The 105,000-nt window shown below is 44.1% G+C and overlaps 11 protein-coding genes and 1 non-coding gene across 14 annotated transcripts; 5 read left to right on the forward strand and 7 right to left on the reverse strand.

Annotated features, from left to right (window-relative positions):
• Positions 1 to 15: 15 nt before the first annotated feature.
• Positions 16 to 2,046, reverse strand: LOC129846424 (uncharacterized). The gene is made up of 3 exons (XM_055914352.1): positions 1,670 to 2,046; positions 212 to 1,206; positions 16 to 81 (listed from the first exon to the last, which is right to left on the reverse strand). Exons 1-3 carry the CDS (start codon positions 1,737 to 1,739, stop codon positions 16 to 18), a joined length of 1,131 nt encoding a protein of 376 aa, XP_055770327.1. The 5' UTR covers positions 1,740 to 2,046.
• Positions 2,047 to 11,279: 9,233 nt separating this feature from the next.
• Positions 11,280 to 13,872, forward strand: LOC129846423 (methyltransferase-like 26). Its single transcript, XM_055914351.1, has 6 exons — positions 11,280 to 11,627; positions 11,880 to 12,042; positions 12,370 to 12,429; positions 12,830 to 12,897; positions 12,994 to 13,072; positions 13,290 to 13,872. Exons 1-6 carry the CDS (start codon positions 11,434 to 11,436, stop codon positions 13,344 to 13,346), a joined length of 621 nt encoding a protein of 206 aa, XP_055770326.1. The 5' UTR covers positions 11,280 to 11,433; the 3' UTR covers positions 13,347 to 13,872.
• On the reverse strand, positions 13,572 to 16,936 carry LOC129846422 (WAP, Kazal, immunoglobulin, Kunitz and NTR domain-containing protein-like). The gene is made up of 2 exons (XM_055914350.1): positions 16,085 to 16,936; positions 13,572 to 15,867 (listed from the first exon to the last, which is right to left on the reverse strand). The coding sequence occupies exons 1-2, from the start codon at positions 16,364 to 16,366 to the stop codon at positions 14,320 to 14,322; spliced, it is 1,830 nt and encodes a 609-aa protein (XP_055770325.1). The 5' UTR covers positions 16,367 to 16,936; the 3' UTR covers positions 13,572 to 14,319.
• A 1,713-nt stretch (positions 16,937 to 18,649) lies between these two features.
• Positions 18,650 to 27,818, reverse strand: LOC129846421 (ras-related protein Rab-40C-like). The gene is made up of 6 exons (XM_055914349.1): positions 27,118 to 27,818; positions 26,847 to 26,907; positions 26,695 to 26,755; positions 26,485 to 26,562; positions 23,060 to 23,282; positions 18,650 to 21,220 (listed from the first exon to the last, which is right to left on the reverse strand). Exons 1-6 carry the CDS (start codon positions 27,269 to 27,271, stop codon positions 20,901 to 20,903), a joined length of 897 nt encoding a protein of 298 aa, XP_055770324.1. The 5' UTR covers positions 27,272 to 27,818; the 3' UTR covers positions 18,650 to 20,900.
• A 1,887-nt stretch (positions 27,819 to 29,705) lies between these two features.
• LOC129846429 (zona pellucida sperm-binding protein 3-like) lies at positions 29,706 to 32,922 on the forward strand. Of its 2 annotated transcripts, XM_055914359.1 has the most exons (9): positions 29,706 to 30,308; positions 30,476 to 30,588; positions 30,730 to 30,830; positions 30,920 to 31,088; positions 31,984 to 32,095; positions 32,207 to 32,295; positions 32,379 to 32,458; positions 32,655 to 32,759; positions 32,858 to 32,922. In XM_055914359.1, the coding sequence occupies exons 1-8, from the start codon at positions 29,763 to 29,765 to the stop codon at positions 32,756 to 32,758; spliced, it is 1,314 nt and encodes a 437-aa protein (XP_055770334.1). In that variant the 5' UTR covers positions 29,706 to 29,762; the 3' UTR covers position 32,759; positions 32,858 to 32,922. The 2 variants fall into 2 exon arrangements, 1 of the variants encoding a protein (XP_055770334.1); XR_008758255.1 differs by lacking the exons at positions 32,207 to 32,295; positions 32,858 to 32,922 and having other exon boundaries at positions 32,655 to 32,741.
• A 991-nt stretch (positions 32,923 to 33,913) lies between these two features.
• On the reverse strand, positions 33,914 to 36,973 carry LOC129846430 (inositol 1,4,5-trisphosphate receptor-interacting protein-like). Its single transcript, XM_055914360.1, has 2 exons — positions 36,852 to 36,973; positions 33,914 to 36,434 (listed from the first exon to the last, which is right to left on the reverse strand). Exon 2 carries the CDS (start codon positions 36,418 to 36,420, stop codon positions 34,090 to 34,092), a length of 2,331 nt encoding a protein of 776 aa, XP_055770335.1. The 5' UTR covers positions 36,421 to 36,434; positions 36,852 to 36,973; the 3' UTR covers positions 33,914 to 34,089.
• Positions 36,974 to 46,342: 9,369 nt separating this feature from the next.
• On the forward strand, positions 46,343 to 48,039 carry LOC129846431 (calcium homeostasis modulator protein 1-like). Its single transcript, XM_055914362.1, has 2 exons — positions 46,343 to 47,014; positions 47,215 to 48,039. Exons 1-2 carry the CDS (start codon positions 46,463 to 46,465, stop codon positions 47,743 to 47,745), a joined length of 1,083 nt encoding a protein of 360 aa, XP_055770337.1. The 5' UTR covers positions 46,343 to 46,462; the 3' UTR covers positions 47,746 to 48,039.
• Positions 48,040 to 54,155: 6,116 nt separating this feature from the next.
• LOC129846427 (RING finger protein 122-like) lies at positions 54,156 to 60,282 on the forward strand. 2 transcript variants are annotated; one of them, XM_055914356.1, is made up of 7 exons: positions 54,156 to 54,360; positions 54,937 to 55,357; positions 56,812 to 56,969; positions 57,790 to 57,832; positions 58,074 to 58,115; positions 58,393 to 58,475; positions 58,784 to 60,282. In XM_055914356.1, exons 3-7 carry the CDS (start codon positions 56,866 to 56,868, stop codon positions 58,902 to 58,904), a joined length of 393 nt encoding a protein of 130 aa, XP_055770331.1. In that variant the 5' UTR covers positions 54,156 to 54,360; positions 54,937 to 55,357; positions 56,812 to 56,865; the 3' UTR covers positions 58,905 to 60,282. The 2 variants fall into 2 exon arrangements, with proteins under 2 accessions (XP_055770331.1, XP_055770332.1); XM_055914357.1 differs by having other exon boundaries at positions 54,156 to 54,349.
• A 52-nt stretch (positions 60,283 to 60,334) lies between these two features.
• Positions 60,335 to 80,698, reverse strand: LOC129846425 (protein RRP5 homolog). Its single transcript, XM_055914354.1, has 35 exons — positions 80,592 to 80,698; positions 79,520 to 79,649; positions 79,181 to 79,318; positions 78,752 to 78,916; positions 77,694 to 77,855; positions 77,260 to 77,380; positions 76,776 to 76,951; positions 76,385 to 76,492; positions 75,899 to 76,105; positions 75,334 to 75,458; positions 74,222 to 74,285; positions 73,815 to 73,961; positions 72,750 to 73,001; positions 72,170 to 72,295; positions 71,777 to 71,971; positions 71,347 to 71,520; positions 70,737 to 70,950; positions 70,387 to 70,539; positions 69,957 to 70,066; positions 69,171 to 69,664; positions 68,958 to 69,020; positions 68,770 to 68,866; positions 68,576 to 68,665; positions 68,269 to 68,374; positions 67,803 to 67,980; positions 67,572 to 67,628; positions 67,223 to 67,345; positions 66,784 to 66,906; positions 66,342 to 66,510; positions 65,615 to 65,878; positions 65,084 to 65,334; positions 63,281 to 63,449; positions 62,889 to 63,042; positions 62,371 to 62,536; positions 60,335 to 60,932 (listed from the first exon to the last, which is right to left on the reverse strand). The coding sequence occupies exons 2-35, from the start codon at positions 79,625 to 79,627 to the stop codon at positions 60,761 to 60,763; spliced, it is 5,421 nt and encodes a 1,806-aa protein (XP_055770329.1). The 5' UTR covers positions 79,628 to 79,649; positions 80,592 to 80,698; the 3' UTR covers positions 60,335 to 60,760.
• On the reverse strand, positions 64,806 to 65,047 carry LOC129846432 (small nucleolar RNA SNORA53). Its single transcript, XR_008758256.1, has one exon. It is a non-coding gene; the product is annotated as a small nucleolar RNA SNORA53 (small nucleolar RNA).
• A 142-nt stretch (positions 80,699 to 80,840) lies between the features above and the next one.
• Positions 80,841 to 82,166, forward strand: LOC129846428 (ATP synthase membrane subunit K, mitochondrial-like). Its single transcript, XM_055914358.1, has 4 exons — positions 80,841 to 80,950; positions 81,566 to 81,664; positions 81,751 to 81,841; positions 82,046 to 82,166. The coding sequence occupies exons 2-3, from the start codon at positions 81,578 to 81,580 to the stop codon at positions 81,838 to 81,840; spliced, it is 177 nt and encodes a 58-aa protein (XP_055770333.1). The 5' UTR covers positions 80,841 to 80,950; positions 81,566 to 81,577; the 3' UTR covers position 81,841; positions 82,046 to 82,166.
• Positions 82,167 to 82,175: 9 nt separating this feature from the next.
• Positions 82,176 to 88,845, reverse strand: LOC129846426 (transcription initiation factor TFIID subunit 5-like). The gene is made up of 12 exons (XM_055914355.1): positions 88,417 to 88,845; positions 86,849 to 87,089; positions 86,457 to 86,604; positions 86,179 to 86,346; positions 85,792 to 85,955; positions 85,330 to 85,465; positions 84,969 to 85,089; positions 84,640 to 84,769; positions 83,941 to 84,105; positions 83,524 to 83,701; positions 83,061 to 83,238; positions 82,176 to 82,854 (listed from the first exon to the last, which is right to left on the reverse strand). Exons 1-12 carry the CDS (start codon positions 88,820 to 88,822, stop codon positions 82,640 to 82,642), a joined length of 2,250 nt encoding a protein of 749 aa, XP_055770330.1. The 5' UTR covers positions 88,823 to 88,845; the 3' UTR covers positions 82,176 to 82,639.
• Positions 88,846 to 105,000: the final 16,155 nt, after the last annotated feature.

Below are 105,000 nucleotides of genomic sequence, written 5' to 3' on the forward strand. Positions count from 1 at the left end.
TCCTCAGTGGGCGACTCAGTGGGTGACAGCATTGAGGCAGTCAACCAAGTGAATGTGCTCCTTCTTGGAAGCCACTTTGGCCTGAAAAACAGACAAGTAGACAATAGAGAAAAATATTTGAAAGACAACCATTAACACTGGATATTAGTATAACAATAGTTAATAAATGATAACATATTACAGTACAAAAGACTATATAAGTATTACTGACAGGCTTCCTGTTCTTTCTTGTGAACAGTCTCCGTAGAGATGAGACGAATCCACCCCTTGTATTCTTCTGATTGGCAACAGCAGTGGATGAAACAATGTGGCCATCAGCGGTAGAGGTAGACATTTTCTCAGTAGAGTGCTCCAGGCTGGTAGCAATAGCATCACCTTCATGGACCGAAGCATTGCAACTCTCGGTTGAAAACATAGAAATAGTGATGACTAGACTACTTCTCTTGGTTGAGAAATCAGCAACATGGACCTCAGGTTGGTTGGAGTCTCTCAGTGTGGAATCATCACGATCCTTCACTCTAGCGTCACTGCTGAACAGCTCCTGAGACACTAGGCCTGTATCAGACTGGATCAGGTCATTCTCCACGATGTCAACACTGGTGGACAGAACCTGAGACACTAGGCCTGCAGCAGACTGGATCAGGTCATTCTCCACGATGGCAACACTGGTGAACAGAACCTGAGACACTAGGCCTGCAGCAGACTGGATCAGGTCATTCTCCACGATGGCAACACTGGTGGATAGAAGCTGAGACACTAGGCCTGCAGCAGACTGGATCAGGTCATTCTCCAGGATGGCAACACTAGTGGACAGAACTTGAGACACTAGGCCTGCAGCAGACTGGATCAAGTCATTCTCCACGACGGCAACACTGGTGGACAGAACCTGAGACACTACGCCTGCATCAGACTGGATCAGGTTGTCTTCCTCGATGGATACACTGGTGGACAGAACCTGAGGAGTCTGCAGGAGTGTCAGTGGCTCCCACTCATCCAGGAAGAAGCTCTCTACAGAGGGGAAGCTTCTTCCTTTCAGAGCTGGGGGAATGTAGGGGGTGTACCCAACAGTCCAGAGCAGAGAGCTGTCGATGGCATTCGCGTAGTGGTACTTGTCACCAAGTACCTCTGCAACGCTCTGACGGATGTTCTGACTCTCTGAATCTGGATCGCCACGGGTGTTGAGTTCGGTTACCGTTGAGATCCACCCTGAAAGAAACACCAACACAGGGTTAACTAAACTGATTTCAGCATTACAAGCAAGGGATATTCCTCATTGCATTCTTCATATTCTTCATGCATCTCAATAACATCGTATTTCTCCTGAAGTGTGCACTCATTCAATACTTTCAACAAATCTAAAAACATTGGCTAGTACCATATTAACCATATTTAATATACCAGTCATTTCCTTTCAAATCAGTGAAGGGAGGTGAACAACTGCACATTTTGGGTGGAAGGAGAGATACTTGGGACATGTAATATTTCATTGGCCTAAGTAACACCATATTCAGCTGGAAAACCTCATTTTGCATGGTTACATTGTTTGGTAACTAACAACAAACGCCTAAAGCCAAACCTTCTACGTTTTTTAAAATGTTCTTTCAACTAAGAATCACACATTAAATTAATATTTGTATTTAAAGACGGAAATGTATGTTATTGTTCCTACCTGAATTGACTTCGTTGTCCTTAATGGAACAATGTCTGTCTTCAGGGAAGATGAATGAAAAGCTTGCCATAATAATATTGTCTCTCTCGTTGTTTGTCGATCAAGAACTGAAGATTTTTTGAGAGTTCTGGATATATCTCTTGGGTTCTGGAGTTCCATGTGAAGCGTCGACATTGTGACCCTCTCGGTCGCATAGAGATGCAATACGTCATTACACATTGTTTCGAATCGGAATGGAATTCTAATTCGGTTTTCCACAAGCTCTAGCCATAAACAAAATGTAAACAAGTTTAATTTCTTATTTTTAATTGATTATAAAATATCGATTAAGCTAGTGTCATAACACCATAACAACGTTTATGCATTACTGCAAAGAGGCCGTGCGTAAAAACGCGGGACGTGCGCACTGTCACAGAAATGAGTGCCCTCAGCCCTGCGCTTTTCCTCACCTGGGAAGTGTAGGCGTACCCGCGCCTATAGTAATTTTGCCCTATCCAGTTCAGTGCCTTGTAAACACACTTGCACACATTCAGAAAACAACACTTTTTTCTACTACAATAAAGGGCTCTGGCTATAGGCATTATATGTTGGTTAGACAAACAGAAGGACAATTTGATATATTCTTGAGTCCTATTGTCTGTTATTTATCAAACAAAACTGACAAGAGTTCACCAAGAACATTTAGAAAATAATAGTATTTTAGGCAGAGGCTCAATACTTTATGCCAATGCAATGGCATATGACTGAGGCTCCACACACATGTGCAGTAGAATATTTGTTCAGGTAACATTGTACTGCGATATATATGAACATTACATATTTAGCAGATGATATTGCAGGTGTAACGAAATGCTTGTGTTCCTAGCTCCAACGGTGCAGTAATTTAAATGAGACGGTAGGCCTACTTAGCAGTAGTCAGCTACACATGTAATATCAAATGATTATTCATGAAATAGGGTAGGAACTCCTACAGGGATTCCTAATATGGGCATCCCTTGAATTCAACAGCTGATAAAAGCATTATCATAAGTGCTCCTATCTTTGCTTGCTGGATGATTCTGCAACTTCAGGCATTTTGTCCCTGCAAGCTTTCAGAAATTAAAACTTCATAACACACCACTTTACCAGTACTATAATTGTCTTTGATTTGTCTAGAAACCATATCTGATAATGGCTGCGATCATACATTCAGGAATTTATATATTTTTGTCATTTTTCTCAGACAGCCATTTCCATGATGTCATTAAACATCCATTTTAGTTGAAAATTAAATGTCATACAATGAATTTATATCACATTTATTATACATTTGTACATTAACTTGTATTTAATATTATTTTAAGTGATTTTTTTAGGTTTTCCTAATATTAATAATTCACCACGACACCTGAATGTATAAACTTTCCTTTGTGACATCTAAAAGCATTTATTTATTATGAAAAATAAGATATTTCCACCCAACCTTTTTGTGAGATTTTGATAACAACCATATGATTTCCCAATCTAAAACAAATGACACCTATGTCAAAAAAACGCATGAAAATACATTTTTATTGCAAACAACAACCACATAGGTGTCAACATTTATTTAATATAAGAGAAAAGTAAGATTCCAAAACTAGCCTATGGGCAGAGCTCAAGGAAGTAGGCTAGTGTTTTTATGAGATGGCCCTAGATAGCAGAGGGTTCAATGCATAGAAAAGCTCAGTGAACAAAGGGAAACTATATAATTTGTAGTATATCCAACAGGGGCGAAAATCTGAGATCAACCTTGGAGGGGACAATTACATTAAATTTTCTCAAAAGCAATTCCTGAGGGGGACACCAAAAGTAGTGCTGTAACACATAGCATACGTTGTTAAATGTATATTGAGGAACCATAATTCCTACAACTGGATAATTGATAGGTACAGTAGTTAACTGAAGGGTTTTCCCAACTTGTTCAAATGTTTAAATCATTATAATTCTACTACTAATAATAGTTATAGCAGTGCTCCTTACCAGTCCAGTATGTATGCAGGTATTCGTACTTACAACCAGCAATATCAAGAAAGGTCAGTAGGTGACAATGGTACTGTACACTGTATGGGTGTAGTTTTCATAAATACAATGAACATGGTGTGATCACATCTAAAAGAATCTCCATTGAGAACCATCACAAAGTTGGTCTCCGTATTGAATTGACCTTTTAATTTGACTTTTTCTGATACATTTATATAGTCATTAAATATGTCCACCTGGCTTGAGTCTATTACAATATCTTTGCAAGAACAAAAAGCTTAAAATAAGTACAGTTCTAAAAGCAAAATAACTACTTCAATGAAAAACCCAACTAAATCAACCAAAATATCCTTCAGTCAGTGTCTCAACTCTTCAAACAGCAGCTATGGACAAGTATGTCGCACAAAGTATGCAATTTTAAATAAAATAACATGAAATAAATCATTTGTAAGTGTACTGAAAACTACTAAACAAAAGAACAACTATCAATTACACCATGGGTTCTCAAACAGGGGTCCATGGACTAATTGCAAGGAGTCCGTGAAATAAAAAAGTGTAATGAATGTAGTCAGTACCACAAGGTTTCCAGTAAGTTTACATATAATATAGAGGGGGTGGAGGTCCCTGAGGACCGCTCAAAACCTTGCCTGCCTTGCCTCAAAATATGCAGGGGTTCCAGTACCCCAAAAAGGTTGAGAACCACTGCTATACACACTACTGAACAAAAGAACCGAGCATATGTATGCGGGTTTCCTCAACAACACATCAGTTGGCACTTTCGCAATGCCCTCGCCTGTTGTCTCCGACACCCTGTATAGCCCAATAAACTCCTTGTGAGGGACAAGGTCATGGTCAACATAACGCAGACAGACATTCTCCTGTTCAGCACCAGAGACATCTTGAGTACCATCAACAATTAATGAAAATTGTACAATCGGAAGAGACCTAATCTCAGCTGCAATGCCTCGAATGACTATTGGCCATGATGTTCAGAATTTCATTCTGTGCTTTGGGGCCTGTGTACATTGTGGTACGCTCTGTTAACCACTTCAGTAAAATGGGATCATCCTCTTCTGCCCTAAGTTTCAAAATCTGGTATAAATTCCCACTGTCATCCGTGTGGCCTCTAAAGGCTTGTCCCTGTCTTACTACATGCCGCACCGAACTAACAATTTTCATCAAGCAATGCCTTGCGTCATCCTGCTGTTTACCCCACGCGCTGGACATAACTGGACACTGATTGGATTTAGCTGGTGTGCTGTTACAATTACAAAGTGGCGGTGGGTTTGGCAATTTTGATGTGCTGTGAATTTTTCAATGCCTTTTCTCCAGTTCCTAAATCCTGCACTAATGAAGGCAGCATCAGCTCTTTGGCCAAAAGATGGCTGGCTTGAAAACCCTTGGCTACAGTGAAAACACAACACTCCTTTTATTGATGGATTATAATGTAGCCAGGGGAAATCGCGAAACCATCTCTCTTGAAACGTCAACACTCTGTTGGCAAGAGTTTGCGGTTCTATAAATTGTGGGTGTGGCTGATATGGTTTTGTGCCATCACTGTGGTAACTGGACAATGCTGTGCCACTGTCCCCTATACTGGTGCTGCTGGCAACAAGGGTGACACTTGGTCCTGCCGTGGCTGTGACACTGTCCTCTGAAGTCTCTCTCCCTGGCTCTTTCCCTTTCACCACCCTAACTGACTCAGTCTGTCTCCTAGAAAATAAATAAGGTGTTTGCCGTACTCCGAACTACCGGTACCCAAAACTACACAATTAATCACAACAGCAATACCATTACCGTAAACAAATCTTAGTTTAGTCACCAGTTTAAGTTGAGAGTGGGGGTATCCATGGCATTTTCCAATTATGTCCCTATTTTACAAGTCAAAAAAATTGAGAACCTTTCATAATGTTGCCAAACAAAGACTCAACAAACTTACCTGAGACTCCCTGTCTGCCAATCTGTCCTCAACTCTGCTGTCTGTGTGCCATCTGTTGCCTGCTCTGCCTAATGACATCATTGTGAAACATTTCCATTAGCATTTCACTTCTTTCTTATGAACATTTTATCAACTAGTCTTTGAGATATTAGGATACTAGAGTTCTTACTATGCGTTTTGGTGTACTGACAAATACTCTGATGTCCGTCTTCTTACTTTTTTCTGCCATTTTTCTACCTGGCTGGCTGGCTGGCCTAGCTGCACACACACACATTTACACAACACATGCTGCAACCTTTTGTAATTTAAATAGTTTGTTTCATATTGGCTGGTTTCCAACAATAGCTGAATTTGTAAAGCTAGCGAGCACCAATTCCGTTTCTGTGTGTTTGCTATAATCTTTGCTACCTGGTTAAATAAAGGTGAAATAAAATAAAATAAAAAAAGTTCACTAGCGACAATTTATCTTTTGCAACGAGACCATTATATATATTTAAGACAATGGTAGAAGAGAGTGTAGTTCTGTTCTGTTCAGTTTGGACTTCAGTTTATTGCTAACCTTATCACAGGGACGTCGAAGCACTACAGCTGCATGCTGATCTTGGAATAAACTGACGATAGCAAAGATTCCATCTTTGACGACGCCACATAAATGGAATAGGTACTAGCTAGCTTGATAGTTAATGTTTGCTTTAGTTTGCGCGCTAGCTCTGCAAATTCCCCTAGTGTGTGAACCCTGCCAACATAAAAATAAATAAATAACATTGCTATGAACCTGCTATGGATTGACTGAATTGACCTCACGTCAGTTACGTACATGTCCCTTTCGGACAGTAGATACGAACTCTCTATTACCTTGCCAGCTAAAGAACTGGCAGTGGATCAAACCATTGTGAGGCAAAGGGCGGGAGGGGGTCGCAATCTTTTGAAATTTAAATGCGCTATTAAGTGTCTATAATCAGCACAAGTGCTTGCATTGCATATTATTAATATTATTGAAATTACATAGTTATGTTTACAGTGATATATTGGGGGGGACAAATCATATTTTTCCCAAGATGGGGGGGTCGTGTCCCCCCCGTCCCCCCTGGGATTTCCGCCTATGATATCCAACACAGGTGTGGAGGGTCACCTGAATGTGAGAATCATCAAAGTGAACTGCCTGGATTTCACTGGTGTATTTACACAGGTAGTTCTCTGCCAAGTCAATCTGCACGATCATCCCCTCTTCCCGCAGATTCTCTTTTAATTCTCTCAGTTTGGAGTATTGGTGTTGTACACCTGTTTCCCCAACTTCTCTTTCAATCCTTTGGAGAAGTCCTCCAGTAGAATCTGCAGTGTGCCACACTCCCTTTCCTTTACTGTCAAATGTACAGTGAACTTCTCCATGTTTCCCTAATTGTTGTTCTTCTTCTCTCTCTTCAGCTTTGTTTTCCCAACCAAGCCACCATGTCTGCTCACCAGCATCAAAGTCAGATGTTTTAAGCTCTTTGGCTTGACAAAGGGAGCACTCTGGGTACATGTGCTCTTTCTTCAGATTCTCACAGCACAAAGACTCAACTAGGTTCTCAATGTTGCTGCAGCTGATCACTTTGTGATGCTGTAGTTTGTCAGCCATGAACTGGAGGTTGTCACGATCGTCATAATAAGCGGACCAAGGCGCAGTGGGATATGAGGACATCTTCTTTTACTAGAGATGACGAAACACGAAACAAACACTTTTACAAAACAAAACAACAAACTACCGTGAAGCTACAAACGTTAGTGCATGCACAAGCTACCAACGTTCAACATAGACAATTACCCACAAACACCTAAAGCCTATGGCTGCCTTAAATATGGCTCCCAATCAGAGACAACAATAAACAGCTGTCTCTGATTGAGAACCAAATCAGGCAACCATAGACTTTCCTAAACACCTACACTGAACACAACCCCATACATAGTACAAAACCCCCTAAACAATACACACACCCTAAACTAGACAAAACACACAAACATCCCCCATGTCACACCCTGACCTAACTAAACTAATCAAGAAAATATATATAATAAAGGCCAGGGTGTGACAGTAACCCCCCCCCCCCCCCCCCAAAGGTGCGGACTCCGGCCGCAAAACCTGACACAGACGGGGAGGGTCCGGGTGGGCCTTCCTATGGTGGCGGCTCCGCTGCGGGACGTGGACCCCCCCTCCACCATAGTCACTACCCGCTTAGGTGGTGCCTCTGGAACGGCGAGTCCCGGACTGAATACCATTCCATAGGGCGCCACTGGACTGAGGGGAAGCTCCGGATTGAGGGGCAGCTCCGGATTGAGGGGCAGCTCCGGACTGAGGGGCAGCTCCGGACTGAGGGGCAGCTCCGGACTGAGGGGCAGCTCCGGACTGAGGGGCAGCTCCGGATTGAGGGGCAGCTCCGGACTGAGGGGCAGCTCCGGACTGAGGGGAGCAACTCCGGACTGAGGGGCAGCTCCGGACTGAGGGGCAGCTCATGACTGGCAGATGGCTCTGGCGGATCCTGGCTGACTGGCTCTGGCGGATCCTGGCTGGCTGGCTCTGGCGGATCCTGGCTGGCTGGCTCTGGCGGATCCTGGCTGGCTGACGGCTCTGGCTGGTCATGGCTGGCGGACGGTTCTGGCTGCTCATGGCTGGCGGACGGCTCTGGCTGCTCATGGCTGGCGGACGGCTCTGGCTGCTCATGGCTGGCTGACGGCTCTGGCTGGTCATGGCTGGCTGACGGCTCTGGCTGCTCATGGCTGGCTGACGGCTCTGGCTGCTCATGGCTGGCGGACGGCTCTGGCTGGTCATGGCTGGCGGACGGCTCTGGCTGCTCATGGCTGGCTGACGGCTCTGGCTGCTCATGGCTGGCTGGCGGCTCTGGCTGGTCATGGCTGGCTGGCGGCTCTGGCTGGTCATGGCTGGCTGGCGGCTCTGGCTGGTCATGGCTGGCGGACGGCTCTGGCTGGTCATGGCTGGCGGACGGCTCTGGCTGCTCATGGCTGGCTGACGGCTCTGGCTGGTCATGGCTGGCTGGCGGCTCTGGCTGGTCATGGCTGGCTGGCGGCTCTGGCTGGTCATGGCTGATTGGCGGCTCTGGCTGGTCATGGCTGATTGGCGGCTCTGGCAGATCGTGGCTGACTGGCGGCTCTGGCAGATCCTGGCTGACTGGCGGCTCTGGCAGATCCTGGCTGACTGGCGGCTCTGGAAGATCCTGGCTGACTGTCGGCTCTGGAAGATCCTGGCTGACTGGCGGCTCTGGAAGATCCTTGCTGACTGACGGCTCTGGAAGATCCTGGCTGACTGGCGGCTCTGGAAGATCCTGGCTGACTGGCGGCTCTAGCGGCTCCTGACTGACGGACGGCTCTGACGGCTCGGGACAGACGGGCGGCTCTGACGGCTCGGGACAGACGGGCGGCTCTACTGGCTCGGGACAGACGGACGGCTCAGATGGCGCTGGGCAGACGGATGGCTCAGATGGCGCCGGGCAGACGGATGGCTCAGATGGCGCCGGGCAGACGGATGGCTCAGATGGCGCCGGGCAGACGAATGGCTCAGTTGGCACCGGGCAGACGGATGGCTCAGATGGCACCGGGCAGACGGATGGCTCAGATGGCGCCGGGCAGACGGATGGCTCAGATGGCGCCGGGCAGACGGATGGCTCAGATGGCGCCGGGCAGACGGATGGCTCAGATGGCGCCGGGCAGACGGATGGCTCAGATGGCGTTGGGAAGACGGATGGCTCAGATGGCGTTGGGCAGACGGATGGCTCAGATGGCGTTGGGCAGGTAGGCGGCTCAGACGGCGCTGGGCATACGAGCAGTGCAGGCGGCGTTGGGCAGGCGGCCGACTCTGACCTGCTGAGGCGCACAGTAGGCCTGGTGCGTGGTGCCGGAACTGGTGGTACCGGACTGGAGACACGCACCTCAAGGCTAGTGCGGGGAGCAGGAACAGGGTACACTGAGTTCTCGAGGCGCACTATAGGCCTGGTGCATGGTACCGGGACTGGTGGTACCGGACTGAGGGCACGCACCTCAGGGCGAGTGCGGGGAGAAGGATCAGTGCGTACAGGGCTCTGGAGACGCACATTAGGCCTAGTGCGTGGTGCCGGCACTGGTGGTACCGGGCTGGGGACACGCATGTCAGGGCTAGTGCGGGGAGCAGCAACAGGACGCACAGGACTCTGGAGACGCACAGGAGGCTTGGTGCCGGAACTGGTGGTACCGGGCTGGGGCGGGGAGGTGGCACCAGAAATACCGGACCGCAGGCGTACTGGCTCCCTTGAGCACTGACCCTGCCCAACCTTACCTGGTTGTATGCTCCCCATCGCCCGACCAGTGCGGGGAGGTGGAATAACCCGCACCGGGCTATGTAGGCGAACCGGGGACACCATGCTTAAGGCTGATGCCATGTAAGCCGGCCCGAGGAGACGCACTGGAGACCAGACGCGTTGAGCCGGCTTCATGGCACCTGGCTCAATACTCAATCTAGCCCGGCCGATACAAGGAGCTGGTATGTACCGCACCGGGCTATGCACACGTACAGGAGACACCATGCGCTCTACTGCGTAACACGGTGTCTGCCCGTACTCTCGCTCTCCACGGTAAGTACAGGGAGTAGGCGCAGGTCTCCTACCTGACTTCGCCACACTCCTTTTTATCCCCCCCCCCCCCCAAGAATTTTTTGGGGCTGACTCACAGGCTTCCTACCGCGTCGTCGTGCTGCCTCCATTGTCTAGATTAAACTAATTTAAAACATTATTAAATAAGCCTAAAGTTTAAAAAAAATACAATTAATAACATGATGGACTTTAGTCATTTCCACCACAGTTAAGTTTGTGATGGAAATGACTGTGATGGAAATGAGCTTCTACAATTATTGGAGAAAAATGACAGGCTGCTTAGCATGCTTTTGCTAGTATTACAGCTAGCACATAGTTTACACTAAATACATCAAATATATAAAAAAACATTAAATTCTACCACGAATTAAATAAATTATAGCTTGTTTGGAAATGACTGACAATAAAAAATATTCTCTACACAAACAATATTTACCTAGATTTTTCTTTAGCTTCTGGACATCACATCTCGAACAACTGTCTGCTGCAGCCATGTGCTTCAGTGTCACAATACGGTAACTAAATTAAATTAACATTCTCTTGAAAAAACATTAACGAGGAATTTGCCCTCAGTGGTGGACATGTGTGTAAAAAACAATATAAAGGGCATACTCACAATAAATATTGATATATATTTCATTTAATTGACACTTTCTCGAGTAGATAACCTTGTATAATGTGTAATTATTCATGTTTTATAATAGAAAAACATAGTAGAAGCTCAAAAATCTGGGTCATGGACAAGGGCAAAACAGTGAAATTGAGGTATAAAATGCATATGAAAAGTAGCTAAAATACTTGACAGAGGTGTTAAAAAAATCTGGAGCGATTGCAATGTGAATTTAATATAATACTTATAAAGAACAACAATATATATATTTTTTTTTAAATAAAATCCACAAAATGTACCAAGAGGACATAGAAGTGCCCGTAGTTGAAGAATCCCCCTTGTTACTCCATCCTAAGGAACTGCAATCTCAGGAAAAGTGCACATTGTGCAGCTTTTTAAAACGTTGCAGTTATTACACCAGACCGGGTGACGTGATAAATCACGTGACACAACGCGGAAGTCGATTATTGTTACAATCCGGTGGCGAAATTGTTCAGAGCTCTGTTGTGACTCTAACTGGCACAGCCAACTAGTTCAACTGGAGTGGTGGAAACAATTGCATCTTTTAGCGCGGAGAGTGTATCCAGGAGTTGCCAAAATGCTCAATGCACCTGCCGCCGAGAGAAATAAGGAACCCATCCTTGCGGTGCTCCATGAGAGTGTGGATACGGCGAAACCGTTGAATGCACTGGAGATATCGTCTGGTACGGGGCAACATGTCACCCACTTCGCACAGGGTTTACGAAATATTACCTGGCAGCCGTCAGAATTTGACCGACAATCATTAGCCAGGTGAGTTTAAAGAGTTTTTATTAGCTTACAAATGAATATATAATCTGGTAACGTTAGGCATAACGGTTCAGTGAGTCCAGATCTGAGTTGTTTTTCCCAAAATCCAAAGCTGACCGTTATTCAAAATAGGTTACTATGAATTCATGTTGATAATAATAGTAGGCCTAACTCTTTCTTTAGGCCTATATCAGCAGCTATTATTTTTTTGTTGATGCTTACAATGAGAATGATCTATTTTGTCCCCGCCACCAGTATAGACGCATACAGAGCGCATCACAACCTGCCGAACGTGAAGCCTGCCATCCACCTCGACGCCTCTCTACCCTGTGAAAACTGGGGTGGGATCCAGCCCGAGTCCTTGGACCTGGTACTCAACATCAACATGATCCATATCTCCCCTATGGCCTGCACTGAGGTGAATACTGTTTAGGCCTACATATTGTCTACATACAAATCATTAAAATCCAGACGGAAAATATTTACACAAGAAGCCACCTAATATCACACAGTCAAACTCTTCAGTCATTTAGTAAAATCCCCATTCTGCGATTTCTCATCGTTTTAAACATCGCACAGTGTTTCAACAAGGGCTCTTTATGTCATCTTTTTATCTGAGCAAGTCAACGCCCACATTTTTTTCTAAAGTAGTACTCTTATAAATACACAGTTAATGGTCCACTAACTGATGATACTTGTATTGCATACTACTCATTATCGTGTGATGTTATGTTTTTACTCACAGGGTTTGTTCAAAGGAGCGGGAACCATCCTGAAACCACAAGGAGTACTGCTGACATACGGGGTATATTATTCTAGCCATTTCACATCCGTTACACAAGCACAGTGTTGACTATATCCTCAACCTGATGTTGGCAGTAAATAAACGTAGAAGAAAAGATGTTGGAAGCAATATTTGTGTATTTCCCATATTTAGAACTGGGACTCCCTAAAAATATGCAACTTTGATATACCTTTTCGTTGCAGGTTAGGAGAACTTACGCAGCAGGTTACAAAAATTAACGTAGCAAGTTAGGAGAATTAGGTTAAGGTTAGGGAAAGGATTAGGGAAAATGCTCTCCTAAACTGCTACTAAAAGTCATTTGTATCGAAGTGGCGTGTTTTTAGGGAGTCCAATTTAGAACTCACTGTGAAAAATTGCCCTCGTGAACTTGTCTTACGTCTTCTAATATTGTCTCTCTTAGCCCTATGCGTTAAATGGACAGATCACTCCACAAAGCAACATCGACTTTGACCTCAGTCTAAGGTCGAGGTAAGTGAGAACTACAATAATGCCGGAATCTGAATAGATCTGCTATTTGACCGCACATTATCGAAGCAAATAACTATAACTGTTGATATCTTATAGAAATCCAGAGTGGGGTCTACGGGACGTCACCCTGCTCAGGTCTGTGGCAGAGAGGAGTGGCTTGTTCCTGGAGAAAATGGTAAGAAGTGATACTCCAAATATCAGTCATTTAGGATTTTCATAATGATGTGAATGAAACCCAATGATCTGCGTAAGTAACACAAACATGTTAAATGAACTGTGTCAGACCAAATGTATTCTAATAGCAAAAGATGCAACATTGAAACATACATTACCCATTTCTTACTTCAAAATGTGTGAAGGCTTATAACCACTTTCTCTTGTCGTAACGTTAGGTTGACATGCCAGCTAACAACAAGTGCCTTCTGTTCCGGAAGGAGAGTCTGGTGTGAAGTCTACTGCCGACTCTGGGGTTCCATTCCAACATCACAAATGCACCATCACGCTCCTGTCTGTACAGGGTATAACATGACCAGTAATGGATATTTAACACTTGGTTGAAAATTAACCTGAACTGATACCTTATTTGAATCAATGTCAAATCCAATAATTCCCTCACCTTCCAACTCCTATCTCCAGAAGTCATTTCCGCATAGGTGATTTGTTTGGTAACTTCAAAATGTATGGCGCTCGCTTTTATTGATTAAAATGACTAGGATTGTTGTAGGAAGGTGCTTTTGCATGACACCCACATCAGAAAAGTGTAGAAAAAAGCATTACATTTTTTTCAATCAACTTGGAGTATTAATTTACTATTAAGAAGTATGCATTGATGTTATGGGATTTCAATCAAAAATGAAACATTACACCACTTCAGCATAGAATTATCACTAGAAAACAGTACGGCACGTTACAGTGAATACACATGATCTTACACATGGAACATTACATTTGAATAAACCTATTTGAATAATGGTATTTACACACCTCGATTTGATTGTGTTATGTACAACATTGGCATTGTTTGAAAAGTCCGTGCTGGATTTTTCTGGGCAATGAAAACGGCGTCAGAAAGAAATGCACTGTAATTTGATACAGTACATCATGGCACAAACTCCACCAGAGAGTTTCTCACAACCTGTAGGGTGCATTCCATTTCAGAAAATGTCATTGTAGGGATATGCCATTGTATATTAGTCTTGCTATGACAGCCCAAGTTGAGGTGATCAGTCCTAGGGCTCTATTCTATCTGTCTCGCTGAAGCGTTACAGATTGCGTGATAGAAATGTGAAAGGTAATTTCCTATTGAGCCGACATTTGCAGTGTTTACCGTGAATGCAGTCTCCTCTAATGCGGGAGAATTGCCTTTAAATTTAAATCACACTGTAACCTCTGAACTTCCGAGATACGAATCGAATAGAGCCCCTAGTCCCGGAACCTCTGCAGCATCTCACAGGTCCTCTTCTCCAAGACTTCATGAATCCTCTTCAGCCTCTTATCGGAGATGGGTCTGACGTAGCTGTCGGGTTGTATCACGGCCATGCCGTCCTGTACATCCCCCATGACCAATAGGGGGCCCTCCTCCATGGTGATGTTTGGGCAGGGGCAGCTCCAGTCCATCTTAGCCAGGGTCACCTCAAGGTGACGGGTGTTAAAGAATGCCAAGCCCATCTTCTCGTCACGGAGGATCTTCTCTAGACTGAACCGGGCGATCCCAGAATCGAGGTCCTCGATCAGTTCCGTCAATCGGCCGACGATGGCGAAATCGCTCCGGCACAGGCTCGGGACTATTTTACCTTTGACCCGGCATGTTTTGCAGGCTCGTCGTTTGGACTGCGGGCAGTTTGCCTCGCACTCCTTCTTGGATCGGAAGCGATTGCCGTTGCCTTGGCAACCTCCATAAGCAAAGGCCTGGCATTGTTTCAAGAGGGAGTTCCAGGCCCAATGAGCCTCCCAGCTCTTGCAGGGGCCCTGGACCGCAGGTAAGGAACAGATCCCCATCCCCTGCCTCTGGCAGGATGCCTGGCACTCTTCGTAGGTCTCGAAGCGGTTGCGGCTGTCATCACAGCCCCCGTTGGAGAAGGCCAGGCAGGTACCTTGCTCGTCGTCGTAGTACCAGTCAACGTGGCGCTCGGCAGAACACTCCCGCCGGTCCACCTCCGCCAGGCAGTCGGCGGGCGAAAACGGGGGCCCCATGGGCATGCCCGCCATCTCGGGGTCCTCTGAGAAGATGTCGTCCTCGGTCCGACGGATGACAGAGAGAGGGTAGTCGGCGCGGAGGACCCCGGCTGCATTTCGGGCGACGCAAGTGTAGATGCCTGTGTCCCACACCTGGGCGTTGTAGACGACTAGCTGGCCGATGTTGGTGATGACCACGTTGCCGTACATCCGGTCAGGCCGCATTACCAGGCTCTCGTGGCGCTCGCTCTGCTTCTCCCAGGTCACAACGGGCCGCGGGACACCCATTACATCGCAGTGGAAGCTCACCGTGCCGCCTATGTAGACCGACTGGTGGCTGGGATTGGAGAAGAGCGTTGGGGGAATGGGGTCTTCCAGGAAGGACGTCAGCGTTGGATTGGCTGTTGTGTCCTGGGGGAGTGGACTTGCTTGAGGCCCGGATAAATGAAACCGGCAGGTCACCACAGTTAGTGTCACACCTTGTGTACATGCCTCAGCGTCCATGTAACACTTGTTGAAGTAGGTGAGTCCGTCGGAGGCACAGGTGAAGCTGGGATCCTTCTCGCAGTGGTCCTGGCACTTGCAGATGGGCTGGCCCTCCCAGATGTCGCAAGTGGCCCCCTGTTGGCTGCAGATGAAGCCCTGGCATGTGGCGATTGAGCCCTGGCCCCCGGAGCCCTTCTCTCCTCCGCCCTGGCCATCCGGCTGAGCAGGGGTGCCATCAGAGAAACGGGCGGCCACACAGCTGAAGAGTCCACACACATTGGTGCAGCATTTCTCAAAGCCAGCACAGTCCTGGGGAATAACAACAGGCATTTACTGAGGCAAAAATACATAGTATATTTCAATACAACAAACACCAAGTGGTAGGCCTAATAAAAGAAATAGAAAATGTAATGAACGTGTAGTCATACAGTATAACACATTTCCTTACAATTGTTTAAGTTTGTCATAAACAAATGACAGACAATGGATTATGGAATCAAATATTGAATACATATAAATGCCTCACCTCGTCAACTTCACATTCCCGTTCGCAGGTGCTTTGTGCATCAACCCAAAGGTTAGCATTCAGCTTGTTGGGACAAACTCCTGGATGTTCCACTTTGGAACCAGCTAGACTTGCACTCCACGTCTGTTGTGGAAATACGCAGAGGCAAACCAAAAACACAAGAGAGGACCAACCAACGCGTCCTGATAAGAGTCCTTTTGGGTATATAAGTGCTTTTGGCTGGTTTGTGTCCACGTTCTTTCCACCTCCAACCCCTCGACGGCTGAGAGAAGATATATTCATTTTAAAAGGAACGTTTCTTGAAAGTCATCCATCAACAAGTTCCATAACTTCCGTGCAGCCCCTCAGGAAAATACGTCCATTTTGTTCAAATGCAGCCATCCAGTTTGTGCGTAACCAATCTGGGTACAAGTGACAATTTGTCGCTCGCCACGCAAGAGAAACGGTTCTCAAATTTCAGATGAATAAACCATTGTCCAACAAAAAAGATCTCCCTCTGCGCTGTACATTGATTCAACAAGTTGCCTCGAATAAGAGGACAAATATAACATCTGTGAACCACTCTGGTTTGATAAAATCGCAAAACCGTTAGACTAAAACAAAAAACTGCAAAAAAAAAAAAACAGGCTCTATCTACGCTGACTTCCAAGGCGTGCGGAGTCAACTCACTACACAAAGAGATAGAGACGCAATATCGGTTTTGGTGTGACTAGAGGTAGGGAAGGGCAGCGCCTCTGACCGCCCCCATGGTTGTCCAGTGTCTGAAACTTTTATGAAGCAGCACCATGCGCTAAGCAACTGGACAAACATTGTAAAGACATCAAAGGAATCTTGATAGGGCGGTGTTGTCAAGCTGTCCCAACAACAGTACGCACGGGGACAACATTCCGGTGAGAAATCCATCAATGTTTCATGCGTCCAGACTAAAACTCTAGAAGTGTTGCTCATAATGCTCATATAAATGGGCCACGATTGAGAAGTTCCCTAACAGGAGGTACTTTTTGTTTGCTAGTGAACCCATGCACTGGCTTTAACTTGGCCAGGTCGCAGTTGCAAATGAGAACTTGTTCTCAACTGGCCTACCTGGTTAAATAAAAGGTTAAATCAAATAAATGCACACTGATAAATACGTTGACATAAGTGTCTAATTACGTTTTTTACGCAATCCACTTTTACGCAATGATTAGCCTATGGTGTAATTTGATCCAGTTTATCTAGAACATATAAAATGTTGATATTAAATATTGATTATGTCATGAACATAGACAACTTTTTAAATGTGGGATTAATAAGACTAGATAGGCTATCTGAATGAGAAAGAATCAAACATTTTGAGGAGGCGCGCACAGCAGAACTGTCAAGAAATATGCGCAACTTGACACTGATAGTGCATGCATAGAAACATGTTGTTTACGTTTGGTTGTGTTCAAATCCAAGTCTAGACGCTTCGGTCAGTTTACACCCATCATTCACACAAAGCTCAGAGATGCCACGGTCAGGTGGCAAGACGTAAAGCGACACATTTTCAATGGTGTGTGACTCATCTTTGTCTCCACACGGCTCAAAGGGCTATGAGAAGCAAACTCCCCTCGCTTTCATTGAACGTGACCCTTCAACCTTCGCGTGACTTTTGACCGCCGGCATTCAGAGCCGCTGCGGAGAGTCCGCGAGCCAGTGGCTGGCGAGCCAATAACTCCGGGGCGACTAATCAATTCAGATCCCCCACCGTTTTACTTCACTTGAGTTTGATACCGACAGCCAAGGGGTCGGAGAGGACAAAGACAAACAAAAAATTCCCACCGCTCGCGCACTGACACTGTCAAAGCTTTGAATAGCCAATAATATCACCACAAAACTCAAGCTAGCAATACAACCAGATAAAAGAACACATTACGGCACAACGGGGACTGTGAAGAGACAGCTATTTTTTTAAAATATATTTTGTATTGTAATTTGCACTGTATTATGTAGGTAAGTGCACTAGCGGTTCTGGGGCAGTGGGGCCAGTGCCCCTGTGACAACAATTTTGGACCACCTTGTAGCCCCCCTAAATGATGAGTATGAAATCATTTTTGCTATCGTTTTTTTTTTACATCCGTTATTAGACAGTGGCAACGATGATGATTATGAACATGGTCTTTTGCCTGCTGATGCCTGCAATGCAGTGAAGAAAACTATATGTCAACAATAACGTCTAATGTAACTGGCCCCTCTAACAGTACAACTGGCCCCAGCTTGCCCCCCCCCCCCCCCCCCCCCCCCCCCCCTCCTCATCCTCTAGTTGAAATGGTCTAGAACCGCCACTGGGTAAGTGGCCTTGCACGAGCCATTGCTTGTGCGAGCCAGAACGGCTCGTAGGGCAGGAGCCATCTCCTGTTTTCTGAAGTGTGAGGCAGAAACAGGTGACATGGTGTATATTATTTGTTGCGTTTTGTTTCCTGTTTGGTCCTCAGGAAGAGTAGGGTAAGTACTAAATATGCGCATGAGCACAACTTAATCAACTAATCAAAAATATACAATACAGTTATTTAGTAATAAATGATTTTGAATAAAAAAGTACAACAGTTTAATTTGGGGAAAACCATTGCTTTCCATGGCAACTATGCAGCCACATTTATTTGCAAAACCGTTCATCCTCCTTACAATCAACTCAGCAGCTTATACCACATACAGGTAGTGCTTATAATACCCTGAATAATGATTATTTTCCTTGACATTTTATTTAATAAAAGGGCGTAGAAACAGAGAAAAATGGCATGCATTGGTTTTCATCTCTCTTGCAGTGAGCATAGGGAATGTCTCAGTGTAAATACATTAAGAATTGTGTCCTTTACAAAAATATAAGACACCACAAAAAAACTGAATATAATCAATAAACAAATGGGTATAAATAAAATTGTGAATATTAACTCTTTTTTTATTAAGCCTGTATGGAATTTGCTTTATGTGGATACATTTAAGTTTACTGGAGTCCAAAGTTAGTAAGTCACAAGTTAACATAACCACTTATCAAAGTGATTCAGATGAAAGATATTTTAGCCCTTTGTGGCATTCCCCAAAAATCCTACTGATACTTCAAGATAAATCATGATACCGGTAAAAAGCCAGGCACATATTGGTTACTCACAGGTCACTCAGGGCAAAGGGCCATGAATGAGTAAACAGACTTGGATCAACACAGGTTTTCACCATTGGCTCTCTGATCAGAATTAAAGATAGACTCAGCTAAATGACATTGCCACGAGCAGCAACGCCGACATGGAGATGATCACGATGCAAGACTTCACTCTCACACAGTATCTATGTTCACGTCACACTGTTCACAGCCTGGTAGCCACAGGACAATAACAGCATAGAAGTAGAGCCTCACGCTTAGTTGTATTGGAAGTTCCCCCCCTATGCGGTTTACTTTCTGCATCTACATCATATTTCTGAGTATACCTTTAAAATGCAAACAGTGAGGGAAAGCAGTCTGATATTGCACTCATTATTCTGAAATGAAACCAGTGTAATCTACAATGACCCTTTGCTATAACAGCTTGACCCCATTTGCTTTTAATCAATCATATGAGCACAGACCAGACTGGTGTTATACATTCTGGTACCAAACAGGACAAGGACCCAAGTCAACAGACAGAGCAACACACAGAAGAAGACCAACGGATGGATGGGCGGCAGGTAACCTAGTGGTTAGAGCGTTGGACTAGTAACCGAAAGGTTGCAAGATCAAATCCCCGATCTGACAAGTTAAAATGTGTCGTTCTGCCCCTGAACAAGGCAGTTAACCCACTGTTCCTAGGCCGTCATTGAAAATAACAATTTGTTCTTAACTGACTTGCCTAGTTAAATAAAGGTAAAATGAAAACATTAAAACAGACACACACACACGAAAACTGCAGAGTAAAAAAATAAAAAAGTTAGCTGCAGTTTCAATATTTTCCGTTTCTTTGAAATGTTGGCAAATCCGTGTGATTTGGAAAGAATAAGCATTCAATGTGTTTCTGAGCCATATCAAACCAGGGCAGCAAATGAAAATAAAAAAGACAAACAAGAAAGGACAATCTGAGCTTGTTCAATAAGAAACACTCAAATTTTCGGTGAATCTGATCAGAGTCCTCATACTCTGTTGTAGTGTTGACAGTAAGGTGAGTGATGACGTCACAGTTTAAAGTCCAAGAGGCTGTATGGAGAGAAATAGTAATGTTGTCTTTTTGTAGGCACTAACTCCGCCACGGTTCAATGGACTGGGGAAAATGACTGTCGTTTTTAGATAAACACTGAGAATAAGGTGTGTGGTAAACACAGACTTAGGAGATCTTATACGTTTTGTTCTAGGAGATCATCTTCATCAGCTGACGTCACTTTGTGAATTTTGATGCATTTATGTAATAAAAAAAGCGCATAAAGGCTTCATAATGAATACAGGTCATGTTAACTGACTGCTATTATCTCATAGAACAAAGTGTACTGTATAAGGTCTCCTAAGCCTGTGTTAACCTCAGACCTTATTCTCAGTGTTTATCCCAAATCCCTATTCTTTCCCCATAGGAAAGGCTGAACGAACCACTTCTGGGTTTTAGCACTAGAAGCTGGCGAGCTCTACTGGTCACAGTGGGTGGTAGCTGTAGGTTTAACGGCGACCCACAAGATGGCGCTAGGGGGCTAAGAAAGAGTGAAAGCCATATTGGACTCACTCACAGCTCTTACAGTCACTGTTGTGCGTTTATGCATCTCCAAATTGGGGCGCCTGAGTGCCCCATACAGCAATAGCATTAGGCCCAATGGGAAGCCTCAGAAGTTCCTCCCTCGCCCCTCACTAGGTGATGTTACAGTTACTTTTGCTGCTACTACTCTTGGGGGGGCTCGGAGGCGGTTTAAAGGACTTGGAGCGTTTCAGACTGTTTCCCTTGCTGCTGCTGCTGCTGCTGTTGTTGCCGCTCACGCCGCCGCTGCCGCCCGCCGCATTGGTGGCCACGGAGTAGGAGCGTCCATGCATCATGACAGCATTCATTCCGTTGGCCATGGAGAAGGACTTGAGGTGGGACTTGATGGCCACGGGGAGAGGCAGCTTGTCGATGAGGTGGACGGGGGTGCATGAGACGATGGCCCGGCAACACAGGTCCTGGAGGCTGAACACTGGTGGGGAGGGGGATGGACAGGGAAGGACATAGTCATGTTGTATTACATGCTATAATGGTATTGCATAGGACCTGACAACAATCTAGTTGTGTTGAGGGTTTATTTCGCAGGCGGGACAGCTGCTGTTGCGTCAATGACGAGGAGAGCCCAGTGCGCTTCCTCCCATCAAATGAAAACCCAGCAAGCAAGTGACAACCACCTTTCATTATTCCAAATAAACTCAGCAAAAAAAGAAACGTCCTCTCACTGTCAACTGCGTTTATTTTCAGCAAACTTAACATGTGTAAATATTTGTATGAACATAAGATTCAACAACTGAGACAAACTGAACAAGTTCCACAGACATGTGACTAACAGAAATTGAATAATGTGTCCCTGAACAAAGGGGGGGGGGTCAAAATCAAAAGTAACAGTCAGTATCTGGTGTGGCCACCAGCTGCATTAAGTACTGCAGTGCATCTCCTCCTCATGGACTGCACCAGATTTGCCAGTTCTTGCTGTGAGATGTTACCCCACTCTTCCACCAAGGCACCTGCAAGTTCCCCAAAATTTCTGGGGGGGAATGGCCCTTGCCATCACCCTCCGATCCAACAGGTCCCATACGTGCTCAATGGGATTGAGATCTGGGCTCTTCTCTGGCCACGGCAGAACACTGACATTCCTGTCTTGCAAGGATTCACACACAGAACGAGCAGTATGGCTGGTGGCATTGTCATGCTGGAGGGTCATGTCAGGATGAACCTGCAGGAAGGGTACCACATAAGGGAGGAGGATGTTTTCCCTGCAATGACAACAAGCCCAGTCCGATGATGCGGTGACACACAGCCCCAGACCATGACAAACCCTCCACCTCCAAATCGATCCCACTCCAGAGTACAGGTCTCGGAGTAACGGTCATTCCTTCGACGATAAACTCAAATTTGACAATCACCCCTGGTGAGACAAAACCGCGACTCGCCAGTGAAGACCACTTTTTGCCAGTCTGTTTATGTCTATAGGCGACGTTGTTGCCGGTGATGTCTGGTGAGGACCTGACTTACAACAGGCCTACACGCCCTCAGTCCAGCCTCTCTCAGGCTACTACGCACAGTGTGAGCACTGATGGAGGGATTGTGCATTCCTGGTGTAACTCGGGCAGTTGTTGTTGCCATCCTGTACCTGTCCTGCAGGTGTGATGTTCGGATGTACCGATCCTGTGCAAGTGTTGTTACACGTGGTCTGCCACTGCGAGGACGATCAGCTGTCCGTCCTATCTCCCTGTAGCGCTGTCTTAGGCATCTCACAGTACGGACATTTCACTTTTTTGCCCTGTCCACATCTCTAGTCCTCCTTGCAGCATGCCTATGGCACGTTCACGCAGGTGAGCAGGGACCATGGGCATCTTTCTTTTGGCGTTTTTCAGAGTCAGTAGAAAGGCCTCTTTCGTGTCCTAAGTTTTCATAACTGTGACCTTAATTGCCTACCGCCTGTAAGCTGTTAGTGTCTTAATGTCCGTTCCACAGGTGCATGTTCATCAATTGTTTATGGTTCATTGAACAAGCATGGGAAACAGTGTTAAACCCTTTACAATGAAGATCTGTGAAGTTATTTGAATTTTTACAAATTATCTTTGAAAGACAGGGTCCTCAAAAAGGGATGTTTCTTTTTTTGCAGAGTTTAGATATATTCCATATATCAATCAAATCAAAGAACTGAAGGGTAGCAACATAAAATAACAAACAAGCCCAAGTTTCCTCACACCAACAATAACCTTTCCCATTGTTTTACTGCACCCTACGGCTTCCCAACCCAAGAACCTACAGTGGCTGTAACTTTAGTCTTCCCTGGTCTCCTCACCTCGGTTTGGTCTCCAGAACTTCTCCATGCCGTGCCTCATCAGCACGATGCGCGACAGCTCCGTGAACGACTCGATGACGTTGAAGTTGCACAGAGGGCTGACCTCAAAGAAGGTCATGCCGTTCTTCTCGGCGTAGGCGCGGGCCTGCTCCGTGGGCACCTGCCTCTTAAAGGCCAGGTGGAGCCGGTTGCCTACTAGGATGCGGGGCACCCCCGGGGCATGCTGGGGGAAAGGAGAGAAAGTTAAGGTTAGGATAAGAAAGCAACAGGAGGATGATATTGAGAGTAGGGGCTGTTTTGTTAACAACGCCTATCTTGTTTACGATTCCTTTAATCAAATCACACACAAACCCTGTTCGAACAGGAAACACACCGGCCTTCTCAAAGCAGGAAAGGAAACAGGAAGAGCAGAATCACCTTTATTCTGTAAATACATTTGCATGTCCAGGAATTTCTCTTGGTGAAATGGTGCTGCTACAGAGTCAGACAGACAATAGACAGAAAATACTAAATATAGAGACACAGAATCCACACACAGCAAGTACACTGAAGCTAGTAGTGGAGAGGGTAGTAAGTTTTAAGTTCCTCGGTGTACACATCATGGACAAACTGAATTGGTCCACCCACACAGACAGCGTTGTGAAGAAGGCGCAGCAGCGCCTCTTCAACCTCAGGAGGCTGAAGAAAGCACTCACAAACTTCTACAGATGCACAATCGAGAGCATCCTGTCGGGCTGTATCACCGCCTGGTACGGCAACTGCTCCGCCCACAACTGTAAGGCTCTCCAGAGGGTAGTGAGGTCTACACAACGCATCACCGGGGGCAAACTACCTGCCCTCCAGGACACCTACACCACCCGATGTCACAGGAAGGCCATAAAGATCATCAAGGACAACAACCACCCGAGCCACTGCCTGTTCACCCCGCTATCATCCAGAAGGCGAGGTCAGTACAGGTGCATCAAAGCAGGGACCGAGAGACTGAAAAACAGCTTCTATCTCAAGGCCATCAGACTGTTAAACAGCCACCACTAACATTTAGTGGCCGCTGCCAACATACTGACTCAACTCCAGCCACTTTAATAATGGGAATTTATGGAAATTTATGTAAAAATGTATCACTAGTCACTTTAAACAACGCCACTTAATATGTTTACATTCGCTACATTAATCATATCATATGTATACGTATATACTGTACACTATATCATCTACTGCATCTTGCCATCTTTATGTAATACATGTATCACTAGCCACTTTAAAAACTATGCCACTTTATGTTTATATACCCTACATTACTCATCTCATATGTATATACTGTACTCTATACCATCTACTGCATCTTGCCTATGCCGTTCTGTACCACCACTCATTCATATATCTTTATGTACATATTCTTTATCCCTTTACACTTGTGTGTATAAGGTAGTAGTTGTGGAATTGTTAGGTTAGATTACTCGTTGGTTATTACTGCATTGTCGGAACTAGAAGCACAAGCATTTCGCTACACTCGCATTAACATCTGCTAACCATGTGTATGTGACAAATAAAATTTGATTTGATTTGAGCTAAAAACTACAGACTATATAATTAACACTTTAAACTACATTAGAACAAAACATTAGGAACACCTGCTCTTCCAAGACACAGACTGACCAGGTGGACCCAGGTGAAAGCTATGATCCCTTATTAATGTCAGTTGTTAAATCCACTGTTTCCGTTCTCTATACGTTCTGCACGAAAACCTGTCCCTGTTATTCACACCTCTGCTCAAAACAACACATTGAATTTAACTTCACACTTTTTACTGTATAATAAAAAAGGCTACTGCAGAAAAGAGCTGATTTGTTCATATCCAAAGGCCTACCTGTGATTGGGCAGGAGGAATGTAGTAAGGAATAGAAATGCATAATGATCTGCATTTTCATTGTGGCAGTAAGGGGAAAACACACTAGGCCTATATGAAACCATCTTTAGACTACTCTTCACTCACACACACACAACAAAAGTTAGCCACCAGACAGAATTTAAGGAACAGAAAAAACAGAAAAAAAATAGATTTAGCTTAGAATACATTTATTAGGCATGTGCATCCTACCTTTAAAGCATCTCTTTGAGAGGACTATCGATCCCTTTTTCCGGTGCCATCCAAATGTGTGCACAGACAAGGTACCATGATGTTAGCTAGCCAGCCAGGTAGCACGGCTAAACAAGCTTGTTTCCGCGAGTAGTTTAAAACGGCCGGAGGCAACGGTTGAAAATATTATATAGAAATGTGCACCAATTCACAGGAGAGAGGGGAGAAGGTAGCTCCGGTAACATGGGGCATAAGGCAGCACTCAAGGGGCTGCGTGACAGAGAAGCCTAGTCAGACTGGTCCTGCTTGTTCTTCCTGGAGAAATGAAACCATACCGCTCCAATAACTAAACAAACGTAACAACAAACCTCATCACTGTCTGCACACCCCAGCTCGTCATCACGGCTTAATAACATTTATAAACTGATGGAGAACGGATGGAGAGGAGCAGCTGAGGCAGGCTAATGGCTGGTTAGGGGATGTGGCAGGCTGCTCACAGCTGTCACACGTGACATTGGGTGAAGTACTCATTCTGATATGACGTCACACTCTTAACTCTGTTTAATATTTTATTTGTAGGACGCGTAGGGAAGCATTCTGTGCTCAGTCATTCATTTCTAAATGAGAAACGCACCATCATTTAGTGATCACACAGGGAGAAGATATTTTCGGCCTCTTCTCCATTTTTTCCCCCGGATCTACACGATTCACGTGGACAACCTATTTTGAAATGAAAACGGCGAATATCTCCAAAAAGTGATGAGTTTGCATCCTTGCGGATTTTTTGTTTGTTTGTATTTATCCTTTATTTAACTAGGCAAGTCAGTTAAGAACAAATTCTTATTTACAATGACGGCCTAGGAACAGTTGGTTAACTGCCTTGGTCAGGGGCAGAACGACAGATTTTTACCTTGTCAGATCGGGGATTCGATCTGGCAACCTTTCAGTTACTAGTCCAACCCTCTAACCACTAGGCTACCTGCCGCCACAACAGCGCAGAGTGTAAAGTCTATGACGGGAAGATAAAAGGTGTACCAGTGGCCAGTTGGTGAAGGCCACAGCAGAGAGGGAAAAGCTATTCAGGTTGTGGGAGGTGTTGGTCGTGACTGACCTGAACCGTTTGCCAGAGGGGAGTCTTTTGATATCAACAGCAGATCCTCAGACTACAGCCTGCCTGCCTGGCAATAGCTCTACATGGCTAGTGATTCTACTATCTACAAACCGGTATGGTGGATTTCATTTGAGCTTTTACTGCAGCATGATGAGGCAGATATGCTGTTTAGAATGAAGACTTGAGTCACATCGTCAGACGTGCAATGTTAAATGATCAGTCAGCAAACTAGCTTACCTCATCGATCTCCCGGATCCAGCGGTCAATGCCATCAAACGACCAGCCATTTGTGATATCATAAACTAGCAGGATTCCCTGTGGGTTGGGGGAGTGGGGGGACATGAACAAGCAATACATCTTTAATCAGTAAACAGTCCACGTGTCCCCGAATACACAGATGATATAGCCTAGAACCTGAAGCTTTTGAAATTAAGGGGTCTAACCCACCTGTGCCCCACGTGAATATGACCGGAAGATTGTGCAGAATCGACCCTGTCCAGACGTATCCCTGTTGAATAAAGAATGACCCTGTTAGATTCCATTTAGCTTTCTGTCAATGAGTTTTCTACAAGTATTAGACAAGTATTTTCTACATGTACCACAACTCTAACTTGACTCTTCTCCCATCCAACAGGATTGTGGTAGTCTTGTAGTCAATCCCTGAGAAAACATGATTATAGCAACTATTATATCAACCTTAACCTCAAACTACAAGGGATTGATTTTTCATCAACAAGGTGGATAGCCTAGGATGGAGAGTATAATGGCAAATGGCCAGTTTGATTCCAGAGTAAAAAAACACTGACTAGTATGTTTACACTTCATATAATGTATACACTTGATATATTCTAACTAGTTACATACACTCACCACTGCTGTAGGGATAGGGAGACTCTGCTGATCCGTCCTGCAGACTGTCTAGGATCTCTCCTTTCCCCACATCACTGTCTCCAACCAGCAAGAACTTAAGGAGGTAGTCGTACGTCTTGACAGGGCTGCCCTGTGTAGCCATCATCCCACGCATTGGTATCAAGTTAAGACCGAGTTTGGAGATCCACGACTGCGGGTGGGAGAATTTGTGTGTGGAATGCCTTGTCAAACACTAAGGGCGAACGACGTTGTTTACTAGCTAACGATACTGTAGCTAACGTTAGCCACTTAGAAATGAAGGTTACTATCTAGCAGTGCCGCGCACCACTAGCTACAAAAAATACAATGAGCGTTGAGCACGAATTATCTCCAATTCCATCATGTTTTCTTTGGAAATCCACTACCTAGCTAGTTAGCTATCTAGTAACTTATGTGAAAGAAAAATACCCCGTGCTAACGTTAGCTACCTAAAATAATTTACGAAAACAACATGAATTAATCTGGGCCATTCTGCCTCCAAAACCAAATGTCCTCTACAAGGTAAAACATTGTTTTTGAAATGTTAATTCAAAACGAAAATGGTACTTCATTTAAGAGTCCATAAATAACAATTAGTTGCCTTCGAGTATGCGTCAGTAGCTAAGCAATGCAAATAACATCAACCTAGATTTTGCTTTTGCCAGCATCAACATCCGGTTTGCCGGTTCCTCTCCTTCTTTGATGAAGTTTAATAGCGGTTGGCATGCAATGTATGTTGCATTACCGCCACCTACTAGACTGGAGTTCCACTCCCTTAAAAACTCAGGAAAAAAAGAAACGTCCTCTCACTGTCAACTGCGTTTATTTTCAGCAAACTGAATAAATATTTGTATGAACATAACAAGATTCAACAACTAAGACATAAACCAAACAAGTTCCACATACATGTGACTAACATTAATGGAATAATGTGTCCCTGAACAAAGGGGGAGTCAAAATCAAAAGGAATAGTCAGTATCTGGTGTGGCCACCAGCTACATTAAGTACTGCAGTGCATCTCCTCCTCATGGACTGCACCAGATTTGCCAGTTCTTGCTGTAAGATGTTACCCCACTCTTCCACCAAGGCACCTGCAAGTTTCCGGACATTTCTGGGGGGAATGGCCCTAGCCATGACACCACCTTACTCCACTATTTAAATATATTTAGTCCTACCTCAGGCCAACAACCTGAAAGGATGGGACACCACCACTTAACACACTAACTCTTCGGATGTCAAGTCTCGCACACCCAAATACTTTTCTGTAGCTGCCACAACAGCGTAATTTTTCTGCGACTTACGTTCCATCCCTGCAGAACAGTTGATAACCATTGCTATAAATGATAAAGATCCAATCTTACTAAAACATTTATCACTTGTTGGCCTATCCCTCTGTACTACTACTCACACCACTCCTCTCAGGATCCCTCCCTCTTGACCCATCTTCCTCTACTTTCTTCACTGCCTCAGCATATGACAACTTCTGCATTACTCTAACCCTGGAGACCTCAACCTGCCTCGCACGGGACATTTCTGATCCCCAGCCCCATGGGCAACCCTACAATTAACACATATAGCTTAATGCAAATCAAATTGTTGCGAACGCCATTATACCAGAGAAGAAGAAGAAAAAGAAGAAGAAGAAAACCGGCAAACTGGATGTAAGGATATGTAAGTTATCCTGTAGGAGCTTTTGTGCCGAATACATTACGTTGTTACAGGTGTCAAGCATATGGGCATGTGGCAGCAATGTGTAGGAGGGAGGATCCTAGGTGTGAGAAGTGACCAGAAGGGCATGAGACAAAGGAATGTGTAGCATTGGAGACTGTAGTGGTACACTTGAAGTAGGAAGTTTACATACACTTAGGTTGGAGTAATTAAAACTTGTTTTTCAACCACTCCACAAATTTCTTGTTAACAAACTATAGTTTTGACAAGTCGGTTAGGACATCTACTTTGTGCATGACACAAGTAATCTTTCCAACAATTGTTTACAGACAGATTATTTCACAACTCACTGTATCACAATTCCAGTGGGTCAGAAGTTTACATACACTAAATTGACTGTGCCTTTAAACAGCTTGCGTCTGGCCCTCATTTTAAGGTCAACTCTGAACTGAGCTCTCGTTTTAATGTAGTGAAACTATTTATTTTAAAATATTTATTTCAGAAGAAACATTTAACATATAATAGTCAAACTATAGTATAAAAGCAGGTGGGCTGGTTCTACTCTTTTGGCCCATTTTGTGGTGGAAAAGTCAGTGGGTCAAACATAATGTCAACCCTGTTACCCATAGATAGACAGGCTAGAAAGGTTTCAAAAATAAAACCTTTTATTGAGAATCTTACTTTCAATTGCCCCTCCCTGTTGAACATAATACACTTTCCCCGTCACAAGGCGATTTATGGCTGCTTTAAAATGAAATGATGATCATTTAACTTTTGAAAAACTGGGCCCTGGTGACTGCTGATTGGTTGATTCTGCTACTGATTAAAGTCAGCACCAGGTGTTGCAATTAGGGTGCTGTAGCTAGTATATAAAACACACAAGCAAATGGTATGTTCTCTCATACACCGTGTCACTGTTCTGGATTAGTTGAGAGAGAGATTTGGTGGTGAATGGCAAGATGGTGGTGAAATTGGTGCTTTTGCTTCTCAGTTACTCCTCTGCTTATGGTTTGTCAGGTAAGGGCTTCCCTTTAGCTGTTGATGACGGGAATGACACTGAAGTTCTGTGGGATGAGACGGAGCGACTGAGGCTTGATGACGAATCTGAACCCAAGGTCAGGTCTCGTTCCCAAATCGTGGCCACTCCCATGTTGGAGCATTCTCGTAAGCCAGACTATCTGAAGCTACCAGAATACATCCCTATTCGTGCTTCTGAGGACCAAGCCTATGTCTTCAAGCCTGAAGGGAAGTTCAGGCCGCTGCCCCTCTCAGTCAAGCACATCCTGCTGCCCACCCTACCTCCGTCCACCGCTCCTCCAGTTCACTCTAAGAAGGTTGAGGTCCTGTGCCACCTCGACAGGATTTATGTGAGAATCAGAAAAGACGCCTTCACCAACCCCGACGCCTGCAAGTATCTCAAACTCCGCAACTGCAAAGTCAACAAATCCACAGCGGAACACTACTACATGCTCTACAACATCAAAAGCTGTGGCTTCCATAGAAAGGTTGGCTAACAATGCCATCAGAAATACAATCCCCTGTCACTCAGACATCACGTGTGCCATGAGTGATCCAGTCAAATTGTAATGGTCTGAAGGGATTGTATTTCCATGGCTTTAATGATTATGTTCAGATGTATTGGTGGCTTTTAGAGTTGTGTCTCCTATTCCAGTGTACCGCTGACTATATTTCCTACTCCAACGTGCTGAAGTACGAGCCAGAGGCCATAGGCGGTATTGTGAGGGAGTCGTCATTCTCTGTTCACATCGAATGCCGCTACAATCGGTGAACTACCACTTCATGATTTCACATTTGGTGGCTACGTTCCAATGTCCACACTAGCATATCCTATACATGGCTCCATACTAGGTAGTATGCTAGTCTGGCTATTGAGTGTCTGACTGCACTAATGGCCATTTTCTGCAGGATCCACCACTCTTACAAGTTTGGCTTTCATCCTCGTTTGGCGGGGAAAGTCTTCAAGGCCCTTAAATCCAAGGTTGGAGTCACCCTCACATCTTATGATGGTGAGTTGACTTGACAGATTTCACCTAAATCAATGCACTTGCAGTATTGTTTTCTATTAAAGAACCTTAACTCTATTCTTTCTCTTCAGAATCATGGAACAAGCTCACTGGAAATAAAACCTATTTCATTGGACAACCAATGTACTTTGAGGCCAAAGTTCCCACTATTTCTTTGCGTCGGCGGGTCTATATTAACAACTGTTACGTGACTGCTAGCCCAAACTCCACTCTCAAATACACTGTGGTCGACAACTATGGGTAAAACATCTTTGTTATAGAACTACAACTTCTTGGCCTGGTCTTGTTCCTGGTAGTTAATTTCTTGCTTGTTAATTGGCTAGATTCCACAGCTGGGCAGTTCACACAGGCAGCCTAACTCAATTGTCCACTAATTGGTTGAAAGACCAATCACGTCGTGTCTTTTTCAGAACTTATCTGCTTGGTCAAATTTCAGTTTGCAGTGGGAGTACAGCGCTTAGCATGTCTCCCAAAGGCTAAAGAAATTTCAGTTTGGGAAAAATGAGTTTTCAGGAGTCGGGTAATTGGTTAAGGGAAGAGGATTGGCGGGAAAGGTTGGAAAGACAGATGGCGGCAGAGGATGGGTTTGAATTTGACTCTAGCAATAACAAGGAAAGGGGTATGTCGAGGAAGACATGTTGCTGGGGATCAGATGTGTTCGGTGGCTAGTCAGACTAGTGCAGAAGGTGAAGTAGAGAATGGGTCAAGGGTGAGCAATTCTGAGGATTCCTGTGAATGGGATGTCTGACAGCACAGAGGGATAGGCCAATGAGTGACATATGCTTCAGTAAGGTGCAGGGGATACGTGTAGCATGGTAGTGTCCTGTTCTTTCAGCCCGTTGGCCTGGGGAAGGATCAGATGAGGTTAAGTAGGGTAATATTCAGTGTATTTTTGGTTCCCTTTCAAAGTGTAATGGATCTATAATTCAGTTGGGGGTGGTAATGCAATATATTGGATGCCAACTGCTGTTAAACCTCAACCAAGAGAAATCAGAACTGTCTGCCTGTGTAAACACAGCCCTAGTGTCTTTTGTAACTCAGTCCCTGGTTTACAAGGTGAGAATAAGACCCAGCGGGTGAACCTTGTCCCAAATTGGAGGGATTAGTGTTAAGTACACGATCTTCTCTTAACTAGATGCATGGTGGATGGCAAGAATACTGTCCAGTCAAAGTTCCTGTCACACCCCACCAACAATGCTTTGAGGTTCACTATCGGAGCTTTCATCTTCCAGGGCCTGGACAATCAGGTCTGACTCATGTGCATCTCCAAACAACTAATCATGATAGTTTGATTCTTTAATACTATAGGCCTACAGTAATGCACCTTTAAAAAAGAAGGTACATTTATTTTCTTCCAGAAACTCCACTTGCACTGCGAAATAACTACAGGGAAAGTAACTCCAACTCCAAGTTCCAAGTCCTGCAACTATGGCACAAAGACTAAAAAGTAGGTTCACCTGAGTGATTGACTTGAGTTCTGAGGGACTCCTTGCTATGAGGGTTAACTAATATTTATTGTGATTGTCCTAGGTGGGTGGAACTGGGTGGTGATGCTGCGGTTTGCTCATGCTGTGTCGGTTCTTGTCCTTCTCCTTCTCTACAACCCTCCGGTGAGCATGTAGGTCTGGTTCATGACCAGTCATGTCTTCTCATTGTCACCAACCCTTTCATCTGAGCGCATTAGAAGGGAACGGGAAGCCATTTTGAGGACTAAACGCGGGCATGCATTCATACCACCATTTTACATTGTGTATTGTTTGACCGTAATCTGTGGAAAATGCAATACTGATCTGATAACGCTCATAGCTCACGCACAAACTGTGACCAGTCATTTTATGACGATGGCCCATGACGAACATGCTGAAGATAAAACATGGAGCATGGAAACCTTCAACGACGGGGCTACTTAAGGTACTCAGTCCCTCTGCTTAATTCTTAAGAATGTTTAATTGGTATCTTAATATGAGCACAAATTTCTGAAAATAATAGCTTTTCCCTCGTGGTTTTAGGTGCTGTTGGGAGGGTTTGATGAGCAGTGGACAATTATTTTGATAAAATAAATTTTTTAAACAATCATGTGTCTTGAGTTAATTTTAAATGGCTGCAGAGGTCCAGGCAGAACTGGGTTCAAATATTATTACATTTGATTACTTTCAGACGTACATTTGGTGACGTTTTATTTGAAATAGTTTAATATTGGAATGTGTTTGGAAATGCACTTGGTAATTTTAAAATCCCCAAATATAGAAATCCAACATGGAAACTTAATTTCATGAGCTGAAATTAAAGAACCCAGAAATGTTCCATACGTACAAAGCTTAGTTCAAGTGTTCACATTTGTTGAAATCCATATTTGAGCATTTCTCCTTTGCCAAGATACTCCATCACCCTGGCAGGTGTGGCAAATCAAGAAGCTGATTAAATGGCATGATCATTACACAGGTGGACCTTCTGATGGGAACAAAAGGCCACTATGAAATATGCAGTTGTCACAAGACCACAGATGTCTAAATTGAGGGAGTGTGCAACTGGTATGCTGACTGCAGAGATGTCCAGAGCTTTTGCCAGAATGGTAATTTCACTACCATAAACTACCGCACATTTTAGAGGACTGGGCATTGTCTAACCGGCCTCACAACTGCAGACCACGAGTAACTATACCAGCCCGGGACATTAACATCAGCTTCTTCACCTGTAGGATCATCGGAGACCAGCCACTCAGACAGCTGATGCAACTGGTGTAATGAAGCCCTCTTGTGGGGGGAAACTCATTGTGATTGGCTGGGCCTGGCTCTGCCTAGCTCCCAAGTTGGTGGGTGTGGGAAGGCCCACCATGGCTGTGCTCCTGCCCAGTCCTGTGAAATGTGTAGATTAGGGCTTAATGTATTTCAATTTACTGATTTCCTTATGAACTGTAACTTAGTAAAAAAATATATTTCAGTGTATATACTCCCACGCAGTTGAACCCAGGCCTGTTCGGTATTTGGAAATATTTCTACTCTTTCAAATAGGAAATTATTTCAATGTTTCCAATGTAGAATTGGCCCACATAAAATTCGAAAGTATTTCAGGTTACTTTAAAATAAGCATTTATTTGGGTATGGGTGGAACTTTTCTGTTGCATTTTAACATGAAATCACTTAAGCATGTTTCCTCATGCCTTTCTCTGCATTTGATAATGTCATTGTAGATTTTGGCATCTCTTTACAGTTAACTGTCCAGTATCAACCTTTAAAATTGTTTAACACTCTATACCAGTGGAAGTTTTGTCTAGACCATTGTATTCCTTTGGCTTTGGCAAATACTCCTGTATCAGCATGGAAGAGTTCCTGAGCATCTCTTGCAAGTGCTTTACAGTCTTGGTGTAGCTGCCATTTTGTACCGCAAGAGGGCGGAAGAGGTTTACAGGCTCTGCATCACTGAATACAGCAGGGAGTCCAATCTCACTTGGAACCAGAGGTTTTCCAATAAAGCTGTGAAGCAACTTCCTGCCCTGAAGGCTATTTTCTAGGAAGCTCAAAGCATCACGTAATCTGCTACCCAAGTGTTCAGGGTACCAGTCAGAAGGCTTTTTACTCAAAATCAAGTGAATTAACACTGTTTTGAAGTGTTGATCTGTAAGGATACTTCTGCCTGTGAGGCCCGTTTGCTTTTTGTGAAGGAACGCTACAATTCCAAGGCAGTGAATGTGGCAGGAGTTTTCAGGCAGGTGATTGGTCAGATACTTCAGGAAGTGGTCCTCGTAAGTGGTCAATGAGAGGCTCCAGTATGTGTCCAAGGAGTTGTTCCTAGGTGGGGTGGAAGGAGAAATGGTGAAATAAGCTTCAGTGTCTTTGAGTTTAACCACGGGAGCCATATCGAAGGTTATCACTTTCCCTGATCTAAATCGAACCATCAGAGCTCCTGGGGCGTCCATATTGCGAAATGTCAGCTCAAATTCATATTTGTGGGATATCTGTCCCCAAGCTTTTCTAATCGTGGTCTGGAACCATTTGGTAACCTGGGTTTTGGCCAGGTAAGGGGTGTGTTTCGAGCAAAGAGCACTATCCAATACATCAGTGACTTTCACCACTTTGACTTTCTCATTGTCACAACACAGCAGGCATAGCATATCATCATCTCCTATGGCAGCTGTGTGACATGGGCAGCCATTTTGGTTCACACCACCATCCACCATTTTGACTCTACCACAGCCCTCCATTTCAGGTGGCATATCATCAATAGCCTGGTTACACCAGAGTTGAAACTGGAAACTGTATGGCTCTAACGGGGCAATGGGGACTATGATGTCACACACCAGGGAACTGATCCTGCCCTCCACCACAAAGTCTTCAATCACCATGCCAACCTCCACATCACTCATGCTCCTCATGGCTTCTAATAGGTCATTAGCAAAACCCTCCACAAACTCAGTCACCCTCCAGCTCTCATTGGGTGAGACTTTGACACATTTGTTGTAAAAACGGTTGAGTGTATCACAGTCCGGTAGCGGAACTTCAGCCGAGAGGTTTTTCACGACAGAGATGTCTTCCATATCCTCCTGAAGGATCTCTCCTGGATGGAGCTTCTTCTGTGAACGTCTTCTGAAGAATTTAATGGAGAAATGAACAAAAGAGATGAGGGAGTATGCGTTCCATAGGTACCAGGTGTAGTCGCTCTCCGAGTCTATGATATTAGTGACATGCTCCTGCTGCTGGTCATCCTTTGATGATTCACTGAGAATCGGTGTCTCTTCCTGGTTTGTGTTATATTGTTCTGTGAGATGTTGCTGGTCGTCTGACTTTCTGAGGTTAGGTGGTACTTTTACTTCCTGATGTGTGTTAGACGGCTGGTCTGTGAGATGCTCTTGCTGGTTCCCCTCTGATGATGTTCTGAAGATGGGTGACACCTCCTGTTCTGCTTCCTGGTCTGTTTTAGATTGCTGTTGGTCGACCTGAGACTCTTCCTGACGCTCTGATGATGTCTGTTGGTCACTATGGCAACTACCAGTCGGGACCTCTTGTGGCCACTGTTGATGGACAATCGCCATGTCCTTGTCCAAGTGGTACAGTTTCTTGTCATTGAGAGATGCCTCTGTGTCTGAAGCAGGCTGCTCTTGGTCGTTTCCTTGTGAAAGGGTTAATGATAGGCCGAGGTCAATAGTAGACTGTTCCTTGTCCTCTGGTGAGAGGTTTTGCTCTGTCTTAGGTACATCTTGGTGTACTTGTGAAAGCTTCTGGTCAATGTGAGATCCCTCTTTCTCTTCATCTTTCTCCTCTTTGTTCTCTTGAGAATGTTTCTGTTCGATAAGAGTCTCTTCCAAGCCCTTTTGATAATGGTTCTGGTCGATTTGATAGACCTGTTGTACTTCAAGTTGTAAGGGTTTTTGGTCGATGGGCCCTTCCTCTTGGGTTACCAGTGGTGCCACTTCCTGTTCCAGCTTTGCCCTCTCCCTCTGCAGCCAATCTTCACGCTCCTGCATGCCCATTATGTGACCATCCTGCTCCTGAACCTGTCCTGTTCTGTCCTCTCTGGGGATGGGATACAGTAGACTAACTGCCAGCACAAGCACCCGGAGAAAGGTATCTTGCATCCTTAACGTGGTCTCTGTGGAGTAGAATAAGACGCATGAAAAATGTCAGTTTCTATTCTATGATATCCATGTTGATATATATCTATTTTCCCATCCTTCTCATTCAAAATGCACGTGAAGTCCAATATGAGATTTTAACGTACAGTATGATAAGTTATACCAAACCTTCGATGGGTGCATCAGTGTGCACAATGAAATCAAAGGTGCAGGTAGTTTCTGTGAAATTCCGATTTAGCAGAAATCCATAACGATCTATCCTATCAGTTGAAAAACGACAATGCTAAGCATAAAGAACAGTGAGTGGATGAAAGACCGAGATGGGGACTTCCTTGTTGGCTCGAAAGCATCTAACTTTTGATAAATTCGTTCAGTATGCACACAAAACAGCATTATTTCTCAATCAAAATAAAAGTTGCAATAATAACACTTACCTGACTGGAGTAAGTAGTCTGGTTGTACATTTAGTTGTACTCGGCAATGGTCGTTATGGATGTACCGTAGAGGAGGAAACGAAAAAGAGATCCTTGCACAGCAACACTGCTGTCTCTTCCTATTTTAGTTGCAGCTGTAAGTTGACTTATTTCCTGAGTGAATACCCTGCCCATGTGCTGTGGCTGTGCGACACTTTCCTCTGCAATACACAGAGCAAACCGGATAGCGCACACTTCCCCTACTGTTCAGATAAGAATCAGGGTTGTCAGACACAACACAGCGGGGCCAAATATAGAGGTACTGTACATACAGTCGCTTGTGAACGGATTCACATTTTGCAATCTACACAACCTACTCCTACATTTTGAAAGTGAATTACAGAACATTTTCCAAATAATTATATATCTTTTTTAAAAACACCCCAAGCACTTTTGGCAGCCATTACAGCTGTGAATTGTTTTGAATAAGATTTTACCAACTTTAAACAACTCCTAGGGCAGCGTTTCCCAAAATAGGAGTGCACTTTTGGGTTTTTGCCCTAGCGCTACACAGCTGCTTCAAATAATCAAAGCTTGATGATAAGTTGATTATTTGAATCAGCTGTGTAATGCTAAGACAAAATACAAAATGTGCACCCCTTGGGGTCCCCAGGACCGAGTTTGGGAAAAGCTGTCTTAGGGCAACATTTATCCATTGTTTTTGTCAAAATTGCTCAAGCTCAGTAAATAGAGTTGTTATTCATTGATGGACAGCAATATTCATACATTGTCTCTGAAATGTAAGTCAGGACTGAGGCTGGAACACTCAACACCTCTTGGAAAGCTATTCTGGTGTGTCTTTTGCATAGAAAATTGAGTAATTGCCCCACTGAAAAATACAACTCTATCCCAGAGTTTTAAGTCTTCTTAGAGGTGTGTATTTCTCTAACTTTTTACCTGGATTTTGCTCCTTTCATATTTATTTTGATCCTGACAAACTCCCCAGCCCCTGCCGGTGGCAAGCATACACATAACATGATGCTGCCACCACAAAAAGTTTAAATACAATGGCACATAGAGGCAGATCTGACTCGTTATCTCAATGTCAATGACGTCAGCATGCTTTTACATGCTAGTGTCAACATTATTTTTATATACATATATTATCCATTGACGGTAAAGTATTTGAATATGCACAAAAGGGGAGAAAAATAAATAAGAGTTTGCTTTTAAATGCAGTAATCCCTCCCAAAATGTGGAAAATGTTCTATAATTGTTCTTTCACTTTGGAAATGTGGAGTAGATTGTGTACATTGGTAGGAAAAAATCCTATGTAATATAATAAAAAAAAAAAAATTGGCAGTAAAATCTGAAGACTTTGACTTGTAAGGTAGAATGGTTCAACTTGTCACAAGTGTGACAATGAGCCTCCATTGCTTATTATGCATGCTTCTACCTTGCTAATTGAATGATTGATCCTGTAATTGACACTGGAGAGGATGGCTGCCGTTTCATGGGCTCTTAACCAACCATGCAATTTTTCGTAACTTATTTTGTACATAGTGTTGCTGCTACTGTCTCTTATGACTAAAAAGAGTTTCTGGAAATCAGAACAGCGATTACTCACATTGAACTGGGTGAAGAATTTCTCTTTAATGAGTCGGACGAGAGGGATTTACTCCAGACACACAAACAGGCCCTCATCCCCATCATTCGCACGAGGAAGAGACGGCAAAGATATTGCGGAAAGAGTTAGGGGTGCCTTGTGAGGATCCGGCGACGAGTGGCTAATCTGCCCTTGCCATCCGTATTACTGGAAAATAAATTGGACAAGCTAAAGCACGTATATCCTACCAACGGGACATTTAATAACTGTGATATGTTATCTTTCACCGAGTCGTAGATGAACGACAGCATGAATAGAAAAGTATCTCATGATAAGCTGTAGACCACACTATCTACCTAGAGAGTTTTCATCTGTATTTTTCATAGCTGTCTATATACCACTACAGACTGATGTTGGCACTAAGACCACACTCAATGAGCTGTATACCACCATAAGCAAACAGGAAAACGCTCATCCAGAGGTGGCGCGCCTAGTGGTCGGGGACTTTAATGCAGGGAAACTTAAATCCGTTTTACCTCATTTCTATCAACATGTTAAATGTGCAACCAGAGGGAAAAGAACTCTAGACCACCTTTACTCCACACACAGAAACACGTACAAAGCACTCTCTCGCCCCCCCCCATTTGTCAAATCTGGCCATAATTCTAAATTAAAGCAGAAAGCACCAGTGACTCGGTCAATAAAAAAGTGGTCAGATGAAGCAGATGCCAAGCTAAAGGACTGTTTTGCTAGCACAGACTGGAACATGTTCTGGGATTCTTCCGATGGCATTGAGGAGTACACCACATCAGTCACCTGCTTCATCAATAAGTGCATCGATGACGTCATCCCCACAGTGACCGTACGTACATACCCCAACCAGAAGCTATGGATTACAGGCAACAACCACACTGAGCTAAAGGGTAGAGCTGCCGGTTTCAAGGAGCGGGACTCTAACCTGGAAGTTTATAAGAAATCCCGCTATGTCCTCCGACGAACCATCAAACAGGCAAAGCGTTAATACAGGACTAAGATTTAATCATACTACACCGGCTCTGACGCTCATCGGATGTGGCAGGGCTTGCAAACTATCACAGGCACTTCAAGGCAAGTAACACTGAAACAGGCATGAGAGCACCAGCTATTCCGAACAACTGTGTGATCACACTCTCCGCAGCCGATGTGAGTAAGACCTTTAAACAGGGCGACATTCACAAAGCCGCAGGGCCAGACGGATTACCAGGACGTGTACTCCAAGCATACGCTGACCAACTGGGAAGTGTCTTCACTAACATGTTCAACCTCTCCCTGTCTGAGTCTGTAATACCAACATGTTTCGAGCAGACCACCATCGTCCCTGTGCCCAAGAACACTAAGGTTACCTTCCTAAATGACTACCGACTCATAGCACTCATGTCTTAGTGGCTCACATCAACACCATTATCCCAGAAACCTTAGACCCACTCCAATTTGCATACCGCCCCGACAGATCCACAGATGATGCAATCTCTATTGCACGCCACACTGCCCTTTCACACATTGACCAAAGAAGCACCTATGTGAGAATGCTATTCATTGACTACAGCTCAGTGTTCAAAACCCTAGTACCCTCATAGCTCATCAATAAGCTAAGGACCCTGGGACTAAACACTTCCCTTTGCAACTGGATCCAACTGGACTCAACTGGACGGGCCGCCCCCAGCTGGTAAGGGTAGGTAACAATATATCCGCCACGCTGATCCTTAACACAGGTGCCCCACAGGGGTGCGTGCTCAGTCCCCTCCTGTACCCCCTGTTCACTCATGACTGCACGGCCAGGCACGACTCCAACACCATCATTAAGTTTGCGGATGACACAACAGCGCTAGGTCTGAACACCACCAACGACGAGACAGCATATAGGGAGGAGGTCAGAGACCTGGTCGTGTGGTGCCAGAACAACAACCTCTCCCTCAACGTGATCAAGACTAAGGAGATGATTGTGGACTACAGGAAAAGGAGGACCGAGCACGCCCCCATTCTCAGCGACGGGGCTGTGTGAAGCAGGTTGAGAGCTTCAAGTTCCTTGGTGTCCACATCACCAACAAACGAACATGGTTCAAGCACACCAAGACAGTTGTGAAGAGGGCACGACAACCTATTCCCTCTCAGGAGATTGAAAAGATTTGGCATGGGTCCTTAGATCCTCAAAAGGTTCTACAGCTGCACCATCGAGCTCATCCTGACTGGTGGCATCACTGCCTGGTATGGCAACTGCTCGGCCTCCGATCGCAAGGACCTACAGAGGGTAGTGCGTACGGCCCAGTACATCACTGGGACCAAGCTTCCTGCCATCCAGGACCTCTATACCAGGCGGTGTCAGAGGAAGGCGCTAAAAATTGTCAGACAACAGCCACCCCAGTCATAGACTGTTCTCTCTGCTACCGCACGGCAAGTGGTACCGGAGCACCAAATCTAGATCTAAGAGGCTTCTAAACAGCTTCTACCCCCAAGCCATAAGACGACTGAACATCTAATAAAATGGCTACCCAGACTACTTGCATTGCCCCCCCCCCACCCACCCTAATTTCTGTTATTATCTATGCATAAGTGACTTTAAACCACATGTGTATATATTACCTCAATTACATCGACACGGGTGACTGTACCAGTACCCCCTGTATATAGCCTCGCCATAGTTATTTTACTGCTGCTCTTTAATTATTTGTTACTTTATTTCTTATTTATTTAGGTATTTTTCTTAACTGCATTGATGGTTAAGGGCTTGTAAGTATGCATTTCACTGTAAGGTCTACACCTGTTGTATTCGGCGCATGAGACAAATACAATTTGATTTAATTTCAGTGGTTGACTGTTTCTTTAAATAGGGTCTCTTTTTTTTAAGGTATGGCCATGGGGGAAAGGTGCAGGTAAGGGGAAATTGCCTTGTGGTCTTTTAGTGTTTGACTGACTCATATTGTCTAAAACCTATTTAAAGTATCATGATTTGAAATGTAATTAAAGTTTAGGTAGTGATTCCCTTGACCCTGCACCAAAACCAGTTTTTGTTTGTATATTTCACTGTTATCCTGTGTACTCTTTGACCAGGCTTAAAAGATAGTCTGAGCTTTTGACTAATGGTGAAGGAGAAAATAATACAACCTGTTGACTTTATTTATCCACTCAACCCAAACTTTAAGAACCTGCATGTGTGTTAGGCATAGCTCCCCGTGCGTTTGTTTAAACCTGGAGGGGTGTAGGTTCGGCTAAACTTAATTCTCTACTGCCTCACAGACCTTTTCCTTTATATGTACTTTTGACCTTGAGCTTCATGTACATGAGGAAGCAGAGACAACTATAGACGTATCTCAAGTAGGATACGATAGGAATAGGAGCTCAAGCAGTAGAAAATGTGAGGTGCCGGTACTCAGCTCCAGTGAGCTCCTGCCCAAGTCAGGCACTGCAGATGATACAGGTATGATGATGGGAATTCGCATGACGATACTGGCATTCAGTAGATTTGTTCTTTGCATGTGTTATCACCAGTAATGTCTAGGCGATCTTGCTCGGGCACAGATCGATGTCCGTGCGATGAGCATGCGAGCAAACCTTCTAGCTGTGGGGAAACCAGACAACTGGCTAACGTCAACATGACACGCCCACTAACCAATGAGTGGCTATCATGTATACAGAATGTGCACAGTAGAACACGTGGCTGTACCACCTGCACTACAGTATTCTAAAACCGAATGTTCTTCCTGCCTTATCGTCACAGTAGCTATTCTGAGTGAGACACAATGGTAGTAGAATGTTATTGTTACCATGTTTATCTCTTTAGTTAGTCAATGGATGACTCAAATCGATTTGGACTTCAGATTGTATTCATTCAAAAGCACACATTCTTGCTTAATTTCTGAAAATGCTTCAATATGTTCCTTTCTTCCATGTTTCTGATTTTATTTTCTCTGAAATCGTTGATCAACCATCATTTAAAAAGCCGGGGAGAAGACAGTTTTCTCCAAAGTTCTCAAGTCTGCCACATCCTTCTGTGGCTATCAGAGTAAATCCAGAGTAAACTGAACTTCGTTTGAGTAAATTCCTTTGCCGTCTGTAGGAAGATTCTACTACTGATATACACTGCTCAAAAAAATAAAGGGAACACTTAAACAACACAATGTAACTCCAAGTCAATCACACTTCTGTGAAATCAAACTGTCCACTTAGGAAGCAACACTGATTGACAATAAATTTCACATGCTGTTGTGCAAATGGAATAGACAAAAGGTGGAAATTATGGGCAATTAGCAAGACACCCCCAATAAAGGAGTGGTTCTGCAGGTGGTGACCACAGACCACTTCTCAGTTCCTATGCTTCCTGGCTGATGTTTTGGTCACTTTTGAATGCTGGCGGTGCTTTCACTCTAGTGGTAGCATGAGACGGAGTCTACAATCCACACAAGTAGCTCAGGTAGTGCAGCTCATCCAGGATGGCACATCAATGCGAGCTGTGGCAAGAAGGTTTGCTGTGTCTGTCAGCGTAGTGTCCAGAGCATGGAGGCGCTACCAGGAGACAGGCCAGTACATCAGGAGACGTGGAGGAGGCCGTAGGAGGGCAACAACCCAGCAGCAGGACCGCTACCTCTGCCTTTGTGCAAGGAGGAGCAGGTGGAGCACTGTCAGAGCCCTGCAAAATGACCTCCAGCAGGCCACAAATGTGCATGTGTCTGGGCTTACAGCCCAACACCGTGCAGGACGTTTGGCATTTGCCAGAGACCACTAAGATTGGCAAATTCGCCACTGGTGCCCTGTGCTCTTCACAGATGAAAGCAGGTTCACACTGAGCACATGTGACAGACGTGACAGAGTCTGGAGACGGCGTGGAGAACGTTCTGCTGCCTGCAACATCCTCCAGCATGACCGATTTGGCGGTGGGTCAGTCATGGTGTGGGGTGGCATTTCTTTGGGGGCCGCACAGACCTCCATGTGCTAGCCAGAGGTAGCCTGACTGCCATTAGGTACCGAAATGAGATCCTCAGACCCCTTGTGAGACCATATGCTGGTGCGGTTGGCCCTGGGTTCCTCCTAATGCAAGACAATGCTAGACCTCATGTGGCTGGAGTGTGTCAGCAGTTCCTGCAAGAGGAAGGCATTGATGCTATGGACTGGCCCGCCCGTTCCCCAGACCTGAATCCAATTGAGCACATCTGGGACATCATGTCTTGCTCCATCCACCAACGCCACGTTGCACCACAGACTGTCCAGGAGTTGGCGGATGCTTTAGTCCAGGTCTGGGAGGAGATCCCTCAGGAGACCATCCGCCACCTCATCAGGAGCATGCCCAGGTGTTGTAGGGAGGTCATACAGGCACGTGGAGGCCACACACACTACTGAGCCTCATTTTGACTTGTTTTAAGGACATTACATCAAAGTTGGATCAGCCTGTAGTGTGGTTTTCCACTTTAATTTTGAGTGTGACTCCAAATCCAGACCTCCATGGGTTGATAAATTTGATTTCCATTGATAATTTTTGTGTGATTTTGTTGTCAGCACATTCAACTATGTAAAGAAAAAAGTATTTAATAATAATATTTTATTCATTCAGATCTAGGATGTGTTATTTTAGTGTTCCCTTTATTTTTTTGAGCAGTGTACATCTAAAGCTACTGGTAGTGGTGGAAAAAGTACTCAATTGTCATACTTGAGTAGAAGTTAAGATACTTTAATAGAAAATTACTCAGGTAAAAGGGAGTCACCCAGTAAAATACTACTTGAGTAAAAGTTAAAGTATTTGGTTTTAAATATACACAAGTATCAAAAGTAAATGTACTTTATCAAAAGTAAAAGTATAAACCATTTCAAATGTATTATATTAAGCAAACCAGACAGCACCATTTTTATTTTATTTTTTATTGGCGGATATCCAGGGGGACGCTCAGACATAATTTACAAATGAAGCATTTGTGTTTAGAGAGTCAGATCAAAGGCAGTAGGGATGACCAGGGATGTTCTCTTGATAAGTGTGCGAATTGGACCGTTTTCCTGTCAAAATGTAATGAGTACTTTTGGGTGTCAGGGAAAATGTATGGTGTAAAAAGTACATTATTTTCTTTAGGAATGTAGTAAAGTAAAAATTGTCAAAAATATAAATAGTATTTTCAAGTATTTTTACTTAATAAGTACTTTACACTACTGGATAGCAGGACAACACCAGGTAATAGTAATATATCATTATGTGATGCCATGAGTAGAATAATAGAATATTCCATGTTTTTGATCATACCCTCACATTAACAATGCTGTTTAAACAAAAGCTAACAATGTATGGAAAATGACTTGTGTCCCACAATAGGGGACTAAACACAAGCTTTTATATGGTCCTGTGAGGTATGAACTGGTATTAGCTAGCTTTAACTGGTTTGTCCGGCTGTGCCTCATTCTCCTAGGTGCAGTTGGATGCCACATAAAGCCCATTACTATTGTATAGGTAAGACTCAACACAGGAAGGCAGGCCAAAGGATGCCTAAACCTTATGTAATATGGTAAAAGTCACGTGTGACTAAGGATATAAAAGATGACAGCAGTATACTGTATGTGTACTGGTATAATTAATTATAAAGTAATGGATTTGGTCTATAAATAATATTGTTAAATACAGAGATGCCAGTCACATCACTGTGATTCCCAAGTGGAAACAGTGATTCATTAATCTGTGAACAAATATTTCAGAGAGAATAACCCAGATCATTTGAATGGGCTGAAACTATTTTTGCATCTCAGCTGTGGGAATTTCAGCTGTGTCACTCTGGTTAGAGACAGAAAACCACCTCATCCTGTCCAGACAACTGCAAATAGACATATCAAACCTCTTCTTTATATGAATATAGGCATATAAAGGTAGACCAAAAAAATGCATTTCACAGACCGACATATAGTAGAATAAAAATACAGTAAATATTAGTTGCTCTAGTTTGAGGTGGTCCTCACCTCTTCTTGAAAGTCATGAGTCATTAGTGTCTTATGGCAGACTCACGTCTGCAAAGCAGTAGCCGTGGCCCAAGTGTTTTCTAGGGCCTGTAACATGTTTGCTCTTGGGACAATGGCGAGATGGGAAACCTGTTACATCAGTACAACAGAGAAAGGAGTGCAGGTGCCTTCACAGGGAGGGGCCTAGCTGATGACAGATGACGTGACCTTGCCTTTGCTTTCTACCATTCTACATCCCCATAGACTGTTCTTGAAGGGTTGAGTGAGCATCAGAATCAATAATATTCCAAAAGTACCTGGAGAACTATTTGCCATACATTTTCAGCCTTATCATCATTTGAGCTCAATGAACTTGAACTTGATTTAATCAAAGACTACATACTAGAAAGAGGAGAGTTGGTATACCAAGAGGTTTGGCAAAGCTGGAGAGTATCAAGAGAAGTTGAAGAAATATTTGTGATCGTCCATTTGTTGACTTATCATCATTTGAGATTATTTCATCACCTGTATACTTGGAAGAGGAGAAAGGCCTATTGTGACGTAAGTAGCCCTTTTTATCAGTTACTTAGATTATCAATTTCTCAGTCTATTTTGTTAAGTCTTTTTCAGTCTTTTTCAATAATTTATTGCTTGCTGGAAAGAAACTGAACATGGATTTACCGGTCAATAAAAATAAGTCCTTCTTGAATGATTTGTGAGCTCTTCAGACACTCAAACCATTGATGTTTCATTATAAAGCAGTGGGAGATTGATTAAATTGTTTCGTCAGTACTGCTTGTAAACAACATCTTCATTTACTTCTTCGTCTACATTTTATGAGTTGCAAATGTACACAGACACGGGGCTACACGATTTCTCCAACATCAAATGACTGAGTGCCTTTCACATGTTGGGCCCCGTCACATTTTTTGTTGTTGTTGAATTCTAACATCTGCCTCTGTGTTTTCCCACAGATTTGAATACTTCAGAGGCACCACTATCAAATTGATTTCCATCAACTGGATCCATCTTTTTCTACAGATCTCAGTACATTTAAAAAGGCACCGCCAGCAGACCAATCAAGATGGATAAGTTCCGTATGATGTTCCAGTTTCTCCAATCCAACCAGGAGTCCTTTATGAACGGCATCTGTGGTATCATGGCCCTAGCTAGCGCCCAGCTCTACTCAGCCTTCGAGTTTAGCTGCCCTTGTATCCCAGAGTACAACTACGCCTATGGGATTGGACTACTGGTTACCCCACCTATATGGTTCTTCCTACTAGGGTTCGTGTTGAATAACAATGTTTCGATGTTAGCTGAGGAGTGGAAAAGACCGACAGGGAAGAGGGTGAAGGATCCGACGATCCTTCGTTACATGTTCGTTTCGATCACGCAGCGGTCCTTGATCGCGCCCATGGTGTGGATATCTGTGACTCTTATGGACGGGAAGAGCTTCCTGTGTGCGTTCAGCGTCAACTTGGACATTCATCAGTTTGGAAATTCTACCCTCATTGATGGAATGACGGAAGTGGAGATTGTTAAATTGTTAGCGAAGATTCCATGCAAGAATATCTTCAATCAGCCCGAGGTGATATCGAGAGAAGCGGCATCGAGATATATCAAGTGTATATCCCAGGTAAGTTGTCGTTGGTAGTTTCCATATTCACCTAGTTCACATTTAGGTGCAGACAATCTCTTTCAAAATAACTGTTGTGTTAAATCCATTGTACATCAGTTGTCCAACCTAAGTGTGAACCGGGCCATTGGTTCAAAGTATGTTTGTTGTCGTGGTAAAGCAATGTCTTTGTTTACGTATTATCATGTGTTTCCCTGTAGGCGTTTGGCTGGGTATTCCTACTGCTGATGACCTTAGCAGCCTTCATGATACGAGCCATCCGACCTTGCTTCACCCAAGCTGCCTTCCTCAAGACCAAATACTGGTCTCACTACGTCGACATCGAACGCAAGCTCTTCGACGAGACGTGCAAGGAGCACGCCAAGACCTTCGCCAAGGTCTGCATCCAGCAGTACTTCGAGAGCATCAGCGGCGACATGCGCAGCTTCCACAAGCACCGGTCAAGCAAAGATGACAGCGACGACGATGATGATGATGACAAGAAGAAGAGCGACGAGGACAAGCTTCTCGGGATCCGCGACCAGGACGATATGAATAAAGTTCTGTGGAATTGGCACACGTGCAAGCCGCCTCTGGCACTGAGGAAGGAACAGCCGGATGGAGAATCCCATGAAGGGCTCATACCAAATGGAGATGTCCATGGAGTCAGTGGAGGGCCAAATGGATATGCTAACGGTCACGCTCCCGATTTGCCCAAGAGGGAATGGGCGGCATACTACAGCAAAGTTTGAACATTTCAAAAGAGGAAAAAGCACCATTCACTGTAGCATGGATATTAAGCACTGGTTGACTATTTAGACTGACAAGACTGATTGTCCTTTAAGATTTAGACTGTGGTTTGAAGATAGAATTGAAGTCCTTTTTGTGGTGTGATCATTTATAATAATGAATATTTTGATGGAGGGCTTAGTTGGAAATGTTTCCTGGCATCCAACATCAAACCCTCCCGCATTGGCACTTTAGTTCTTCCTTGGTTTCAGGATGGTTAACTGTATTTTTTGTTAGAGTACCCAAAGGGGGAACCTTACTTGAGTTTTTGTACATAATGTGTCAGATATGTCATGATGATGTACAGTCTGTTTGTTGTTATTATTGCTATGTGTAGACTTTTGAAAAATTCTTTATCGATTAAACCAAACATCAAATGGCTCCTTGTAGAATCTCGATGAAAGGTTTCCTTTAGCCTAACGCTACCGTGGTAGCCTAAATTCATGACTTTTTTATTCATCCTAGCTTACATAAAAAGCATAATTCTGAGATCAACCCCCCCAAAAAATGAGTTTGTAAGATTTTATTTAGTTTTCCTACCAGGAAATACAGTAGAAGTCAAAAGTTTACATACACCTTAGCCAAATACATTTAAACTAAGTTTTTCACAATTCCTGACATTTAATCCTTGTAAAAATTCCCTGTCTTAGGTCAGTTAGGATCACCACTTTATTTTAAGAATGTGAAATGTCAGAATAATAGTAGAGAGAATGATTTATTTCTGATTTTATTTATTTCATCACATTCACAGTGGGTCAGAAGTTTACATACACTCAATTAGTATTTGGTAGCATTGCCTTGAAATTGTTTAACTTTGCCTCCTTGCTCGCACACACTTTTTCAGTTCTGCCAACAAATTTTCTATAGGATTGAGGTCAGGGCTTTGTGATGGCCACTCCAATACCTTGACTTTGTTGTCCTTAAGCCATTTTGCCACAACTTTGGAAGTATGCTTCAGATCAATGTCCATTTGGGAGACCCATTTGCGACCAAGTTTTAACTTCCTGACTGATGTCTTGAGATGTTGCTTCAATATATCCACATAAATTTCCTACCTCATGATGCCATCTATTTTGTGAAGTGCACCAGTCCCTCCTGCAGCAAAGCACCCCCACAACATGATGAAAATTAAATTAAATCAAATCAAATTTTATTTGTCACATACACATGGTTAGCAGATGTTAATGCGAATGTAGCGAAATGCTTGTGCTTCTAGTACCGACAATGCAGTAATAACCAACGAGTAATCTAACCTAACAATTTCACAACAACTACCTTTTACACACAAGTGTAAAGGAATGAAAAATGAAGAATATGTACATAAAAATATATGAATGAGTGATGGTACAAAACGGCATAGACAAGATGCAGTAGATGGTATCGTAATGTAGGGTATGTAAACATTATATGAAGTGGCATTGTTTAAAGTGGCTAGTGATACATTTTTAATCAATTTTTACATTATTAAAGTGTCTGGAGTTGAGTCAGTATGTTGGCAGCAGCCACTCAATGTTAGTGGTGGCAGTTTAACAGTCTGATGGCCTTGAGATAGAAGCTGTTTTTCAGTCTCTCGGTCCCTGGTTTGATGCACCTGTACTGACCTCGCCTTCTGGAGGATAGCGGGGTGAACAGGCAGTGGCTCGGGTGGTTGTTGTCCTTGATGATCTTTATGGCCTTCCTGTGACATCGGGTGGTGTAAGGTGTCCTGGAGGGTAGGTAGTTTGCCCCCGGTGATGCGTTGTGCAGACCTCACTACCCTTTGGAGAGCCTTACGGTTGTGGGCGGAGCAGTTGCCATACCAGGCGGTGATACAGCCCGACAGAATGCTCTCGATTGTGCATCTGTAAAAGTTTGTGAGTGCTTTTGGTGACAAGCCCAATTTCTTCAGCCCCCTGAGGTTGAAGAGGCGCTGCTGCGCCTTCTTCACCACGCTGACTGTGTGGGTGGACCAATTCAGTTTGTCCGTGATGTGTACGCAGAGGAACTTAAAACTTACTACCCTCCCCACTACTGTCCCATCGATGTGGATAGGGGGGTGCTCCCTCTGCTGTTTCCTGATGCTGCCACCCCAGTGCTTCACGGTTGGGATGGTGTTCTTCGGCTTGCAAGCCTCCCCCTTTTTCCTCCAAACATAACGATGGTCATTATGACCAAACAGTTACATTTTTGTTTCATCAGACCAGAGGACATTTTTCCAAAAAGTACAATCTTTGTCCCCATGTGCAGTTGCAAACCGTGGTCTGGCTTTTTGATGGCGGTTTTGGAGCAGTGGCTTCTTCCTTGCAGACCGGGCTTTCAGGTTATGTTGATATAGGACTCGTTTTACTGTGGATATAGATACTTTTGTACCTGTTTACTCCAGCATCTTCACAAGGTCCTTTGCTGTTGTTCTGGGATTGATTTGCACTTTTCGCACCAAAGTACGTTCATCTCTAGGAGACAGAATGCGTCTCCTTCCTGAGCGGTTTGACGGCTGTGTGGTCCCATGGTGTTTATACTTATGTACTATTGCTTGTACAGATGAACGTGGTACCTTCAGGTGTTTGGAAATTACTCCCAAGGATGAACCAGACTTGTGGACTTGGCTGATTTCTTTTGATTTTCCCATGATGTCAAGCAAAGAGGAATTGAGTTTGAAGGTAGGCCTTGAAATACATCTACAGGTACACCTCCAATTGACAAATTATGACAATTAGCCTATCAGAAGCTTCTAAAGCCATGACATAATTTTCTGGAATTTTCCAAGCTGTTTAAAGGCATGCACAAAGTAGATGTCCTAACCGACTTGCTAAAACTATAGTTTGTTAACAAGAAATTTGTGGAGTGGTTGAAAAACAAGTTTTAATGACTCCAACCTAAGTGTATGTAAACTTCCGACTTCAACTGTATGCATGCAGCATTGGTGTGATCAACTTGGCTCTGAGAGGTTCCACGACAAAGATATTGTAATTCCAAAACCAATGAGCCTTCGAGTCAGAATTATGCTGTTGGGTGCGCCTCATGCTTGTGGAATCAACTTTTGTCTTCCTTAAAAGCATTGTTGTTTCTTTGCTAAACCCTTTGTAGAATACCAAACAAAGATCAGAATGCCCTGAATGCTGGCTTGAAAGCTACCATGAGTAGTACTGCTTGTATTATTGGCATTTTGCAAACAATCAATTATTTAAACTTCCTTTCATACTCTAATGCTGACCGATAGTGTTAGATTGTTGTTCTGGAATGTTCTTTGACACAGTCAAAATGAACTTTTATTGATTGAGTGTCACAATTCTGTCAAACAGAATTTACAAATTGAAGAACATCTGTCAACTGTAAGCCAGATACTAAAACATCAGCATACTGTATGTCATTTCATATGGTATTTACAGTTGTGACTCAATTAAGACATCAGAATTCCAAGCCTTCTCTCAACCATGACAAGTGTCCTCATGACCAGATATTCCATCTCACTCAGTCATTGCATGTAAACTGGACACACACACACACACACACACACACACACACACACACACACACACACACACACACACACACACACACACACACACACACACACACACACACACACACACACACACACACACACACACACACACACACCAATTTACATGATGGAATAGAAACAAGGTCAGAATTTGCATCTCTCTCTCGTTTCATCCTATCCCCAAGCTTTCAGGTAAAGTGCTTTTTAATCAAACAGGTAGCCTTTTGGCAATCAATGTTAACTTCACTTTATCTGTCATAAAGCTTTTAAAATAACATTTCTTAAAACGGCATGTATTTATTTAATTACATATGCATGGCGATAGATGACATTTATCCTCATATATCAGTGAGTTGACGGTTTGACATAACACTGCTCTCCCATCGCATACCACTAGAGGGTAGAAAAACTACAAATACCAAATCTAACCTCCCAAAGCTGCTAGTCAACACCATTGAGGTATAAAAGAATGGTCAACACCCTGCTCATTTTTAAATCACAGGACACCAGCTACAAGCATTTCGCTACACCCACAATAACATCTGCTAAACACGTGTATGTGACCAATGAAATTTGATTTCAGGAGGTTAATGGAGCCTAGGGCGTCCTTATAAATAAAAAATGTCCATATCGACTGAACATCTTCATCTTGTTTTGTACTACACTCTCGTGGAAGCGTTGAACAGAGTAGCTGATTTGGTTCTGGGAGCAGAGATTCATCTTGGACCGACCGACAATACAGCTGTGCTCTGGATAATGATGATGTCATAATTATAGGATGATGAGATTGTAATGAATCCCCCGGATCCCATGGAAGCCTCCACTTCCTCCTCATAGCAGCTCGTCCCAGATCAGTTTGGGCTGTATAGCCAACTGGTATGACCATAGCAGCTTAGCTATAGAGCAGATCTGGGAACAGGTTATCCTCCCACACACTGGTCATTTTCATTAGTAAGAAAACAACAGTTTCTCACTAGATAGGTTCAGGGAGTCACTCCCTCCCTGGTATGCTATGGGAGAGCAGGGTATTGTTAGACAGGGCCACAGTGTCCCCCGATGTGCGGGGGAGCTAGGGTCAGTCTGTCCTATCTGGTGTATATCTCCTGTCTTATCTGGTGTCCTGTGTGATCTTAAGTATGCTTCCTCGAATTCTCCCATCTCTCTCTCTCTCTCTCTCTCTCTCTCTCTCTCTCTCTCTCTCTCTCTCTCTCTCTCTCTCTCTCTCTCTCTCTCTTCCTCTTCCTCTTCCTCTTCCTCTCCCCTCCCTGAGGACCTGAGCCCTAGGACCAGACCATGCCACAGCACTACCTGGCCTGAGGACTCCTGGCTGTCCCCTCCCTAGTCCACCTGGTCATGTTGCTGATCCAGTTTCTGCTGTTCTGCCTGAGGCTATGGAACTCTGACCTGTTCAGCGGACGTGATACCTTATCCCGGATCTGCTGTTTTGACCCTCTCTCTCTCTATACTGCACCTGCTATCTCGACCTCTGAATGCTCAGCTATGAAAAGCCAACTGACATTTACTCCTGAGATGTTGACCTGTTGCACCCTCTATAACCACTGTGAATATTATTTGACGATGCTGGTCATCTATTAAACTTTTACAACATCTTGAAGAACAACCTGGCTATAATGGTCATGTACTCTTATAATCTCTATCTGGCACAGCCAGAAGAGGACTGGTCACCCCTCAGAGCCTGGTTTCCCTCTAGGTTCCTGCCTTTCTAGTGAGTTTTTCCTAGCCACCGGGCTTCTACATCTGCATTGCTTGCTCTTTGGGGTTTTAAGCTGGGTTTCTGTATAATCACTTTGTGACATCTGCTGATGTAAAAAGGGTTTTCTAGAAGAGAAAAAATATGACAGAAAAACACATGAATGTGTTTTTGGAACACTGCACTTTATCACGTTTTCACGTGTAGTTTCATGTTGTCACATGTTATCACATTAACTTCACATAAGATCACATGATAACATGAAAACGTGTTTTTGGAATACCTCACATGTGAAATGCATCTGTGTTTTCACCATAAGGGCTGTTTTAGTCTGTTTTCTTCCGTTTGGTGCCAAATGAACATGGCCCAGGGCGCCAGGAAAGCATATATCCTCCTTCCTAGCTCCCTACCCTACAGCCCAAATCCTGCAGCTGTTGTCTCTGAGGCCTGCTGGCCTGGCAGGACTGACGTGTGGGGGTGGAAGGATGGATGTCTCTGGCCATCTTTCACTCTCTAGTATTTGTCTTTTCTTCTGCTTTCTCTTGATCTCTCTTTCTCTGTATTTCACTCTCTCTCTCCCTCCAACCCTGCTCCTGTCTCTCTACCAACATGATTGCAACACGTTTATATATAGACTATAGATCAAGAGAAACAAAACGGGAAAATAATCAGGGCTTTGACTGACAGAGCCAGCTTCCCAATCCCCCTATATGCGTTGGCTGTGGTAGCCATGTTGGTTTAGTAGCCCAGTGATAGTTTTGTTGTTTTGACTAAAAGGGATGGCTGCTGGCCTTCCCCTCACCCTGCCTGGCTTTGCATTGCTGGGTTGCAACGTACATATAGCACATAATTAATGAGACTGGGTTGTCGTTTGGTTGTCTGGACAGCAGCAGTGCACATGTCACTGGCCGGGCCCTCCCTGTGTTTCCTGCAAGTCTCCAACACACACAGAGGGAGAAACTCACAACCCTCACACCGTATCCAGTCGTCTCATTCGTCTATGTCTAAGCCCCTCTGCCTACCCTCCTGCCTATGCCTGTTTTCATCTCTCCCAGGGAGAGAGGGAGAGAGACAGGGATTGGAGGACGGAGGGAGAAGGGGAGGGCCCAAAGGAGAGGGAGGGGGAGGAGGGAAATGAGAGTTGCGAGGCAAAGGACTGGTCACATGACCAACAGCCAGAGCTCTGTTTACAAACCAATGAGAGAGAGAGAGAGAGAGGAGAGAGACCCTTGTATTGAATTGAGAGAGGCAGAGGCAGAAATATAGGAACAGCAGCAGCAGCAATAGCAGAAGCAGCAGAGGAGGATCGAGGCAGATTTCTAGACCACCATTATGGATTGAGACGGAGAGGGAACCCGGCCACCATGACCAGGTCAGCTGGAGGTGGGAGACTGTCTTTGTATCAACATTTTTCTCAATCGAAGCAGCAGATGGTTAGAGGGAGAGTAGGAACTTCCCCCTCCTAAATACACACACACACACATACATACACACTAGCAAAATATCCCAGCTAGAAGACTGTTCTTTGTGTTTTGGGGGAATCATGTTTTTCCTGCTGTGAAGAGTACGCTCTACCCCCCTAGTAGATCAGGGCACTGAAGGAGTAGAGGAAGAGGAGGAGAAGAGAGGGCAGACAGAGGGGATAAGGCTTGTGAAAATCCCTCTGTTCAGACGGATTTGGAGGGGGACAAAGCAGGGACTAATAGCCCCCACACTGGAATAAGAGCAGCGACTGTTGTTTGGAATGGTTTTCTGTCACTGTGATGAACTGGACAGTTGTTGTTTATTGCAATTTATGGGGCTGTTTTTCTCCTGAATGCAAGTTGTTTTGATTGGGGGGAAAGGAAATGTGTGTTGTTTTGCTCAGTGTTGAGAGCAGATTTCACCACTTCAACAGTGGTCATTGACATGAGGTAAGAGCCATGTGACTAAACTGATTTCTTCGTCTCTCTCTGACAGTCATCACAAGGACGTCATCGTCAATGTTGAGAGAGGAGAAGGAGCACACACAAGGACTGCAGCACTCCCAATCCCACATCTCCCAATCCTAACCCTCGGGAGCTAATCCAGATTTGGGAATGTCGCGCATGGATTGCTGAGTGGACAAAACCACACAGCCAGAATCTTAACAATCTTCTTCTCGGAATTCTGATCATCTTCATGGTTTTGCTTTTGGACGATCCACCACAACCTCAAACCACCCCAGCGACTCGTTTGTCTTCTTTTAGCCCCAGTTTAGAGACTGATTTTGGGCTTCCGGGCGTCGGGGTAACCTGGTAGTTTGGCCCTCACACAGGTCCAGCCTTCTCCTGACAGGGCCTGGATTTACTGCTGCAGTCCTGGGAGTCAGATTTCATGCAACCGTTCCAATGGTGTAACGGTAAGTGTTTTTCCTCAACCTTCTGCCAAGTCAATGTAATGCAGTCCGTAGCTTACACAGCCTGTGTGTTCCACTATAACTCTCCCCTCTCCCTTGAACTCTTTACTGACTGCTAACAGGGTTTCTGTAATTGATATGCTTGAGAAATGACGAAATTGAATGTGGGTTCATTTGGGTTTTGTCGAAAGGGTGAAACGGCACTCAAACTAATTCCATTTTCCAGGGTCATGTTTAGTTAGTTATATATAGGCTACATAGCAACCATCATGTAACTGTAACTAACGGTACTACTAGAGGTTGTTGAGCTATTCGATGCCTAGCCGGTCTCTGCATATGGTCCATTCTACATCTGAGAAAATAAACTGTCTATGTAACCATGTTTCAATTCTAAGACCCCCCCCTACTCCCATTCCGCCCTCCCTTTACCCCAATGTCAAATTAATGACCCCATACCCCCCACTGTGCTCAAGCTGTACCCCTTCTATCACTCCAAATTAAGTGACACGGCCATGGCCGTTAAAACAGACTGGCAAAGAGAGGGGGGTAAGGGGGCATCTCGTCCGTGGTGAGGCAAATTCACAAGAACAGAACACATGGGGCATATGGGTGGAAGTGGTGCTTCCTGGTTACCATTGTCTTGCCAAATGGTGCCTCAGTCCCTAGAGTGTTGTGTGTCTGTTCATGAAAAGGCTAGCTAAAGCTCCCAACCAACCCCCACCCATGACACACACACACACAACCCACAGGCCAGCCACCTAGTCTGTGAAGGGGAGTCTGTGGAACAGATGGCGTACCGACGGAAGTGGAGCCACCGTACTCCATGTTGGTTTAGTTCACTGCCAATTACGTGCCTCGGCTCCAGTCAGAGGAGAGCAACACAGAGCAGTATGGGTGGGATGGGAGCCAAATACCAGACATTCACTTCCCCCTCCCTCCCTCCCCACCAAATATTGACCTTGTCGGTTGAATTGTCAATACAAGGCTTACTAGGCTTTCTAACATGCAGCCCTAGATAGTAAAACACATGTCGGTGGCTCTTGTGTCCTACATGGAGGATATAATGGAGATGTATTGTCTAAGGGAGGAATATCATACATTAAGCAATGCAGTTATAACAAGAGCCCTATATTTAGATTGAAATATATTAGTCCATATATAAATATGTCTCTAGTTATAACGCCTACATGAGAAGTGAATCAGCGAGAGAATCTGTGTTTTAGTGTCTCTCTCTCCTGTTTAAAAGGTGTGTAAACAAGAAGCTGTGAGCCATTTGCATGTGGGAATATGTCCCCGGATCCTCTGTTTTGAGAGGGGAAAACATATTAGTATTTATAACACTTTCATTATATGGTAAGTGAGGTAAGCTGTGACATGTTTTCATTCAAGTCCCTCTATTGTTTTGACAACCTTTTTCATGACAACAAGCTGTGTGCAAATATTCTTCTTCTTCTCAGGATGCCTGTGGTTTAGGTCTCCAGCACTTTGAGACGTACTGTGGACTTAGCAAGATGGATACCACTTACCACCTGCCACTCAATGTCTACGTGATAGTGCTGGGCATCGGCCTGTTCGTCTTCATGCTCAGCCTCATCTTCTGCTGCTACCTCTTCAGGTATGTAGGGTCATCACTAGCTGGAACAGCCACAAAGTGATAAACCCTGCCTATTTCTACAATTTAACATCTGAATTTAAACCTAACCCTAACATTAACCACACTGCTAACCTTATGTCTAACCCTAACCTTAAATTAAGACCAAAAAGCTCATTTTTGTGCTCGTTAATTTTGACAATATAGTGAATTTTGACTTTGTGGCTGTGCCACCTATTGGAAACCGTAGGGGGAAGGACCGAAACAAAGATGGTTGCTGGCTGGTTGCCATTGCAATCAGGATATTAACATGTAGACTTATCCACATGGAGGCTTCGCTTATTATGCTTCAAGAGCCTTTATTTAATTACGTATTGTCATATTATAGGCCTATGATATTATTTATATACAGTACAAGTCAAAAGTTTGGACACACCTACTCATTCCAGGATTTTTCTTTATTTTGACTATTTTCTACATTGTAGAATAATAGTGAAGACATCAAAACGATGAAATAACATATATGGAATCATGTAGTAACCAAAAGTGTTAAACAAATCAAAATATATTTTATATGTGAGATTCTTCAAAGTAGCCACCCTTTGCGTTGATGAGACATTTTAAAGTGATGCTACAGAGGTTTTGTATAATTGTGCCAAATTGTGTACTACGTCATCCATTTCGTGTACGTTATCGCCCCCCCAAATAAGAAACATTATGAATTCCAATTCACACAATATGTTTCAAATTTGTAAATCAAATCAAAGTTTATTTGTCAACTTAAGTGCTTAAGTTCCCAGACTCCATCTTTAAACACGGCCATTTTGTATTTGTCTCTCTGTAGGTTGAAACAGCAAGGGACGAGGGAGCAGTTCAGCTACAATGAGGTAGGCCTATCACTACACCAGCACATGTAGCACTGGGGTCTGACCCGGGTTCAACTACTACTACAGTATTTCACACTATCTGTTGTCGTCAGCGTGTTTTGAAACACAACGCCCACTACTCTTTATAGTTAACCTTCATTACGTCATCCCTGGATTTGTACCAATACCGGTGTGTGTATCAAGTAGCTTACACACTCTAACACATGTACAAACTGCTTTTTTGATTTTTTGTCCTCAATAGGTGGTTCTTAAAGGGGCAGGCAAGAAGCTGAGCCTTCTAGGAGTAAGTCGTGTTATTCTGTGTGACGTTTCTATTTCAATGCAGATTGTTTGGAAAATAATGTAACATTTTCTGAACCATTTCTGTGTGGCTCGTGTTAGCTACCTGGGAAACCCCCGCGGCGATGCTATGCCTTTGATTTAACCTGGTGTTGTGTTTGAACTCAGATGATGTATTTAACTTCGAGCTAAGGGCGGGTTGACTCAATCATTGTTCTTGTAAATGTGACCACACACACACACACACACACTAACACACATTTTTCTTCCTGCCCTTAAAGCAAACGTGTGCAGTATGTTTGGAAGAGTTTCGGACTAGAGATGAGCTAGCCGTGTGTCCGTGTTCACACGCATTTCACAAGAAGTGAGTTAACCATCAGGCTCTCCTTATAGACAGAGCTTACAAAACGTCAACACATCTGTGGTCATAATGACGCAGGCAGCTGAAACAGGCAGCTGAAACTAACATGATTACATCATAAATCCTTCTGGTTCCAGCCTCCCTTCCTTGAAGTTAACATCCTTGTCAGATCAATGATTAGCTCACGGAAGAAAGAAAAAGAAAAAGGAATGAAGGACAGACGGAATAAATGAAGGATGCTATCTCTATAATATTTGAACAGGTTATGCACTTTTGAGGAAATCTCAGTCTATTTTGTGTGTCCCATCCAGGTGCCTGCTGAAGTGGCTGGAGATCCGTAGGGTGTGCCCCATGTGTAATAAGCCCATCCTCAGGCTCCACCCAGACCCCACACAGGGAACTGAGGGGCCCCAGGACCCAGAGGAGGTGTGAAGCACCCACAGGGGCCACCACGACCGCCATACGCACCTGTACACATTTACACGGAATTGATGGTCATTTTATGGACATCACACAGAGTCGATTGTATTCTTAAAGTGGCTTCCATGGTGTTAGTCTTTGACTGAGCATTAATCAATATGGCTGGGGGTTTGGCTACTGTATATGGATGTTGATTACACCCGTCCAGGCCTTTCAGATCGTCAAGAAAGTCAACGATGACCGAGGGGCAGGGCGCAAGAGAGTGTTTCAGGATCGGGCCCTACTAGTTTAGCAATGGAACCTAAAAACAAAATGATAACTCTAACATTGAGGGATGTGGTGTTTGGAATTTGGCCATACTAGCATGCCAATGGGGCTTCCTGCAAGAAATGAAGGATAGGGGATCGGGTGCAGCAGGTCAGTTTGGGATTGCGCCCTAGCAGTGGAGCTTCATAAAGCTGCTGTCTATCCTCCCCTTTAGATCAGTGAGAATGAGTGAAGGCTACACGGACACTCCTGACCCGAATATTAATTTTGCAGGTCAGCAGTGTACTAATAGTATCTCCAGTGAGAATGAGAGGAAAGTGACATAGGAACGGGAGCCACTTTTGAATACGGAGTTCTCCCCCAGTCATTGGACGATGCCTGGTACAACACTGCCAGAAACAGCCAATCACAAAACGACACGTCAGGCATTCTGAGAAGGTCATTGGTCGAGTATCAGGATTGATGTAAATGGATACCTCTCATACCTCAGGGGTGTTACAATACAAGCCAGCACAAACATGCCATTCAATACCATGTGCCACACACAGAACATGTCCAATACTGCCAACTCCAACCTAGGTAACACTATACTGAGGGAGTCAAAACATTGGTCACGTTCCAGGCCGACTACATTGCAGTCGCGCTGCACACAGCAACAAATGGTTCTGCGCCACGTCATCGACTGAGCATATGCGGTTAGCTGACATGTTAAACACTTATCCAGGCGTGGAGATCCGGCAAGCGACTGCAATGTAGTCGGTCTGGAACGCAGCCAATGAGATCTGGCAAGTGACTGCAAAGTAGTTGGTCTGGAACGCAGCCAAAGGCTGGAATCCCAAAACCAGTCCAATACCAACATCACAGCAGCTCTCTGATGTACAGAACTATATATCCAGGAGTGTGTCTGAAATGGCACCCTATTCCTTACACAGAACCCTATGCAGGCCCTGGTCAAAAGTAGTGTACTATATAGGGAATAGGGTGCCATTTCTGACACAAACCAGGTCCATAACCTCGAAGACTGATAGATAGCTAGTCTTGCCTGTATGTATGTATGTACGTAATGTTGTGACCCCCCCATTTTGTATCGTTTGTTGCTTTTAAATAAAATATGTATCCTCTCTGTGGTGCATCTTCTGTAAATGAGTAGTAGATGGTATATCAGAAATGATCAGTTCAGGTTATTTACTGTTATTTATTTGATTACAAAATGATAGTCATTCTATTCAGTCAGGTCAGCGTGCTTTTTCATCCATACACACACAAAGTCCATTAGGTTTAAATGATGCTATTTATACAAAATGGGTTAAAACGACCAGGTAGAATGACCTCCCACATTTCCAGGTCCATTACATGTGTGACATGTCACCATTTGAAAGCTCTCAAGCAATTAACAAATGTCTTCTCTGAATATCCAACAGCAGGGTGTGTATCTGTGTGGCTACATCTGTGTGTGTGTGTGTGTGTGTGTGTGTGTGTCGAGGCTGTTATGACACTCAGGTCAGGCTTCCCCTTGAGCTCCTTGCCAATTTGCTTCTTTTCCCACAGTTGCACAACAGCTGTTGGAAAATCCCCAAAACATGACGTGTGTGTGTGTCTCTCTATCTGGCGGCCTCTGTCCCTTTAGACTCCACGTACTCCAGAGCCTTCTCCTTGACAGCCTGGATGCTCTCTGGCGTGCCGTTCTTCTTCTCATACTCCAGGTAACGCTTGAAGAAGAACTTGATCCTCTTCACCGCCACACTCAGGTGGATCACACGGTCAAACACAGCCCTGAACACAGGAAACAGGATGTTAGACCAGGTCACATGACAGGAAACACCTTGCTGCCAATGACAGTGCATTCAGAAATTATTCAGACCCCTTGACTTTTTCCACATTTTATTACGTTACAGCCTCATTCTAAAATGAAATAAAAATACCTCAATCTACACACAATACCCCATAATGACAATGTTTGCAAATGTATAAAATAACAAATGAAATATCACATTTACATAAGTATTCAGACTCTTTACTCAGTACTTTGTTGAAGCACCTTTGGCAGCGATTACAGCCTCGAGTCTTCTTGAGTATGACACTACAAGCTTGGCACACCTTTATTTGGGGAGTTTCTCCCATTCTTCTCTGAAGATCCTCTCAAGCTCTGTCAGGTTGGATGGGGAGCATCACTGCAAAGCTATTTTCAGGTCTCTCCAGAGATGTTCGATCGGGCACAAGTCCGGGCTCTGGCTGGGCCACTCAAGGACATTCAGAGACGTGTCCCGAAGCCAATCCTGCATTGTCTTGGCTGTGTGCTCAGGGTCGTTGTCCTGTTGGAAGGTGAACCTTTGCCCCAGTCTGAGGTCCTGAGTGCTCTGGAACAGGTTTTCATCAAGGATCTCTCTGTACTTTGCTCCGTTCATCTTTCCCTCGATCCTGACTAGTGTCCCAGTCCCTGCCGCTGAAAAACATCCCCACAGCATGATACTGCCACCACCATGCTTCACCGTAGGGATGGCGCCAGGTTTCCTCCAGACATCCCGCTTGGCATTCAGGCCAAAGAGTTCAGTCTTGGTTTCATCAGACCAGAGAATCTTGTTTCTCTTGGTCTGAGAATCACTTAGGTGCCTTTTGGCAAACTCCAAGCGGGCCATCATGTGCCTTTTACCTTCAATGCTGCAGAAATGTTTTGGTACCCTTCCCCAGATCTGTACCTCGACACAATCCTGTCTCGGAGTTCCACGGACAATTCCTTTGACCCCATGGCTTGGTGTTTGCTCTGACATACACTGTCAACTGTGGGACCTTTATATAGACAGGTGTGTGCCTTTCCAAATCATGTCCAATCAATTAAATTGACCACAGGTGGACTCCAGTCAAGTTGTAGAAACATCTCAAGGATGATCAATGGAAACAGGATGCACCTGAGCTCAATTTCGAGTGTCATAGCAAAGGGTCTGAATAATTATGTAAATAAGCTATTTCTGTTTTTTAGTTTGAATAAACGTGCAAAAAATATTTCCTAGACTAAAGTTGATCATATTTAATATTCAAATATTACATGTTTTCATAAATGAAATATTACCGGGTTAGCCTGGTCCCAGATGTGTTGGTGCTTTATTGCCAACTCCTATGGTCATTGTCACGCCAAACAGACCTGGGATCAGGCTATTCCAACGTCATTTCGTAAACAAAACAAAACCAGTGAGGTGCCGTCGGGCTCACTCACCGGACTTCCTTCTGGGAGCCGTGTTTGACCATGAGGTCTATGAACACGGACCACAGGTCGGTGCGTTTGGGGTAGCTGGTCAGGATCGTGTCCAACATGGTCTTTCCTCGCTCTACGTCTCCGTAGCGGAACTCCAGCTGGGCAAACTTCGCTATCAGATCCACATCTGAAGAGGACGACGATGGAGAAGGTGGAAGGTTAACATGGAGATACTGTATGTAAGGTGTTAGTACCTTTTTGACTCTAAGACAAAAACGTACTAACTAAGAGCTGTCAACCTGGACAAATGACTTGGTGAGTAGATCTGTTGAAAGATAAACGGACTGAGTAGAATCAGGACAGGAAAGATTGGCGTAAGCAATACAGCCAAAATTTCACAAGATGGCGCTATTGTCATCTTGTTTATATCAATCCAACCCAGTGTCCAATAGGAGCTAGAGGTCGAATAGGGAATGTGTTGAGGTATGGGGCTCCCAAAAGGTGTGTATGATTCCTAAAGGTGATAACAGGGGCCTTACTGTCTTTGTTAGGCAGGCTCTTGATGGCCCTCTGTAGCAGGGCGCTGGCCGCGTCACTCTGACCCTGCTGAAGCAGGAAGGTCCCGTAGCTCAGCCACACAGCCTTCTCCTGACGGAACCGCTTCACCATGGTCTTGTACAGACCTTCCGCCTCCTACACACACAGATACGCACAATTGATGAAAACCTACTCAAAACCGTACCAGTAAAAACAGTGAGCTAGCAGGACCATTCAACAGAAGAAAACGTACAAGAAGCTCAGAAAAAAACTCCAAATACAACATCAAATGTGCTCTAATACGACACGAGTAAATACGTGAAGTATATCACCTTTTTCAGTGAGGAATGTTAGCCATTTTAATGAATGTTTGTGAGCCCTGGCAGTAAGCTACCTTAGTCTTCTGACACTTGGCGTAGATGTCAGCCAGCTGCTGGTAGACGGGCATGGGTTCACAATACTGCACGGCTCGCTCAAACACCTTCTGAAGACTCTCCTCTGTCCCATACAGGTTCTCAAGGTTCAACAGAGCCACCCACACATTCAGCTTCTCCTGCTCTTCTCTGAGGGAGAACACACGCGTGTTATAGAATGCATACGCTATACACCCTTTCCTTCACTCTTTTTTTTGGTGATACATTTTTGTAAGAATTATTTGATGACAGACAGGATACAGACATTACACGCTAGGGCTTTTAATTTTGTGTACTTTTTTTAAAGGCGGTATGATGGTATTTTATGTATTTGAATAATAAAAGTTCAAAATTTGCTTTATGAGTAGTGCGCTACCCTAGGGTGGCAACACATACATCTTAAGTGATTTCAAATGGGTCTTTCTACATTCTGATTGTTTAATACTGTTTAATTCAACCCCCCCAAAATTCTACATTTGTATAAATTTCTGTATTTCCTGCACTAATTTGAGATCATTTCCATACTGCCACGTAGGGCTGCACGATACGGGCAAACAATCTAGGCCTTATTTTTAACCAAATGTTGCAACTGCAATTTGACTTCCAATTCAGAGCAAAACACTTGGGTGGACTGTTGGAATCATGGAAATACAATGATTACTCTAATTTTATAGATAGAATATAATAGTGGGCACTTTGAATAGTGTTGTTTGACATGACAACGAATGAAAATGCCAGGGAGGAGTTATTGTGACAGGGTAGGAACCAAAGTGTTGACAAGTGTCTCCTTGGGGACCCTATAATCTTTGGCTACATTGAATGTTTTCTTTATGCTACTTAATTTAGCTAACATATTCATGCTTAGCGTATTCCTCTGATTTAGAAGATACTGTTGATACTGAAGATACACGTATTATCAGGCTGTATAGCTGATTACGTTTGCTCTGACTCAGGACATGTATTAGCTAGCTAGCCAGCTAACTAGGGATTAGCATTAGCGGCAAATAAGATTAAGGCCCAACTTGCTAAGAAAAGACAAACTAGCTGTTTGCAGATGTAAGAAACAAAAACGAATAGTGTAATTATAGAACGCTAGTGGATTTATATTAAGAAGCAAAGTGAAAACAGCATCATTGTCATCAACATCGTTGCATTCGACCATGTAGAGACTGAGCACAAGTGTCTCGTGGTCGAGGAGCAACAAATGCGCTCCTTGAGTGACAGGGGGCGGGGCTCGGTCCGTGGAAACGGTCATGGAGCGAGAGAGAGAGCAGAGAGATGACCCAAGTAGCGAAGTAAACTATAAAAATGGACGTTACACACAGGGTATCACATTTAACAAACCAAACATTCAAATACCGTTTTAGAAGGTCAAGTTAAAAAATAAAAAAACGGTCCGCGCATCAATACCGGTACATCATAAAATACGGTACACTGCCCAGCCCTAATCAACACATTCATATCCCCCCACGCCAACCCGCCCACAGGACCAGCTTTCTTCTTCGCGTTGTCCGCCCCCCAGCCTAGCTGCGCTGGTAGAATCCCCCCCAGTAGGACTGAGGGTTGCCAGAGCAACAGTGGGGCTGGGCGGGGCAGGTAGACTGCTCTCACACACCAATGACTCAAGCACCTCCAACTGTACAGCCAGAAAGCTGCTGAGGGCCTCCAGGCTGGAGCTGCAGCACTCAGAGAGCGACGACAGCACCGGCACAGGAGAACCCTCCAGAAGTGGATCTAAGGAGCGCGTTATAAACATACACACCTGTCCCCACCCCACCACTAACCTGAAGGAGATAGTCTTCAGAGCCCTCTCAGCCACCGCCCTAGCCTGTTCTATCTGTGTGGCCTGCAGGTGGAAGGCCATGAATTGCAGCCAGAGCAGAGAGCTGTTAGGGGAGCCTAGTAGCAGGCGCTCAAAGCTAGCCGCCGTCTGGGGTCGCAGGCCTGGGTCCATCAGCTCCGTCTCCAGCTTGGTCAGGGCCTTCTCAGCCTCCCGCTTCTCCACCTCCTGCTCATGGTGAGACTTCTTCTGGGGCTGGGTGGACGAGGGGGATGAAAGCAAGGAAAGAAGAAAAGAAAAAAGGAAAGAAAGAAAGGATTTAGAGGAGAGTGGCAGTTAGAGAGAGATAGAGAAAGGTCATACAATACCAGTACTATAAAGAATCCAAGCGAAAGGTCAAACGTACACCTCCATGAACATTTGAGGCTGTACAGCCATTCTAACCCTCATAGCAAATGCAACGCAAACATTCCTTTACTAAGTGATTCCCTTTAGTAGGTGCCACTCATAGTACAACCCCAGCATTACTCCTTACCTTAGTGTTCACCTCGTCGTCCTCCCCGTCGCTGGAGTCCCCCCCCCCCAGGGCAGCGGATGCTGGTTTCAGGCCGCTCAGCGCTGCATCCCAGGAGAACCCTCCGGTCACCTGCAGTCTGGCTGGCTGCACTGGGACGGGCTTCTCTACCTCCAACTTATTTTCCTCCTCTTCTTCTCTGAAGTACACCTCCACTCCGCTGTCGCTGTCCTCCCCTTTACCCTTCTTCCCCTTCTTCTTCTTTGAAACAATTTCTGCAGTTTCCTGCGTTAAGACAGAAGATAAGTGATTATATGGATTAGACATTCCAGTCCCCAGTCAAACTGCTAGGGCAATCCAAGTTATACAGTGATCAGTGCTTCCTCTATTCTGTGTAGTAGTATTAGTATCAGTGACATCATGGAAGAGGACAGGTTTCCCTTTAAAATAGCGTATTATCTAAATTGTATTACATGTATAATTTTTTTAATTAAAAGCACTCACACATCTCAGTTATCTTGTTGCAGGTGTCCTATCACTTTGTTTATTCAAACTAAAAAGGACTAGCTTGTATTTCACCCTCAGTGGGGTCACTAGAAACCAGAACCTGGTTTTCAGGGATCCAGCATCTCCAACGTAGCTTCCTCTACCTCTGAAAACCGGATGTGGTGACCCCGCTCAGGCCTTTCTTTTTGACGCCTGCTACGTTACATGACCTTGTATTAAGAAAAGAGGGACAAATAGACACCTGCTTGCTCTCCGACTCCAGGCGTTTCCTCTTCTTGGCGGCGTCACGCTTCTCCTTGGCCTCTCCTGTCAGGCGCAGGTGCAGCCCCAGGGATTCTGGGAGCACGTCTGGTTTCCCAGTGTCCTCTTGGAGCAGAGACAGATCCACCAGCCCGTTTTCTTTGTCGATGCTGAGAGGAACAACACATTCATGTTAAAAACCAAAATGTAGAAACCTAAAAACTCCTACACATTGGTGCTCTTGTTTGCTCCATAATAACTCTGTGGGTCACAGACATGTTCAATAAAACAAATACATCTAGGTTATTACCCAAAAATATGACTAAACAACTTCCTTGTTTTATGGAACACCCCTATTCTAGAATGAGATGGTCAGGAAGGGCCGACCTATTCCCCTAGCAGTGGTGGTGGGGTTGTACCAAATTATTGTAGGGAGGTCTTACCTGAGGATCTTGGTGGTGAGCAGTGTGGCCTGTGGTACATTCTTGGCATAGTCTTCGTGGCTAGCCACAAAGTACTTAGTGGCCTTCTGGAACCGGGCTCTGCCCTTTATGGATCTAGACAAACTGTCAAAAACAAAAAGGCAACATTTTCAATTAGCTATATTACCATAGCAACAGCTTTTCTACGTTGTGTTTTCATAATCTTAATCAATCTTCAGGAAAAAGCGGCATGATGAGTTCATATCTTCCCAGACCATTGTACATGTATACTAAAGGGACTGTGAATCTGAGCTATATTGTCTAAGCATAATACAGAAGTAATGAATACCTTACATGTCTTTTTTTGTCATAGTTTCATATCTTTCCAGGACATTGTAAAGGTATGTCACTTTCGAAATAAAAGGGTTGGTTTCTATAAAGGGATAATGGACTGAGTTACCTAACAAAGACTCCATGTGCATTGACAGTCCTCATATAGCCTCTGACGATCTGCCCCTCTGACAGGTCTTCTAGAGACACAATCTCGGGGTCCTTGACTACCGAGGCCTTCTCTGGGTCCGTCCTGAAAGATCATTCATTTAGAAAATGCCCTTTTCCACCGCTCAAAGCGCCTAACATAGATATATGATGATAGTTAGAATGGACCAGTGGAATAGAGGAGAAGAATGAAGAGAGAGACGTGTATAGGGTTGAATAGGGTGCCGTTATCACTTTGGGAGTCATTTCCTAACACACTTGAACTCTTTCATTCATTTTGTCCATGAAAACCAAGTCAGAGGGAATCATACCTCGAAGAGCGGAGGGACAACTGCCATTTGCCATTCGCCTCTCCTACAATGCAGCACCTAGAGAGAGCACAAAAACATTAACACATTACTTAGTATAACCTTGAAATAACTTGAATTACATAAATAAAAGACCAGCTTTAGAAAGTTTAACACTCCAAAACCATTTTAACTTGACTAACTTTTAGACTGGTCCAGTTAGCCTTTAACCCAGGTTTAAAGTGAGCCACTGACCTGACCAGCTGGCCCTTGCTGTACCGCTCCAGAGGTTTTGGCTTATATTTGTCGGCCAGGTCCTCCATGGCAACCGTTCCCATGGCGCTGAATGGCAGCTTCACCAGCAGACCCAGGTTGGGATGTAGCTTCTGCACCAACCCCATGATTACATGGCCCTTCTCCAACTTGTGTACACCTGACAGTGATTGACAACCAACGCTACGCGTGAGTAAATGCAACCACAACATAGCGAGAGAGCTGTATATGGCGAGTTGACATGTCTGTATTGACGGTTCAAAGTTTAAAAGTTGGTTATGCGCTGATATTTCTGTATTGGTGGTTAGAAGGGCCTATTTTCAAAGTACTGATGTTCAGAAGGCTCTATGTAATATTCTATGTACTATTGATGGTTGGAAGGGTTTATATTCACTGTATTGATGGTTAGAAGAGGGCTGTGCTTCTTGTATTTATTTAGTGCTCTTACCATTGAGAGACAATGAGAGGCGTGAGGGCTTGGAGGAGCTGACTGTCACCACCTTAGCACTGACCGCCTGGCCCAGCTTGAACAGCTTCTCTGGGTGTTTGGCATCCTGAATAATTCAAATGAAAAATGATTTCAGTGAACCTATTAGGGTGAACACAGATCCATAAAGTGTAAGGGACATCTGAGGGATGACACCATCTTCATTTGACAGTTTTACAAAAATGTCTTGAGGTTTGAGGGAAATCCCCATAGAAGGAATGAGAAAAATATTGAGAAAAACATTGAGTTAAGTGTATATAAATTATACTTCAGGATCAGAGGTCATGGCCAGTTGTTCAACAGTTCCAGTTACTGACGGACCAGTAGTCACTTCAAGACACTTCCTCTTTGGAAAGTACTGAGGAAGAAATACACATTTAACACAACTAGTACTACTAAACATGTTTCACACATTCTGTATAACAAGTCACTTAACGCCAATTTCCGTTTGTTCAAACTCACCTTTGACACAAAGCAAATGACGTCGTCTCCGACCTGATAACCCTTCAGCTTCTCTTTGGTCTTCACAGGCTTAACATCTGCGTCTTCTTTCAGGTTCCTGTGACCAGAGGGGGAAAGATGATCTAACAAGAAACCAAAAAGGCACTATAATAACAGAATACGTTCTTCTAAATGTTCAGAACATTTACCTGGGAAGAATTGTGAGTTCAGGCATGGAGTAAGTGAAGTTGCGATGGGAGAACGGCAAGAACCTAAAAAAAAAGAAAGACAATATATATTTGCAACTAAAATAACGCAGATATTTCAAACAGAATACCTGTAATTCAGAAATATCCTTCAAATGATCGAACTATATAACAAAATGTGGCTACTTAAATCTGTTACTATATTGTTATCCTTACCTGTGACTGTTGCCCTCCCGTCCTCCGATGACCCGGGCTGTGACCTCACTTCCTATCTTGAGGAGGGACGTGGGGAACGTTCCCACGCACACCACTTCCTGTATCTCGGACACGTGCACGCACCCCGTCCTCCCGTCCTCTAGCGTCACCAGCACACACGTAGGCTTCACTTTCTTCACCTTCCCCTTGACCACGTCGCCATAGCGATACGTGCCCTTCGACCCCTTGGAGTCGGAGATTAATCTCTTGCGTTCGGTCGGGGCGAGTTCACAGGACACTAGAGGGAGCCCTTCTAGTTCCTCGCAGCTGGATTTGGTGACGGTGACCGTCAGGGTTTTACCGGCGGTCAGTTTCTCAGAGTCGAAGCGGAAAGTTTCGTTGGGGTGATTGGTGGTTTGGATGACCGTCAGTTGGGCCGTGTCGCCCAATGAGATGACGGCAAAGTCGCGGTCGACGTGATGCACAGTGGCAGTGTGTGTGGACCCTGCCTCCACCTATAAGGACACAGGTTATGAACTATCAAGATTTGAAGGCTTTTCAAAGTGGAAAAGATTGTTTAGTCCATAAGGGTGCAGGGAGTTTCAACTTGAGAGATAATACAGATCTATTGCATTGAATGTTTTCAATTTTTTTTTAACCAAATTAACCACTATTGACTTTTCAGCCACCCAACCACTCATAAAGAAGCTTCACGTAGTCACAAATGATACTAGCTATAGTAAGGCAGTGTTCCAAACACACTATATAGGAACTAGGGTGTCACTTGCGACGCAACCTTGTACCCACCTCATGCCTCTTGCCGGTCAGTTTCGTCAAGAGGGACACGTAGACTTGAGAGGTCACGAGGTCAACGTGGAGGATTACCGGCATGCACTTCTGTCCCGTCGCCAACTTACCTGAAACATTACACACATTTAGTTTACATTATAACTATGATGTAACAGTCAAAACATTCCCCATGTGTCACACTCAAAAGATTCCTCATGTTGTGTCTGGTAGAAGGGTAAACAAAGCTCTATTATTGGGTTCATCGCGATGACTAAGGTGTAACAGTCAAAAGATTCCCCATATTATGTCTGGTAGAAGTTCCACTGGGTACAGGGTCAATTCCATGTAAATTCAGTCAATGCAGGAGTTACAATTGTAATTTCAATGAACTTCCTGAATTGAAAGGGGATTGAGCCCAAATCTGATTGGACATATAGTGAATACTCACCCGGCGCATGGTCCTTGGTGGCCAGTACGGTGGCTGCGCTGAGTTCGTCTGACTTGAAGGTGACACTCCCATCCTCCCTCACCTCGTCTACGCTCATCTTCATCTTCTGGCCTATGGTCACCGCAGACAGCTGCTGGAGTAGGTCAGAGTCACCTGTCAGAGACAGAGGGAGGAGAGAGGAGGAACAAGAGAAAAGAGAGAGTTAAAGCTCACTCTTAGCATAATAATTTGGATCAATTTACATTTATTGGAATAGCATTTTTGAACCTACTAGGAACAGGGAACTTAGTAAACATAAGAAAACTAATAGTTCCTAGAACAGTTGACAACAACGTTACAACTCAACACACCTCTGTTGGCCATCATCTCCATCACGGCCTTCCTCTCCTGCAGGCCTCGGATCAGCCTGGCCTGGCCGTCTCTCTCAGGGGAGGTGACCTCTGACACCTTGAGACTGACCAGGAACCTGTGCTTCTCCTCGTCCAAGTTGGTCACCCTGGCAACCACCGTATGGCCCAGCTGGAAGTGAGCCGCCGTGTCGCTGACGAACTTGTCACTTATGGCCTAGAGGAGAAAGAGTACGTCAATATAAATTATTCTATACTAATGGCTTTTAGACAATGTTATTGATGATTTGAAGGAGCTGCAAAAATTCTACAAAGAGACGAATCCTGAAAAATATTCTGCTCCGATTGGGTTTCTTTGGTCCACCATATGGTTGAGCTTCAGATCCTTATGGATCTTTGTCAGGGTGATTATACCTTTTCAACAAACTGCATAATATATTCTTAGCTAACACCCATTGACCCCTACTAACTCCCATTGACCCCTACTAACACCCATTGACCCCTACTAACACCCATTGACCCCTACTAACTCTTAGTACATTCCAATTTATTCCCACTAACTCCAATTGACTGTGGCTAACTCCCACTAGTAACTCCTTCCCTACTAACTCACCGCTTTAGGGGCCAGGCCAACCAGGCCATAGGGGAACTCCACAAACACTCCGTAGGGCATGATGTTCTTGACCCAGCCAATCAGCTGCACCCCAACTGTGATGTCAGAGAACTCCTTAGCCACCACACCCCCCTCCTCCAGGAATGACTTCACAGTGGGCTTTTTAGTCAGGGTCTTGAGACAGGCAGGGTTAAGGGAAAGGTACTGTGTAGTCGTAGTACAGTAAAAAGTGGTTACGATGTCCTTTAGTAAGAGGTAGTCGTTTCCTTGGTATCGCCACTACATTCTAAACACAACCACGACAGCCAACTGCAATGGTGAGACGAACACAACATTCAGCCACACTGATGAGCGTTCTGTTATGTTTTGGGCTATGTGTCTGAAATTAATGTGTGAAGGTAAGTGAGCGATCTGAAGTTGAAAAGGATACAATATTCTGTTTGTTCTTGCTGAGGCAGACAATGTTGGAGATGATGTCACCCTCTTGCAGTCCCTCCCACAACAGTAGGCAGTTGGACACGTGGTCGGAGAGGTGCATCATGGGTAGCAAGGCGGTGGTCTCCTCTGGCAGAATGGACACCTCCAGACCGGTAAGGACTTTACTCACCACCTTAACCTCCACTTTCTAAAACAATAAAAAAGACAAAAAAACAGAATGCAAAGATCAGTTTAGACTCCAAACCAACAACGAAGATTAACCTAGCACGTTTAACAACTGCATAGAACATGCAACTATATAAAAGAGAGACCATCTTTTTTTTTACAAATTCAGAAATGATTATATGTGTTAACAATATGAAAGGACGTGCTGCCATTTTCTTACCTTCCCAACCTCAAAGTCAAACTTGGGTTTAGGCGGTCCCTCATTGTCTCCTCCTGCCACTGCCTTGAAGGAAAGAAGGAGCTTCTCCTTCTCCACGTCACAGTTCAGCACTTTAGCCTTCACCACCTGAATAGAACAGAGGACCACGGGAGCCGTTAAGACTGCGTTTAGAAAGGCAGCCCAATTCGGATATTCTTTCCACTAATTGGTATCTTGACAATTAACATCAGACCTTTTCACATCAGATCTTTTTCAGATGTGACTGGTCAAAAGTCCAATTAGTGAAAAACAGATCAGAATTGAGCTGTCTGTCTAAACTAAGACTTCCCTGTTTTGATACAGAAGTTTAACACAGAACCTTTTCTGACAAGGCAAACTGATGGAAGAACCGTTCAGTTCAGTTAAAGAGACAGTTATTGAACTTGGACATAAAACTATCAGTAGGCCACTTCAAAAGTTATTCAAGAGGACAATTAGCCTATATCGCAAGTAGAACACAGAAAAACAACAACAAATCTACAACGCATAAGAATGATCAAGATACAGAAAAGTTCCAGGCAGCCATTTTGTTTCCCCTCACCTGTCCGACGTAGAACATGTTCTCAGGAACTATCACCGGCTCCGTGCTGAGCTCGTTGGGGGGCACTATCCCCTTGACTTTGCCGTAGAAACAGACGATGCATCCAAAGTCCTTGACACAGACGATGAACCCGTGGGAGACGCGCCCGCGGCGGGCATCTTCGTAGGTCAGGAACAGGGGGAGGGAGGAATCTACCAGGGCCCTCTTCCTGGTTAGGGTCAGCTTCTTCTCCTGCGGGTACACCGACAACACCTGAGACAGAGGGATGGAGGAAAACCGTTTTCAACTAAGAGATTAAACAGCAAACCAGACAAGCAAGCACAGAGTACGTTAAAACCTCTTAAGGACCTCTACAGAACGGTGTTCCACCCGCGGGACGGTTGAGCTAATGTGCGCTAATGCGATTAGCATGAGGTTGTAAGTAACAAGACAATTTCCCAGGACATAGACATATCTGATATTGGCAGAAAGCTTACATTCTTGTTAATCTAACTGCACTGTCCAATTTACAGTAGCTAATACAGAAAGAACACCATACTATTGTTTGAGGAGCGTGCACAGCTATGAACTTGAAAAGGTATTAATAAACAAATTAGGCACATTTGGACAGTATTGACACAAGATTTTGAACAGAAATACAATGTTTCATTGGATCAATCTAAAACTTTGCACATACACTGCTGCAACCTAGTGGCCAAAATCTAAATTGCGCCTGGGCTGGAAAGACGATGGTACAAAAAAAGATCTAAGGTGTTATATTCTCCTACATTCATTTCACATTTCCACAAACTTCTAAGTGCTTCCTTTCAAATGGTATCAAGAATATGCATATCCTTGCTTCAGGTCCTGAGCTACAGGCCGTTAGATTTGGGTATGTCATTTTAGGCGCAAAAAAGGGTCAGATCCTTATAAGACACCTTTTCATCTACTTATTAGGTATATTAACCTACACCTAATATTTGCTAAAGAGAATTATGAGTAGGTGTTTATTTCACCAATGTTCCCCAAGGTTAAAGGTCACCACAGTTGACTCTTTCTAAAGGTGAGAGGTTACACAGTACTGACCCGGCACTTGATGGTCATGCCCACTGTGTACTTCTTCTCGGGGTTCTTGAGGATGATGTCAGAGAGGTGTGTCCGTGGAACCAGGCCTCTGATGTAGTCTGTCACCTTCACCATCATGCCATGGCTCTGGAGGGATGTCACCGTGCCCTGGGAGAGAGGGCGGACAAACTGGGTTAAAACACACGCCACTAGGAATGCACAATTCCCGGATGGAAGGTTCCTGGAATCGGGAGCAAATCATCCAGAATCTCCCAAACTGGATTTCTAGAAAACCTAGGTTTTACCAGAATTTTGCCACCCTACACACACACAGGCGCTTTAAATGGGCTAATGTGGTATATTTTTTTGAAGTTCTTTCAGAGGTGTTGTGCGAGAGAGAGACAAACTAAAAATATAAAATACCTTACCTGAACAATCTGTCCAGGTTGGATGTCATGGTATCTTTTGAAGAACGGGGCATTAATGATGCTCCTATAGGAGAGACAGCAAGGTTACAAGCTGGAACAAACATACGTCCTTTACAAGCTGGAACAAACATACGTCCTTTACAAGCTGGAACAAACGTACGTCCTTTACAAGCTGGAACAAACGTACGTCCTTTACAAGCTGGAACAAACACACGTCCTTTACAAGCTGGAACAAACATACGTCCTTTACAAGCTGGAACAAACATACGTCCTTTACAAGCTGGAACAAACACACGTCCTTTACAAGCTGGAACAAACATACGTCCTTTACAAGCTGGAACAAACATACGTCCTTTACAAGCTGGAACAAACACACGTCCTTTACAAGCTGGAACAAACACACGTCCTTTACAAGCTGGAACAAACGTACGTCTTTTACAAGCTGGAACAAACATACGTCCTTTACAAGCTGGAACAAACATACGTCCTTTACAAGCTGGAACAAACATACGTCCTTTACAAACTGGAACAAACACACGTCCTTTACAAGCTGGAACAAACACACGTCCTTTACAAGCTGGAACAAACACACGTCCTTTACAAGCTGGAACAAACACACGTCCTTTACAAGCTGGAACAAACATACGTCCTTTACAAGCTGGAACAAACACACGTCCTTTACAAGCTGGAACAAACATACGTCCTTTCCAGATGTATTGAATGGAATTGAAAACGTCACACACATTTGCAACAGGGCTTTCCCGCACACACACTATTCAAAGTCAGGTTCGTGACCCCTAGTGGGGTTGCTTGGGAATTGTAGTGGGGTCACCCCAAACAGACAATTAAGAATACAGATTATTGTATGGGACAATATACAAACGTTTGAGAAAGATAACTTGAAAAATACTATTTTATTGAATTAATGTATTCATTGGTTCTCCTAATTTTTATAGAAAATATTGAATTGAAGGTTAAGTGTTGATGTAAACCATTAGATTTGGGGTGGGGGGGGGTCGCCAGAAATTCTGGCCAAGAAAATGAAATGAAAACATTTGAATACCACTGCACTATATGATGTCCATCCACACACACACACACACCACACTTACTGACGCAGGCTGACCAGGTGCACCTGCTCCATGGGGCTGAAGTCCATGATCCTACAGGTGTGTTCAGGCGTGGCCATGACACGGTTCAGGTTGAACACCTCCTTGGGCTCCTTCATGTGGTTCCTCTGGAGACGGGAGAAACGGACAGATCAAATCAAACCACTGCCACTAGGCCAGTCCCAGACCACATTAGTCCACTTTCACTGGGCCAGGTCAAAACAGCCATGGGTTTGAGGTTTTGCATTGTTTTTAATGTTGGTTTGTCACATGATCCAAGGGGCATGGGCTCACCATCATGTTCTCACCATAGCCGATGAACTTCCTCATCTAAAACCGTCGCAATATTCTCTACAACATTGTCTTTGTCCTATAGTGGCTAATCCTTAGCATTTTGGCAGTAGTAAGGTGCTCTACCAGGTCTACAAAGAGGGCCTTGGTTATAGTTAGTATGGTACACCAACAATATGGTCTACCAACAATAGGAAGTAACATGTACGAAGACCCGAGTTGGTACTTAAAAACTCACAAGACGTAACGCAAGTATGGTCTAACAACACGGACTCACATGTACAAACACCACAGTCTGGTCAGGCAGCTCCAGCATGGCTCCAGACAGGTGATGGAGAGCGGTCATCTTGCAGCCATGCGCCACCTCCCCTATCCTCTCAGTGGCCACCGGGTCCACGTCGCCCCCTGGCTGCAGCAGGTGGCTGCGCAGGGACAGGCCCACCAGCCGGGTGGACGGCTCCACATAAAGGACGCAGGCCTTCACCTGGGAGAGAAAGGGGCAAGAGGTCAAAGGTCAATAAAGGTCAACTGAATGTAATGTCTAAACTAGATTACAGTCATAATTGGCCAATTTGAAATTCTCATGAATTGCTTGTTTTTGTTTTGTTATTTGAGGTAGAAATATGTACAACTCTTGCATGTACGATTACTATTGAAAAACTCGCTTTCATACGATGCAAAGTCCGACATTGTATGCCATTCGGTCTCATCCAACTGTGCGACAGACTGAATGGCAATAGCCTAATAGACTGTAAATTCTTACATTGTCTCCCTCCCTGAATGTAGAGGCCTGTTCTGGTTCCAGGTGCATAAAGTCCACCAGGCCGGTGAAGGAAGAGAGGAACTCCAGAATCAGACCGTGTAGGGTCACCTAGAACCACAGGGTCAACCACAATCAAACAGAACATCAACAGATTATTGACTTTAAAAAAAAAGAGACTCAGATATACTAAATTGCAAGTTCTCTAGTTGCTATCAATATTACAAAAGGTTTATACGTCAAGCAACAAGAGACATTTGCCAACAATACTAAGCCACGAAACAGTGTAATTAATTGTTCCTTTATAATCATAGGTGTAAGCCAACACTTCTCTGTGCTTAGACTACTAATATGTATAAGACTGTTGTTAGAATACAGTCTTCAGTCACTGTACCTTTTTGATCTGGGCCTTGACCAGTAGGCCAGGCAGCAGGTTGGTAAGGGTCCAGCCGTGCTCTGTGTCTGCAACGGCCTGAGCCACCGCCGTGGGGCTGATGGACAGACGGACCACACGCCCATCGTTCTTCACCTCCTCCAACAGAGAAGTCACATACTGGCCCAACTTCAGCTCTGCAACACCAGGGTTGTTGTGTTCATTAGGCATCAAACGGAAGAAAACAGAAAGGGGCTACCGGGACTTGTCCCATAAGAAATTCTCATTTATATTTTCCGTTGCAAAACATTTAAAAACTTTTTTCAATTGCGAGCCACAATGAACATGACCCAGAAAAGTCACATTCAACAGTTAATAACACGTTACTAATTTTGACGTCTACAGAGTACATTGAAGAAATGTATCAGACTTCTGAAGAAACTAACAGTGTGACATTGAATGGAATGTGTACTACATTTGATGTGAAAGGGGACTCTTTAGATACCTTTAGGACTATTCGTTTTGTCTTTGGCTGCCTGCTTGGGCAGGAAGGCCTTGGTTCCCTTGATGCCGAGGTCAACCAGGTAGCCGTGATCCTCAATACTCTCCACACAACCACTCAGGATCTGAAACAAAAAACGGGACACATCAGTCGAAGCCTAAAACATGACCTCAAATCATAAACAGGATATCACAATTTTCTTTATTTTTCTAGCTCATCTTAAGACAAATGTCTCTGTCTTCAACTGAAGACACACTGCTCTGGGGAACTGAACCCAGAGACACAAAACGTGACCCTGACTCAGTGACCCCCCCCCCCCCGAGACAGACTGTGCCCCGTTCCGTCTCGTCATCGTATCATCACGGAAGAGGATATCACGGGCCCAGATCCTGTTTGTAATTTGTACTACATCACGTATACTGTAGATGTTGACTCACCAAGCCAGCCTTCAGAGAGCCAGTACTCAGGCCCTTGTTGACCTCTTTGGGGTTGATTGACAGCTGAATGCTGACCGATCCTCCTTTGGCAGTGTCCAACCTGGCTACCACACACCTGACCAGCATGCCCGGGGAGAAGAGACTGGGGAGAGAGAAGATCTCCTGGAGCGAAAGAGCAAAGTGGATCCATTAGGATGTGTTGTTCACACCTCATTCGTACAGTATCAGGCATCTTCTTCTGAACTCCGTGAGGTCGGGAGCCCCCGATACACAAAGCAAAATAATAAGAACTGAACTCAGAACACAGTCCTTCTAAATATTGTGTAATATGAGAACAAGACCTCTCAGGCCGTGTGTAGACTAGTTAATTACGTTTTTTTGTATTTTGATCAAGGAGTTTTGATCATGCATCTACTCTACATTTAAATATGTCTACAGTGTCCACAGTGTCCGGATTCCCTTCCCCGCGCTATATTCAAATGTCAGTAAGCATTCTGCAAATGGTGGCATAGGGAAAGATGATAATAGCACAAGAACTTGATGGCAGTAGCAAAATACTGTAACTAGTCAACTAGCCCCTGTAGCTAGCCAGCCAGCTCAGAAAGCTAAAGGGGTTAGCATAACCATCTCTGTAACTCTAGCCAAACAAAATGTGTTTTTCAAAATATTAGCCAGCTGGATTGCATTTATGAAGCCAGCAAACACGTTCCCCACACACTAAGAACGTGTTTCCCCCACAACAGTATTATGAAAAGATGGCTCTCGCTCCCAAAAAACAAGTTTCTAAAGACTTCAGTAGCCTGATAGCGTCCAGACTCAGGAGAAATCTGCACACAATGCGTCCCTGAGGTGATCAGCCTTATATGAACCCAATGCGACTTCTGTGCACCTAGAACTGTCTTTTCAGTGATTATCGTATTCTGATCTATGCATCTATGTGTCAAGTGTAGACATGCCCATAGATCTGCCTTATTAGACATCTCAAAAAGAAGTGCATAGCCTTTTACCTATACAAGACAGAACAATCCCCTCAGTAGGAGTTACATTAAATGTGTTACCTCTGAAGAAGCAGAGTCCAGGTGGTCACTCAGTATCTTGGTGTACGAGTCCGAGATATTGGAAATGTTCAGGTATCCCAAAAGGCCGCTGGGCAGGTTAATCATCACCTCAAAATCTGCCACCTCCTTCACACAGCCCAGCAGTAGGGTACCCACCTTCAGGCTCTGGGGGTAAAAAAAAACAGGATTGTGTTCATTAGTAATCAAACAGAAGAAAATGTACTGAAACATAGAGGGACTCCCTGGACTTGTCCAATAAGAAACACTTTTTTTTACCCCTTTCCGTTACACAACCTTTAAAAAAAAAAATGCACCGTTGTGCCCTTATGAGCATGACCCAGGTTCAGAGCACATTCAAAGGGTGTGCAAAGGAAATGAGATGGCAGAGAAATATAAAATGTTAAAAAGTATGTTGTTGATTGAACTTACTTTTAACTGTAGGATATCTACAGAGGTTGTTGTATTGAGCTTCAGAGCCTCCTCTTTGCTCGTCTTTTGCCTCTTAGCTTTCTTCAAGGCATCCTCTTTCTGTCCCTTCCTTTTCTTGGATTCTTCTGGTTTATGTGTCTGACAGAGTCAACCACAAAAGTATCTTCACTGACAGACAGAATACTGTTTGAGATGCACATTTGAGCTTAGCTCTGGTCCAGTGTCAGTCGGCTGCACCGTCGCAAACAAATCTCTGGACCAGAGCTAATTTGAGCTAAAACCACAATAAGGTTCGTAAATCATATTGATGACTGACAAGACTCGTTATTTTTTATATACCTCGAACAGATTGTCCACTTCTGCATGCCTTCTCACAGGTTCTGCTTTACTTTCAGTGGTCTGCTTGGTTTTACCTCCACGAGGGAAATCCTCCTCCGTTGATGCCATGGTTGTTTACTGATTTAAAGGTCTACAGAGACAAATTACACGGAGAATGTTATCAGAGAGGAAAGGGGGCGACAAGGGTTCTTTTAGAACACATGCCAGTAGTGGAAAAAGCACCCAATTTTCATACTTGAGTAAAAGTAAAGATATCTTTAAAGAAATTGACTCAAGTAAAAGTTAGTCACCCTGTAAAATAGGACTTAAGTAAAAGTCTAAAAGTAGTGGGTGTTAAATGTACTTAAGTATCAAAATTAGAAGTATAAATCATTTAAAATTGCTTATATTAAGCAAATCAGACGACACAATGTTCTTGTTTTTATTAGGATAGCCATGAGCACAGTTCAACACTCAGACATAATTTACAAACAAAGCATTTGTCTTTAGGGAGTCTGCCAGATCTGAGGCAGTAGAGATTACCAGGTATGTTCTCTTGATAAGTGAATTGGACAATTGTACTGTCTTGCTAAGCATTCAAAATGTATGGAGTAAAACGTACATTATTTTCTTTATAACTGTAGTCAAAATTATGAATATTAAAGTAAAGTACAGATACCCCCAAAAAATACTTAAGTAGTACTTTAAAGTATTTTTAAACCACTGCACATGTCAAGCAATGTATGATTGTACAGTTTCACATATCGACTATTTCTAATACACCTATGATAAAGCTTTTGATTGTGAACACTTTGGCATTGCTACATGCACATTGAGTGTATTATTTACCTTCTGCTTCACAAAATATTTAGCTAGAATCTTGATGGCTTGCTAGCCAGCTACATCCCCACTAGCACATCCCAAAACATCAGCAGCATTGCTAACGTTAGCTAGTAAGCTACAATCCGTTAGCATGCAAGCTATACAAACCAGACAATCGGTTAAAACAAAAAAATAAAACAATCAATACGTGCCAACGTTTTCCTCGATTGTACATGTTTATACAAATTTAACATCCACCAGAAAACTCTACCTTTTTCTATTAAATATCCAGTTCAGAAGTTGGTATGCAAGCTCACGTGTGGATCAGAAGCACACCATGTTTTCAAACCGGAAACGGACTTCAGTCGGCGTTTCCACAATTGTCCATTCACGTCCATCTTTCGGGTGATTGACGTTTCAACAAACCTGTCATTGTCCAATTGTACTTTAAAAAGGCGGGGTTATTCATTGACTGACGTTAGCTTCGTCCACAAACATTGGTTCACTAAATACTAACCATTGAACATGCGCTGTAGAGAGTAGGCGGGATTTCCTGATACTTTTAGCATTTCGGCCTCTCTCGTTGAAGGGCACTTGTTCAATTCCGTGCATAAGGGTCGTGTGTTGAAGGTAAGAATAGTGACTATCAATATAACATCTAGCTTTATTAATTTACCTACGTTTTATAACAGCGTTGTCCGGGACGCTGTTGCTTGTGGTGTCTCTAAAATGCCAGTTTAGTTGTTTATCAGTACCAACTAATTTTGCTAGCCAATATTGCTAACGTTAGCTCAAGACAAGCCAGATTGTTTGCGAACGTTAACCTCTAGCGGTAGCTAGCTAGCTACTGCCTGGCCAGCTACTGTTTTTGAATGAAAGTGAACCAGTTAACAAGCAATACCCACACAAATATAGCAGTCCGCTTTGGGTTGAATGGTACCACACAATTACATGATATAATTACTGTAACTAGCTAACGTTACGTTAGCCCATTTGTTAACACTGTTGTGGGAAGAAGCTGCCTGGCTTGCAGGCCGTCAGGCTTGTCAGCTAGGGCTACTGAGCTTCAATGTTTGACAGGCAAGTTGTCTTGAGTAATCATTTCCCCCCCCAGTCCAATAAGTACTGATAAACGTCTTGCGCATGGGTGATTTGTGGTTGGCATTACTTTTTACTTTCCCTCTGTAATACTCCTATTATCAATGCATTGTAATTGACTGAGTAATCTATTTCTCTCGGGACCAGCTACTATCCAACATGGGCGGACACGACGCAGGAACCAGTCACCAGTTTACTGGTTTTGCCAAGTACTTCAATGCATACACAATCACAGGCAGGAGGAACGTAAGTTCATGCATGAATTACTGTGCAAGATGGTGTACAACCAGTTCACATTCTCAGAAAAGTCACTTGTACTATTCTGTCCACAGTGCGTCTTGCTCACATATGCAAGCATAGCCACCATTGCCCTCTTCTTCAAGTTGAAGCCCAAGAAACAGGCGGCTGTCACGGCAAAGTGATGTGAGTGTATTGCATAGGATACCGTCAGTTTCTCGTACCCATTTTGTCTAGCAAACGTACCATTTTATAATTTTGTTAAGACTGCACTGTTTAATTCAGAAATGTGTATTTGACTATAATCAGTAGTCTTTGTATGGACAATACATGTTTCTGCCTGGTGGAAAGCTAACTGTATATTTCCCATGTGTTCTTGTTTCCCCACAGGTGTCTGGACTTTTGTAGTATAGTGGTCGGAAGTTTGGCGACAGCTGGATGTGCTTGTTAGAAATAAGGCCATATTATTTGGCATCACTGTGTTATTAACAATAAAAACTGTAAAATTTAACCCACCAAGTTATTAAAAAAGTGTTTTATTTACACAATATGCACCGTTATAAAATATTCTATACAGCATGACAGCCACTTAAAGCTGTGTTTGTGGCAGTGAAAAAAACATTCTCTTTTAATAGGCTAGTAATGGCACTCTTTAGAGGAGTAGGGTGGAATTGCACCTAGACACTGGTCCTGGGTCAGTTTTGTGAGGACGAGCTTATCCTGGATCTGTATCTAGGGGCAATTCCACCCCAGAGCCATTTTAGGCTGGGTAGGCTCAATCAGATCCTAGATCAGCTTGATGGTGCTGCAGTTTTTGGAACAACCATGGTCCTTAGGTCTGCATCAGACAAACTTCAGTTAGCTGAATCAACTGGTTGGGCATTTTGCTTTGTTCCACTGCAACTGTGGTTGGATATGACTTTTGTAATTTCTCATCACACAACCCTAGTTTCTCTTTTTTAGCAGGGGGTTCTCTGAACATCCTCATGGGTTGTAGGCCCCTGCAGCCAGCAGTAGGTTCCTGCGGGTGAAGTGCAGGTGAATGACAGGGGTGGACTTGGTCATGTAGGTGCCTAGCAACAGCTCCTGGGAGATCTCTGGTAGATGGATGTGACCTGTTGCCGCGGTGAAGTCATCCAGCTCCACATCATCAAAGGCCTTCAGTGTATCCCACAGTTTAACAGTGTTATCCATTGAGCCTGGAAAATATTATTATGAGTGGTGGAAAACTACAAGCATACATTTCTTGTAGACCCAATATCCTCCTAAACCATACTGTGCTTGCTCAGATATTTTCTTTTCACATTGTCCTTTCAAGTATGGTGGGTGCATGACCAGGCCAGCACAAAGGGCTCAGTAGTGTGAAAAGGCTTTTACATGCCAGTTAGACTAAAGGGATACCAACCTGAGGCTAGTATCTCTCCGTCCCTGCTGAACTTGAGGGCGTAGATGGTATCAGTATGTCCCTTCAGCTCTCCGACCATCAGGCCGTGACCAACATCCCACAGTAGAACCCTGCTGTCAGTTGCTCCCGAGGCCATGAACTTCCCATTGGGGGAGAAGGCTAGGGAATGAATGGGGCCCTGGGAACCAAACCGGTTTGAGATATGGAGCTTCAGTAACATCACACACACTACTCTTGTTGTGTACAGTATGCAACAAGTTATTTTAAATCATACATTTGTACAAAAGGACATGTTAATCAGGGTTGTGAAAAAAATGAATTCAGGTTGTTCCTCCTCCCTTTCAAGATATTGTCTCCCATTTCATGCCTACTAAACATGACCTTGAACACCAAACCATCCTATACACATTCTATTGGGAGAGAACAGATCACCAGGTTCCCTACGACCTTGAACTCTTCGTACCTTGTGACCCGTGAGGATGCGGACACAGTTGCCAGTCAGGACGTCCCAGAGGCGGATGGTACGGTCAGCTGAGCCCGTGGCCACGTAGTTGGCGTTGGGGTGGAAGCGGGTGCACGTGATGTCAGCTAGGTGACCAGCGAACATACGCAGGGGCTGGTAGTGGTCAGTCGCCCACAGACTGCGGAAGAAAACGCAAAACCTCAAAAAGACCAGTGACTGTTTTCTTGTGACCCATCAGGTAAACAAAACCAAATTACAGTCAGGATTTTTCTCTAGACATAAATTAAGCCTTGAAAGCCCTTTCAATAGAGAATTTCCATTGAACATCCTTCTCAGTCCAGGAAACAGGCCCAAAGAATGCCATTCATCAATTGCATTGAAACAAATGGAACATTAGGTATTAATAAGGGTTCTTACCGAGCGACTCGGTCATGTCCCCCAGAGATAAAGTAGTAACCATAGGGTGAGAACTGAGTGTCCCAGACAGGGTAGTTGTGTCCTTTATACCCCACCAGACAGGTGAACGTCTGCAGACTCCACAGTCTGACCGTACCGTCCTCAGAACTGGATAACAGGTAGTTCCTAAAATACATGATTAGAGGAGAATTTAAGTTAACCATAGAAATAAGAACACTAGAAAAGACAGTAACTCTGTTTCAAATCTCTATGAAGTCAATTAATTCCAACTATGTATCCTTGCCTCCTCTTTAACATTAGTCCAATACGCCACACTACATGACACACCCAGGTCCAGTTTTCCACACACAGATTAAGCATAGTCCTGGACTAAAAAGCCCTTAGACCAGGGGTGTCAAATAAAAAATGTTTCTTGACTGTCCAGCTCGCTAATAATCACTACACAGTCAGGGAGCATAACAAATTCCATTAACGATGTATAGTGGACTCCTTTTTAAAAGAATTTGACGGCAAGGAAATAAGACAGCTTCAGTGCGGCCTTCCAGACCTAATTGAAGACCGAATGCGGCCCCCGGGGCAAAATCAGTTCCACGCTCCTACCTTAGACATTCTCCATTGAGCATTCTTCATAGTCCAGGACCAGGTTTAATATGAGTTTGGGAAAGTGTCCTCCCCGATGATCACTTTATAACATCTTACCTGTCAGGGCTGAAGCTGATGCCGTATACTGGTCCACTGTGTCCGTACAGGATCTTAGACTCACTGGCCGTCTTCTCATCCATGATCCTCTCCAACACGTCATCAGACTCTTTATCAATATTACTCAGGTCTACAGGGAGATGAGAGAGAGAGAGGGAGCAGATTTAAAGTCGCGGTTACTATCAATTTATGTGAAAGCTTATGATCTCAAGTTCAACAATGGTTATAGATGAATTGTGGAATGCTACTTTCAGCCTTGGTTATAACATGTGTTTCGATGGGTGTATGATGTATTGTATATTATCTCTGTGGTCACCATTGTCATTTACCTGCTGCAGATTTGACCCGGCGTAGTTTCTTCGGTGTGACGCTCCACACCCTAACGGTGGAGTCAGCGAAGCCCCCTGCGATCAGACTGGAGTCATCTGTGAAGTCCACCGCTGTCAGACCCTACAGGTCAAAGGTCAAGACAGAATACTGTATGTTACCGCATTGTTTTGTGGTAATACTGTGAATAAAAGTTTTATTCACAATATTAAATAATGATGCTTTAGAAGCTTCACGTTGATAACACTGAGCTCATCACAAAAAAAATGAATAAGGTTTTGTCAACATTGAAATCAAGTTATACTTGAATACTAATAAAGTTATCATTCAAACATTCAAAATCCATATCCAAGCATGGCTGACCTGGTAAGCGTTGAGGAAGGAGTAGAAACAGATGGAGGGTAGGTTGTCTGGGCCCAGACGGATCTTCTTAGTGGCCTCCTTCATGTTCATGATCTTGTCCAGCTTGTCAGAGTCCTTCAGCTCGGGGAGGGGGATTCTTGGATATTAAAAATTAACACGGTCAATTTATACATCATTCATAAGTCATAATCAGGCAGTAACAGTTGTTTCAATGGGGAGGGACTGCACATGCTAACAAGCTTCGTGGCTAACTCTAGTGCAGAATAGAGTACAAATGTTGTTCGTGGTATCTGAAACATAAGGAAATCTGGGCACCAAATGAAAACTGACTGAAACAGGGACTACCTGGACTGGTCCAATAAGAAATAAACATTTTCATGTTCCCTAGCAAAACGGTTGGCTAGGGTGTGTGCACTAAGGAAAACAACCCCTAACTAAAGAAATGTGTCAGTGGTGACATACCTAGTTTGTTGGGGTGCGTTGGGGTCCTGTTTCTTGCTCTTGGAGCCCATGCTGTCCTTCTTAGGTTTCTTCTTCTTGGGTTTGCCCTCCTCGTTCTCTGCCTCCTCATCCTCATCATCCAGAGGTACTTCGATCTCTGGCTCCTTCAGAAGACCATAGAACACCTGCACAACAGCCAGGAGTGGTACAGTAAGTGTAGTCAGTACAGATAGTTCTATTCTCTCAATCAGTAATGCATATCTAAAATGAAAAAGTATTGCTCACTGGCTTGCTCACACATGCATTGATAACACTATCACTTTAAAACAAACCAGCTTTTACAGATTTTTGCTTCAGCATCACTCACACTGACAACCCCCCCCCCCCCCCCCCCCCACACACACCCACCTTGGCTTTGTTGGCATCTCTCTTGCCCTCCCCAGCCAGACTGCCCGACATGGCATCAATCTGACTTTTACTCCGAGGCATCCCGTCAAAGATATCAATATAGAGATGTTCCTGTATAATATTCCAGATCTGGTTGTTCTGACGTTCCTGCAGGTGCCTCTTCAGCAGCTGGTAAGATAACATACCATACGTTATTGTCAACTGACACAGAGACCTGCAGAGACCGCCCCCCAGTCAGTGCTGGGATTTGAAGTTGTTGGCCCACCAAGGCTACTCACCTGGTAGGAGTCTCGGGAGATGCGGAGGACAAACTTGCTGGTCCTGAAGTCCAGCATGGTCTCATTTCCCTTCATGTGTTCCTTCTTGGACATGCTGCGGAGGATGCGGAGGTCCTCCTCGTAGTAACACTCCTGGTCACCGCTGAACCTGAGGCAGGGAGAAGAGTCAGTGGATCTAACATCTAAATAACACATGCATAGTGTCACATTACACTAAGTTAGGCAGTTACAAATAGAACAGGTTGTTTTCCATTTGATTGTGGAACTCATAAAAGTCCTTGACAAATCAATACACCAGTTGGACCTGAAATCAATAAAGACATGTGCTTAACAGGCAGGAACTTTGGAGACGCTACAAGGGAGCAACAACACTACCAGTCCACAACACTTACTTTTCAAAAAACTGTTTAGCCTCATTCTCGTGGTTGTTGTAGACCAGCTCCAGGTACATGTGGACAAACAGTGGGTAGAAGACCTGGGAGAGTTCAGCTCTGTGGCAGTCCAGGACAGACTCAATAAACTTCTTCAGGCCATTATAGTAGAGTGGGTACATGACAGGGTCCCCCTGCTGGCTATAGGCCGACAAGACAACGTTGACGTCTGGTTGGTCTTCCCCACCTGATGCTGCCACCACTGTACAAGCACAGTAGTAGTTGTTAGAATAATGGAAATATATTGGAGTAGCTAACTAATAGTAATATAACTATTGGTCTTATCCATAGTAATTTGGGGGTTGGGGTCCTGCGACTAGTAAAGGCCCAGTGCACTACTTTTGTGAAAACAGAAGATAAATGTATTTGAGTGTTTACCTGCATTTGTAACCTGAGTCTGATAATTATCTGTACAAAACAGTTAACTTGAGGAACATAAAAATACTTGCTTGATATGTTTTCCAGTTTCTTGAAATACTAAAGAAATGCAACTTATTACTATGTGAAAACTGAAATGGTCTATTCATTCCTTTTCCATTTAAGTGGACATTCTTATCCAGAGCAACTTATAGTAGTGAGTGCATACATTTTCATACTGGCCCCAAATGGGAATCGAACCCACAATCCTAGCATTGCAAGCGCCATGATCTACCAACTGAGCCACATCATCAGAAACCACTTGATGTCTCAATGTACTCAATTACTGTATTGTGCATTGTTGTTCTTCATGGTGATGGAAAGTCTACAGGTACAAACCTAGATGACCAGCCTATGTACAATACAGTAATGTACATTTACATTAAGTGGTTTGTAAGGATGGTAAATTGTGTTTTTTCTATTTTATTTGGTCAAGAAAAATATTCAATTTGATCTGGATGTTTTGTGTCTTTGCCCATAACTTTCCACATTTTGATGTAAATGTTTGAGGACAGGGTTTTGTTCTTTATAGATTCCATTAGAATGGCAATCGCAGAGAAAGGGACAGGGCAACAACTCTTACAATTCCAACTATTGAATTCTGCAAGATACTGCTCTTAATTAAACAACTACATTTTTTTGCCAAAGCAGAGATGCTGGAGGGGAAAAAAGTGCTTTACGGTAACATACCTCTATATCAGTCCGCTTATACTAGTAAAGGCCGAGTGCACTACTTTTGTGAAAATAATTTTGTCCAAAAATATAACTATTTTCCATTACTATATATTTTTTTTAATTCTGTTTTTTTTCAGGGGGTGCTGCACACACTCAGCACCCCTACTTCCCGCGGCTATGGTCTTATCGCAAGAACTGTTTTCATACATCTACCAGCAACAGTGTGAGGAACAAACAGCAGTTTCAGGACTGCCTGTCAAGCTCTCTCCTGTCTCATTCATTCAACAGTAAGCCAACTGGCAATAACAAATCAATTGCATTACATGCCCTTGTGAATATGCAAGTTATAATGATGTATTTGGTATCTTAGCTGGGTAGATAGCTAACAAGGCAAATAAAAACAATACGCATGACTTTTGAATGTGATCGCACGAGACCTTTCGGGGGTGCGGTGGCCGGGGGTGCGACTGGGGTGGCGATTGACACTCGGCTGAGGAGAGAGTTGGCATCCCCCCCATCAGCACCGACATTTGGGACGCCACCCGATCCAGCTCCCGCCGACTCAGATACCGGGGAATCATCTGCATCTGCAGATAAGCCCGCTTCTCGCCGCAAAATATCGACCGACTCGGTCAATTTATTCCTCTTGAGAAATTGCAACACCGCGAGCAGTGTCTGTTGATCTTCACCCGATCCTGCAGGAGATTTCGATTTACCGCCCGAAGACGTAGAACCGGGTGACGAAGAGTTTGCATTGATATTTCCAGACCCATCGTTTGTTATTTCTGTTTTTATGTCTTTTTCGACCTCCAGATTGTGCTGACCATCTTGCACAGCCGCCATTTTCGAAATGAAGTGCGCATGTACGGGCAAAATAAAGAAACGTGGACCGCACAATATCTAACATTCTGATTGGTCCTCCGAAAGAAGAAATTGTAGTTTCGTTGGTTCTCAGTGGCGTAGGCGAATTCTTAGAGAACCGTCATTCCTGTACAAGAGCCAATCAAAATTTAAATTTATAACAATTTCTATTTTTATTTTTAGAAACGATTTATTATGGCCAACTCATATTTCTTGCTTGTAGAAATATTGTGTTTTGATGTTTACATTTTTTGTATCATATGAAAATCTTGTATTTGTAACTTAGTTAACATTATTGAAGAGGACAGCTAATAGCTTAGATGTAAATACTTTTTGTATTACTTGTATTGCTTTTACTTTTAGTCAGTATATATTTTCACCTGCTGACAAAAATATACAAAAAAGGATTATCCTTGACTGGGGATCTGTGATCTATATGTGCCAGTCATGTGTCAGTTGTACCAGTAGGTGGCACTTCGGGCCCACTGTCACTTTCCCTGACGTTTGAGAGAGTGATCAAATCTCCTTATAGGGATTCGGCAATACAAGTATATTTTTTTATTGCTGATGTTTTCAATGAAATGGTGTAAAAAAAGAAAGACAAAGCAGTACATTTTTATATTCTACTCATTTAGCAGATGCTCTTATCCAGAGTGACTTACAGGAGCAATTAGGGCTAAGTGCCTTGCTCAAGGGCACATCGACCGATTTTTCACCTAGTCGGCTCGGGGATTCAACCAAGCGACCTTTCGGTTACTGGCCCAACGCTCTTAATCGCTAAGCTACCTGCTGCTCCTTCAACAATGCTGTGCTGTCAGTCTATTCTATGAGAAAGACATATTGAGTACGGTTACATGCACACAATAATACAATAATGCAATTTTGATTTTATTATTGTGGATAGTCAGATTAATCTAATAGTTAGTTTAAACTGTTTACATGCTTTGCAAGAAGAACGATTGTCCTAATAATCCAGTTTACATGGACACATCTGAAATCAGGCTACCTGATGGGACAATAAGGAGGAACTTAGGTGAATAAGTAAACATTTCCTGACTCAAACCGATAGTACTTTTGACCAAAATAGCTAATTCGGCCAGAGGCTTTCAATAAAACAACATTTCACAGATTTCTGAATCGTGAATTCACTATAAATGGAAAAGATTTTTGTGTAGATTTCCACCTTACGTATGTCATTGGCTCATGAATGTTGTGAAAATTACAGTTTAGTCAGTTGGTCTTTCAACTGATACTAAAAGTTTAAAAAATGGCAAAGTCGCAGAGCTTGCATCCAGCAATGTCAGGATTCATGTGACCCATTTTTGCAGTTGTTTCAGTATAACGCTACAATGAGAGAGAGGGGGAGAGGACAAACTCCACTGAACTAGTTTCAATGTATGGAATCACTTCAGAGTTTCTTAATTTTGTGTCAATTTCTCCTTTAAATAAATGCAGTAAAAAAATCCTGTCAAATTGAACTTTCTACCACAGCGACCATGGTATTTTTGTTTTTCAAGCCTATTTGTTTCTGAGTTCGGACATGTAAAGTTTGTGAAAACTATCTCTAAGATGCATACTTTCACATTTTCCTAACTCCCTTCACTTGCGCTTAAGAGGGAGGCTTGTCCTATCGGTGCTGGTACGATCAAACACACCGCTGGAACACCGATTAAGGTGTTAACATTCCTAATAATTCCAAAGATTTCTCAGCAAACTAGGTGTTTTATTTGGCGTATGCTTAGATTTTGACCTTATTCCGATTAAGATAAAAATACTAAAGTGTTTACATGACTATTGCCGTACTTGGCCTACTGCCATAATCATGTGTAATATCGAATTATTAGTGTGCATGTAAACATACTCATTGTTACAGTGAGTGTGACGTGTGCCACTGTACTTTCTCTCTCCCTGCACTTTAACGGAAACTGTAATTTATACTGTCATTTTAGGTACAATCAACAGTAAAAAAAACTCAAACGTTTTACTGGAGCATACTGTAAAATATGGTGCATTGTGGGAAAATTGCTGTATATCGAATTATATTGTAATTCCACCCCACAGAATACCGTATCTTTGGAACGTCAAAAACCTTTTGTCCACTAGTGGGTGCATGGTATTGTTGTTTCTGGCTCATTAACGTATTTTGAGGCACGCCTTGTAAAATACTATATTTGTTTCACCCGTTAGTGAGAATGTTCATTTTAAGGTATTGTACTGTGTCATTACACAGTACTTGCTTTGATACCATGTCAATATTGCAGTAGGTGTACAGTAATATTAAATACAGAATGTTACTTGCCACCGAGCTGCCTGTAAATTACTGTCCAATTCATGGTAACCCCTTTACAGTGTGGCCAACACGCACGCACGTACGTGCACGCACGCGCACGCACACACACTATTGCAGCCTGTATTCAATCATTCTCCCAGCAAGATTTCTGATGGGAATCTTTGTCCTTCACTAATCCCTGTATATCCTCTTATATTCTACACTGCTTATCTGACTTTAGCCAGACTAGTCATCTTGTCTAAGGACATTGTACATAGAGATTTCATTTAAGATATTGATTATTTTAAGGAATAACATACAGGTGTACGATCTTAATTTGATCTATATTCAGTCACAGCAAAACAATCCTGCAGCAACAGGATTTGAGCGTTTAGTCCATAATGTTGCTTGATCGGTGGTTAGGCTATTAGCTGGCCAAAAGTAGACAACATGAAAAGTGCAATACTGTTAATATAACCGTGTGTTTGTGTGGGTTTTCAGTCAATTGATTGAAATCACGACGCTCATCATTCTCAGCAACAAAAGAGTGATCAAATTACATCTGGAACTACTGCTTTAGATTTGGCCAAAACCACATGTCAGTATGTGTTAACATGGTTCAACAGTTTCATAGCATTATGATCTAATATATGTCAACATTTAAATCAATCAGCTTTTAGTTTGAATGCACCCTATTGCTGGAACAAAATTCAAAATACACTACCGTTCAAAAGTTGGGGGTCACTTAGAAATCTCCTTGTTTTTGAAAGAAAAGCACCTTTTTTGTCCATTAAAATAACATCAAATTGATTAGAAATACAGTGTAGACATTGTTAATGTTGTAAATGACTATTGTAGCTGAAAACGGCAGATTTTTAATGAAATATCTACATAGGCGTACAGAGGCCCATTATCAGCAACCATCACTCCTGTGTTCCAATGGCACGTTGTGTTAGCTAATCCATGTTTATATTTTTAAAAGGATAATTTATCATTAGAAAACCCTTTTTCAATTATGTTAGCACAGCTGAAAACTGTTGTACTGATTAAAGAAGCAATAAAACTGGCCTTCTGTAGACTAGTTGAGTATCTGGAGCATCAGCATTTGTGGGTTCGATTACAGGCTCAAAATTGCCAGAAACAAAGAACTCTCTTCTGAAACTCATCAGCCTATTCTTGTTTTGGGAAATGAAGGCTATTCCATGCGAGAAATTGCCAAGAAACTGAAGATCTCGTACAACGCTGTGTACTAATTCCTTCGCAGAACAGCGCAAACTGTCTCTAACCAGAATAGAAAGAGTTTGAGAAACAGATGCCTCACAATTCCTCAACTGGCAGCTTCATTAAATAGTACCCGCAAAACACCAGTCTCAACGTCAGTGAAGCGGCAGCTCCGGGATGCTGGCCTTCTACAACATTAACGTCTCCACTGTATTTCTGATCAATTTGATGTTATTAATGGACACAAAATGTGCATTTTTTTTTTTTTTTTAATGGAAATTTCTAAGTGGCCACAAACTTTTGAACGGTAATGTACATTTCATCTTGATGTTCTGATGCCAGTCGGTCAATTTAAAACATTGATTGGGGACTTAGTGGAGGAATTTCATAGTTTTTTTCTGGGTGATGTTATATTTGTCCTTCCCATGACTGTTTTTGTATTTACAGTACCAGTCAAGTTTGGACACACCTACTCATTCAAGGGTTTTTCTTTATTTTTACTATTTTCTACATTGTAGCATAATAGTGAAGACATCAAAACTATGAAATAACACATATGGAATCATGTATTAACCAAAAAAAGTGTTAAATCAAAATATATTTTAGATTCTTCAAAGTAGCCACCCTTTTCCTTGATGACAGCTTTGCACTCTTGGCATGTGTAACGATTGTCGTCTGGAGAAGGAGAGGACGACCAAGGTGCAGCGTGGTAAGTGGTCATATTTTTAAATAAAATACGAAAACGCTTGACAAACAACAAAAACGACAAACAAACAGTCCTGAAAGGTGAAACAAAACACTAAACAACCACCCACAAACAAGTGGGAAAACAGGCTACCTAAATATAGCTCTCTATTTTTAGTTTGGTTAGGGTGTGATGTGGGTGGGTATTCTATGTCTGGGTATTCTATGTTGTAGGTCTAGGGGTTCTGTGTGTTTGGCCTGGTGTGGGTCCCAATCAGAGGCAGCTGTCTATCGTTGTCTCTGATTGGGACCCACACCAGGCCAAACACACAGAACCCCTAGACCTACAACATAGAATACCCAGACATAGAATACCCACCCACATCACACCCTAACCAAACTAAAAATAGAACCATACAAAGCAATCTACGGTCAGGGCGTGACAGCATGCTTTTCCAACAGTCTTGAAGGAGTTCCCACATATGCTGAGCACTTGTTGGCTGCTTTTCCTTCACTCACTTCCTTCCTTCTAACTCATCCCAAACCATCTCAATTGGCTTGAGGTCAGGTGATTGTGGAGGCCAGGTAATCTGATGCAGCACTCCATCACTCTCCTTCATCAAATTGCTCTTACACAGCCTTGAGGTGTGTTGAGTCATTGTCCTGTTGAAAAACAAATGATTGTCCCACTAAGCGTCCCACTAAGCGCACACCAGTATCACTGCAGAATGCTGTGGTAGCCATGCTGGTTAAGTGTCTTGAATTCTAAATAAATCACAGACAGTGTCACCAGCAAAGCACCCACACAATATCAAACCTCCTCCACAATGCTTCATGGTGGGAACCACACATGCAGAGATCATCCGTTCAGCAAAAGGGAAGTCAAGGCAGGCAAAGAGTCATAATCCAGTTCAGAGTTAGGCAGTTACAGGACGGCAGGCAGGATCAGGACAGGCAGAAAGGTCAGAACTGGGAAGACTAGCGCACAGGAAACACGGGAACCCGCTGGTAAGACTTGACTGGACAAGACGAACTGGCAACAGACAACCAGAAAACGCAGGTACAAATACACAGATAATGGGGACAAATGGGAGACACCTGGTGGGAGGGTGGAGACAAGCACCAGACAGGTGAAACAGATCAGGGTGTGACAATATACGATGCCATTTTGGATGCACCCTTTGAGTTGGGGGACCTCTGTTGAATAAGGTGATTTATTGCAATGTGATTGGTGTTACAGGGAGGAGAGGAAAGGGGGAAGAAGAGGGGGTTACCAGATCCCCTTCTGCAGCACACCTGCTGAGCTTGCACTGCAGTCCGTCGTACAGAATCCCCCAGACTCCTCAGCATGGGCTGTACACCAGACCTCATTATCAATTACATAGATACAGTACAGGAAGAGAATACACCATTTAAGTTGAAAGGCAAACTAGTATGTTTCGTATACAATATCATAGCAGGAAGTCTTGTCAGCATAAAGTAGGAAATTCAATAGGTTTCTGTTGAAAGTTGTACTCTGTGGGGACAGGTCCATCCATTTGACATTTTAGTCATTTAGCAGACGCTCTTATCCAGAGCAACTTACTGGAGAAAGTAGGGTGGAGTGCCTTGCTCAAGGGCACAACAGCAGAATCTTCACCTAGTCAGCTCGGGGATTCAAACCAGCAACCTTTCGGCTACTGGACCAACCTCTTAACTGCTAGGCAACCATTCTGGTCACAAATGAATTTATTAACCCCTGCATCTATTATTATTAGAATAAGCAGTTAGTGAAACACGAGCGTTTAACATGTAGAATGTCTGTTTCTGGATCACACAACAGAGAGATTGTTCGGAGGATGAAGATGAGAGTTCTAGAATGGACTTTCAGTCCCACATCTGCTCCTGCATGGGACCACACCCTGGGCTGGGTAATGCTAACGTCTGTGCGCTCCCCCTCCTCGCCCCACACCGCCCTAGACTGCTGCAGCTGTTATGCAACAAACGCAGTGCTCCAGCTACACCTCCTCCTCCCCTGTCAAGGACCCTGGTCCACCGCATGTAAAACCTGGTGCTGGAATGTCAGTGTAATGACACCCTGTAGGTAGGAGGAAGCAGCGGACTACAGGGAATCTGGACATCACTAGTTTGCTGGAGATGAGGAGGAACTTGTCACGCAGACAACTCCCTAGAAATAAGTGAAACTTTCCTAGATGGGTTACTGTTTCTACTAATAGCGTTATTAATGCTTTCTTCATCACCTAGAAACCAAATCCTAATGTTTGTTGCTAATAACCCCCCCCCCCCCCCCTCAGATAGATCTAGAATGTATAGAACTGTAGATCTGCCATCTACTAATGCTGGCTCAGGGCTGAAGCACACGTAAAAGGGCCTACGGTTATTGATTTAAGATCAATGGCTGTTTGGCCCTCCCCTCCAATAGCAATTACCAGAGACAGGACCTGCAGCGTGTAGTCTTAATTAATGCGTAATCTGCCACCTGCCTCCTGAAATGCCACATAGACATACTGCAGACCTCCTATAGCATCAATGTACAGATAGCAGCTTCTCTCTTACTGAGTGTCCATGTGGTGCATCGTTGAACCTTTGTGTCTCCATGACGTTGTGTGGGATGTGTGTGTGCGTGCGTGCTTGCGTGTGTGTGTGTGCGCAAGGTGATTTGTAGATCAGGGATCATGTGCAGCACAAGGTAGTCAGTCTCAAACATGTCCGTCCTTTAGCGATCAATATGTGGATCACAGCTGCTATTCTGTCTGTTTCTCCTTAGTAGTTTCATTTGCTCCTGCCATTACAAAATACAGCAGACTGTCGGGGAATGGATGTAGTAGTAGTTGGTTTGTAGTAGGAAATGAAACAGAAATGTTGTTTGGTAGAAACAAATGAATGATGTTCTGGATGGCAATGACCCAGATCCTTGTCTAAGAGCTTGAAAGTATCTTGGCAGTTGGCACTGCGGCTGCCAGTGATTTGAAATAAAACAGAGTAATTTCGATTTTTCGTCAAGACATTCAGTGCCAGACTGATTTGTGAAATGAACACACCCTGAACGCCAGTAAATCTTGTGAAAGCATCCAACTGATTAAAGAGGTAACCATGCCAACGTGTTTTTTCCCTCTATTTTTTTATATTGTTTTTCTGCTACACTTTTTTACAGTTTGCTACTCTTTCTCTGTGGGATACTTTGAGAGGAAGTGGATGTATTGTATGTTGATGTGTAATGTTATACAGTGCAGTGCTGTTGGCTTTAGTGTTCTATGAATATTCAGGCGCTGTGAGCGTGTGTGTGTGTGTGTGTGTTCTGGTGTGCTTTAGTACCACCGGGGTGTGTGCTGTTCCGTATTATACGTGTGCAGTGCACTCTCTCATATTCTTATGAGCGTCTGTGTGTGTATGCCCGCTGGTTGTGTGTGAGGGGGAAGGGTTCACATGTTCAGTAGCTTCACAGAAGGGAAGTGACAACTCCCCTAGTCACACGCTGGGTGTCAGAACAAACCCATTCTCTCTCCTATTTTCTCCCTCCCTCCCTCCCTCCCTCCCTCCCTCCCTCCCTCCCTCCCTCCCTCCCTCCCTCCCTCCCTCCCTCCCTCCCTCCTGCATTCACAACACATCCCTCACGTTGACTGTGTGGAAACACAACAGGGTGTGGCACTACCACCGTCGCACCGCATGACAAAAACACTACCAACGATGCACAACAAACAAACGCAACCACGCACACACACACTCACGCACGCACACACGCACACACACACTCACGCACGCACACACGCACACACACACTCACGCACACACGCACGCACACACGCACGCACACACTCACGCACACACGCACTCACACACGCACGCACACACGCCAGCACTCCAAGAAACAAGAAGGACTATTTTATCTATAGCTCAGTAGCACTAAATCTAAACCACATGCCAAACTGAACATTATTAAAAGATCTGATGAATGACCCTTTAAAGCTGTCTTGTTTAACCTGTTTGTAAAATGCTGCCCTGATGATGAGATCGTTTGGGAGTTTTACAGCCATTGACTGTCTGTTAAGTGCACTGCAGTCTGCAGCATAGGTGACTGTAGCCATAGAGATCTCCTTTGTCACACTCAGGTGCTGGCTAGGTACTCTGATGGCAGAACTCTCTAGAGCCCTCTTGCATGCTGGGGTTTTCCAATTAGTCTGATATCAATCTGCAGTCATTGAGTTGATATAAATCATGTAATTCCCTTCAATGCCCAGTCTGGTGAATAGTCTTCTTTCTTATTAGATTGAAATGTGTGAAGGGTGTGTGCGTGCGTGTGTGCGTGTGTGCGTGCGTGCGTGTTTGTGCATCTGCGTCTGTGCGTGTGTGTATGTTTTCCACTTGACAGAGGAGAGCAATGTAACACCATTCTGTGACAGAGGAGGACTGAGATAGGGCGTGGTACATCCACACTTCCCTTCCCCCTCTTCACTACCCCTCTTGTTAGGTGTGTGTGTTTCAGGGAAAGCACATGGCACAGAGAACAAGGAACTGACAAAGACTTGCAAAAAGATACAGTGAATCCTGATAACAAATTGTATGTTATACTTTCGAACAAAACATTTATTGAGGTCTTCTGTGAGACGTTGGTACACACTGCCAAAATTAATTTTGTTGTGTGTGTGTGTCAAATAATAGCCATGCAATACTGTCAGTCTTTGGTCCCTCCCTATCCGTTCAGTCTGTGAGAGAAGGCCTTTGCTTTTCTGTCTTTACCTGCCTTCAGACTCTGTGATAGCTGTGTTCTGTCATTGCTCAAGCCCCTGGTCAGTGAACTAGTTCCTCAAGCTGTTTCTCGAAAGATAAGATGCTGGTTGCCTTGTGTTCGCTGCCCTTCCTTAGTGCTGGGTTGTAGTTTATCATAAAACGTGGCCTTACTGCTCACTGAACACAGATTTGAATCTTTTAGACAGAATTATGAGTGTTCGAGGCACTGCTTACCTTTAGCAAATGAGCGTCTATGCTTATTTGAAAGGTCTCTGCTGAGGTGTGTATTTGAGCTGTGTGTGTGTGCGTGTGCGCGTGTGCGCGTGTGTGCGTGCGTGTGTGTGCGTGTGCGTGTGCGTGCGTGTGTGTGTGTATGTGCAAATGGTGAGAGTGCAGCTCCTCACCCCCCACTGTGTGCACATTGAATAATTCATGAGGTGTGGCTCACAGATGAAGCAGAAAACACCTCAAGAGAAAGAAAGAAGGAGAGAGTGAGTGAGAGAGAGAGAGAGGGAAAGAAAGAAGGAGGGAGAGGGAAGAGAGAGGGGGATGTAGAGAGGTGAGGGATGTAGAGAGATGGATGATGTAGAGAGGTGGAGGATGTAGAGAGTTGGAGGATGTAGAGAGTTGGAGGATGTAGAGAGTTGGAGGATGTAGAGAGATGGATGATGTAGAGAGGTGAGGGATGAGGAGAGATGGATGATGTAGAGAGGTGGAGGATGTAGAGAGTTGGAGGATGTAGAGAGGTGGAGGATGTAAAGAGTTGGAGGATGTAGAGAGTTGGAGGATGTAGAGAGATGGATGATGTAGAGAGGTGAGGGATATAGAGAGGTGGATGATGTAGAGAGGTAAGGGATGTAGAGAGATGGATGATGTAGAGAGTTGGAGGATGTAGAGAGGTGGATGTAGAGAGTTGGAGGATGTAAAGAGTTGGAGGATGTAGAGACATGGATGATGTAGAGAGGTGAGGGATGTAGAGAGATGGAGGATGTAGAGATGTGGAGGATGTAGAGAGGTGGAGGATGTAAAGAGTTGGAGGATGTAGAGAGATGGATGATGTAGAGAGGTGGAGGATGTGAAGAGTTGGAGGATGTAAAGAGTTGGAGGATGTAAAGAGTTGGAGGATGTAGAGAGGTGGAGGATGTAAAGAGTTGGAGGATGTAAAGAGTTGGAGGATGTAGAGAGGTGGAGGATGTAAAGAGTTGGAGGATGTGAAGAGTTGGAGGATGTAGAGAGATGGATGATGTAGAGAGGTGAGGGATGTAGAGAGGTGAAGGATGTAAAGAGTTGGAGGATGTAAAGAGTTGGAGGATGTAGAGAGATGGATGATGTAGAGAGGTGGAGGATGTAAAGAGTTGGAGGATGTAAAGAGTTGGAGGATGTAGAGAGATGGATGATGTAGAAAGGTGAGGGATGTAGAGAGGTGGAGGATGTAAAGAGTTGGAGGATGTAAAGAGTTGGAGGATGTAGAGAGATGGATGATGTAGAGAGGTGGAGGATGTAAAGAGTTGGAGGATGTAAAGAGTTGGAGGATGTAGAGAGATGGATGATGTAGAGAGGTGAGGGATGTAGAGAGATGGATGATGTAGAGAGGTGGAGGATGTAGAGAGGTGGAGGATGTAGAGAGTTGGAGGATGTAGAGAGGTGGAGGATGTAGAGAGTTGGAGGATGTAGAGAGAGGGGGATGTAGAGAGGTGGGGGATGTAGAGAGATGGAGGATGTAGAGAGGTGAGGGATGTAAAGAGTTGGAGGATGTAGAGAGATGGAGGATGTAGAGAGTTGGATGATGTAGAGAGGTGGAGGATGTAGAGCGGTGGAGGATGTAGAGAGTTGGAGGATGTAGAGAGGTGGAGGATGTAGAGAGTTGGAGGATGTAGAGCGTTGGAGGATGTAGAGAGTTGGAGGATGTAGAGAGGTCGAGGATGTAGAGAGTTGGATGATGTAGAGAGGTGGAGGATGTAGAGAGTTGGAGGATGTAGAGAGTTGGAGGATGTAGAGAGGTGGAGGATGTAGAGAGTTGGAGGATGTAGAGAGGTGGAGGATGTAGAGAGGTGTAGGATGTAGAGAGTTGGAGGATGTGGAGAGGTGGAGGATGTAGAGAGTTGGGGGATGTAGAGAGATGGATGATGTAGAGAGGTGGATGATGTAGAGAGGTGGAGGATGTAGAGAGGTGGGGGATGTAGAGAGGTGGAGGATGCAGAGAGTTGGGGGATGTAGAGAGGTGGGGGATGTAGAGAGATGGATGATGTAGAGAGGTGGAGGATGTAGAGAGGTGGGGGATGTAGAGAGATGGATGATGTAGAAAGGTGGAGGATGTAGAGAGGTGGGGGATGTAGAGAGATGAATGATGTAGAGAGGTGGATGATGTAGAGAGTTGGAGGGTGTAGAGAGTTGGAGGATGTAGAGAGGTGGAGGATGTAGAGAGTTGGAGGATGTAGAGAGGTAGAGGATGTAGAGAGTTGGAGGATGTAGAGAGGTGGAGGATGTAGAGAGTTGGAGGATGTAGAGAGGTGGAGGATGTAGAGAGGTGGAGGATGTAGAGAGGTGGAGGATGTAGAGAGGTGGAGGATGTAGAGAGTTGGAGGATGTAGAGAGGTGGAGGATGTAGAGAGTTGGAGGATGTAGAGAGGTGGGGGATGTAGAGAGGTGGGGGATGTAGAGAGATGGATGATGTAGAGAGGTGGAGGATGTAGAGAGTTGGAGGATGTAGAGAGTTGGAGGATATAGAGAGGTGGAGGATGTAGAGAGTTGGAGGATGTAGAGAGTTGGAGGATGTAGAGAGGTGGAGGATGTAGAGAGGTGGAGGATGTAGAGAGGTGGAGGATGTAGAGAGATGGATGATGTAGAGAGGTGGAGGATGTAAAGAGTTGGAGGATGTAAAGAGTTGGAGGATGTAGAGAGATGGATGATGTAGAGAGGTGAGGGATGTAGAGAGATGGATGATGTAGAGAGGTGGAGGATGTAGAGAGGTGGAGGATGTAGAGAGTTGGAGGATGTAGAGAGGTGGAGGATGTAGAGAGGTGGAGGATGTAGAGAGTTGGAGGATGTAGAGAGGTGGAGGATGTAGAGAGTTGGAGGATGTAGAGAGAGGGGGATGTAGAGAGGTGGGGGATGTAGAGAGATGGAGGATGTAGAGAGGTGAGGGATGTAAAGAGTTGGAGGATGTGGAGAGATGGAGGATGTAGAGAGTTGGATGATGTAGAGAGGTGGAGGATGTAGAGAGGTGGAGGATGTAGAGAGTTGGAGGATGTAGAGAGGTGGAGGATGTAGAGAGTTGGAGGATGTAGAGCGTTGGAAGATGTAGAGAGTTGGGGGATGTAGAGCGGTCGAGGATGTAGAGAGTTGGATGATGTAGAGAGGTGGAGGATGTAGAGAGTTGGAGGATGTAGAGAGTTGGAGGATGTAGAGAGGTGGAGGATGTAGAGAGTTGGAGGATGTAGAGAGGTGGAGGATGTAGAGAGGTGTAGGATGTAGAGAGTTGGAGGATGTAGAGAGGTGGAGGATGTAGAGATTTGGGGGATGTAGAGAGATGGATGATGTAGAGAGGTGGATGATGTAGAGAGGTGGAGGATGTAGAGAGGTGGGGGATGTAGAGAGGTGGAGGATGCAGAGAGTTGGGGGATGTAGAGAGGTGGGGGATGTAGAGAGATGGATGATGTAGAGAGGTGGAGGATGTAGAGAGGTGGGGGATGTAGAGAGATGGATGATGTAGAGAGGTGGATGATGTAGAGAGTTGGAGGATGTAGAGAGTTGGAGGATGTAGAGAGGTGGAGGATGTAGAGAGTTGGAGGATGTAGAGAGGTGGAGGATGTAGAGAGTTGGAGGATGTAGAGAGGTGGAGGATGTAGAGAGGTGGAGGATGTAGAGAGTTGGAGGATGTAGAGAGGTGGAGGATGTAGAGAGGTGGAGGATGTAGAGAGGTGGAGGATGTAGAGAGTTGGAGGATGTAGAGAGGTGGAGGATGTAGAGAGTTGGAGGATGTAGAGAGGTGGGGGATGTAGAGAGGTGGGGGATGTAGAGAGATGAATGATGTAGAGAGGTGGAGGATGTAGAGAGTTGGAGGATGTAGAGAGTTGGAGGATGTAGAGAGTTGGAGGATGTAGAGAGGTGGAGGATGTAGAGAGGTGGAGGATGTAGAGAGGTGGAGGATGTAGAGAGGTGGAGGATGTAGAGAGTTGGAGGATATAGAGAGGTGACAGTTGGGAATGTAGTAGAGAGGAGAGGGCAGGAGAGAGAGAGAAATTGAGTGAGAGGTAGAAAGAGTGATGGGATGAAAAGTGGAAATGGGCTATGTGTCGAAAAGAGAGGGAGGGAGGTAGAGAGAGAGGAGAGAGTGAGAGGTAGAAAGGGAGGAGGTGGAGATGAAAGTGGCACGTGGGGGATGTAGTAGAAATGAGAGAGAGGGAGGGATATAGAAAAGAGGGAAGGAGGTAGAGAGAGTGAATCCAGGAGACTTTCCTTCTTTCACCCTGAGGCACACCTCTTTCATCAGCCCCCATCCTCCCTAATCAAAACATGTTGGAGAGAAAATAGTCCCTCGCCTATGGTTACCAGGGCAACCCCTGAATGCCTAACAGGGGCATGCACCAACAGATGCTTCCACCTAGCTGCCTCACATCACAGCAGATACCAGCCTCTTGTCTTTCATTTGCACCTATCCCACAGGTGACCTGGTGGGATAGTTTTATTAACCCTTAATCTGTCAATCTGGCAACCCACTCCATATCCCCCACCTGGCAAGCTGAGGCACCAGCAGACCAGTGATCATATGAACCTTTTCATCTGTCAATCTGGCAACCCACTCCATATTCCCCCACATCCAATTACTGTTCCATCCAACCTCCACACCGTTTCATGCCAACCTCAAAGACAGATCTGGTGGTGAAGAGGGTACATTTAAACTGAAATTCAAGGACACTCCCTCAACTCCCTTGTATAGCCTTGGGCTAGCCCTCTCACCAGACCTAGGTTCAAATAGTATCTGTTTCCTTGCAAATATTCTAGCTGAACTTGATTGAGCTTGCCTAGCGCAATGGAAATAATGGATTAGTCCCAAAAGTGCAAAACACTCCTACCTGGCACACCAGGCAGTCTCAATCAAACACTCAAAGAATGCTGAAAGAAAATAAATTCTGTGGAATTCAGGTCTGATAAAAACGCTCCCTCGTCTCTCTAGGTGTGGCTCCGGTCTGGCCTCCCTCCCCCACTCTCCTCTCTTCTTCTCTGTCTTCTCCTCTGCCTCTCCTCTCTCCCCTCTCCTATTCTCTCTCCTATCTCATATCCCCTTCTGTCTCTCCTCTCCTCTCTCCTCTCTCATATCCTCTTCTTTCTCCTCACCTCTCCTCTCTCATATCCTCTTCTCTCTCCTCTCCTCTCTCACGGTGCATGTTCACTAGACAGCGGTAAACTGCCGCATGCCGCTAAGGCCTTCCATTGTGACTCACTTGTGGGCGTGCTGGCAGCATATGGCAGCGTATAGCAGCATATAGCAGCATATAGCAGCATGTTCGATTGTGCGTCAAGAATTCAGCATAGCAAGTTTGTATGAAGGTTCTGGTTATTAAATGGGTACATAGCTCAATAGTAATATCCTCTAAAACGCTCTGGTGACAAACAAACTTTGCTGCCATGTTTCCAATTGTCCACATGGCTGGGATAACCTATTCAAGTAAAGAAATACATTTCGAAAATGTATTATTAGCTAACTAGCTACAGTGCAGGCTAACTCAAATGAGCTAGCTAATTCGCTAGGATAGCAGCCCCAACTGTCAAAGTGAGAGAGTACACGATTCTGGATAGAGCAGGTACTTTTGTGTAGTTTCTGTCCCTAGAAGTGAGGACGGAGATAATAGTAACATAATATTCAGTGCTGTGTAATTTGACTAGAGTGAAGTCTGTTCCTTATGAGGTTTTCTGTCCTCAGATAAAGAGAGCTATGAAAGCCTGTCTATATATGAAGAGGTCCCAATGAAGAGCAGCGGTTCTCAGTCCTGGTCCTGGGGACTCAAAGGAGTGCACATTTTTGGTTTTGCCTTAGCACTGCACATCTGATTCAAAGGATCAACTCATCATCAAGCTTCGAATGGTATTTATGTATTCATTTGTGACGCTATCCTTGATCTGATCCTGATATTGTCACATGCTACACCTTAGCCAAATAACTTAAACTCAGTTCCTGACATTTAATCCTAGTAGAAATTCCCTGTCTTAGGTCAGTTAGGATCCCCACTTTATTTTAAGAATGTGAAATATCAGAATAATAATAGAGAGAATGATTTATTTCAGCTTTTATTTCTTTCATCACATTCCCAGTGGGTCAGAAGTTTACATGCACTCAATTAGAATTTGGTAGCATTGCCTTTAAATTGTTTAACTTGGGTCAAATGTTTTGGGTAGCCTTCCATAAGCTTCTCACAATAAGTTGGGTGAATTTTGGCCCATTTGTTCTGACAGAGCTGGTGTAAATGAGTCAGGTTTGTAGGCCTCCTTGCTCGCACACGCTTTTTCAAGTCTGCCCACAAATGTTCTATAGGACTGAGGTCAGGGCTTTGTGATGGCCACTCCAATACCTCGACTTTGTTGTCCTTAAGCCATTTTGCCACAACTTTAGAAGTATGCTTGGGGTCATTGTCCATTTGGAAGACCCATTTGCGACCAAGCTTTAACTTTCTGACTGATGTCTTGAGTATGAATATATTAGCTACCTAGCCAGCTACATGAAGTAGCCTAGGATAGGATAAAGTAATCCTTCTAACCCCCCCCCCCCCCCTTAAAAGATTTAGTTGTAAAGTGGTTGTTCCACTGGATATCATAAGGTGAATGCACCAATTTGTAAGCTAGCTTGCTAAATGTATTAAGAGTCAGAGCAAACGTAGCTAGCTAATACTGCCTGGTGCTGGTGTAGGCCTAGATAAGCATGTTTGTGCAGCGGTATCTTATCAGAGAGGAGTAAGCGAAGTATGAATATATTAGCTACCTAGCCAGCTACATGAAGTAGCCTAGGATAGGATAAAGTAATCCTTCTAACCCCCCCCCCCCCCCCCCCCCTTAAAAGATTTAGTTGTAAAGTGGTTGTTCCACTGGATATCATAAGGTGAATGCACCAATTTGTAAGTCGCTCTGGATAAGAGCGTCTGCTAAATGACTTAAATGTAAATGTAAATGTAATGTTGCTTCAATATATCCGTATAATTTCCCAGCCTCATGATGCCATCTATTTTGTGAATTGCACCAGTCCCACCTGCAGCAAAGCACCCCC

This window comes from Salvelinus fontinalis, unplaced genomic scaffold (assembly GCF_029448725.1).
Source record: "Salvelinus fontinalis isolate EN_2023a unplaced genomic scaffold, ASM2944872v1 scaffold_0537, whole genome shotgun sequence".
NCBI lineage: Eukaryota > Metazoa > Chordata > Actinopteri > Salmoniformes > Salmonidae > Salvelinus > Salvelinus fontinalis.

What these genes read in the sequence shown, in the direction of transcription:
- LOC129846427 (XM_055914356.1), top strand. Translation starts at nt 56,866, where the DNA reads ATGGATACCACTTACCACCTGCCACTCAATGTCTACGTGATAGTGCTG. An exon ending in TTCTGCTGCTACCTCTTCAG is followed by an intron (nt 56,970 to 57,789) that starts GTATGTAGGGTC and finishes GTCTCTCTGTAG; the next exon opens with GTTGAAACAGCAAGGGACGA. An exon ending in AGAAGCTGAGCCTTCTAGGA is followed by an intron (nt 58,116 to 58,392) that starts GTAAGTCGTGTT and finishes CTGCCCTTAAAG; the next exon opens with CAAACGTGTGCAGTATGTTT.
- LOC129846422 (XM_055914350.1), bottom strand. Translation starts at nt 16,366, where the DNA reads ATGAATATATCTTCTCTCAGCCGTCGAGGGGTTGGAGGTGGAAAGAAC. An exon ending in GGGAATGTGAAGTTGACGAG is followed by an intron (nt 15,868 to 16,084) that starts GTGAGGCATTTA and finishes GTTATTCCCCAG; the next exon opens with GACTGTGCTGGCTTTGAGAA.
- LOC129846429 (XM_055914359.1), top strand. Translation starts at nt 29,763, where the DNA reads ATGGTGGTGAAATTGGTGCTTTTGCTTCTCAGTTACTCCTCTGCTTAT. An exon ending in GCTGTGGCTTCCATAGAAAG is followed by an intron (nt 30,309 to 30,475) that starts GTTGGCTAACAA and finishes CTCCTATTCCAG; the next exon opens with TGTACCGCTGACTATATTTC. An exon ending in CACCCTCACATCTTATGATG is followed by an intron (nt 30,831 to 30,919) that starts GTGAGTTGACTT and finishes CTTTCTCTTCAG; the next exon opens with AATCATGGAACAAGCTCACT.
- LOC129846430 (XM_055914360.1), bottom strand. Translation starts at nt 36,420, where the DNA reads ATGCAAGATACCTTTCTCCGGGTGCTTGTGCTGGCAGTTAGTCTACTG.
- LOC129846423 (XM_055914351.1), top strand. Translation starts at nt 11,434, where the DNA reads ATGCTCAATGCACCTGCCGCCGAGAGAAATAAGGAACCCATCCTTGCG. An exon ending in GAGTACTGCTGACATACGGG is followed by an intron (nt 12,430 to 12,829) that starts GTATATTATTCT and finishes TGTCTCTCTTAG; the next exon opens with CCCTATGCGTTAAATGGACA. An exon ending in GCTTGTTCCTGGAGAAAATG is followed by an intron (nt 13,073 to 13,289) that starts GTAAGAAGTGAT and finishes TCGTAACGTTAG; the next exon opens with GTTGACATGCCAGCTAACAA.
- LOC129846421 (XM_055914349.1), bottom strand. Translation starts at nt 27,271, where the DNA reads ATGCGTGGGATGATGGCTACACAGGGCAGCCCTGTCAAGACGTACGAC. An exon ending in AGAGTCAAGTTAGAGTTGTG is followed by an intron (nt 26,756 to 26,846) that starts GTACATGTAGAA and finishes TTTATTCAACAG; the next exon opens with GGATACGTCTGGACAGGGTC. An exon ending in CATATTCACGTGGGGCACAG is followed by an intron (nt 26,563 to 26,694) that starts GTGGGTTAGACC and finishes CCCAACCCACAG; the next exon opens with GGAATCCTGCTAGTTTATGA.
- LOC129846425 (XM_055914354.1), bottom strand. Translation starts at nt 79,627, where the DNA reads ATGGCATCAACGGAGGAGGATTTCCCTCGTGGAGGTAAAACCAAGCAG. An exon ending in AAGTGGACAATCTGTTCGAG is followed by an intron (nt 79,319 to 79,519) that starts GTATATAAAAAA and finishes TGACTCTGTCAG; the next exon opens with ACACATAAACCAGAAGAATC. An exon ending in GAGCCTGCCTAACAAAGACA is followed by an intron (nt 62,537 to 62,888) that starts GTAAGGCCCCTG and finishes CGTCCTCTTCAG; the next exon opens with ATGTGGATCTGATAGCGAAG.
- LOC129846424 (XM_055914352.1), bottom strand. Translation starts at nt 1,739, where the DNA reads ATGGCAAGCTTTTCATTCATCTTCCCTGAAGACAGACATTGTTCCATT. An exon ending in GGACAACGAAGTCAATTCAG is followed by an intron (nt 1,207 to 1,669) that starts GTAGGAACAATA and finishes TGTTTCTTTCAG; the next exon opens with GGTGGATCTCAACGGTAACC. An exon ending in CAAGAAAGAACAGGAAGCCT is followed by an intron (nt 82 to 211) that starts GTCAGTAATACT and finishes TCTGTTTTTCAG; the next exon opens with GCCAAAGTGGCTTCCAAGAA.
- LOC129846428 (XM_055914358.1), top strand. Translation starts at nt 81,578, where the DNA reads ATGGGCGGACACGACGCAGGAACCAGTCACCAGTTTACTGGTTTTGCC. An exon ending in CAATCACAGGCAGGAGGAAC is followed by an intron (nt 81,665 to 81,750) that starts GTAAGTTCATGC and finishes TTCTGTCCACAG; the next exon opens with TGCGTCTTGCTCACATATGC.
- LOC129846431 (XM_055914362.1), top strand. Translation starts at nt 46,463, where the DNA reads ATGGATAAGTTCCGTATGATGTTCCAGTTTCTCCAATCCAACCAGGAG. An exon ending in ATATCAAGTGTATATCCCAG is followed by an intron (nt 47,015 to 47,214) that starts GTAAGTTGTCGT and finishes GTTTCCCTGTAG; the next exon opens with GCGTTTGGCTGGGTATTCCT.
- LOC129846426 (XM_055914355.1), bottom strand. Translation starts at nt 88,822, where the DNA reads ATGGCGGCTGTGCAAGATGGTCAGCACAATCTGGAGGTCGAAAAAGAC. An exon ending in GGCCACCGCACCCCCGAAAG is followed by an intron (nt 87,090 to 88,416) that starts GTCTCGTGCGAT and finishes GTGCTTGTACAG; the next exon opens with TGGTGGCAGCATCAGGTGGG. An exon ending in CCTTCCTCAACGCTTACCAG is followed by an intron (nt 85,090 to 85,329) that starts GTCAGCCATGCT and finishes TTTGACCTGTAG; the next exon opens with GGTCTGACAGCGGTGGACTT.